The 107500-nt window shown below is 36.3% G+C and overlaps 1 protein-coding gene across 1 annotated transcript; it reads left to right on the top strand.

The window, feature by feature from the left end:
* Positions 1-23230: 23230 nt before the first annotated feature.
* LOC142341694 (LRP2-binding protein-like) lies at positions 23231-71514 on the top strand. Its single transcript, XM_075392848.1, has 9 exons — positions 23231-23453; positions 23641-23735; positions 27480-27616; positions 29585-29804; positions 33175-33317; positions 33467-33518; positions 49549-49720; positions 52161-52326; positions 71301-71514. Exons 2-9 carry the CDS (start codon positions 23648-23650, stop codon positions 71364-71366), a joined length of 1044 nt encoding a protein of 347 aa, XP_075248963.1. The 5' UTR covers positions 23231-23453; positions 23641-23647; the 3' UTR covers positions 71367-71514.
* Positions 71515-107500: the final 35986 nt, after the last annotated feature.

Raw genomic sequence — 107500 nt, 5'->3', positions numbered from 1 at the left:
TAGAAGATCAGGGAGGGCTAGGTGTTTTCCTTCTGTCCAAATTATGTGTAAATTTGGGAATTTCATTAATATTAATTGGAATCTATAAACTCTATGATTTGGTTTGTTCTTTTGAGTAAATAGATAGATGATTCGTTTGTGATCTGTGAATAATACTATTGGGTGGTTTGAACCGGTTAGTAAAAAATCATACTCTGTTAGAGCGAAAATTATCGCTGAGCATTCTCTGATTAATGTTGATAATCGCATTTCGATAGGCGTAAATAGTCTGGAATTTGCTGATACTAATTTCATTTTTCTTTCAGTTGGATGTTGTTGTAATAATGCTGCTCCGATGCCTGTGTTTGATGCATCTGTGATAATATAGAATGGTTTTTGTAGTATCTGGCATTGTTAGTTCTAATTTGTGTTATTGTTCTTTTCATTTGTTCAAAAATATGTTGATGTTCTTTCGTCCATTTGAAATCGTTTTCTTTGTGTAAGAGGCTATATAATGGTTGTAATATTGGTTGCATACCATAAACATATTTCGCAAGGAAATTTATTGTTCCGAGGTATCTTTGTAATGCTTTCATGCTTGTTAGCGTTTCCAGTTTTTGGAAACCATCAATTCTTGAAGTTAATGGTTTTACTTTTTTTTGTCTTCAATGATGTTCCCGAGAAGTTTAAATTTTTTCAACATGAAGTATGTTTTATCAGGTGCTGCTTTAAGGTTTTCTTTCAATAATATTTTTTGATAATCTATTAATGTTTCATACATTTGTGGGTATGAATTGGTTTGAATGAAAATGTCGTCGACATATGGGATTACAGTCCCTTTCCTGATTAAGGGATAGAGAAAATGTGTTAATATCGATGCAAACGCTGCGGGTCCAGTGGACATTCATTAAAATAGTCGTTTGAAACAGTATTGTTTGTTTCCAATCGTAAAATTAGTGTATCTCATTGATTGTTCGTCTAAAGGTATTTGGTTATATGCACTATTGAGATCAGCTGTCGTAATTATTGTTCCGTTTATCCGTGTTAGGGCTACAACAACTGGTTCGATTGGCCAGTTGCATTTAGATTCGTCAATCATGCTATTCAAGTATCGTGCGTCTAATACTATTTTTTAATGATTCTCCTTTTCGTAGAATAATTACTGGTTTTGTGAATGTGTTCCCTGTAGACAATTGTTCTTTGTTAACAGGTGCAAATATGTCGTATTTCTTCAATACGTTTAGTAATTTTTGGATTCCTTCTCTGAGGTGTATTGGTACTTTGTTTATTTTTTGTTTTTTGAAAATTGCACCGTTTTTCATAGGTAGATTCAATTTTACTTTTGTTTTTCCAACGTCGAATTTTGTTGTTGCGTAAACTTGTTTGTATTCTAGTATGACTGTTACTATTTTTTCGAATTCCTCTTGTGTTAGATGTGAATGTTGAAAACCAAACATTTGAATGAATTCTTTCTCTGATGTTGTGTATTTGTTAATATCAAATTTGCATTTAAAATTAGGTTTTCTTTCAAATGTTGCTACTTGTTCAATTGTTTCGTTTTCTTGTATGTTTAGTATTTCGTTAATGTCGTTTTCATTTTCATATGTTAGGTGATATAATGCTGAAAATAAGTCTATCGAAATAGTTTGGTACATTTCTTCTTTATGTTGTTTGAATGTAATGTCTTGATACATAAAACCAATTAGACCTACATTAATTGTCACTTTATGTTGGTATTTATTTATTAAGAATATGTCTATGAAGTTTTCTTTTTCTAACGATAAATCTTTTATGTCTGTAAATGATAAAATTTGATATTTGTTTATCGGTTCCAAATAGTACATTGGTTTGTATATTGTTTTTCCATTTGATTTTTCCATCTGTTTAAATATTGGTTTAGGAAAAGTTATGCATTTATATTGGTCGCGTTCCAAGAATATTGGTTCTGTGTTAAAGATTGGGTATAATCGAGAGTAGTAAGGATATCCCTTTGTACTGTTCATGAAGAAGGTAATGTCGTTATCTATAATTGTGTTAGTATTTATTGTTAGTTTGTTCGTATTTACATTTATTGTTTCTATGTATTCTTTGAAAAATGGAGTTCCAAGTATATTATGATTGCATTGTGTTACGTAAAAATGTATGCTAAAGTTATGTTGGGTTTTATTTCTGCTGTTTGATGTCTTGTCAGGTGTTAGATTTAGTGTTATTGTTCCGAATGTTTCTATAGTTGTATTATTTGCTGCTGTTAGTGTTTTGTTAGCTTGTTCAAGGCGTATATCTGGGTTGTTATATTTTATTTCGTTCCAAATATCTTCGCTCAAGAGATTTAATGTTGCTCAAGAGTCTGATAGAAAATCAATTTCTAGTATTGGTCTTTGCTTTGTAAAGTCTTGTTCAATTTTGTTACACTGGTACATCGGTAGTATCCAGGTTGGGTTACTTTCTAGTGTATTTATTACTGTGTTGCACGTGTTTTCGTTAGCATTATAAAATTTATCTAATATTTCTTGGTCTTCACTTGACGGTTCGGATGTGTATTCGTAATCGTCAATTCCAGGTGGGTCATCGTTTTGTCTTTCTGTTTCTATGTTATTTATTCTGTTTTTATTGTTATTGTTGTATTTATTTCCGTCTGTTCTTCGATCTTTTGAATGATATCTATCGTTTTGTTCTCTTTGCGTTCTTGTTTCTGTGTCTTCTCGTTGAGTGTCTTCTGTAATCCCTATTATTAATATTATTAGAATATTGTCTATTGTTACTACTTGATCGTTGTCTGTATCTGTCACTTTTGTTTGAGTCTTTACTATAATGTCTTTGTCTATTATTATTATTGTAATTATTATTATTATTATTTCTTTTGTAAGATGAATGCTGTCTTGAGTTACTGTGGTTTGTGTATCTTGAGCTTGATCTGCTATTGTTGTATTTGTTTTGATTATTGTTTTTGATGTAAGTGTTAGTTCTAATTCTGTTATAATTGTTTCTATTATGAGTTCCGCTTCTATTGTTATAATTATTATTCGAGTTTCGATGTCCTTGATAGTTTCGACTGTCTCTGTTATATGAGTTATTCTTAGAAATGTTTCTTGATTGTGATCTGTATGGTGTTCTGCGTCGGGAATTGTGGTATACTGGTGATGTTGATGGTAATTGTCATCCGTTGATGTTATTCGAGTCAACTCTTCTGTTTGGTAGATTTTGATTATTCCTCATATGGCTATAAAATGATCTTTCTTTTGGCCGTGCTGAGCTTTCTCTTCGTGGTCCTTTAAAGCATCTTCCTTTTGTGTGACCGTGTGAACTGCAATAACTGCAAAAGAGTGCAAACTTTGGTCTTCCTTTAAAGTTTTCTCTATAGTATGTGTTATTAATTCCGTTTTGAACGTTACAGATTGTTCCTTCAAATTGTTCTAAATCATTTGGGTTGAGATCGTTTTTGTTGTTAGAAGCTACATTCATTTGTTTGAGATCTTCACTAATGTTAGTTGTGTTTTGGTTCACTTCATATAGTCTTTTGTGATTTTTTGTTATTTTTCTTGTTAAATCCATTTGACCAATTCTGTCAACTAGTGTTTTGAATGGCATTTCTGATTCTCTTGGCGTTTGTTTAAGATTGGCATGTTTTTCCAAGGCTGCTGTTTTTAAATCGTTATCCAAGCATCTAATGAAGGTTTGATTCATTACGCTACTTCTATAATCTTCTGTATATAGTGAGTATGCTGTTTTTACAAGTGTTTCTATTCTCAGTGCGAGTGATCGTAATGATTCATTTGTGTGTTTTTGTAGTTGTTGTCACACTATTTTTGCTGGTTGTTTTGATTTCTCTGAGTCGAACATGTCTGAGAAATCTTTACAGAATGTTTCCCAGTCCAATTTGGTTTCACTTGGAAGGGTGGAATACCACTTTTGAGCTGGTCCTTGTAGTGTATGTAATATTAAAGCTGCTCTTTTTACTTTCCATTGGTGATGTCGTGGTTTGTCTGCTGGTTCTATGCCGCTACTAAATATCATTGCTGCAACTATACTGTTTAAGTATTCTTCAACAGTATATGCTGGATCTGTGCCGTCAAAAGGTCGTATTGTTGTTGGTACTGAACCACTACTAATTTTTTGTTCTATTTGTGGCTCTTCGTGTATACTCATTGATGTTAATTGTTTATAAAATGGTAAGGGAGGTTCTGTTACTGTCGTTTCTCTTTCTTCTGTTGTGATTGAATTTGATCTTCTAGTACGATTTTCTTGTTGTCTATTGTTTTGAATATTGGTATTTTGTATGTTATTATTATTTGAGTTTCTGTCATTGTTTGAGTTTCCGTTTTCTGGTCTTAGATTATTTTGCCTATTAATGTTATCTAATGTTCTTTCAAGTTTGTCGAATACAATTTCGAGTACTTCCTCTTGTCTTCTTTCTATGTTCTCTTTAATTTGTCTAAATTTGTTTTCTATATTATCAATAAGCTTATTCGTATGATTTGTTACTTTTTCTGTTATTTCCTCTTTGAGATCTTGATAATTGTACATTTGTTGTTCCCAGAATAGTTCGTGTTGTTCACGATTATCATTCAATGAACCAATATATGTGTTATTTCTATTTTAATTATATTGTGTTGGGTTCTGATATTTTCGTCTAACTTTTTGATTTACTGATGGTGGTAGTAAGCTTCCGATTCTTGCGTCTCTGTCTTCTGAGTCAGATATATCTATTTCGTCTGCTATATTTTGTTGATTTCCAAATAAATTTGATGTTAACTGTTTATCTGGTTTTATTGTTGATTTTTGTTTTGATTGTAAATTTGTATTTATTTGGACATCTTTTGGTGTTGATGTTGATGTTAGACTTCTTGACAAGTTAAATGATGAAGAACCTGCTTGTCATTGGTCTTTAATTTTTTCCATAGTTCTCTAATCCTTCCATGAAGTTGATGCTATCTGAACATACTTTTAGTGTGCTTTCAAAGTGTTGCGAATAGTATTCACTGTCCCAAATGTTTTTAAGTTCGTCACTTAAGTTTTCGATTTGTTCGTGAAATGTTTCTCCAAATTGTTTTTGTTTGTCATTAATGTGTTCAAAATTATCTAACCAGAATAGGAATGTGAACTCTAGGATAATTTTTATTATGTCTGATGTTGCTGTTTTTAGTTGTTGTTTTAGTTCCATGATTTTTGTTAACCAATTGTTAAAATTCATTATGTCGTTTCTTAGTCTGTCGTTTACTGATGGTATTGGTTTCTTTTGATCGTTTAAGTATACAGTTGTATTTCGTAGTATTTCGTACTTTGTTGATGGTATTGCTGTTACTTTTGTTCTATCTTGTGAATCTTCGTGTCGTTTTAAGAATGTTTTTAACATATTAGGTAGTGTTGTTTCATTTTGGAAATTATAGAACGTTTTTCTATTTCTTTTTTTTTGTCTGTTAAGATAAATATATAATGTTTATTAAGTTGATCTCTATCCAGTAGTATTACTGGTAGATAGTGTGCCAAGTGATTTCTATGGATGTTAATTTGTTGTACATGTTTTGTTTCTTTGAAGAGGTTATTCTTCAAATTTATTATTATTCTGTAAATAATTTCGCTGTTTTCCTGCGGGTAATCGCTAGCAATTGTAAAGAGTGTTAAGAAATGGTTTGTTATCGACTGTGATTGATGGTTGTTATCCATCTTTTGTTTTTATTGTTTATTAAATAGTATTGTTAGTTTTATTCCGTTATGGGAATTTGAAATTGGTTATTTTCTTTGGTTTAGTTCGGAACTGGTCGCACCTGATAAGACGTGTTCTGAGCTTACCTTTTTATAGGCTACTTCTGGAACTGACTTATGGTTGTCTCAAGAATATAGGTTACTCTTAAGGCTTACCTGACTAACCAAAGTTCTAGATCTCTAGTCCGTTACTCTTCTATCTGAGCTTCAGTAGACAGTGCACGGGCCCCAAAGCTAAAGTCTAACGTATATCTCAATAATAAACAAGAACTGAGTAGAGAGAGAGAGAGATATACTTTATTATTATATCAGGTCTGTGACTAGTACCGACTAACGGGGTAAGTGAAAAGGGATAAAGGGAAAACATATAAACATTTAAGGAAAGGTATTTTCCCTTTTTCAACCAATCAGGGTTGAGTATTTCGGTCTTTATTTTATTTAAATAAATAAAGTCGTCAAGTCTTTTGTTCGAAGTCAACATTGACTCCAATGTCTGCAGCAACAGTGACAGCAAAGGAGAACAAAATCAAAACAGAAGTTTGCGGAAAAAAATTCTTTTGATAACAAATCACATCAGCTAAAATTTTTGCGGACAAGACAACCCAACAAAAAAAAGCACGATAAGAAATTGCGCGACAAATTTACAATTGTCGACTTCGAACCATCAAAAGCCAGCAAATTACATTTGGAATTCCTTGGTCACTAGGATACCCGAGTAGCAGACTCAACTAACACGGATCAACAAAATAGGCAAAGCCACAGCCAATATCAGAGGATACATGAAATCAGAGTCAACAGGAGATACAGAAACAGTTCTAATGTCAGGCAACCCGAAGGAAAACTTAAAAGTCATCAGTGTCCAGGCAAACGACCCAGACATTCAAAACGTCTGTAGCAAAAAAAGGAAAAAGGATAGCTGCGACAACAGTGACAGCAATAGAGAACCAATTTAGAACAAAAAAGATTAGGTAATAATGTTTCTTCAAAACAAAGCATCCGAGGTAAAATTTTTATCGGACAGTACAAACCAACAACAAACAACACGATAAAAAAATCTCGCAACAACTGTACAATTTCAGACTTCAAACCATCAAAAGCCAGCGATATACATTGGGAATACTCTGTTGAAACGGACAACCTACAACCGACAAATGGGGCAGCAGACTTCACTGACACAAATCACCAAACTAGGCAACGCCGCAATCAGTCTCAGAGGATACATGAACTTAGAGTTGACAGGACTCAGAGATAAGAAAACAGTCCCCATGTCAGACAACTCAAAATTCACTCAAAATCTGCTCCACAAAAAGTTTTGTTCGTGCAACCAATTCAACAATCGATCTATTCGACGATTACTTTTTTCCACGAAATCAGAGAAACTCACTTATATAAACATTATTTTGCCAATTTAAAGAATACTTTGCAGACCCCCTCAAATGGTACGAGTGGTCGTCTGATTTCAGAACAAGCATGATAATATTTCCCATTCCGACGCACGGAAAATCACTTATCTCCAAAACGCTCTAACAGATCGCGCAAAAAATTGTATAGATACTCAATTGATGAAGAGTTTTGCGGCGATGCGATAGTTGAACACAAGATTTTTTTTGAAGACGTCCACTTTGTTACAGCAGCGTATCCTGACAAAATGAACCAATGAATCAAGCTTTCAGCAGACAACTCACACAGCATCTTTTTACTTGCAACTTCTTTCAGACAATTAGTGCATTGGTTTTTCGCCACACTTTTAAGCTGGGCCTGCAGTCATCCGCCGTTCTGAGAGTAAACAAAGAAAATTCTTCTGCAAGTATATGAAAATGGAACGAAAGTTTCATTTGCAAATGACTTGCTCATGCAAATCAGATTCAATATAAAATGGACAGACAAATATGCCTAAGCGTGTGAAGATGTCCCACTAACCCATAACGTTTTTTTCCTTGAAAGAATACACCCACGTGGAAAACATCTACAAACGGTCAACCCGAATTGTGCACTTCGTTCATAGAGCCTTGTTTTAGGAGAATGTCAATTTATGTAAAAAATTTGTACGACAGATATCGGAGCGACAACTGCACTTTTGCCCTAATTTTCTTTCTGAACATCCAAAAAGACAATGCAACAGTAACAACAGATGCAGAGTAGACAATTGTAACGACTTTTATCGTTGAACAAGACACCCTAACAACTTCAACGCAACACATACAAATACTCAAAAAAACGATCACAAGTTGTATTGAGCCGCAATGGAGGTAAAATGAACAGAAACCATTTCAATTTCACAAACACAAGCAGCAGTTCCGTTTGGAACAAAAGTTTGAACAGCACTAACCCTAATCACGGTCAAAATACTAGTTAGCGAGGTTACACTATTTACAACAGACAACGCAGCAGCAGCAGAAAAAAACAACAGCAGTAACAGCAGCAGCAACAGCAGCCTGGGCCACTTGGCTGGGCCTCCCCGCGGCGACCCAGTAAATCCACAAAGGATACGAACCAGCCACGCAGTGGGACCGCCCGTCCCATCCTCAGTCAGGAACCAGCCGGGTTTTCGGAAGAGGGGAGTATAGATCCGGCATATGAATCCCTCTCAATCCTCCTACAAGCCGGAGACGTCGAGACAAACCCTGGCCCTCAGTCCAGACCATGCGGGAAGACGATTGGCAAAGGCAAACCCGTTGTGCAGTGCGAGCAATGCGAGAATGTTTCCCATAAACAGCAACGATGCAGCGGGAAATCAAGATACTGCCAAGACTCCAAGTGGACCTGCCCGGACCACAGTTCGGCAACCTTTGTCCCCGCTCCAACCGAAGATTTCAGCAGCCCCACCGGGGCCCGTTGCTCCAGTTGTAGCACCTTCTTCTTGGCAGGCGCCCCCGCTCTTCGATGCAACTCACCTGGATGCGACAACCTGATCCACAAAAGTTACAAATGCAGCCTCCTACCACGTAACACAAACCTCCCATGGACCTGTTCGGAGCACAACGAAAACCAGACTCCAACAATAGCGGGACGGAAAGAGGACCTCCTGAGGCAGCAAACCCTACCAAAAGGAACGAAGATAAACTGCAGCTCCTGTAAAAAGACCATGGCTTCAGGGACGAGACCCATTTCATGCAGATCCTGCCCAGACAAGACGCACAAAAGCTGCCTCACGCGCCAAGGACACACCAGAGACGAAGTAGAAACCTTTGCCCAACCGGAAGCCTGGGCCTGCAAGAAGTGTGACACGCCCTCCCCGCAAACTGCAGCACCCTCCCGCCCCCTCACTGAACCCTCGCAAAGAATGGAAACCCTACAGCGAAAGGAAATCCGTATCCTCCAGTGGAACGCAGACGGACTTCTCACTAAATGGGTGGATCTGGGAGACCGACTAGCCAAAGACAAGATTGACCAAACTGAAAGCCAAGAACAAGACACCTAAGATCGCAGGCTACTCAAACATAAGTTTTGACCGCCCAGACCAGCCGGGAGGCGGACTCCTCTGTCTGATCAAGGAAGACATCCCGTTCACCACGCCGAAACACCACAATCAGCTTAGAGGAGTTGTGGCTAGTACTACCTTCAACATCCGCGTCTCGAAACGAAAGTGGCTAACCATCAGCAACGTCTACATCCCCCCGAACAGAGCTTCAGAAGAGGAAACCATGGTGACAGACCACATCCCAACAGGTGTGGGCTGCTTCATAGCCGGCGATCTCAATGGCCATTCTAGTCTGTGGGACCCCGTCCAGCCAACGGATAGCCGGGGCACCAGAATAGAGGAGTGGATGAACGACACAAACCTTGTATGCCTGAACAGTGGAGCAGCGACGAGACACAACCGCTCAACTGGAAATCCTAGCAGCCCAGACATATTTCTTGCCCCAACGACATGGACAAACCGACTACGGTGGCAAACAGTAGAGGACATTGGCGGATCTGACCACCTGCCGATTCTCATCCAAGCCTTCTGCCGAACCCAGAGGCTAGCCGCGCCAGCGCGAAGGCAAAGATGGAAGCGCAACCACGACATGTCAGAGTTCAGAGCTTCTCTTGAGCACAAATTGGAAGATGCCAAACTGCAAGTCGACACGCTTGAAAGCCGGCAACAGTTCTCGAAGAGTGAAAGAGACACCAACAGAACCTCCCGCCGCCTAAAGTCCGCGATGTCCGCCGACGACGCAAGCGCTCAAGACTTCACCATGCTCAAACTCGAGAAAGCGATTGCAAGCATGCGAAGCCGAGGAGCTGCGGGACCAGACGAAATAACGCCAGCCTTTATCAAAGCCTTCGGACACAACGCGAAGTATGCATTGCTAGCACTTTCAATGACTCGTGGAACCACGCAGCTGTCCCGCAAGGATGGAGAAATGCCACGATCATCCACCTGCTCAAGGCTGGAAAGAACCAGGCGTCAATCGCCTCGTATAGACCAATCAATCTGACTTCATGCCTTGCCAAAGTCCTGGAACGCATGATCGCCTCTAGGCTCGTGTACTGATTGAAACTCGAGGACTCCTTAGCAACAACCAATGTGGAGGACGAAAGAAGAGATGTTGCGAAGACCTCATCATCAGACTTACGCAAGCCATTGACGACGCCTTTCAATCCAGGAAACCTGGCAAAGTGATTATGGCGCTGTTCGATTACAGCAAGGCACTCGATCGTGTTTGGAGACAAAAGCTAATTCTGACGCTCGTGGACAAAGCTATTCCTTCTTAGTACATCCGCTGGATCGCAGCCTTTCTCAACAACCGGCAAGCAAGATGCCTCTACGGTGCAAAGCTCAGCGGAACGAAGAAGCTCCAACAAGGCGTCCCGCAAGGATCCGTGCTTGCCCCGCTACTGTTCCTGCTCTTCATCGACCCGGTTACCAACGGACTCCAGGAGGATCATGCGCTCTTCATGGACGACCTCTCTGTGTGGTCGGCAAACCAGGACAAAGGTATCGCAACCGAACGAATACAAAGAGCAGTCAATAACGTTGTTGAATGGAGCAAAGAGAACAAATTGACGCTGAACACCCAGAAATGCGAAGCAGCATACTTCTCCGCTGGATCCACCGATGCGAATTGGAAACCACCGTTCCACAACGACAATGTAGCAATGCCCTTCAACCCAACGCCCAAGTTCTTAGGAGTCCGAATGGACAAAACCCTGCCCTTTGGAGCCCAATTCGAAGACGTGACGCAGAAATTTAAAAAGAGAACGTCACTCCTCCGCGCCGCAGCCTCTAGGGACCGGGGGTGGCACAAGAAGACCTTACGCCGAGTGTTCCAGTCAACCCAGCGCAGCTTAATGGACTACGCGGCGCCCGGATGGCAACCCTTCTTGAGCTCAACCAACATGAACAAACTCGAGAAAGCTCAGAATCAAGCACTCAGAGCTATTACAGGCCAGTATTCGTTAACACTGCTCGAAGCGCTCCGCCTCGAATCAGGATTCCATAGCTACGCAACCCACAGCAATAGGCTGACAGTCGCCTCTCAGCAGAAGGCCTTCAGACTTCCAACCGAGCACCCAAGAGCTGTAGCGCTTAGTTCTACCGTCCCTCGTAGACTGAAAAGCTCAAGCTGGAAATAGACGGCTCAGGAACTACTCTCAGCTCTCCCCGACGAACTGGAGAAACAAAACTGCCCACAACCTCACCAAGAAAAACCACCATGGGAATGATGCAATGCCTCAAACTGGACAGTCGCGGACACCATAGCTGACCATCTGTCCGAAAGAAACGACGCTAGATGTCCTTAGGAACCTTAAGGGAGACATCTATTTATACACTGATGGTTCTGCATCACATGGTAACGAAAATGGAGGTACGCAGTTGTTGTAGCCAAAGGCGACCAGGCCAGCCCCGATGTCATTGCCAAACTACGAAAGAGAGGCCGAGTCATCACGTCATCATTTGACGAAGAGAATGCGGGAATGCTGACTTCAGAATCCTGGCTAACGTGCAACCAACATTGCGGAACAACAGCTGTCATCTGTACAGACAGTCAAGCACAGCTGGAATTCGATCCTACCTGGACAGCCACTACCCCAAAGTCATCATCCAATGGATACCAGGGCGTTCAGATGTCGCAGGGAATGAACTAGCAGACTCCGCGTCCAGAAAGGCAGCTGTCACGACTATCTCAGAAGCCGAACCGACGTCCCTTCGAGCCGCATTGAGCTGCATCAGAAGAACTTTCAAGGACCCCGAGCCCTGCCACCATCGTGCCAAACTCACCTACAAAGACAACAACTTCAAGGAAGAAGCCAAAAAGATCACGAGCAAAAAGGACTCTGTCCTACTAGCACAGCTCCGCAGCGGACTCTGCAAAATACTGAAGGCATATGCCAATCTGTTGGACCCCACGGTCGACCCAACGTGTCCCTTGTGCACACCAGAGCCTCAGACTCTCGAACAATGGCTGGATTGCCCAGCCACGGCCAAAGATCGATTTGAATTTTTTTGCACATGACAAACCAGCCTGGAATTGCCAACTGAGGCACCCGACTGGCTGCATCAGAAGAACTTTCAAGGACCCCGAGCCCTGCCACCATCGTGCCAAACTCATCTACAAAGACAACAACTTCAAGGAAGAAGCCAAAAAGATCACGAGCAAAAAGGACTCTGTCCTACTAGCACAGCTCCGCAGCGGACTCTGCAAAATACTGAAGGCATATGCCAATCTGTTGGACCCCACGGTCGACCCAACGTGTCCCTTGTGCACACCAGAGCCTCAGACTCTCGAACACTGGCTGGATTGCCCAGCCACGGCCAAAGATCGATTTGAATTTTTTTGCACATGACAAACCAGACTGGAATTGCCAACTGAGGCACCCGACGGCGCAGTGGCGCTCGGCAGACGAACTCTGGGCGCCTAAACCACGCACACACACACACACACACACACACACACACACACACGCAACAGCAGAAGCAACAGCAGCAAAAACACCACAAGTGGTAACTACAACAATAGCGACTGCTGCAAAAGACACAACCAAATTTCAAATACGGGCAATCATATCAGTTGCCATCGTAATTCATAGACGATTGGAGTGAAATATTTTTCATCCCAAGTTTACGCCGGACCTGCAAACGTCCAACGTTCTGAGAGTAAACAAAGAAAATTCTCCTACAATAATGTTAAAATGTAACGGAAGCTTCCTTTGAAAAGGAAGTGCTCATGCGAATCCAATTCGCTTTTAACATGGACAGACAATTATACCAAAGCGTGTGAAAATATCCCACAAATCCATAACATAATTTTTTTCCTTGAAAGAATACACACACGTGGAAAACTACAAAGGATCAACCCGAGGAACAATTGTGCGCTTTGTTCATGAAGCCTCGTTTTAGGAGAATGTCAACAATTTCTGTGCAAAAATTTGCACGACAGACATCAAAAATTGCGACAACTGCAGTTAAGCCCTAATTTTTTATTTGAACATCCAAAAAGAAAAAGCAAGAGTAAAGACAGATGCAAAATAGACAATTGTAACGATTTTTATCGTTGAACTTGACACCCTAACAACTTCAACGCAACACTTACAATTACTCAAGGAAAAAAAACATTCACAATTTGTATTGAGCCGCAATAGAGTTAATTTCAACAGAAACCGTTTCAATTTCACAAACACAAGCAGCAGTTTCTTTTGGAACAAAAGTTCGAACACCACTAACCCTAATCACGGTCACAATACTAGACAGGGAGGTTACACTATTTACAACAGACAACGCAGCAGCAGCTGCAGATAAAACAACAACGGCAACAGCAGCAACAACAGCAGCAAAAACAACACAAATGGTAACTACAACAATAGCGACTGCTGCAAAGGACACAGCCAAATTTCAAATAAGGTCAATCGTATCAAGTGCAATCGTAATTCATAGAAAATTTTTGCAAAATGTTTAAATATTTTTCAGGCCAAGTTTACGCCGGACCTGCAATCATCCACCGTTCTGAAAGTAAACAAAGAATATTCTCCTTCAATGGAACGAAAGTTTCATTCACAAATGACTGGCTCATGCAAATCAGATTCGTTTTAAAAAATGGACTGACAACTTGTGAATATGTCCCACTAATCGATAGCATATTTCTTTTTCCTTGAAAGAATACACCCACGTGAAAACCATCTACAAGGGGTCAACTCAAGAAACATCTGTGCGCTTTGTTCATAAAGCCTTGTTTTAGGAGAAGGTCAACAATTTCTGTGCCAAAATTTCAATGACAGACATCAGATAGTGAGGTAACCGCACTTATACCCTAATTTTCTTTCTGAACATTCAAATGGACAATGCAACAGTCAATATAGATGCCAAGTAGACAATTGTAACAATTTTCATCGTTGAACAAGACATCGCAATAATTTCAACGCAACACATGCAAATACTCAAGGAGAAGATCAATCACAATTTGTATACAGTCGCATTGGAGGTAGCATGAACACAAGCCTATTCAATTCCACAAACATGAACAGCAGTTCCTTGTGGAACAAAAGTTCGAGCAGCACTAACCCCAATTACAATTGCATTACTAGACAAAACGGTTTCAGTCATTATAACAGGCGGCAAGGCAACAGAATCAGCAAAAACAGCAACAAGAACAACAGCATTAGCAACATCAACAAATCAAATGGTAACTACAACATTTTAGAATGCTGCAACAGACAAAACCAATTTTCCACTACTGACAATCGTATCGAGTGCTCAATACACCCAATATACAACATCAGTAGCCAACTTCAGGAAACTTTAATCAGCAGCATCAGCACTCAACAAACCAAAACTTGCAAAGTCTCTTAGGCAGCAATGACTGACAACAGAACTACACGTGCAGTAGTAATCAGCCAAAATTTTGACATTTTGATTCGAATCCATGTTCAGCCTCCAGCATCACCCAAAACAGTGTTTTCGGAAACAATCTTCAAAAAAACCTACGCTCTTCTTGACAATTGAAGTGACAAACTCAAACGATTAAGATAATTGCTGAGGCTTTACCAGTTCCTGACAGGAAATCAGTTACAATGTTCGTACTATACTATGGCTGTACGAAGAACACAGAAAAGAAACCAAATAACTTTTTCTTGGGACATAAACCCTGGACAACGGCAACGCTATGATCCATCTACGAATGTTTGCAACTCTTGCCACAGACTATTAAATGCAGAAAGCGCCAATTGAGATGCTCAACAGCATTTCTGGGAATTTCAGACTTCTGAGCGGTATCAAGTTCCCACACATCAGTGACAATGGATTAGGCATTCTGATAGCAACCGATTCTTTTACAGCGGCAGTTCCAATCAAGCACAAAATCGGACCAATAGAAACACCGTACAGATTACTCACTCAAGTAGGATGGACAAAAACACAACCCGACCACTCTCAAACAATTGTAGTCAAATTAATAAGTACAAACATTTCATAACCTTGCTCAAAAGGGGTTTGTCAGAAAAAAAGAACATTTGACAAAGCATGCTCCAATTTTCATTGGAGCTGTGAAGGAATGAAGACAACAGAAACGTCACCTAATAAAACGAACCAAGAAAAAAAAGAAAGCCCTACAGATCTTCGAAGATACAATAAAACTCTACGAAGCGAGGTATGAGATGGGATAATCCTGCAAAAATTACCTTTACATAACAATTACTTTCTCGTGAAAACCCAACCACGATCATTGCAAAAGCGTCTCAGTCAAGACACTCATATAGCCCACACTTACACCACCTCAACACAGAACGAAATTGTGGAGCGTTACATCAAAGAGACAGATCAAAAACTTTTAAAAACATGCAACGAATTTTGGTATCTTCTTCATCATCCAGTACAGCTCAAACATGAACAAGATTTTGTCACATAAGAAAAGAAATGTCTAACTGCAAACAACATTCCTGGAATAAAAATTGTTTCACAGAACATGATATTCTCTGCAATTAATGGACTCGCGTTTGAGGACTCCTACTATGCTTTCGACAGTTTGCCATAGCCGTTACCGGCGATATAGTAGCCATGTTTATACAGACTATTAAATACAGAAAGCGCCAATTGAGATGCTCAACAGCATTTCTGGGAATTTCAGACATCTGAGCGGTATCAAGTTCCCGCACATCAGTGACAATGGATTAGGCATTCTGATAGCAACCGATTCTTTTACAGCGACAGTTCCAATCAAGTACAAAATCGGACCAATAGAAACACCGTACAGATTACTCACTCAAGTAGGATGGACAAAAACACAACCCGACCACTCTCAAACAATTGTAGTCAAATTAATAAGTACAAACATTTCATAACCTTGCTCAAAAGGGGTTTGTCAGAAAAAAAGAACATTTGACAAAGCATGCTCCAAATTTCATTGGAGCTGTGAAGGAATGAAGACAACAGAAACGTCACCTAATAAAACGAACCAAGAAAAAAAAAGAAAGCCCTACAGATCTTCGAAGATACAATGAAACTCTACGAAGCGAGGTATGAGATGGGATAATCCTGCAAAAATTACCTTTACATAACAGTTACTTTCTCGTGAAAACCCAACCACGATCATTGCAAAAGCGTCTCAGTCAAGACAGTCATATAGCCCACACTTACACCACCTCAACACAGAACGAAATTGTGGAGCGTTACATCAAAGAGACAGATCAAAAACTTTTAAAAACATGCAACGAATTTTGGTATCTTCTTCATCATCCAGTACAGCTCAAACATGAACTAGATTTTCTCACATAAGAAAAGAAATGTCTACTTGCAAACAACATTCCTGGAATTAAAATTGTTTCACAGAACATGATATTCTCTGCAATTAATGGACTCGCGTTTGAGGACTCCTACTATGCTTTCGACAGTTTGCCATAGCCGTTACCGGCGATATAGTAGCAATGTTTATGCAGGTAACTATACGCAAAGAGGATCAAGACGCATCAAGGTCTCTGTGGTACAAAGACAACGTCGAAACAATGTACAAATACAAACTAATCATATTTTATACAATATGCTTGCCTTCTTGTGCTGTATATGTACTTCAGAAATGTGCAATGGGTAACCACAACACATCAACTGAAGCCTTTCAACCAAAAATGAAAAAATTTTTAGAAGGATGACTTCTTACAGAGTTTCAAGACAACAGATGAAGCAATTGAAGAGACAACATGCTTCAAAACAACACTATATCAGGATGGATTCAACATATCGAAACAGCGGTGCGACAGCAACAATGAAACCCAAATTAGACTCCCCTATAAATCGAAAGCAACAAAGAAAAATATTGTCAATTGAAGCTCCGACTATTGGCCCATGGGGGATGATCAAAAAATTTGCAATACAAATGTTGGGCTTTCTTCGAGCAGTTAAAAAAACAAGGCAAAAATGGGATCAAGTAATACCAACTGATTTTCATGAAGACCTGCAGAATTGGATTTCCGAAGTCAACAGCTTGTCAGAATATACTAAAAATATGGCACTCCTAACCAAACCAATCCCCCGTCAGCAGAATCAAGTATGGTAATCTCAGTGGTTACATGAGATATACAAATACTGAAGGAAAAGTGATTGTAAACTGTGTCATTAACAAATCCCGAGTAGCCTCCAATGAAGCGAAGAAGTACATCTAGACTTGACTTGGACTAGAGGAAATCTAATGCCAGTTGAACTAACCCCTTTTGTGGTGCCAGAAATGACATTCCTTTTCTCTATAGTTCACATTTTTACGAATATTACTGCAATATTATGATTGATAAAGTCAGTACAACAAGATTTTGGAGTTTTACAAAACAAAGTCATTACAAAATTTTGGAACATTGTAATGAACAATATATACCCGGATAATTCAATCGTGCAACCAAGGAACCAGCGTCTGGAAACCAGCGGAGCTCCAGGAAACGGCTAAAAGTGTCAAAGACGGACCAAATGGCTACAAGGACCAGCGCTTTCGTCTGCCAATAATCTGGTTAAGGCTCAGCGGATCTGTTTCTTCTGTCGCCAAGCGAGAGTTCAGAGGGTTCCACCAAAGACGTCTAAATCTTTAGAATTTTCGCTTTGCTGAGTCTGAAAAAAAACAGTATACATTCATCAGTGTAGGAATATTATTTTTGGAGTCTTCAATCAATAGCCTGTCAAGCTTCGAAAACAATACATTTGCTTTTTTACGTGAATAGTTACCCGTGCAGTGCAACTGGAGGTTTCTTATAGTCTAAACACAATGAGTTGTTCATTTGCAGTCAGACAATTTGCATCAAAGAGAGGATAGTCAGAGCTATTAATATCTAACAACTGAAAAAATTTACGGCAACTAAAAAGGTCTGGAACTCGGGAGAGAGGTGGGACGTCAACAAAGACACCTTTATTATAGGAAACCCAAATTAAACTTCAGAATTGAACGATTGCAACAAATACAACCCTTGTCAATAAAATATTCGGTTATCGACCCATGGGGACAGTAACGCCATTTGCAATACGAATTCTGAGACTCCCTTGAGCAGTCATTAGACAAGGCCAAAAATGGGATGAAAAAAAGTCAGCTGAATTTCAAAGTTACCTGCAGGGGTGGATTTCCTATTTCAATAGCGTGCAGAACACACAATAAAAAGATGCCTTGTAACTTGATCAATCACCAGCCTGCAGAATCAAGTATAACAATCGCGGTGGTTATAAAAATGCAATCTGAAAATGCTGAACAAAAAGTGATTATGAAAAATTTCAATTACAAATCTCGAGTGTTCCCATAAAGCAAACAAGTACACTTAAAATTGAACTAGAGTCAGCCGCAACGGGGCACGAACTAGCCCTTTTTGTACTTGCAGAAGTGACATAGAAATTCTCACTCGTTAAATTTTCGACAAAAAGTACTGAAACACTAGGATGGATACAGTCCAAAAACAAAAATTTTTCATAGAATGGAGACATATACTCGGAAAAATTAACCCTGCAGACCATGGAACCAGAGGTTGTAAACAAGCAGACCTCAAAGAAAAACGGCTAAACGAATAAAGTCTGCGTCGAAATAACTATGTGGTACAGATCTTTAGTCTGCGGGGAATCCTAATAAGACCAGGCAGATGTGTTTCATATGCCGCCAATGGCGATCTCAGCATTGTGCAATAAAGATGTATGATCTTCCACATTGTCGCTTAAATGACGTTGAAAAACAGTATACATCCATCTATGTAGCAATAGATTGTTTTGGAGCCTTTCATATTTTCGCATGCTTTGTAAGCTATACATCTGCATCTTTACGTGTTCAGCAATCCGTGCTGTGTACCTGGATAGTTTCTGATAGTCTAGACACAGAGAGTTGTTTCTTTGCACTCAGACGTCTCGTGTCTTAGGGAAGACACCCATAGCTAATAATCTCTGCCAACTGAGAAAAATTAACACAACTAAAAAAGTCGCACTAGGGATAGAACGGAGGCGTCAACAATGTCATCTTCATTGTTAAAAAGGCCAAATGAGACTTCAAATTTGAACGAATGCATTAAATAAAAATTCTTGTCATTAGCAGCTTCGATTAATGACCCTTACGGAATGATAATCCCCTTTGCAATACAAATTCTGAACTTTCTTCAAGCAGTCATTAAACAAGTCAAAAAAAGATATCAGGAAATAACTGCAGAAATCGGTTTTCGATTTCACCGACTTACATGAAACTACAAAAAAAGATGACTCGCAACCGGACCAATCACCAGTCAGCAGAATCAAGTATAGCAATCTCAGTGATTATTTACTTGAGATCTAAAACTACTGAAGGAAAGTTGCCTGTGAAATATGTCATCAGAAAATCACGAGTGACCTCCCTGAAGCAATCAAGTGCACCTCAAATAGAACTAGAGGCAATCCCAATGGGAGACGAACTAGCCCTTTTTTTATTGGCAGAGTTGATATTAAATTTCTTTTTAGTTCCTATTTGGACGAGTAGTAAAATTAGGATGGATAATGTCTGTAAAACAAAAAACATTCTAAGCAAACCGTTTGCTCAAAAATTTGGATCTTCTAATGCAGGTGATTGGAAATATATACCAGCGAAATTCAAGCCTGAAGACCATGAAACAAGAGATCTAAAAGAGATGGTTACAAGAGCCAAATTTGTTTGGAGTCCCTGAATTCTGAAGATTTGATGAAACAAAATTATTAACAACGTCCAAGTTGATAGTTTGTATATAGTCGAACCCAGTCGTAGAACCAACAAAGATTTCAACTTGGAAACCACAGCTCAGAGGGACAATGACTGTCTACAAAGCGACAAACATTTTGTGATAAATAAATTACACTAATCAGTCAGAATGATGCCCAAGATTACGTGATTTAGATTTTACAGCGAAACAGTTGTGGAGAAACACTTAAGAAAACAACAAATTGGTGAAATAGAACGAAAGAATGCTGTATCATGATACTGGACATCATGATACTGGACATGATACTCATGATACTGGACATCCAAGACCAAGTAAATCATTTATTTGTTCAAGATCGTCATAGTAACAGCTCTCAACACATGGGAAAGAGCTCGTCAGAGCGTACCTGCTACAAACTTTCTTAATCTTTGCTCACCGAAGGTTCCTGAGAAGATTCAGCGGACGTGTTTCATGTGACGCCAATGGAGAGCTCAAAATCTCACACCAATGATTTGTAATCTTCCGCAATTTCATTTTGCTCATGCTGCAAAACAGCACCCACTCATCAATGTAGTAGATTACTTTGGAGTCTTCCATAATCTCGCAAACTTCATAACAATACATCTGCATCTTTAAGCGTTTAGTAGTCCGCGATTTGTATCAAGGAGAGGCTACACAGGGCAAATAATCACTAACAACAGAAAAAAAATTACGGCATCTAAAAAGCTTTAAGCTTGGAAAATATCAACAGCTGTAATGCTCAACATTTATCCCAGCAAACGATGTTGGAAAATGAACCCACAGCTTGCTCCAAATTACCGAGGCATATGGGAGAAAATAATTCAAACAGCAAAGACAACACTGCTCGTCATGTTAACCATCTTAAGAAACTGAAAGCTGGAATTTACGAAGCACTTGTCCAAGAAACCGACGGCATCCAAATTTGCAGCCTGATAACTTACTTTCCATCTAATAAAACCAACGAAGAAGCCCTAGCACCTGAACGCTGCATTCATAGACAGACTCATCTAGCATGAGCGATTTTTTCAGCGAAATTGGAAATTTCAAGAAGAAAGAATTCAACTATAACCAAACGGTTTCGGACCCCTTCTGCAAAGATTTTAAAGGTCTTCACTTCTTCGTAAAAAAACATCAAAATGAAGAGAATATCTGAACAACTCAAATCGTAGGTCATTTGACATTCTCACATCAGCAGGTACACTGAATCCACCCAAAGTAAAGTTGTCACAAATCTTAAATGAAGAAGAACTCAACAACAAACCGGACATAAATCAATCCTTTATTAAGATATTCGCCAAGTGGCCTAGTTATTCATTTGCTGGGAACAGTTTTGATCATTTTTTACTTCTTTTACCATTTCTTCCGTTGCTTGGAATGATTGTATAATTTGGCACAAACCCAGATACCTCTTAAACTCAACGCCACTACAACAAAACAAACCAAATTACAAATCAGAATGCCAACAAGCGCCACACTAATCAAAACGATTCGTTCAGAACAAGCAACTTGCAATGTAAAGATTGTGTAACAAACAATGCAGCCTACAATGTAAAGTGAAGGTCAAGCAAGTACACAAAAGTTTCGATGACAGTTTCAAACTCGAACAGTTTCATCAGTTCTGAGTTACCACAAGAGTATTCCGGCTGAGCACTAATTTCAAAGTGCGCCCCTTTTTGTCCCGGAGTAACGAATCTCAAGCTAGATATCGATGACTCGTAAATTGATCTAGTATGCATGATATGATTTATAACTTTACATCTCAAATGTTTCCATGCTATTTTACAGCTGAAACCAAAGCTGTGACTTCATTATTGTCCTATCAATCTTATTAGCGAGTTGGTCAACACGTGCAATGGAGAGCCAGCGTTTTGTATGCTACTTGAGCGAACTTTGAGTTGTATCAATTTAAAGCAATTGTACTGATTTTAGAGTCATGTTTATATGGAAGCCAATTCAGGTCTTATGGCTGCACTCTCAAAAAGAGTTAAAGTATTTTTTACCTGAACCCTGAACCGTGTTCAATTAATTGAAATTTCAGGTGAATTTCAGGTGTACAAAGACACCTAAAACGCCTGAACTATAGTTCAGGTAAATTTTCATATGAACAATTTCGAGGTGTATTCACCTGAAATTGATTTTTTCTATTGCAATCAGCAATGGAACACAAGAATCTGTCCGGTAAGTTTCTCTCCGTTTTTCAATTAAGTTTCAGCTTTTAACCAGGTGTGTTCAGGTATGCTTCCAGTGAGACAAATCTACCTGAGCTGTTCCGGTAATTTCAGGTGTTTTTTCAGGTGAATTTACCAGCACTTTTTACAGAGTGTTGTATTTTACCTACGGCTCAAATTTTCTGTAATTCCTACCCGGGTCGAGGTTTGGCGGTGAATATTCGTAAGAAATGCGGTGAAATGCGGTGAAAAAAAATAATTTTCACCGCGTATTTCTTACATATTTTTGCGGTGAATGCGGTGAATCGCGGTGAATTATTTTTTTTCACCGCGTCTTCAGTATTCTTACAAAAAAGAATTGTCCCCACACGGGTTCGAACCTCTGCCCTCCTGCATGCCTTCTAATACCCTGCAGGCCTTATTCCCCTGCGCCAACTGTCACTTGTTTCTTTGTCATTTCTTGTGAATTTAAATCAGATTGAGTAAACTTTGGAAACCATATGCGGTGAATTTTCGTAAGAAATGCGGTGAAATGTGGTGAAAAAAAATAATTCATCGCATTAAGCGGTGAAAAAGAATAATTCACCGCCACCGAGAACGCGGTGAAAAAAAATAATTCACCGCGATTCACCGCATTCACCGCATTTCTTACATTAATTTTCCATAATAGTCTATGTGGTGAATTTTGGTAAGAAATGCGGTGAATTTGGTGGTGAATTTTTGTAAGAAATGCGGTGAAAAGCGGTGAATTATTTTTTTTACCGCATTCACCGCAATCACTGCATTTCTTACGCAAATTCACCGCATTCACCGCATTTCTTACGAAATTCACCCTAAAACCTCGACCCGGGTAGTTTGAGTACCTGAGTTTCATGAGCAACCAATATCGGTTCAAATTTTGCAGTCAAGTAAGTTGTCTGAACTTCCAGATGAGCAAAATTTCGAAATTCGAGCAACTTTGCTGAGTTTTATGGTTGAATATTGCTCAAATCGCAAGTAAAGAAGAGCAACAAAATAATACTCCATGTTTTGTTCACGTCACGTCTGATGTGTGTATAATAATTCAAACCTGAACCATATACTGAGTTAACAAATGATACAGCCTACGATTTAAAAAGTTCACGTTGGAGTTTCCGGATTTTTTTTTTCAAAATCTTTAGTCCATTTGATCGATTTAATTAGGACCAAGAACGCAACATGAAAGAATTCGGCTGCACAAAGTTTATTTACTTTGATATGTTGTTTTTTGCCTTCAAGTGTGCCTTCACGTAACAAAAATAAAACGACTTTATACGCTTTAAAACGTGCACTACAAAACAGATGCAAAAAATGTGTTCGGTTGCCTAATAAAATATGAATAAAGCAAAAACAATACAGATTTGAATTTGAGATATTGGTATTAGAGAGGCCATAAGGAAATGCAAAAATACAGCGTACAGCTTACCGTTCGAAATTCCATCTCCGTTCTCGCCTGAAATTCAATTCCATTTATTGTTATTATTTATTGCCAAGGTGAGCGGTTAGATCAACATAGAATTGAAACATCACACTATCTAGCAGAACGTGAAAAGATCATTTTTGGTATAGTTGTTACCTGCTAACGAAACCAGTTGCTGTTTTTGTTTAAAGTTTGACAAAAAAGATTTGTTGTAGTTTTACTTTTTAAACTTTGGTATAATTTATAATTTTTAATTATCAGCCATAGAATGGAGTTCAACTACTCTGTGGAACAATCGTTGCGACCGGAGCCCCTCCCAAGAGACAACAGTATTGTGGATCTACTCACAACTGAAGGTTGGTGCACAATCTGGGTATGAATTCTTTCGGCAATTTTTGCTTCCCCCTTTTTTACGTTTTTTAGACGTGCCAAGTCTTGACCAAGACCTGCATTTATACTGACAAGCGTAAAAAGTGACATGATCATAGCTCTGAATCAGAACTGATATAAGGCTTGCATTAGACGAGCGCAGTACTGATATTGACTTGCCGTTTAGTCTGGGCTAGGACTTCTGTGAGAGTTGAAACTGACTTAAAATTATCAACTTGTGTATAAATCAACCTATTAATCCGGAGCTTTAAAATTCCTATTATTTAGTAGGCCAAGATTCATATCTTGCACGATTTTTGTACGAATCTTGCACGTTTTTAACCAACATCACTAGGTGCTAGTGATATTAATTTGGTTTCTATGGTCTTCAACACGGTTTATACGAACACACACGCTATACTACTTAGAAAAACATCTTAAAAAGCTTTACAATGTTCATCCCCGGCTATCAATACCCGGAATGACGCGCCAGTGACACAAAAAAGCTCATAAAACCACCGAAGAATATCTAGGTTGAATATCTACACGGGCCGAGGTTTTTGGATGAAATTTTGTTAGAAATTCGGCGAATGCGGTGAATTTTTGCAAGCATTGCGTTCAGAAAATTTCACCGCATTTCACCACATTTATTTCAAAAACTCACCGCGAAACTCACCGCATTTCTTAAAAAAATCACGCGTCGACTTTTTGGTGTATTAGTTTAAGAAATGCGGTGAATGCGGTCATAAAAATATTTCACCCCATTTCACCGCATTTCCTACACAAATTCACCGCGAAACTCACCTCATCTCTTACAAAATTTCATCGCATTTGCTTTCCAACGTTTATTGAATCTGACTTAAGTTCACAAGCAAAATCATAGACGTAAGTGACAGTTGGCGCAGTGGAATAAGAAGTCTAAGGCGTGCAGGAGGTTACGGGTTGGAACCGGTGCAAGGAAGTTTCTTTGTTAAGTTTGTTAAGAACACTGAGAACGCGGGGAAATAGCATTGCATTTTTTTTTAAATTCAAGCTATTCTTCTAGCAATCTTGCTGAGTTGAGCTTGATGATTGATATCGGACAGCAATTTTTAATTATGATTATCACCGATAAAGTGATGCAATGAGCCATCAATTGAAACAAATTTTAATGATTTTTTTTGGGTTCGATTGCGCGCAATTTAATTAGATATGCAACCTTAAAAAATCTGAAATGGAACGTATGTGTTCATGTTTGCTGGGTGGATGTACAACGGAAATAGGGACCCGGGGACCCTAGTTACCCTGGAATACGTGGTCAAATCTTTTTATCTTTGCTAACGAAAACCACTCCTGAAGTCGTGATTAACATTTTTGTCAACCATATTACGATAATTTCTTGTGCGATACGAGACATCGAAAACTTGTAAGTACGATCGTGCATTGTTTGATAAGATGTACATTTGATTATTGAGTGATTATTTATAGGTTCGTATATTTTCCCTCTGCTAAGAAGCATACTTGTGAATCTTCCATTTTGTCTACAGTCTTTCTATACTTAGTAAAAATTTGTTGTGGACTTAGTAAATTCAGAAAAATTTACCGCATTTCACCGCATTTCTTCCAAAAACTCATCTCGAAACTCACCGCATTTCCTAAAACAATTCGCCGCGTCGACTTATGTGGTAAATTATTTTAGGAAATGCGGTAGATGCGGTCATAAAAATATTTCAACCCATTCCAACCCATTTCTTACACAAATTCACCAAAAAAACTCACCTCATTTCTTACCAAAATTCACTGCATTTGCTATCCAACGTTTACTGAATCTGACTTAAATTCGCAAGCTGTATCATAGACGTAAGTAACAGTTGGCGCAGTGCAATAAGAAGTTGAAGACATGCAGGAGGTAATGGGTCGGAAACCGTGCAGGGAAGTTTCTTTGTTAAATTTGTTACGAATAATGAGAACGCAGTGAAATCGCATTGCAATTTTTAAAATCAAGATATTTTCTAGCAATCGTTTCAATGAGTTGAGCTCGTTGACTGATATAGCACAGCACTTTTACTTATAATTACACTCAAAAGCGATGAGCCATCAATATAAACAAATTTTAATGAATTTTTCGGGTTCAATTGCGCGTAATTTAATTAGATATGAAACCTTAAAAATTCTGAAACTGAACGTAAGAAGATCCTGATATGATTTGCGAACGGCTAGAATATCTTTTGCTCATTTTCAATTTTTCTGCGCTCTAAATTAGTTTCTTGCATTCTAAAATATAAACTTTTGTGTGTCCATGATTGTTGGGTGGCTGTACAACGGGAAATAGGGACCCGGGGACCCTAGTTATCCTGGAATACGTGGTCAAATCTTATAATCTTTGCTAAGCAAAATCAATCCTAAAGCCGTGATTAACTTTTTTGTCAACCATATTACGATATTTTCTTGGCGATACGAGACATCGAAAACTTGTAAGTACGATCGTGCATTGTTTAATGATATGTATATTTGATTTTTGAGTGATTATTTATAGATTCATATATTTTTCCTCTGCTAAGAAGCATACTTGGGAATCTGCCATTTTGTCTACAGTCTTTCCATACTTAGTAAAAATTTATTGTAGATCTTTGTATTCAAATGTACAATGACCAAAGTGTACCAAAACGTACAATGAAAAGGCCATAATTGACGTATTTGAGCTGTGAACAAATTTAAGCTGCACTTTAAAACAAGCTGGATTTCAGCTCAACTCACATTTTTTTAAAAAAAATGATTTTAGCTGGGCCATAACTTTCCAAAAAGACATTGGCTGGACTCAAAAAAAAAATTGCTCGACCAAAAATGGTGGATGGACTTTAGTTCGACCCAATGTTTGCTCAAATTTTACAAACCCAGAGAACCACAATTCCCTCATAAACCTGCATTTTTTTTAAGCAAAAAATATGTTCATAATTTTGGAAGGGAAATTAAACTGAATAACACCTTTTTTGTGGATCTTTTCCGTTTGTGCCCCCAGTTTAGAGGGCGCATATTATTTGCGCCCCCCAGATGCACGTGCCATATTTTTACGTATTGATTTACTGTCTAATGGCACGTGCTCTGTAACTGGTGGGCGCATAACGTACTGGGAGGGCACAAACGAAAGAGATCCTTTTTTTGTCATGGCTATGGGGAATAAGACTATTACACTTAAGCTACCTGGATGCATTCAATCAGCTAATATGGTAATGTAATCCAGCTGTCATAACTGCCTTCTCATAAGAGTTGACAATTTTCCTAATGCATCTGGCAGTTTTTCATTTGTTTCTAAGTTGGACTGCTCTGGTGCAAAACTTTATAGTCTGTTACGGTGCTGCTTTTGTATGTACAAAGGCCGAAAAAAAATAAAATTCGGAATTCTCGAAAAAAAACAGATTTATGAAAAGACTTATGGTGAACTCAGGAGAAAACCTTAGCTCGGTTTCGTTGGTTATAAAAAGACTAATGGTTGACGCATTAAAAGACTCTAGATAAGGTTTTAGCTGGGCTTTAACTAGCTGCTATACCGTGTAATTATAGTCAATATTGCCACCTCCCCTCCCCCCCACTAGACTTTTGAAGTCTTTTCATGAGTCTGCACCTAGACCTGAAATAAAACCATCAGTGATGATATAGTATGATCGACAAGAATCACGCACAACTTTGTACGATCAGTAAGATCCTTGTGTAGTGATCATAGGAGTAAATAATGGAAATTGACTGATGTTTAGGTCACCTAGAGTTAGCTCCTAAACTGTTAAAGAGTGAGGCTGCCCTGATTGAGCAGGCAGAGATGGTGTTGAAACAGATGGCAGAGAAGGGAGACGAATTGGCACCATTCAGATTGGGACAGCTTTTCTTCGAAGAGGTCACAATTGCTTTAATATTAACAAAATAGAACTTGACACGTAACAAAATGAGGTAGGTGGTTTACCTGACTATCCGAAACGGAAAAGTTAGATAAATTATTGGATTTTCTATTAACGCCCTAAAATCAAATCCAAGACCACTGTGACCTCTACTCATACATATTACGAGACCAACGAACCTCTGGCCAGACATATTAAGCCAGTTTTCCAGTCTTTCGTGCGCCTGTGGTCAGAGTGTCAGAGATCGAATTTCAAAATTGTGTAAAATATATGAGATTTTGCGAAACAGCTACACATCGATTAAAACTTAGGAATAACATTTAAATTTTTTCTGAACAAAAGCTGTGTTTTCATTTCTGTGTCAACAAAACAATGCACTGTTTTTGTTCTGAAAATTGATGTTTTTAAATAAATATTAAGCATTAGTATCTAGCCTAAGATATAGCAAATCAGTAATTTTTGTTTGGTACATCTAAAACGAAGAAAAAGCAGCAGAATACCGTGAATGACTCCAAGACTCCTGCAAATAAAACTATAGAGCCATAATTAATAAATGCAATACATTGAGATAAATACAAAATATAGGGATTAAACGAATCATTAAGAACAATACATGAACATACTTTCAAGTAGCTGGCAAATTTCCTGAAAAAATTTCCAATAATAGAAATTTGTGGGAGAGGTAGTTTGGGAGGGATACAGTTTGGTGAGAAGGAGTAGCTTGGACGGCTCGTAGGGGTTGGTTGAGTTTGTGAGCTAGAGGGAGGGCTAAGGGGAAGGTGAGAGGGGTCATGGTGGTGAGGAGAGCGAGAAGCTAGCACGGGCTGACATAAGAGTTGGTGGGGGGGGGGGGGGTAGTAGTTCAAGTTATTGGGGATAGGAAGGAGGGACTTTGTCACAATTCAACCACTAAGACACCCGTACTATATTTTTTCACTAAACTTTTCGACTTTAATTTACACGTTTTTTTCTCAAAAAGTTGCACTCATCCTCTTAGGGTTTTTATAATAATCCGCAAACTAATGGTAGTCGGGTGTTTCAATTTTGCAATATAACTCACATTGAACATCTGGAACAAATTGATTATTTTTCTGAAAAAAAAGAAAAACAATTTTGAGATTGAAAACAAGAGCTATATTAACTTTTTCTTGGACAGTTTCATCAACTGATAATGATAACTTGCTCCACAAATTCTCTGTTTTATAATTAGAGTCATAATTAGAGTTTTATAATAATCAAAATAAAAGCTTGAAAATTTTTCCTAACAAAAATGTTTTCATTTGTTTCAGTTCTTCTGTTAGTAATGCTTAGGTTTGTTTTAATTGCTTTGCCATTCTTTCAACTGTTTTTATTCTGGAGAGGGCTTTAGGGTTGAGCTTTATTGTTTCCGCTGGCTCTTTTCTCCCATAGTTGTTTATCTGCAACGCCTCAACCCAGATGAAAAATATGAGGAAAACTCCACCAAGACATAACTCAAAATGTCAAAACCTGTTCGTTTGTGCAACTTAAGACTTTTTCCAACATTGCTTAGCTATTTTATTCTTTTTTTCAGCAAAAAAATTCCTGCTCAAGTTAGATTTTCTTAGGTTCGACGCTGGCTGCCCTCAAATTTTGCACAACCGAAAACATCTCTGCTCAAATTTTTGAGTATTCACATATTTCACCTATCCGTGTAAGTAATGATTTTTTTGAAACCGTTATTCGAAGCAAGCACCAGGATGGTGTGATCAGAGCAGTAAAAGTTGATTGATGTTACAGTCGATTCAGATTGTTTCTGTGCGTTAGCTTAATTGTGGCCATGGAATGTAAAACATCGAGCAAAGTTGTTTTCTTAAATCATGCCATTATGTCATTAGTCGAAAAAAAATGTTCTCAGGCTCAAACCAAATTGATAACAGCGAGACGCAATTTCAAAAGAAAATAAATAAACATCCATGTTAGGCAATAAAAGGTCATCTAAATTTTAGCGATTATACGACTCAGCTTTTGTGGAGTTCAACCGGATGCGAGAAAAGGATTCACAAGCCAAATACCAACTGGCTGTGATGTACTACGACGGGATGGGTGTGAAACAGAACCAAGGCCTGGCTCTCAAACTCATGAAAGACGTCGCGTGTTCAGAAGATCCTAAAGCGAAACACTTAATACATTCTGCCTGCTTCAACATTGGAATGGCGTTTCTGCAAGGTGATTATTAATGCTCATCTACATTTTAACCCACTGCGGAAGGAACGCTTCAAAAATCATAGGAATTGAAGCCAAAAGGAAATATCACTGCCAAACGCTAATCACTTACTTACAAAAACAAAGTTTGGTGTTAAAATTGACACAGGATATCTTAATTCTTAGTTGAAATTAAACCGTTTTATATTTGTTTTGCATGTCTATGTGAATTTATAACCATGTTTCACTATTTCGGATCTTTTGAACTATCCTCCCCACCCCACCTATTGCAAAAGGAGGACTAGTATTGTATTGAAATTTCGAAACCCATCAGAGACAACACTTAAAAACACTTCCACACAAACTCTTAATAAGTTTGGTCATATAGCCAGAATATACAGAACTAACAAAAGTCTTTTCTAAGTGAAAAAGTATTTCCTAAGTGGTTGGGCAAGATCATTTTCATAATCAAACAGCGATTTCATGACTATGTCCAAGAGGCAAGATCATGGACGACAAAGCCCTATAGTGCTCAGAAAAATAATAGCTTCATAATAAAGTCGGAAACACTAAGAAAACTCATATTAGGATAGAGGTTTGTTTCCTGTAGGTCCTCAATTACACCGTCAGTGTTGACTTTTTATTTATAGTTAGTATAATTGCCATAATTCACAGATCTATTTAGATATAGGTTAACTGATTAACTAAAATAGGTTAATTAACAATTTACGTGTAAAGAAATTCATACATATACATATACATACATACATACATACATACATACATACATACATACATACATACATACATACATACATATATACATACATACATACATACATACATACATACATACATACATACATACATACATACATACATACATACATACATACATACATACATACATACATACATTCATACATAAATACATATATAATATATATATATATATATATATATATATATATATCACAATTAGTGCAGTTTTTTCTGCTAGCACATTTTTGGCCCTACTTCAGAACTTGTCATGCAAATCTGCAAGAAACATATCAGAGTTAATTTAAGCTAATCATTAACAGTGGATTAGTCGATTTTATCATTCAAACATGGTTTTTTTTACACTGATAAAAATGTTGTTTGGTTTAGTTAATGGTTCGATTCGAAAGAGCAGCCATTAGTCAACATCATTCCACCTTTATCAGGTAGTAATTTTTAACAAGTTTTCTATAATAATTTTTAAGTTCTAACTTTAAATTTCATGAATGTTTTCAACAGATGCCCCACCTTTTGAAAAAGGGGGGTATTCTTGAGTAGAATTTAAGCGAGCGATTTATTAACCAATCAGAGACCACTAATAACTTTCCACGTATGTGCATAGTGTGTTAAACGGAATGGAATAAAGTACGCTATGCTATGTTAATTAACCGAATGTGAAGACAAACCTGGACTCGAGTGACAGAGGCTTTCAGTACTGATTCATTAGATTCTCATAGTAAACTTAGCTTGCATTATGTTCAGACAAAACGCAGAATCAAATTTTCTGTTTAGTATGATTTTCCTCTTTCATACTGTTCATAGAAAAATCAGAAAAAACTGAAAATTTCGAATATAGTGGAAAGTTTTGCTGTACCTCTGCTGAGCATGATATACACAAGAAGTTGAATTGTAAAACGCGTAGATTAGACCTAACTGGATAACTGGATAACTTGACCGCAACAGCTCTGTCCATGACGCGGATAACTGGATCGCAACAGCTCTGTCCATGACGCGGTCGAGGCGGGCAGGGGGGTGCAAATTTAGCAGTTTTTAAAAAATTTACAAATCAGGTAAACGGTACCTGCAACCTTCGGCAAAGTAGCCGTTGGCGCGCATGAACACAGATGCCGTGGGAAAAGTTGCCATCCTCTCGAATCGTGAACAGAGGTGACATTGACAGGTACGATTTCATAACTAACGTACAAGTAATCCTCAAATGTTAGAGAGAAGGTACGGAAGATTTATTTAGCGAAGGGGGGAGAAAGGTGGGGGGAGTAAAGTGGGGGGGGGGAGGGGCGGTGTTCGTGTTCGAGATTGACGGCGAGGGGGGGACATGTGGTCTGGCCGACATGTGTTGACAACTGCCGTCGGTGAATCCAGTTCAGGAAGCAGGTATCGAGTACCTTCATGCAGTGAATACAATTTTCTCGACGAAATGGGAATGGAGAATGAGGAATGCAGACTGAGGAGTGCAGAATGAGCAAACTAATAGATGAAGCTAAAACAAACTGGAAAACATGTTATTGGAACATTTTTTTAGATAATACTTCCAAAGTATGTTAATAACAAGTTAAGTAATAGCAATTTGATTTTTACATTGCCTATAGCGTTTTTTTTTTACCAAAAACCATTAGAAATGATTTGAGCAAAGCTGATTCCCAAAGCTGATTCCCATGATGTGCAGACTAAAATCAGCATAATGGCACATCCTATACATAGTTTTTACAGAAAAAAGGGTCATTATGTTCAGAGAGAATTCAGAATTTTATCACGAATTTTACCATGAAATGTCTAATAAGTGCCATCATCAGAACTCTTGACAGAGTAAAAATCAGAATGGAAGTACTATGATTCAGTGCTGAAATTGTATGTGACTCAGATCCGGGAAGCGAAAAGATTTTCTGACTGGCGGGCCGGTGGACGCGCGTCGCGGCTTCGCCGCGATAAACGAACCGCGAGTTCCGGATAACATCCCACAGCGCGTGGGAGGCAAGGCCGTGAACAGCGGTCCGCAATTGCACCTCAACTGATATTCGGCTATCTAAACTGTAGGACGAGTAATATTGTGCTAAAGTATAGTACAGAAGGGGGCATTTCTCTACTAGGTAATAAAGGGGGACAGCTGTCGAAAAGATCCGGTTTCACTTCTAAACTTCTCCGTATATCACTCTAGGGAAGCAAAGGATTGTGTGACATGTTCAGAAAACTCCTACTGTGTTTTAACCGATCGAGATGAGATTGTGTAAATGCATGAGATTAGTTTTCCCCCATTTAATAATCACCAGCTGCTGAAAAATTATCTGTTGACACCTGCTGAAACCGGACCCGAAACACACAAACGAGGGTTGAACGAATAAGCAAACAATCCCATAAATAATCGTTACTATTCGCAGAAAATGGTAATTGAAATATCCGAATCATAAGATGATGCTGAGATGTGAAATGTCTGGCGGTTATCATATAGGATAATTGTAAGACAGATGTACAACTGTGAACAAAAGTAATGTTTATATACTCAAAGGAATTATGAGAGCCCGTACCTTTAAGTGCTCCGCTTCCACTTTTGTTGCGCATTAAATGAAGCTTCTCGATTTTGAGAAACAATAAAATCAGGTTTTATCAAAAGATTTCGTAGGTGCCGGGACTCCCCAGTCGTACGAGGATGCAGAGAAGTGGCTCCTTCTAGCTGCAGATGATGGCAACCCAAGTGCATCCATCAGAGGACAGACTACCCTTGGACTCTTCTACTGCCAGAACGATTTCCTAGACTATAAAAAGGTATCAGAAACCCGCCTCGGGCTAAATACAAGTCGATTTCCTACTGTTACTTTGCCACCTGTAAATAACTGCAATTTTTATACACAATTTTGGAAGACTAAAAACGAGCACTATTTTGATTTCTCTTGTGCTTTTAATGTTCTTTTCAGGCGTTCTTTTGGCACAATGAGGCTTGTGGCAACGGCAGTCTCGAGTCCCAAGGTAAAACTATTTTCTCAATAAATTTTCTATAGATAGTTTATCAAGCACTATAGTCATCTTTCTTGCGTTCACGTATGTGAGGCTAAATTTCTCAATCTCATTTGAGAAAATTTGTTTTTGACTTCGAAAATAAGACTGAGTAAAAATAGGTAGGTAAAAGAAACTGGAGCGCACTTTTCCGGAAAAGTTGGCAAGGTCGTTATTTATATCTCAACACCAACGGGAAGGAGTACGGCATTTTTGAGTTTAGTAAATTATGTAAGTATTAGCAGTTTCTCGATTTTAAACAAATGGGAATTATGGAAAATTTATGATCTCCTGTGGAAGATGCTGGATCAGATCAGTTGTCCACTGCAAATGAAAGAGGGACTTGTAGTTGCAAATACGATTATTCGTTTTTTAGCTGTGGCTTTTGGGAGCCAGGTATTAGAAGAATAGGAGTGGAAATGTAGTCTTGAGATCATTTTTTACTTGGATATATGCAAGTGCAATTCAGCTCAAAAGTTTTCTATGTTTTTATTGCTGTGCTTAAGTTTTTAGTTATTTATAAGACAAGTCAATAAAAAACCGCTAAACAACAACCCCAGATAGATATGACCCTCGATTATTAGAAAAATCTGAAGTGTAGGTTCCAGTGTGTCAATATCCAAAATTAACAACTTAACGTATGTGTTTTTGATTTTATCCACGAAAACCAGTTTTGTTTCTTTATAGCTGCGAAGCTGTAAGCTGAGCGGATCTATATTGTGAGCGGATCTAATTTGCAGTATCCTTAGTTTTTTTTTACAATTCAAAGAATTTAAATTGTATTAGGGCGCTGTCTTTTCCGACTCGAAGAAAAGTATTGGTGGAGCGTCTTTTTTGATCAGTAATTTTGTTGGAGCGTACTTGAAACAGGAAGTAAACTGCGTGAAAAGAAAGTGTTTAGGTTAAATTGTTGAAGAGCAGAGAGAACAGAGAGTGATTTTCCTGTTCATGCTATATTTTCATGCTATATTTCAAATAGATTAGCATTATCCGGAAAAAGTATTTGTGAAAGAATTTTCAATAAGGTAGCAAATTCTTTTGATCACGTTTGACATTTTCAATACATTTTTTAGTTTTAACTCCAATTTTTCAATCAAAGATGTTTGTATTGTTCACAAAAACCAATTTTTGTTTTCTTCTTTATATTTTTGTAGCATTTGGGGAGTCATATAAATCAAATTGGCTGACTTAGTGGTTTTGATTGGCTTCAAGACATAATTGGTGCTGATTTTGAGTTGTTTTTTTAAAGTTAATTAAGTAAATTAAAGCAAATCTTGAACTATTTTTGTCTGTTTTTTTTAAGATTTTTTCAAATCACTTTGCTAATTTTCATCTTTGCACTATAGTTTTCATTGTTCAATCTTCAATTTGAATTTATGTTATGGTTTTGCTCCTAAAAGGTTCCATTGAATGTCAGAGAGGGCAGTTTTACTTAGGGACTTCTTAGTTTTTTCCTCGTTCTTTTTTTGTTCTTTAAATTTTTGTTGTTTATTAAAATTTCGCCATTATCTAGGTGGGTAAGCACTTGATCAGAAGCATTAATAAAGGTTGTTTGCTAAATGATTGATGAGAAATAAAATTTCAAAATTTTGTGAACAATTTTGTTCAAATGTTCTGTCGAATTCACTTTGACACTCTCCTTCCTTTTTCCTTTCCGCGGTTTCCACTGTGAGAAGTATTTTGTAGCCTCTTTTGTTATTTGGAATTCAGTTATTGAATAGGAACTAATTGTGTCGAAAAGTTTTTGATAGTTGTTTAGTTAAGTAGTTGTTTTGGAGCCGCAATTCGCAATGAAATTTTTTATCATGTCTTTTTAATTTTTTTTCAGTTACTTTTCCATTGATATTTTGACTGACATTTTTTTTCAAATAGATTAGTATTATCAATTAGGAGGTTCACTTTGTTAGTTAATCTAGTCAATTGTGTAACCCGAGTCGTTTCCGGAAGCCTTCCGGCTATGACTACTTAAAATCTATTCACACATTTTCATGATTTGTGTCCAATTGAAGCAATGATTTTGGTCACGCCGAAACAGGAAGTGGAGCGTAAAAGCGAATTGCAGTGTAAATCTTTTTTTCTAGTTTTTAAGTAGAGTGATAAAACGGTGTATGAACAAAAGTTTGCTTTCTCGCTAGTTAAATTTGTTCGGACGAGGCATTCTCGTTTTGATTTTTTTCGGTGTTTTCCAGCTTTTCGATAAAATTTTTTAAAATGATTTTTCCTATTTGGTCACAGTTCATCCTAGGTCTAGTTTTTTGTTTAGTCAATAAAAAATCCTTGACTTATACGTCAGGAGTTGTCCTGCTATGGTTTTTGTTTCGTCGTCTGACGCTCGCTCTTTTTTCGTTTTACATTTGTTTACACCACAAAGTTGAAAAAATTAAACTTTCTGAATGACTTCTTTCTGTCACTAACGATTTTTGCCTTAGTGACGTCTTTCCTTACTCTCTCTAGCAAAAAACGCTTTTAGGTCATTTGTGTGATTGGAATTTGATCATAAGAACCTCACTCAATAAAATGACTTCTGCACTTTGAAACTGAAGTTTAAATTGAATAAATTTAAGGTCAGAGTAATTCGTCCGTGCAGTCAAACCTATTATGAAAAGGCTTTCCGGGAGCGAATTTCAACAAGGTTTATTAAATTGTCACTAAATGTTTGAACACAATTTTTTGAGCGGTGTCTATAATTCTTTTAATTTATGTTGTTGTTTTTGTTTCTATCTGCAATTAAATGGCACGCCAGTTTATTTGGCTGCTACTCCAGCAACCTCCCGGATCAACTTTCATACCAACTGAAATCTAGATGTTCTATGTTTTTTCTATAATTTAGATGTTTGAGAGTCATTCTGGTTCACAACATAGTAATCCCATGATGAACATAGTAATCCCATGAAAAGCTTTGTCGATTGCCGAAGTGGTTGTCAAATTCCTTCGTAACACCAAAAAAAACAAGACGTTGAATAATTTGTCCTATTTTTCAATATTATGTTATTAATGTGTTGTTTACAAAGTTCGCTGCCAATTTTCAACGGAAAAAGGCGCATGAGAATTTATTCACTTTTGACACAGTTCGCTATTTGGTGGGTGGAACAAAATTCCAGGGGTAATTTTTTGTTTTAGAGGCATTTGGACATTTTAATCTTTGGAATTGAGAACTGAAAAGATATCATTCACAAACTCAAAAAACTAAATCGCTCTGGTGAAGCAGAATTTCAACAATTCGTTTTTTTTCAAGAAAACAACCATCGGCTTTTCATTTTAGCACAGAATAAGTTTCAACAAATCCCTATACCAAAGCATAAGAAATTGTGGCCTAGCCTTCACTATGCTTTTTTGAATTAGCCAAAATTTTTTAATCGCCGCCAAATTTTCAACGAAAATAAGCCCATGAGAATTTTTTTCACTTTTAACATGTTCACTATTATTTTTTGCGTTCATTTTGGATTTTAAAAATGTGATTTAACAAATGCGATAAAAGTAAGCTCTAACTGATTATCATTGATTGTTTGAAGAAAAATGAGAATTCATTGTGAGTAATCAATGATTTTTCATCTTTTTTTAAACAATCATTAAATAATCAGTTAGAGCTTACTTTTCTCCCATGTAATGAACTCATAATGAACTTGACTTTTGAACAGTTAGAGCCATAATTTGCAAATAGAACGTGCAAAAATGAGTAAGACCAAGATAACACACCAAGACAATTTGAATTGATGATTAACAACTTTAAGCAGAGTTATAGATGTAGTTAATGACATCCCCTTTGTTAGATCACATTTTTTAAATCCAAAATATGAACTCAAAATGAACTTGACTTTTGAACAGTCAGAGCCGTAATTTGTAAATAGAACGTGCAAAAATGAGTAAGACCAAGATAACACACCAAGACAATATGAATTGATGATTAACAACTTTAAGCAGAGTTATAGATGTAGTTAATGACATGGCGCACCAACGTTAGAAGGCACGAACACTTGACTACAGCCTGCCAACACTCGAAGCTAAGTCCAAAGCCATAGCACCCACATCAATTTCTTTTCCAATATTGTTCTAACACCCCGCCGTTTTTTACGGACAGTACCCCCACGCAGGCAGTGGAGGTACCCCAGCCAAGTTTCGGTCTACCCAACCCAACCTCAGAGGTCGAACCCCTTGGTTTACGGACGGCACCCCCACCCAGGGAGCGGAGGAATCCCAGCCAAATTTTGGTCTACCCAGCCCACCCTCAGAGGTCGAACCCCGTGGTTATCGGACGGCACCCCCCACCCAGGGAGCGGAGGAATCCCAGCCAACTTTTGGTCTACTCAACCTATCCTCAGAGGTCGAATCCCGTGGTTAACGGACGGCAACCCCCAACCAGGGAGCGGAGGAACCCCAGCCAACTTTCGGTCTACCAAGCCCACCCCCAGAGGTCGAACCCAGTGGTTTACGGACAACACCCCCCGACTAGGGAGTGGAGGAACCCCAGCAAATTTTTGGTCTACCCAGCCCACCCTCAGAGGTCAGACCCCGTGGTTTAAGGACAGCACCCCCCATCCAGGGAGTGGAGGAACCCCAGCCAAATTTCGGTCTACCTAACCCACCCTCAGAGGTTAAACCCCGTGATTTACGGACAGCACCCCCCAACCAGGCAGTGGAGGCGCCAAAACCAAATTTCGGTCTACCCAAACAACGTTTCCTGTCCGGTCACTCTGCATCCCCACCCACAAGCGGAATTTCCGAGCCTAGCTTTTCCTGGCCAACCAGGATTCCTCACCAACAGCCACCAACCAGCAGCAGCAATCTGCAGAAGTTTTCCTGGCTAACCAGGTTTCCTAGCAGCAGCAAGCAGCGACAAGCGTCTTTCCCCAGCTTAGTTTTCCTGGCCAAACAGGATTACCCTTCAGCAGCTACAAACCAGCGGCAGCATTTTGCAGCAGTTTTCCTGGCTAACCAGGTTTGTCAGCAGCAGCAAGCAATAACAAGCGGCATTCCCCAGCCTAGTTTTCCTGGCCAACCAGGATTTTTCACCAGCAGAGCAGCCCAGAGCAGCATACAGCAGCAGTTTTCCTGGCTAACTAGGATTTCCAGCAGCAGCAACTCAAATCCACTTCAACTGGGCATCCAGAATCTTTCTTCTACATCATAACTCACTTATTGTCTTGATGCCCATTGATTATTTGTGACATGCGATATCATCTTTTCAAGTCTTCAAAAACGAAGTTCATTTTGTTCACAGATTCACAGGGAAGACATTTCGAATCTGGAAACCTGAATATCCTATCTTTTCCCGGCGCAACCATCAAAGACGTATATAACTTTGTTCCCCTATCAATCAGTACTGTAAATTTATACTGTTTATTGGCGGTAACGACTTGTATAACTGCTGCAAACCTTCAGACAAGACACCAATTGACATCGCAAATTAGTTGATTGAACTCGCAAATTTTTTGACCAAACGAACCAAAGAAGTATGCCTCCTAGGAATACCAGAACGAAACGAAAACAAACAGCAATCAGCAGCCGTTAAACAAATCCTCGAGAAAGTGTCCCACAGAAATCGTAGTCACAAACCCTCAGTCAACTGGAAATAGAGAGGAATCAGTCAGCACATATCAGGCGCTAAATACTTCAATCCTGAAGATCATCTTCACCTTAACGAATCTGGTCGCTCAAACCTTCACCACCTCATCAAACAAAAAATTCCGTACAAGGATTATAACGTAACCTTGAATAACAGTGGTCACAGCAAAATTTACGAGTGTAAACGGAATTCATGTTCGTGCATCTACTCAAACTGGTAGTTTCTACTTCAACTTAAGTTTCAAAAATTCTCTTTACCTTAAATGTTTACCAGGCTCTGTGAGTTGCCTCTTGAACAACTTGTGAGATAACAGATTACTTCCAAAAACATCTCTACTAGCTGTCCCCAGGTTCCGTGAGGTGCCATCGGTCAGCTGGTGGAGACAGCATTGTCTTCTAACTGTCCCCAGGTTCCATGAGGTGCCACTGGTCAGTTAGCAAGAAAAATCTCCCAAATTCAAAAGATCTCTTACATATTCAACGTAGTAATTCAGATTTCTTGTGACCAAATATCAACATCGAATCGTCAGCAAGAAATTACAATAGACCAACACAGCCTCAAACATTCTGTTGAGCACACGTAAAACAGCCGTTCTCTTTAAAACAAAAAACTTTCACCTACGGAGTTTTATATATAAAAGTTCATCATACCTGCCAAAACTGTTGAGAGTCAGCGTAGTTTTCACAAATATTGCGAATCGAGCATAAACAATCTGACCGAAGACATTTCAGCTGACGATAATCTGTCATACGACGAATTCACAGAAAGAGAAAAGGAAGTTCAGCAGTTATTATATGAGCTAGAAAAGACTAATGAGTTCCTCCTACTCAATCTAGACCAATCACAACATTGTCAGTTCATAGATAAACGCAACTCCCGCAGAAATCTTAACTTGATTCGGAGAAAATTAAAAGTCAGTTCTGATCTTGTCAACAGTTCAACGGATACACAAACAAGATTTCCAACAAACATCCAACAACTAACACTAGAAAGCGAATCAGGACACAGAGAGATTCCACAGGAAACCTTATCAGCTTCAACAGGTATAACACTTAGTTCCAATCAACTGGCAACGTTTCAAAATACAGAAACATCAAATTTATCCTTCCATGCATCAACTACAAGAAATTTGTTTGACCAAACTACGTTTCCACAACATCAAGCGTCATTTGGTCTGGCAAATAGTCAGGATCACGCTCATAGGCAACATTTTATCACTACCCCGATCTCATCCGGAACTCTCCCGACACTAAAACTTGACACTTTTAATGGCAATCCACTATCTTGGACAAATTGGATACAGTTATTTGAGTCTGTCATTGACTCGAGGCCGCTCAGCACTACAGAAAAGATGACGCACCTACAATCACTTCTCACTGGACAAGCAAAGAGCTCAGTTAAAGGCTACGGTTGCAATGGTCAATGCTATCACCAAGCCCTGGCCGACCTGAAGAAAAAGTGTGGCAAGCCTAGCGTCATCGTAAACGCGTATTTAGAAAAACTTGCTTCGTTTCCAAGCCCGTCAGCCCAGCGACCCAAAAATTTTGACAATTTTAGCATTTTTATAAACGACTTGGTGAATACTTTTACACGCTTGGAATAAGAACACGACCTCAAATCAACAATGAATATCCAAGTTGCAACACAGAAATTACCTTATAGCCAACTAGTTGACTAGAGCAAACACTCGAGAATTTAGAACCTTTTTCTCGAAACAAGTTGTTCAAAAATGACTCAACAAATCTTTCACAATATGGGAACAATCACTCTAGATATGATCCAAGTCTCATCCAAGGAACATCAAGATATGTATCCACGCAAGACAAGAGTTCCTCCATGAGGACAACTTTGAAATTTAACAAAGAACATAGCCAACACCAAAGACAGTTCAAGAGTTTCAGAAAACAGCAGTAACAATTAGAAGACCAAAATGTTCCTCAAACCAACAGAGCTTCAAAATGTCTGTTCGAGGACGGCAACGAAAGAATTTACATGTGCGAAAAATTCAAAAACATGCCCGTTAAGCAGCGTAAGGACGCCATCCATCAACGCAAAGCCTGTTTCAATTGCCTGAAATTGGGACACTCTTCAAAGGAGTGCCTTTCTACGCAGAGTTGCAGAAGTTGTCACAAACGTCATCTTACACACTTACACGATGAGTCTAGTCAGTCAGCAAACTCAACTCATTGCAGTACCGCTGGATCAGCCGAACGTCCTTCACTCCTTCAGATACTACCCGTAACACTCTCAAGGGATGGTAAGTCAGTAAACACGTACGCCTTTCTGGACAATGGAAGCGTCGTATCAATGATGTTACCGAAAACCGCTTCCGCACTTGGAATCGTTCTTGACGAGAAAAACCAACACACAGAACTACACAAAGGAATTCATGGAACAAAAGGTCTGAATTTCACCAACGTTAACCTTTCGATTAACGGAATGAGTTCTAATCAGACTTTTGATACAGAAGACGTTCAGGTTTCGGCCGACATAGAGTTTCCCCAATATAATTTAGAATGGATTCGAAAAGTGCGTCAGGAATTTTATCACTTGAAACACATTACATACCCCGACGTCGATATCAACCAGATCTCTATTTTGATTGGATGTGACAGTTTTGATCTCATTGCACCTAGAGAGATTCACTATGGTCCTCCAAATACCGCAAGAGCTATTCAAACAGAACTTGGATGGACTGCGTCAGGGAAAACTGATCTACCTTCAGCAGTAACTTGCCAGTCTCAAATTGTCAAAAGTGAGTCTAGAGAGTGCTACGAAATTGACGACACTCTGTACAACGAAGTACTCAGCTGGTACAACGTTGAAAACTTGCCGTCCAATAAGGACGTCACAAAATCAGAGACCGATAAACGCGCATCAGACACTTTGGAATCTACCTTAGAGTTCAAGGAAGGACAATGCCATGTTAGGCTTATATGGAAAAGAAACCCGACCTGCCAAATAACTTCTCTCTAGCCTTCAAACAACTCAACGCCCTAGTTAAGCGACTTGAGAGAGACCCGGAATTGTTAGAGAAATAAACGGAAACAATCGACGAAGATATGAAAAAAGGCTAAATTAAAGAGGTTCCACTAGATAAAACGACTCCAAAAATTTGGCAAGTTCCGCATCAACCTGTCATAAACCCTAACAAAGCAAAAATAAGAAAAGTTGTGATTGCAGCATCAAAATATCATGGTTTCTCAGTAAATATCCAACTCATGCCAGGGCCTGACTTGATGCAAAAGTTGACCGGTGTTATCTGCAGGTTCAGGCAGAAAAAAGTTGCGATATCTGCGGATATTGAAGGCATGTTTATGCAAGTAGGTGTTCGACCACAGGACCAGAAGTTTTTAAGATTTCTGTGGAAGGAAGGCGAAAAGCCAATTTGTTTCCAATTAAGAAGGCACATTTTTGGAGCAATGCCTTACGACGAACAGCGGAGGACAACTGTCAGCAGTACCCTTCAGCAGCCAAGGCAGTCTTACGTTCCTTTTACATGGTTGACCTGTATCACGCAACAGACACAGTCGAAGAAACAATTTCCATTTCAAAGGATCTGAAAAATTTACTTTTGCTAGGAGGTTTCAATTTAACCAAGTGATCTTCCAATTCACTTGAAACAATGAAGTCTCTAAAGAAGACCAGAATCCTAACGATACAAAAGAGTCTACCATTCTGCCACCTATTCCAAAACTCGGAGAAAGAGAAGAACAGACATCAACAACTGATACCGAGAGAGTATTAGGAATACAGTGGTCTGTGTCTAGAGACTCTTTCGTTATAAACAGCAAAACATTTTAAAAAGTGGATCTAGAGAAACCCACCCAGAGAAACATTTTGAATAGTGTTTCATCCATCTATGACCCAATTGGGTTTATTGCGCCCTTCACAGTGCGGTTAAAAACAATCATGCAGGACGTCTGGCGTTTAAGAAAACAATGGGACAACCTTTCACCTAACAGTTTTGATGCAACCCTGAAGTCTCTTATGACAGAAATCAGAAACATTTCCAGCATCGAAAAACCACGATTTCTGTTCGAGGAGAAAAAGACCCCTAAAGAATCAACTCTTCATATCTTTTGCGACGCTTCTCTGACAGCAATGTGTGCCGTAGCATATTTAAAAACAGAGTATACAGATTCAACTTGTTCAATCAATTTTATTATGGGAAAAGCAAAAGTTGCCACGATTCGATAGCAAAGCATACCTAAACTAGAACTGGAAACAGCTGTTATCGGAGTTCGGGTAGCCTTTTTCATAAAGCAACAGCTCGATGTAACAATAAGCAAAACGACATTTTGGTCGGATAGCGCAACGACCCTACAATGGATTTACAACTCCAAAGAAAGACACAAAAATGTATGTAGCAAACACAGTTGCAGAAATTCTTGAAACAACTTCACCATCAGACTGGTGTTATGTTCCAGGTGTCATGAATCCAGCTGACGACGGAACACGAGGGTTGAATTTAAACGAGTTCAAACCGGAATGTCGTTGGTTTAACGGGCCACTTTTCTTGAAACATGACCCAACAAATTGGCCTCCGACTAAAGTGCCAAATTACCCTTTACCAGCTTCAATGGCTCTCTCAAGGGCAAACTAGCCACTGATTGACCCAAAGCAGTTCTCAAGCTTTGAAAAACTTAAATGCGTTCTCGCATTTGTAATTTTATTTATCAGCAAAGTCAAAACTACAACGAAGAGTTTCCACTTGACCATAAAGAAAGTCAATATGAGCAAAATTTAACTACTTAGGCAATCTCAAGAACTCTCATTTGAGGAAGAGCTAGATTGTCTTTGCAAAGACCTTGCCCTTCATTTCCGACGACGGAGTTATAAGAGCTAATGGACGTCTTGCCAATGCAAATCAACTGGAAGAAAACTTACAAAACCCATTAATCCTAAGTGGCAAAGAACATATAACTTTTCCAATGCTTAGAGATATTCACAACCACAATGAACATACAGGACTCGACCATTGCCGTTTCATTGTTCAACAGTCTTTTATTGTAATCAGCCTTCGCTCCACCTTACGAACAATAATCAACCGATGTTTCGATTGCCGTCGACAAAAAGCAGTAGCATTGCAACCTCAAATGGCACCTCTGTCAGACTTTAGAATTCCAAATATTGAAAACTTTTTTCAAAATACGGGTGTAGATTTTTTGGTCCTTTCGCTATAAAGGCCAGCGACAACTTGTATCCAAAACGATACGCTTGCATCTTCAATTGCCTTACCACAAGAGCCGTTCATCTAGAACCAGCTTACCATTTAAGCACTGATTCCTTTATTCAAGCGATACTGAGGTTTACTGCCCGTCGAGGAAACCCTCACCTCATTGTCTCTGATAAAGTAAGAAATTTCGTTGGCGCTTCTCGTGAACTCATTTCAAAAACAAACCAATTCGACCACCAGAAAATCAGTGACCGATTACTCAAAGAGACCATCGAATGGAAGTTCATCCCACCATACGCCTCCCACTTCGGGGGAGCATGGGAAAGACTCTTGCGGGCCTCAAAATGAATTCTCTACTCAGTGATTGGCTCTCAAATGTTGACCGGAGAAACATTTCAGTCGTTCCTAACTCAAGTCGAAGAAATCTTGAACAGCAGGCCTCTGACTTACGTCCCAGACAATGGTTTGTCTTATCAACCGATCACGCCTAACCATTTCCTTATCGGTCGACCTCACAAACGTTTGCCGTCAATATTGTCAATCACTAAAGATTACAACAAGGACTGGAAGAAATGTATTACCCTTTCACTTCAATTTTGGACACGACTCCTGCGCGAATTCATACCCACAATGGCAAGGAGACCCAAATGGATAAAAGACCAGAAGCCTCTCGAAGTTGGTAGCCTTGTATGGATATTGGAAGACATGACTCCACGGGGTATTTGGCCCGTCGGTATTGTGCAAAAGTCGTCTCACAGCAATGATGGAAAAGTTAGATCTTGTGAAATCAGAACTGGGTTCGGGAAACAAACAAGACCAGTAAACAAGTTAGCACTAGTATTTGACGACTAAGAAACGGATCACAACGTCGAAACAGGACACAAATTTATTAAGCAGTAACCACATTGACAACTTTTAACAAATCATTAGCCCTTTAGGTTTTAACTTCAACGCCAAAACGAGGGGGACTGTAATGAACTCAAAATGAACTTGACTTTTGAACAGTCAGAGCCGTAATTTGTAAATAGAACGTGCAAAAATGAGTAAGACCAAGATAACACACCAAGACAATTTGAATTGCTGATTAACAACTTTAAGCAGAGTTATAGATGTAGTTAATGACATCCCCTTTGTTAGATCACATTTTTTAAATCCAAAATATGAACTCAAAATGAACTTGACTTTTGAACAGTCAGAGCCGTAATTTGTAAATAGAACGTGCAAAAATGAGTAAGACCAAGATAACACACCAAGACAATTTGAATTGATGATTAACAACTTTAAGCAGAGTTATAGATGTAGTTAATGACATCCCCTTTGTTAGATCACATTTTTTAAATCCAAAATATAACTCAAACCATAATAGCGAGCTGTGTTAAAAGTGGAAAAACATTCTCATTGGCTTATTTTTGTTGCAGCTTACAAGTTTCATAACATCAAATATAATTTGTCTGGAGCCAGCAGCTGGTTTTACTTTAATTCAGCGTAGAACAATTTGGCTTTTCCTATTTTTCCAATGCCTCTTTTGGTGGGTGGAATTTTATGGGGGTAACTCTTTGTTTTAGGAGCACGTGCACAATTTTATCTTTGGAGTTGAGAACTGGAAATGGTATCTTTTAACAACTCATAAAAACTAAATCAATCTGGTGAAGTAGAATTTCGAAAATTTGTTATTTTAAGAAAACAAAAATTGATTTTTCATTTTATCATAGAATAAAATTCAACAAATCAATACATCAAAAACATAAAAAATTGTGGGCTGTCAGACTATGCTTTTTTATATTAGTCAACATTTTTAATATTCGCTTGTTTTCCACTGAATTTTTATTTCTCCTCAATCCACAATTCTTGGGTTCGATTTTTATTTACTCCTTTATAAATTCCGAATAACAAATTACCCAATTGGCAAATCATTTCTGATGACAATTTTTGACGTGTTTTTTTGTCACGCATTATTTTCTCACATCTCAAAATAACTTTTGCTGTGTTTAATATATAATTAAGAGATGTTTCTATTACTCGGTCTCGAGTGGCAGAGCATTTCAGCGCTGAACCAGCAGATTTCAAGTGTAAAAACTTAATTCAGTTCTGAAGCATTGTATCTCCAGAATTTTTTCTTTATGTGCAGTTCTTCTTCATTATGATTATTTGGAGGTCATAGAGATAACCCAGGTTAAACTTATCCTGTACATTCTGAAATGTACTCATAGCCTAAAATTAGACCTGAGCAGAATAATATCATACTTTTGTAGATTATAACTGGTAATTACTACAGTAGTATACACACGATTTATATATAAGCTAGTTTGTATGCAATTACCACAAAGCCCATTTAGCTTAGTAATTACGACCTGCTACGCAAACTAAATGTTAAAATGTTACAAGTACCCACGCGGAAATTCGAATCGCATGTAAAGCAAACCTTGTTGGCGGGAATTATGCCGAGCATACTATTTTGAATACAGTAAATTTTACTCAAAAATCAAGACTGGCCCGTGTAAATTGAGACATGAACAGAGTACTGGCCATCCAAAAAAAACAGAATGTATCTATACTGATTCACGGCCGATTTACTCTGCCACCAACCTACGGGTAATTATTTAACACTCATATCAACTGAACATCTTTGCCTTGGGAAGCACGGAAGCAACAACGTATCTTTTTGATTTGATTACACCAAGCTAGATAAATTCTTTACTTTCTCCATTATGATTATTTATTTCGGCATGACCGCAAAAGTTAAAAGTGAGAAAGCACATGCGCTAACTTCGAGCTATTTTCACAAATCCAGATCAAGCCTTGGCGGGTAATTTACACTATTCATATAAGCTGATTTACTACGTATATTTGCCAACCATAATCAAACAATAGTAAATTGAACTTCCAAACTGCTGCGTATTTCTGCGTGCCTAGTGTAGACGCAAGAATTATAATAATTTCACTGGACGTCGAACGTCTTAAGTTTACTCTTGTTCTGTTCGTCATTTCTTTTTTTTGAAACATGTAAATTACTCAGACTATAACCCTAAGGTTAGATATCTACATGCTCTAAAATGTTCAATAAATAATCAGCATTGTTATTAATATAGTAATCTTCAAATTGTGCCTGTTCGTTTTTATAGGTTAAAATAGGATTTGAAGACTCCTATTTGTCTATTAACGGGTACTTTCCTGTGTTGACCGAGCAAAAACTCGGTTAAAACATTTTTATAGCAAGTTTTACTGTTAAAAGTTCTTATTGAAGAGGGCAATTTGTTCCACTTTTGAACGCTTTTCAAGATTAAAGATTTGTTACTCCACTTCGTTTTCGTTTTTTTTATAATAATTTGATTTGTTCTCTTGTTCTGTCTGGCGTTATGGCGACTAGTAAACATTTTAAAATTTTCGGATGTTTCCCATTGTTTTATATCTGTTTGTAGCTTCATTAGGCTAACTTCTGAGATAAACAATTCGGCTGGCAGGATACGATCCTTAATGAGAAGATCAATGGAGTGGTCATATCTTTGACGAAAATAACAAACTTTTATTCCCCAGTTAATTTGCCTGTTTCTGCGGTTTATGTTTTTCACTGTAAGACTTTGGAGGAATACTCCACTGAAAGAAAGATGAGAGAGTACAACTGACTTGAAAACATCAATTCTTACTTTCAAAGGTATTTGATTTCTTACAAGATACAAAGAACGAAATGCATTAGCCATTTTGCTTAACACTGAATTCGGGTGATTTTCAAAGGTTAAGTTTGAATCAATTTGTACTCCCAGATAACGACATGTTTGAGCTGGTTTGATAACTTCGCCTTTAAAAGAAATTTCTGGATCCGAATTAGTATGATCTGTAAAGAATAACATCTGTGTTTTATCGGCATTTAATATTAGTTGATTCTCTGTCAGGTATTTGTCTGTTTGTTCTAATATTGTTTCAATTTTTTGGGGAATATTTTCATTACGTTCAAATTTGTATATAATACTAGTGTCATCCGCAAATTGAACAACATCATTTTCACCTTCCAGCTTTTCAGAAAAACCGTTGACATATAACAGAAAAATAAGAGGTCCTAACACAGTTCCTTGTGGAACACCATGATTAATAGTTAATTTATCTGATAAGTCAATACCCAGTTTTACGCATTGTGTTCGATTTTCGAGAAAAAATTTGAGAAGTAAAATTGTTGATTGAGAGAGGTTGAAATTTTCAGCTTTCTTGAGAAAAATCTCATGTGAAATTGAATTGAAAGCTTTTGCAAGATCTAAGAACCCATCACCTGTATCGTTATCTTGCATATTTCCTATTATTTTTTCAATAAAGTAAAGGACAGCATCAGTAGACGACTTTCGAGATTGGAAACCGAATTGTTTTTTGTTCAAGAGCGCAAATTTTTCAAGATATTCTACTAACTGATTAAGTAAAAGCCTTTCAAAAACTTTGTAAAAGTTGGTGTTACCGAAATTGGACGATAATTAGTTAAAACAGAAACATCTCCTTTTTTGAAAATTGGTGTGATTTGTGCATCCTTAAGAATTGTTGGAAAAACTTTCTCTTGAATAGAATCGTTAAATATAATCTGAAGATGTGTCCCAATAGCATATTTTCCGGATTTCAATGCCCAAGCATTGATGTATCCCGGCCTGGTGTATTGTGGTTGTCTAGGTTGTCAATAACTTTATAGATTTCCCTCAAAGTAAAAGGTCTAAAATTAAACTCTTGAAAAGTTCGCTCTATTTTTTCGACGTTCAATGGAACAATCTGCCCTCTGTAGATGCCCATTTCGCTGAACACTCTGTTAAAAGCGTTACATATTGATTTTTTGTCTTTCGTTTTTTACCATTCTCATCAATTTCAGTGATGTTTGGACTGTTATTTTTCTTTCCAATTTTTTTCTTAATGAATTTCCATTTCTCTTTTGTGGTTTCAATTTTCTTTTGTGGTTTCAATTTCGTTCAGTATGAGAAGTATTTAGCATGCGAAGGAATAGTATCACCGTTGTCTTAAAATGTTATGGCTTTATTACGTTTAAAAGAGAGAAAAAATTTGAATTTTGTGACGTTAGTTTTTCTATGAATAAAGATTTGATTTAGAGCGGATGGTTTGGGTTTTGGGGAGGTGCAATTAAATGACAGCAAGCATAAGGAATTAAGTTTTTTCTACGTTTCTTACATTCAAAACGGACAAACATGAACGTATTTTTTTCATTCCGATCGGTATTGTCAAATAAGAAAAACGTTGTAAACTACTTTTTTTATCTGAGCCTTTTTGATTGGCAGGATGTCTGGGCTGGTTCTATTATCTGGGCAAAGGGGTTAAGAAGGATGTGGACGCAGCATATGAGTGCTGGAAAGAGGCAGCTGAGAGGGGCAATGTGCATGCGATGGGATGTCTAGTCATGTTGTACTTCAACAGGAAACTATACAACAAAGCTGCCCAATTAGCTCACAGGTGTGAACCTATTATACAAGGAATTATTTCCGACGAAATTTATCTCATGTTTACCAATCCGACGACTTGTCCCGAGTTGAGTATTTTGACCTATTCCACCGTTAAAAATCGGAAATCGGGATGCGAGTGGTCACGTTTTTCCACCGTTGACAGTTGGGGGGGGGGGGGGGGGGTGGAAAAGTGGACAAATAGGAACTTCCCTCTTTGTTCACCCGAGTCGAGGTGTCACCGCTAAAAATCGCTACAAGATGTAAGATTTGCGGTGAATTTGAGTAAAAGTGTAAGATTTGCGTTCAATGCGATGAATGCGGTAAAAAAAACTTTTAAGCGGTGAAAAAATTTTCAAGCGGTGAACCGGTAAAACTGAACTTCTTTGCGTCTCGAAGGAACATGAAAATTTTGACCAATAGTTTTTCGGGGACAAGAAATTAAACCACAAAGTCACTGCAGATACTTGTGTATAATAATTGATTCTAAACTAAATTTTCATGTACAACTCAACAAAGTCCTATCAAATATGGCCACAGCGATTAGATCCATATACCTTTTACGTTATCAGTTACCTCTGGAAGCACGATTGATGCTATTCAAATCCCTAGTCCTTTCTCATTTAACGTTCAGTGCTCTATTTTTTCAAAACTTGAATTTCTCTGCAATGCAGCGAATTAATCGACAAATCAATTGGGGTATTAAAGTTTGCTATATGAGAAAAAAGTTTGAGAGATATACAGATCTCTTAGTAAAATCTGACATTTTGCCTGCAGAACTTTTAATAAGCCAGATGAGTGTTTCAAAACTTGAGAATGATATTTCATTATTGAAAACACACGGCACTGAGAGTTTTTGTCTAAGTGGTAATGTCTTAGTAAGAAAAAACAACAGAACTGAACAGCTAATTCTCTTAAGGTCGAGCAGCCGATCAATACAAAAAAGAAGCATCCAAAATTGGAATAAACTTCCGCGTGATGTCCGGAGTATCAGATCAAAATCAAAGTTTAAACGCATGTTAAAACAGCATCTGCTCCAACAATTCAAACTTGTACCGTTTGAAAGGAACGTTGGTGGCTTCAAAAGTTATTTTTACCTTTAGAAAACGGAACCACTAATTTTGACTTTTAACATTGTACTGATTTTGTTTATATAATTTTAAACTTGTAATATTTAACCCCTGGGTTATATTTTCAATTTACTTGTTTAAAAAAAGAAAATTTTTCACCGCTACAAGCAGGATGCGGTGAAAAAAAACTTTTCACCGCTGCCAGCAGAATGTGGTGAAAAAAAATTTTTTCACCGCTACCAGCAGAATGCGGTGAAAAAAAATTTTTCACCGCTAAAATCGCAAATCTTACAAATATTCACCGCGCTAATTTCAAGGCTTATCTTATATTCACAGGAAATATCATTGAACTAAGTGAAAGATTGCGCAGTGGATTACGAAATTGGTGACACGCATGAGGTAGAGGTTCGAACCCTTGTACGGCAGTTTCTTTTTTGTAAGAATTACGGTGAATGCGGTGAAAAAAAATTTTTCACCGCAAAATTCAACGCAATTCTTACAAAAATTCACCGCTTTCAGCGTATTCAACGCTAAAAGATGCGGGCGCTTTGCGGTGAAAAAAGTTTTTTTTCGCCGCTATTCACCGCTAATCTTACATTATTTTATGTCAAAACCTCGACCCGCGCACCTTTATTTCACGCCCAAATTCTTAAAGTATACACTACTTGATTCCCTCTTTATGAAGACTTTTGGTTCACCGTTTTCTCTACTCTTATTCCACTTATGTTTCCTAATAACGGACAGATGGCTTTCCTCTTCAGTTTCACCACCCTGGCCGAGGTTGCTGATATATAACAATGAAAAACTTTTGAAGTCGGAGGACATTGAGTCAAAGTCAAGTAAATTTACTTCGATTAAAAGTGCAATCGGTGTTCCGATCTTTACAGCTGGTAAATTCCGATTTCCTTAAAAGGGCCAATCCAACTCTGAAAACGTTACGTAATGAGCGTTACGTAAAGACATCTTTTTTTGCATTTTTGAAAGCTGATAACGTTAGGGGGTCTAAGCAGGTTTAACTACTGAGAAAATGGACCAGTACTGGATTAGAACCAGCATCTCTTACTTGCAAGCCTAATGTGCTACCCATTTACACCAACTGGTCCTAAGCTCTCGAACTTGGGCATCTCTTATGACCCGTTCTCACGTTCTTTTTTGTTCCTCGAGGCTTCATTTCTCTAGCCAAGTATACGTTGAACAAGTAGAGATTATTGTCAAGCTTATCTTATGCACAATTTACATTAGGTTGTTCTCTCTCAACCTTCTAACAGATATCAATTTAAGCCCATGTACTTTTTTGGGTAGCGAATATCTCAAGAAATTTTGCTCCACATAAAAGTCCACAATTCTTGCTTTTTAATTTGCGGTTTGACATTTTTCTGGCAGTTTGACAGTGATGGAGGATTTGGAGGAGGTGGCAGAGCAGAGTGGCTGTCTCCACCACTTTGTGGTCCAGGCAGTATCCAGGGCTGCATTCCTCTATGGTCGCTGTCTAGAGAGGGGACTGGGCATCCAGAAAGACCCAGGGCGCGCCAGAGAGTACTATTCTATGGTGAGAACTGCAAAAATGTTCGAAGAGAAGATCGATTCTTTTGAGTTTTAAAGAGCTAATAAAACTTAACAAACTTCTTTTTGATGTCATTTAGTTTTCTATAAACTTACAGTTAATCGAAAATTTAAACTAGGATAAAGTTAATAACGCAACACTTCAATTCGACATAAACTTATACAACACGGGTCGAGGTTTGGCGGTGAATATTCGTAAGAAATGCGGTGAAAATAAATAAATTTCACCGTGTATTTAGTAATGTGTATATGGTCGATTCCGCACGGTGGAGCCGACTCTATCCATGCTTAAAATTGCAATTTTTGCTTTTATTACATTTAGCTCATTTTTACAAATATTTTCTTTAATTTAATATTTCTTGTTATTTTACTCTAAAAAGACAATAATCACAAAAATAAATTTATATATAAATTCTCTCTAAATATTATAAGAATCGAATTCACTGATAGAATCTAAATTTACCATTACTATCTCTAATGCCTTTATCATCAAATGGATCTATAGCTATAAGCATAATTAAAAAATAAAAATTAGCCAAAAATAAGATAAAACACGCATACTTACGCACACCATGCGCACGCGCACGGCTGCGCATAGTTTCCTAATCAGAATAATGCGCAAGTATGCGGGCATGCGCTTATATCTTAATTTTTTTCAAAAATTTATTATAACTATATTTCCGGCTCAGGGAACCTGCTTCGCAGATAATTTTATTAAGAATATGGCTTTAGATAAGGCTTTGAGATAAGGCTAGAGATAAGGCTTTAGATAAGGTTGGAGATAAGTCCAATGATAATGCTAATGATAATGCTAATGATAAAGCTAATGATATTAAAAATAAATTAATAATCTACTCTTCTAATAATTTATCTATATCTATAACTTTGGCTTTTAATTTACAATATATTAGATAAAATTTATAATACTCTGTTTCTTCTTTTATTTCTTTATCAGGATGAATACCCCTGGCCAGATCTATATTTTTATGAGAATTTTTTATATGGTACCTTAACCCACTAAAGCTAATAATCGAAGGGCAATATTCAGACTTAACTTTAGTTGAATTACATTCTTTACATATTGACTTCTTTTTTATCAAAACCTGTTATTTGTTTTATAACTCTACATCTATTACGAATTTTATTTGTTATACCAATTTTCGTTTCTATATGGTTATCAGTGAACGGACTCCGTCCGTGGCATGCCAAAGGGGCTTCACCTTTGGTACCCCAATTGCTTTGCAGATTAGAATTAGTGAAAGGGGCTTCGCCCTTGGTTCCCCAACTCCTTCGCAGATTAGAATTGGAATTAGAATTTGAATTATAATCAGTGAAAGCGGCTTCGTCCTTGGTTCCCCAACTGCTTCGCCGATTAGAATCAGAATCAGGATTAGAGCTTGAGCTAGAGCTAAAGATGGAACTAGAGCTATAACAATTTGAAGCAGTACCGCTTAACTTAGAAGAAATTTCTTCGACACAGTTACCACTTATTGTTTGATTTCCACATGCACACTTACTAACCTTATCTTTATGTTCTATTTTATAATGAAAAAGCAAAGTGTGTGGGATTCCACATCTATAATTACAATCTAAACATTTCATATGCATTATTTATGAGGAATCAATATTTTTTTTATTTATAACTGATCATAAATATGTATATTTATTTATATTTATAAGTATTTAAATTTGTAATTATTTATAACTAGCTATAATTTCAATTAAATTTCTAGAATGATTTTTAGAGAAGGTGAAAATACCGAAAATTTCCATACGTAGCTTATTAAGAGTATTATTTTTATATCTTTTATCTAAAATCTTTTGATTACCCAACCCAGTTTTATCTCCAACAAAATTTATAACTTCATCTCTAAAATTTTGATTGTTTGTATATAGATCTTTTAAATCATCTCTACCCTTTTCATTTAAAGCTTCCCTATCTTCATCTACGAAGGGGCTCCACCCTTGGTTCCGCAAGCAGCTTCCCTGATCAATATACTCTTCTTGTTGACAGGCATTACTATCTTGTTCATGGGACTTCGTCCATCCGTGAACGGACTCCGTTCGTGGCACGCCAAACGGTTTCGCCGATGCTTCACCATACTCTTGATATGAAGGTGGTAACCCATCCTCACCCCAAGCATAGTTAAATAATGTACCCGTTCTATTTATCATATGACTGGCATGTGCTGTGACTTTTTCTGCAGTTCTTACTGTTGTATCAGGTTTAATACAATTATATATCCAAAATAGTGCACTCAAACCCACTGATATACCCTCTATATACTTTGCCCAATTAGTAGCAATCTTTTCTTTCGTTAGAACATCATTCTGAATTTTAATACCTCTTGAAGTAAGAAGTTTACTAAAGTAGAATATATAGTTATCTTTATTTATAGTATTTCTGTCTGTAGCACTACTCATTAGTGGTGTAATATAATCTATAATGTTATTTATCTCACTATTCTCTAATTCATCTTTTAAACTAAGAGCTTTAATTTCTAGGAAACCAACTCTTGAGTCATATATCTTAGTACTATTTCTATCAATAATAATAAAATTTCCTCTTTGTTATTATACTTAATCTTACCATAACGAATAGCATCATCTGTCCCATCTCTACAATTATAATAACTAATATTTAACTCTTCAATTATACCATGGAAGTCATGCTTACATTCATATTTTGTATTAAAATTCTTAAATAGATCGGCCCCATTATAAGTTGTTACATAAATAGTGTCAATTCATTCCAGCCATAATATCTATCTGAGCTGGTTTATGACACATTACAATCATTTGAATATTTTCATTTCTTCCTTCTGTAAAATAATAAATTATATCCTTATTTATTTTATCACCCATATCATCAAGAACAATTACGCTATTTTGGAATTTGAGTATATTTTTCATTGTGATCATATTTATATCACCCATTTCAAATCCAGCATAGGGAACGCCAGTCTTGGGATCAATCTAATCTTTTTCATCTTTACATACTATGATTATAGACCTCCGGTCAATTTCACTATTTGCTTATGCTCTTGTCCCATCATAGACTTTTGATCTTGATTTTGATTCTGATTTTGATTCTGATTTTGATTTTGATTCTGATCTTGATTTTGATTCTGGTCTTGATTTGGATCTAAGTATAACTTTAAATATTGTCTAACAAAATAAGTTTTTCCCTACCAGTAGCACCATAAACAATAGCATGTAATGGTGACATTTCAAATTCAAATCTAACTAAATTTTTATTCATAAACTCACGAAAGTTTTCTTCTAGTTTTGTATATTTACTTGACAAGTCATAATACATTATAAAACAAACAAATGCTACTAACAGGAGAATGAAAATTAAAGGACCATTCTCCATTTTTAATTGTTGAATATAGTCTTATAATTACACTTAGATTTATAATTAGACTTAGACTTATAATCGGATTTAGACTTATGGGTCTTCGACCATCCGTGAAACGGCTTCGCCGATGCATCGCCATAATTAAACATTATTGTTTATTATATAAACAGTGCTTATCCTAAGTTTTGAAGAATTCAATAATTAATCTGGTAATGATAATGAACCAATGAGTAATATCAGAATAAAAGATATAGGTAAAGATATAAGTCTAACCTCAATAGAAATAATAATGAGAGATAAAAAACCAGAAATGATTAATGAAAACAACTTCAACATTATTGTTAATTTAAATCCAACTGATGGCACTCATTGGGTTCTAATTATAAGAAGGAGAGCTGGTAAGGTTTAATACTTTGACAGTTTTGGTGTTGAGACTCCACCATTATTCTTTGAAGAATATGTTGATCTGGGCTCTAATGAAAGACTACAGGAATATGATGAATCTTATTGTGGGGCTTATTGTTCATATATGATCTACCTTATTGATAGAAGATATACTATAGAGGGTGCTTTGGATATTCTAGTTATTCAAGTTAAATGCCCTGATGCATATAAAAAGTGTCAGTGTTTGGGTTGTAAAGTTGTAGTTGAAGTTGAAGGTAATCAGGGAACCTGCTTCTCAGATGATAATGTTAATGATAATCAGGGAACCTGCTTCGCATATGGTAATGATAATCAGGGAACCTGCTTGGCTAGCCACGAGCAGAGCTCGTTTGCAGATGGTAATGACGATGACAATCAGGTAACCTGCTTCTCAGATGATAATGTTAATGATAATCAGGGAAACTGCTTCGCATATGGTAATGATAATCAGAGAACCTGCTTGGCTAGCCACGAGCAGAGCTCGTTTGCAGATGGTAATGAAGATGACAATCAGGGAACCTGCTTTGCAGATGACAAACAAGAATCCTCCTTATCAGAAGAAGATGACAAAGAATGGTCGAAGGCTCGTGATTCCCCAACCAAACAAAGAGATAAGCCTTGTTCACAGTGTGGATGTGGATGAGGATGGGGAGGGACCCCTTCCCTAAAGGTATCAAGGCTTGGTACACCAGTAAATAGTAAGGAAATATTTTTATCAAAGTTAATGGAAGTCTACAATCATGGATAACTGATAGTAATATAACGGTCTATGCCCTCTTCCCAGAAAACCTCAGAAGTACAGTAGCAGGTCCTAGTGAGTGTTGTAAGACAGTCTTATTAAAGACTCTATTTATACTCGGCATACCATTTGATAGATTATATATCATCGGTCCTACTCGTAATCAATATAATGATTTAGAGTATAAAGATATCGTGTTTGTTAAGGATATAAAAGAATTACCCCACCTTGATGAACTAACATAAAATATAAAGAAACTCATGATATTTGATGATGTTATAGCTAAGGAACCAATTATTTATTAATACTTTTGTAGAGCTAGACATGAAAATTGTTATATGATATATCTTAAACAAAATATATTCTCAGTAGGTAGACAGACTAATAGAGAGAACTGTAATCTATTTATTTTTTTGAACAAACAAACAAAGCCATCACTGCTATATATTATGATCACTTTACTGGATCTCAACTTAGTTATAATGATTTTAGTATTATATGTGAAAAGGTGTAATTACATTGTCATTGATAAATCTAAAAATAGATATGATTGTGGTAATCTGAGAATTAATTGGGATTGGAGAGTTTTAAAGTTTAATAATATTTATAATAAAGTATAAGTATAAGTCTAAGTCTAAATCTATGCTTATCAGGGAACCTGCTTTGCAGATTACTAAGTAGAATTCTAAATCAGATGGACCTTTGTTAAGCTAGTTACACTAGATGGGGCCTCGCCCAGCTGACTACGTCAGATGCAAAGTAAAACTCAATGCATCCCCATTAAAGTCTATAGGGCTTCCGTGCTCATCTTTAATATGAAATTCAATATATTCTATTCTATCGTTTGTTACATTTTGATATAAGATATTAGTCGGTATAATAATGATTAGATAGCCTGGTGGTTCTGTTAGAGTAAAAGTATATAGTATGCCTGTGCTATTGCCATTATCTTTAACACCAGATATAAGATTACAATGAATTTTATTAGTACTAAAACCCATAATATCAATAATCTTTTGAGATGCATATTTACCTTGATCATATACTTTTTTTTCTAAAACCTAGTAATGAGGCCATTGAGTTTTCTACATCAAAGTTAATTGCACCTTGTTTTATTTTCATTAAACAATTCATTGTATTCTTATCGGGTTCTATTATAACATTGCCATTAGTTTATTCTTTTATTAATTGTGCTATTTCAGTTAATTCATATGCACCTGGTGTAACAGCTAAAATCGGTGAAACCGCTTCGCTGATGTTACCTTCATACAAAAATTGATTATTCCTTCTATTCGCATTAAACACCGAATTATAAACAGATAATCCAATTAAACCTAATTTTGTTGTATTAAGTATAGGTTCACTAAAGTTAAACTTTTCTGTTGGATTTATCATTCTAAAGTTAAGTGTATGCTCTTCTTTAGTTTTACTTAGAGTTTCATCTATCTTTCGTAGTTCATATAAAATTAACGAAGTTGTATTTCCCGTGATTAAACTATCAGTCATTTTATTATATTCAAATATTAGATTATATTTATATTGAAACATGGGCGAAGCCCAATAATTATAATTATAGCTTTGGTTATATTTAAATATTAGATTATATTTATGGTTATAATTATAGCTTTGTTTATCCGCGAAGCTGTTACACCAATAGTTAATTATAGCTTTGGTTTTAGTCATAATTATAACTATAGTCTTAGTTATAATTAAAAGTTAAATTTTTATCTAATAAAAATGAACTTTAATTTGGATACAACTTATGGTTATAATAATGATATACACAAAAGTAAGATTATAAAAGATAAACCTAATAATCTAGCAACAATGTATACGGTTAATACTAATACTAATATCATTCTCACTAGAGAAGAGAACCATTTTAATATACACGATTCATATCTAGAAATAGAGTTTTTTGTATCAGATAATGCTGGTGGTGTATTTGCTAAAAATGCTAATATCAGATTAGTCAATTATGGTATGATAGCATTATTTAGTTCAATTAAGCTTGAAACTAGTGGTGGTAGGACAATGGAATATATAGATCATTGTCATCCTAATCTATTAACGTATAAGTTATTAACTAGTACTTGTGATGAATATGAGAGTGGTTTTGTTAGAAATCAAGGTAATAGAGATAGTCAACTCAAAGGTGATCATGATGCTGCAGAAAGAGGTCATATGTATATGATGGTTAAGATGAGTGATCTATTTGGTTTTTTTGAATGACTTAGAAAAGATTATATATGGGTTAGGATTTAAACTAATATTGAAACGAAATAATAATGATAGAGCTCTATTTAGAGTTGATGCTGATCCTGGCCGGGTGGCTAATGATGGTAAAATAAAAATTAGAGATATATCATGGTGTATACTTAGTATTGATCCTAGTCATGATAATAGAATTATTTTACAGAAAGGATAAAAAAAGAATAATACTGATTTTAGTTATTATGAAAGAAAGACATTTTATAAGAATATCAATGCTACTAACTTCTTATTTGATCTTGGTATGGAAAGTGGTATGGAACGACCCCAATACACAATAATTGGTTTTGAAAATAATAATGTTATTGAAAAAAGTCATGATGCAAGTACATTTGCTATAATGAATGTTACTGAATGTTATTGTAAGATTGGTAGTGAATTTTATCCTGAGGATAGAATGAATATTAATTATGGTACTAATAATTATAATGAGGCTTTTAAAGAGATAGTTAATTCTAATAAAGAATATATTAATTAGTTAATTCTAATAAAGAGCATATATATATATGGATTACCTCATAATATTAAACCATATATAAATCATAGAACATTCAAAAGTAGTTTTAGAACATATGTATTTGATACTAGATATCAAAATGATCATATTGGTCCACAACCAATACAACTCAATTTTAAATTTAGTGCTGCAGTTGCAGATGTTATATGTCATTTATTAGTGTTAACTAGAAAGGTTATTTTTGTTAATAGTGATGGTAATAAGATGGTTGAAATAGTTTCCTAAGGAAACTAATGACCGAAGGTCTATAATCTCGTAGTTATAGTTAAAGTCAATGTTATAGACAATGTTATAGCCAATGTCTTAGTCAATGTTATCTGCGAAGCAGTTCCTGATACACAATACTCGAGTCACTACTCTAGTCGATATCTTAGTCATTAAATTAATCAAACTATTTCCTTATAGTCTTAACAAAACCTTTAGCAGAAAGGATATCTAATTTATTTTTATTCTCTAGAGACAAAGGGGCTTTCCCCTCGGTTCGCCAATCTCTATCTTCAAGTTTAGTCTTGTGGTTTAGCTTAGTCTTAGCCTTAGGTAATGGCATGGGCTTAGTCTTAGTCCTAGGCTTAACAACAGAGGGATTATACTTTTTAACTTCCACTGTTTTTTATATATAATTATGAGTAACTTTAATAAGTTTAAAACTAATTCTTATTGTGTTGGTGGTAGACATTATAGTGGTACTGATAATGTTCGATGGGTTGTTTCAGCTAAAGGAACTAAGATGTTAAAGGGATTCTGTGCTACGTGTAGAAGAAATAAGTCAATGACAGTATCTGATGCAACAATGGAAGCAGAGGGATTGAAAGATTTGTTTAAAAGTGTTGCAGCTCTAGCAGCTACACCCGATTTAAGTAAATTTGCAACTACTGGTGAAGGTGTAAAAGTAGTACAGAAAGGTAGAGGGTTATATTTAGATACTAAGAAGACATAGTTTAGTTCTAGATTAGTAAAACTACTTTGTAGATCTACATCTAGCGGTAAATATTAATACTAAAATTATTTTTACTAAATACATTATTATAAGTAAACAATATTAAGTTTAGTTTAAAAAAACACTCAATTTATTTTTCTTCTTCTTCTTATATTCCTCATATACCTTAACTAGTTCATTATATTCGTCATTATCTATTTTATTATTATTCTTTTATTTAGTATATAGTTTATTAAACTTATCAGTAAACTGTTCACTTAAAATATACATTTGTGAATACTTTATAATTTTATTTTTTATTTTAGTCTTAATTGTTTTTGATAATGAACCACAAACTGTTGCTGTAGCAAAAGCTGTTGGTATAGAATAAAGAAATTCTATACCTGTTAATGCAACTGATGTTGATGTTGCAGTTGTTGCTATAGATGATAATACTATTTCTGTTATCTCAGCTGATTTAAGATATTTCTTATATCTACTTAATTTCTTATTACAATTATTAGTTTCAGTTTCATAATAATTTCTAATATCTTTTATAATGTTACTCTGTTATTAAATATATTATTAGCTTGAATCTTTTCATTTATCAATCTTTCTGATACAGATGATAGATCCGGATATAATAATCTCTCACTCGGTGCTGTTGGTTGACTCATTTTCAGTAGTAAAATAACTCTCAATATCTTTCATTATATCTTCTTGTTTAAAATCAAAATGCATCTCTAATCTTGCTTGTTCTTAGTTGTCTACTAGCTTATTTCTAGTAATATAGCTATTATATGTTTTATAACTATCTTCATCATTAATGTATCGTTTTCTCTGAAACCTCTCCATCTATCAACACATGCATCGCCTGATTGAATATTAGTAATTGACTGATTAAAAGTATTGTTATCAAACTCCACTTTTAATTCATTATATTTAGAAATGGTATCAGCGGAAATTTTGTTGCCAAAATGAACAATATTAGTTTCAATTTCAGTCAACTTATTGGCTAATGTGGATATATTAGATGAGTTAAGAGAAACTAGTTCAACTGTATCGCCACCAATCCATACAGTATCTCCATTGGTTGTAGATGATGGCAAACCAATATTGTTTGCATTTAGTTGGCCAATTGTAACTTCTTCAAATTTACCTTTTATTAGTTCAGTTATGTTTTTACTTAAAATATTTATTTTATTATTAGAAGATAGTAGGTTATTGTCACAATACTCTTTTTGATCTATGGGAGGATGTACATTTGTAACTTTATGGGTATCGTTCATGTCAATATTATCATTATCTTCTAGGAATAAACCATGAGCCCTACTTAGTGTTAAGTTGTTCATTGATGTTGATGTTGATGTTGATTGAAGTTTAGCCTGATTGAATCTATTTCTTGTCATCTTTGTATTTGTTTACAGTAAGAAATATAGCTAATGATTCCAAAACCTTATTATTAGATTCAAAATCAAACTCGGATTTTAATAGTTCCGGTTCATAGTATTTACCTTCTATGATCACACCATTAATATTTCTATTCTGTATGTTGGTGGTTGTGTTTTTAAAACTTCATTAACTTTAAATAATTCTTATTCCAGCTGGAAATGTATTCATTAGAGAAAATGTTACGTTTGTCAGCTTTCCTGGCTCAATCACCGACAATAAGTTTGGGTTTAATATTCTTAAAACTAAAAGTGTATTTAACCTCATCGGGATTATTAGAAGCATCAACGGGTGTTATATTAATTGTTGAAAGAATGTCATTGTTATATGTTACAACAGCACCATTTAATATATTTACCCAATTACCATCACCATTGATGAACACTGGTTTATTAATTATGTGTAATAGCGTTCTATTAAATCTCTCTATAAATACAGCCTTTAAATCACTGTATGTAGAATAAGGTTCTGTTTCATTATCTTTAAGGAAAGATTTAAATGTAAAACTCGCTACCTCCATCTACCCATAATTTTTCTGGTTTTCGACTTTCAGAGCCACCCTGGGGACCTTCACCTAATACTATTGTGAAGCCATTAGTTATAGATAAACCAGATTTATTCTTCAATGGAATCGACCATGCATATTTTGTAAATATATCTGTAATTGTTAATATAAAATTATAATCATTATTGTATTTACTTAGAGATGATTTGTCTATCAAATAAGCCCACCACGTTTCATCTTTATATAAGGGTATTATTCTTTCTCTTCTAAACTTTGTTATTTGAGGGTTGAATACTTCTTCAGCTAGGAGTTGCTGTTTGGCTTTAATTGTTTTTCCACCATTATTTATTTACAAAATTATCTAGCTGTTCTTGATTAATAATATTCATAGATAATAGTTGTTTAGATATATTTAACATTTCATCATATAAACCATCATGACCAGCTTTTGTTTCTAATATAAGTAATTCTAATCTTTCTACTAAATTATTCGAGTCTATTTTGCTGAGACCACTAGCTTTCACTTCTTCATCACTCTCGTAAAAAGTTTCTTCCTCTTTTTCTACTACAGCCCCTTGTTCATAATCAATAGTATGACCTTGATATTTTTTGTCTTCACTGGAGGTTGGTATTGGTATAACATGAGAAGTGGGTTCACCGATACTAGCAAACATCCTTCTTATAAGTTTTGATCTGTTACTTTTAGTATCTCCTCCTTGTTGATAACCAATATCCTTTAGAAATTGTTTTATTTTGATTTCATCACCTTTTATATCTCTTTCGGTGACATCTTTACTAGTAATAAACATAGCAAAGCCCTTAGAAAAATCATAGACTTTGCCTTTCAATTTTATACTATAAGGTACTAGAACTACATCTATATCATTTTTTTTTAAATTTGTTTGATTTCGCATCAACTGATATTAATTGGAATTGTTTATTTGTTTTTTGCCCATTTCTAACAAAATATCAATCATATCATTGTCTACAGTAAATGTTTTGCCTCTATGCATCGGGTGTGGGTGTTATGAGAGCAGCTGGTTCATCAAGAAAGCTGTTTTGTTGTTGGTGCCATAGACTCTTTAAAGTATTAGTATTACTGTCTAATGCGGCTAAAGTTTTGTTTTGAAAAGCTTGCCTTGATTCAGCGTTTGTATTTAAATTTTTAGTTAAAGGATCAAATAGATCTTCTATGTGGCCATAATATTCTTGTTGTCTTAGTTTATCTTCTAATCTATTTCTTCTGTTTAGTTTTTCTAGTTTGTTTAATTCAATAAGTTTATCTAGCTTAGTCATTTTTCTATTTGTAAATATAAAATTTAAGTTTTATGGTTTAACTTCAATATTATATTTCTTTGCGTGTTCTAAGAATCTTTCTTTAGTATGACGAATTCTATATCTTCTAAGATAAACTCATTCCCTACAAGTGACATGTTTAAATCTATAGTTCGATATATGTTGATTTAATTTGCATAAACTACATACTAAATATTGATCTGGGTCACTAAAATGAATATGGATATGATTATGTTTTTCTTTATATGTTATAGTTTCATTGCATACGAAACATATGTATGGTTTACTTTGACACTCATCACAACTCCAACACCAAGCTTCATTTTTACATTTATCACATTTGGTGCTATACATTTTTATAATGATGAAAAGGTATATAAATAATATTATTTCAAAATTTGGTGTATAAAAATGAATGGTCACAATAGAATCTGAAATAATCATTCCGCAAATGATCAACTCCATTCTGGAACTGAGCGAGTCCAATTTGGAGGTGGGCAAGCTCAACCTTCAAGTGGGCAATCAAGTTCTTCCGATATGGCAAACCAAATGTTGTTAAATAAAAACCAGACAGAAGTAAAAAACAAACCAATAGATAAAGAAGAACAAAAGAGGGAAGCAGAAAAACGGTTTAGAATCAATCAGAATTTTTAATCAAATAAACGAAGAGATAAAGAAGTCATATGATGAACAGGAAGCAAAAACAAAATATTGGGAAAAATATGCGTGAATCTTTGCTAAAGGCAGAAGCTATATACTTAAAAGATAAAGATGGAGAATCATCTAGAGATCGAGAATCATCTAGAGATCGAGATAAAGATAAAGATTCAGATTCAGATTCAACTAAAGATTCAGATTCATCTGATGAAGATGTCCATTCTAAAAAGCCTAAATCTAATTCTAGTAAGATTAGATGTGAAGAATGTAATGAAGAGTTAACTCAAAAGAAATATGGCAGACACATTCAGTCACTTAAAAATAAAAAGAATGAGCAACTATATAACAGAATTGAAATTATTGAGAGTGCTAATGAGAGTGGGAAGAAAGTTACTAATGAAGATATAGAACAAAAGAGAGATAAGCAGTATTCTGAACTAGAAGGAACAATGTATTGTGATAGTTGTGACATGTATCTAGATAATCATACCGCTTATAATAGACATGTGGAAACATTAAAACACCAGAATAATGTAAAACTAAATAAGGCGGAAATTATAAAGAATGGAGATAAGTTTGATTGTGTAACATTCAAGACTACTCTAAGTCAACATAGTGTGGATAAACACTTTAAAACAAAGACACATCTAGATAATGTTGGGGGAATAACTAAAGATCTGCGAAGCATTTTCACCGATAAAATATCTAAAGACCGTTCAGGTTATTGTGATATAAGTAACACTAGATAGGATAATAAAAAGAAACACATTAAATCAGAAAAACATTATAAAAATATTAAAGAGAAAAAACTTTTGATGAAAAGTCGAGAGATAAAGTTAATGAGTTAGGATTAGATCATAACATGAAGCATAATCAAATAATAATATCCAGTAGTGATTATGAAGATCCTAGAGTCTTGGAAGCATTGAAGGCAATGCAAAACAAACACCCCATATTAAGTTTAACACCTTTAATGTAGTAAGGTATACAAAACCTACAGATGATGAAATAGAAGAAAATGAATTCACATTTAGGTTAATGACTAGACAATATAATGTACCTTATGACTTGGATATTTTGAATGATGAACTGGAGACTAGAATGCAGGAACAAGAAATGAATCAATCTGGATGGAGTTTGCGAAGATTTATCAAAAGAACTAAGTATATACACAGGTTTTATCCAACTGGAGGATGTACTAATAAGGTACCATTCTCATCTAGATATAAAATAAATATACATAGTACTGATAATAAATGTTTACTCCGTTGTTTAATTGCTTATCTACATCTTGCTAAAGACCAACCCAATGTAGTTAGTAATTATTATAAACCTGAATTTATTAATGAAATAAAATGACAAAAGATTCCACCTCCTTATGGATATAAAGATTTACAGAAAATACAAGAGATGAATAAAGATAAAGTATTATTTAATGTACTTAATCTAAATAAAAATAAGACCATTAATCCTGTATTAATCAATCATAATGATACTAAAGGGTGTAAAATATTATATTGGGATAATCATTATCTACTATGTAAAGATGTATCATTCTTATTAAGATCATCTAATCATAAAAGTTATCTGTGTCTTAAGTGCTGTGTGTCATTTAGAACTGAAGATGCATTAAATAAACATTTAGAGATGTAATAATAATGGAAGAAGAACATTCCATAATAATGATTATCTGAAGTCTGATAAAATCCATTAAGACAACAGAGTACCATTTGCTATGTATTATGATTTTGAATGTATAATAAAAGATGGGAAACACTTACCTATTGCTTGTGGGTTATATATAAAAAGTGATTATCCTGATATGTTAGAAGATGAGTATGAAAGTTACTGAGGAGAGGGTGTAGATGAATGGTTTATAAGTAGGATGAGTTATTATAATGAATTATTTAAAGAGATATTTAGTATAATTATTCCATTGAAAGAAGATAGTATTACTCCACTTACTAATATGTGTTATCATTGTAGAGATTATATGGATGGAGACATTGTTAGAGATCATGATCACCTAAATGAAAAATTTAGAGTATACGCTCACAATAAGTGTATGCTTCAAGCTAAGATTAATTTTGAACCAATATATACATTTAATTCTACTAATTATGATAACCACCTATTTATAACTAAGCTAGCAAAGAAGATTGGACTTAAAGTATTAAACAAAACTGATGACAATTTAATTTGTATTGATATGGGTCATGCAAAAACATTAGATATGTTTAGGTTCTTTCATCCACTTAGCTTGGATGCCATAAGTAAAACATTGAGTGATAGAGAGTGTGTAACATTAATCAAACATGGATTAGAAAGACGTAAAGGTATATTTCCTTATGAGTGGTTCGATAGTATGGATAAACTTAATAATACAGAACTACCACCCAAAGAAGCATTCTATTCTAAGTTGAAACAAAGTGGTATTACTGATAAAGAATATCAGCAGGCAGCATTAGATCGTTGGAATAATACTGGATGTAATACAATTGAAGACTATAAGATGTTATATCTTAAAACTGATGTATTATTATCGGTAGATGTATTTGAGAAGTTTAGAGATAATTGTTTAGAATATTATGAAACAGATTCTTGGTACACATATTCTACTCCTGGATTGACTTGGTTATGTGGATTAAAATATACTAATGTTGAACTTAAAAATTATAAAGAAAATACAGTTAATATCTATGACATAATACAACATGGCATTAGGGGAGGGTTAGCTTCAGTATTAGATGTTTGTCATGTAAAATGTATGAATAAACAGATAGATCCTGAGTATACAGGGAAAGAGAATTATCTAAAGTATTTAGACTTCAACTCAATGTATGCTTCTGCTATAGTACAAGCTTTACCTACTGAAGAAATTAAAGAATGTGATGTTACAGAAACTGGCTTCGCAGATGTAGTATATACAAGATCTCGTTCTAACACAGGATATATCTATACCATTGATATAAAGTATAAAGATGACTTCAAACAGAATACAAAGAAATATCCATTCTTTCCTGAAAAGACAAAATGTGACATTGGTCAGTTTACTGACTATCAAAATTAAAATTAAAAAAAAGATATCAACCTAATGAGAAATTGATGATAAAGTTGACAAATAAGGAGGACTATTTAATAGATGGAGAGATGTTAGATTGGTATTTAAGTAATGGCTTAACATTGGAAAATATTACAATTAAGCAAAAGTTGGAGTATAGTAAAAGTGAGTTGTTAAAGCCTTATATTGAGTTTAATATTCAGAAAAGAAAAAAATCCAAAGCTGAGGGAGATAAATTTGGTGACGTATTCTTTAAGTTAATGAATAATGCCTTCGGTGGAAAAACAATAGAGAATGTATATAATAGACAAGATCTAGAGTTAGTTAATGATGTAGATAGATATATTAAATTAGTAAAGTATGTTAGTTTTAAATATGCTGTGGAGTTTGAAGATGACCTAGTGGCTGTGCATAAAACTAGAGGTAATGCTAAGTTAGATAAGTTTAATTTTATTGGTTTTGTTACTTTAGAGAAAGCTAAACTGTTTATGTATAAAGCCATATATGAACACTTCGAGAAAGAGTTAGATTGTAGTTATCATTATACAGATACTGATAGTATATTTATAAATATTATGTTCTTTTAGATAGTGATATAGAAAAAGAAATAAATAAGATAAGTGGTATATTAGATAATAATGAGTTAGGTAAGATGAAAGATGAAATACCTAATGATACTATTATAGAAGCTTGTTTCCTTAAAGCAAAAGCATATTATTTTAATACAGTTGAAGGAGAAGAAAAGAAATTAAAAGGAATAACTAAAGCTACTATTAGAAACCAACTTAATTTGGAAGATTATACTAATGCTATATATGAAGGTAAAACTAAGTATGTAACTAATTATACTATTGATAGTAATAGGCATCATTTAGAAAGTAAAGATCAATACAAGATAGCTATAGATCCATTTGATGTTAAAGGCATTAGAGATAGTAATGGTAAATTTAGATTCTATCAGTGAATTAGATTTTTATAAAATTTAGAGAGAATATATATCAATTTATTTTTATTATTATTGTTTTTTTAGAGTAAAATAACAAGAAATATTAAATTAAAGAAAATATTAGTAAAAATGAGCTAAATGTAATCAAAGCAAATTGCAATTTTAAGCATGGATAGAGTCGGCTCCACCGTGCGGAAGCGACCATATACACATTACTGTATTTCTTACATCTGTTTGCGGTGAATCGCGGTGAAATATTTATTCGCCGCATTTCTTACAAAAAGTCACCCCAAAATCTTGACCCAGGAAGGTTATGAACGATTTCATATGACAGCATTCGCACGAACTTGCCCAATTATAATTATATTTAACAGGGGAATACTGATATACTTTTAGTACCCTGTCCTTTATATACCCAACAAGGTCCCGTGGTCAATAAAAATTATGAAAAAAATGTAGATGAAAAAACTTTAACCGTGCAACCACTCTTTTTTGGAACGAAGAAAACAGCCACCGTAGGTCGGTCTTTGACTGTTTTGTTAAACTGAGAAAATAATTTGATAATTTATGGTATCTAATTGCTTATTCAATGGAACAGACCAGCGAGTGCTATTGTGAACACGGGTGTTTTCATTTAACAAACAAACATCTAGACCTAAGATTGACAATAAATGGATTGGAAAACCACGTAGCCAATAAATCTGATCAAAATTTTGTTTTTAAAAAGAAAAAATCAAATTGTCGCATGTGAACAAAAAATAAAAATCAAGAAAGGTAATTTTGTACAAATACCGTTTTCGAGATCTACTTTAGAGTTAGGAAGAAAAAAATTCACACTGGAGAACCACTCGCTTTTTTGCTCCACTTCCTGTGCCAACGTGACCAAAATCTTCATTTCAAATTTGACTTCAAAAATCATGAACATATGTGAACAGATCTAAACAAATATAGGAAGAAAAATTCCGGAAATGACTCGAAGGGGAAAAAATGGCCATTCGAACTGACATAATGAACATCATAAGAAGTGCTTAAAAGCATTAATGACTGTCACACAAAAACATACAAATGAGCAACGGAGAAGTATCTGACCAGAAAAGATGATACAGCATCTGATAAATATAACTTATAAGTTGCTACTCCAACAAAATTATGAACAGGGGACCATGCGACATTTTTGAAAAATTTCAACAATACTTAGACACGGATTAAACATAAACTGCCGATATCCGACTTCTCTACATTTCCTTTTAATTTTTTACTGCTTCTGGTCAAGCAATCACCCACTCAACACTTAAGAGAATTCTACAATAAAAAGAACCAAACAACGACATAAAACAAAATCAATAAGTTTGTATCTTTATTTCACTTCCAGCAACGCATCTTGGTTAACTCCGTGTAATAGATTAAAATAGAAAAACCAACGGAAAGCACAAAATTGGGATAAATTAATCAATAAAGGCAAAAAGATCCGGAAATTGGCCGATTTGTTTCAAATTGTTTAATTCTTTTTTTTTTCCAAAACAAATCAAAATTGAAATCAACTGAAAAAAAGCAAAAAAAACTAGAAAAAAACAGTTTGAACCAAAGAATTTGCCAAATGCTATTTAAGAACATAAAAAAGGGCACGATTTAAGAACACAAACAGCGTTTCAAAACAACTTGAACTAAAAAAAAGCTGGAAAAAATAATTAAATTTTAATATTATGTAAGCACATAAAAAAAGATCAACAGAATATTGAAATGCTCTGGAAAATGTTGTGCTTTTATAGGGGCTGAGATTCTAAAATTTCTAAGTTTCGAAAAAAAAACGAGCAACGAGAAAAGAATTAAGAAGAATTGAAAACATAATTTAAAAATTCTCGATTTGTTTTCATTCTTTTTCAAAAAAATATTTAATACTAACAAGACTGCAGTCACTTCAGATTTAAGAACTTCTGAGGTAATAAACGTCTCTTCAGAAGCCACCTTAAGCATTAAAAGAAAAAAAAAAACAAAAAATTAAAAGATCGATAAAATTCGACTAAAAATCAACAAAACAGATGAAAGACACCCAAAATATCGTAAAACGTATTTTAACTGCCATCAAACCGCAATCGAAACAAGCCCAAAATAAATGAAATATCATAATCAAACTTACTAAACAAAAAATTGAAAAAAAATGCTTCTAAAAGCTGCACGTGACCAAAAAAATTTGCTCGTTTACATTTTTTCACACCTCAACTTCTCGTTTTCGCAAAAGCAGTGGTATGAACAAAAAATCACTCTTTTTCTTCATGGCAGTTTTTTGTAGCATACAAACCACTACAAAAATTTTCACGAGTTTCATTCCCTGCTTCAAATTTCACTTCAATAAGATTGACTGAAAAAGACCGTTCTCCATCTCCAATACTCATGTTCGGGTCGTATAAAGACAGCGCCCCAATACAATTCAAGCTCTTTGAACTGTAAAAAAAATTGATTGCAAAATTGATTTCACAGCTCAGTTCTTCGATCTTTGATCTCATATAGCGGCATGAACAAAATCTTCTCTGCAACAAAATTACAGAATACAAAAATATGCGCATGCGATCTTTGTTTTCGAATGTAGAACTTGATGGTGTTCAATCAGCATACTGAAAACAAACCTTACTGAATTTCAGATAATGGTTTTCAGCTGAATACTTTTGTCTCTAACTCATGAATATATTTCGGCAGCCGTTTTTCACCCTGATTTTCACAACTTGTGTATTTCTGCAACAATTTTAATAAACAATTTTCGCAGATGGATATCTTTTCTGATGATTAGTTAACAACTGAAGCAATTGATTTCTTGTTCACAGGCTGTCTGGTACGACCCACTGCTGGCTGCACAGCTACAGAAAGATGTCCAGCATGGACTCATATGAATAAACCCATTTGACCAATTCAAGCAAGTTCAACATCTGACAGAACTAAAAACAGATACTAGCACGTTCATTCTATTTTTCTCTGATCATATACTTTGATATAATTCGTCCAAACGGTTTCAGCCATCAATTTAGATTAACCATACAACTCGTTTTCATATTAAAATTATCGAAAGGTGTGAGATATTTATGAGTACATTCAGCTCAGCTTGGTTTGAGAAAAAAATGTCATACGCTCAAAATCAAAGGGGGGGGGGGGTCTGAAAACATCAGAGTCTGCGTATCGTCAAGGGCGCTTTCGATATACTAAATCGGTCTGGGTCAGTTTGGACACCAAACATCTGGGATCCCAGTTTGAGCTTCCTAATTAATAGGCAAGCTTAGCCTAAAGTGAGCAATAGTCACTCTAATCCAAGATAGCATCCTGAGTCCTGACCAAATTTCAGCCCACTTGCTTCGGTCACCTCATCTTGACCCCCCCCCCCCCCCGGGGGGTGATTTTCCCCGAAGAGGAGTGTAAAAGGAGTGTAAAAATAAAAAATTCCCCTATTTCTCCGCTTAATTAGCGGTGTACGAGTGTAATTATAAGAGTGTAATTTTAAATAATAGGAGTGTAATTTTAAATAATAAATACACTTTTAATTTTCTTATACACTCCTTATTTTACACCTTTAAATTATTTTTGCACTCTTAATATTACACCTTTAAATAATTTTTACACTCTTCCACTCTCAATTTTAAAATTACGCTCTTCAAAATTACACTCTTACACCGCTAACTAAGCGGAGAAATAGGGATGTAATTTTTTTATGTTTACACTCTTTGCACTCTTTTCCCCGGTTAAAAAAACGGAATAAAAGTGGACTTTTTTAATTTTACACTTTTTACACTCTTTCCCTCGTTAAATACATAGGAATAAGGGTGGAATATTCCGTTTTCTTACTCTCTTTTCCCCGATGAATAGCGTTGGAATAATCAAGTAATTGTTGTGTTCATGGGTACTTTAAACTTGAGTTTTGAGTTCCCCATTTTAACAAATATAGCACCAGATGCACCAGAAACATGTCTAAATGATATGAAAAATTTATTTCACTCATATAATTAAACAACAAGGGTGGAAGAAGGTAAAAAATGTTTGCACTCTAGGGGAAGTAAGAGTGTAAAAAGAAATGATACAAGAGATAACGGTGGAAAAAAGAAGGTAATTTTTTAATAATCCACCCAGGTTGAGGTGCCATCCGAAAGTGACCTCTGATCATACCAAGTCCAACGCACACGGTGTGTTCCCAGACCAAAATTACAGGGTCTGGGATTTGGTTCGAGCGCACAATAGTATGATCAGAGGTCATTTCGGTCTGGGGATGGTATGATCAGAGGTTACTTCGGTCTGGGGAGGGTATGATCAGAGGTCACTTCGGTCTGGGGATGGTATGATCAGAGGTCACTTCGTTCTGGGGATGGTATGATCAGAGGTCACTTCAGGATGGTAATGTTCTGATCAGATGTGGATTCAAGCGCACATTAGTCTGATCAGAGGCCATTTCGTGCTGAATATTTTATTTTGATTTTTTGTTTTTTTTACCAAGAGATGTTGGCTCTGCCAAGAGGCAACAAAAAGCAGCATTCTGATCAGAGACACATCTAGAGTCTGATGTCTTTGATCAGAAACAAGAGGGTACAGCTGATAGAACATGCCAGTCCCCTTATAAAGAAATTTTGTTTAACTGTAGAATACGATGTTTTATATGGAATGCTGTCTAAATTCATCCATTGGGTTCGAAAAATGCACTAATGAATACTAAATAAATTTTTTCTCAGCAGTTGGGCTTTCTTTTCGTTAGCATTATAACTTTTAGAATGGTCTTTTCTTTAGATGAATTTAATAATACAAACATCATTTTGTATGAATTGAATATATTATAACAAGATTCGTGCAGTGAGGTGATTTTGAGCGCACAATAGTCTGAACGATGGTCTGCGTTTGGTCTGGGCCATGGTCGCACAATCGTCTGGACAATGGTCTGATTTTGGTCTGATCAGAGGTCCTTTCCCTCTGGAAAGGTCTGATCAGAGAGCGTTTCGAGCGCACTTAGAGCGCACACGGTGTTTCGAGCGCACTTTAGTCTGATCAGAGGATACTTTGGTCTGGGATGGTCTGATCAGGGGTTACTTTCGTCTTGCACGGTCTGATCAGAGGTCACTTCCGGATGGCACCTCAACCTGGGCACCTTTAATTACACTAATTACACTCTCTCAATAACAAGGGTGTAAGAGTGTAAAAAGAAATCATATAAGCCATAACGGTGGAGAAATGAGTGTAATTTTATTATTAGTCCACTTTAAATTACAATCAATAAAAAGGGTGTGAGAGTGTAAAAATAATTGATTTTTTCATAAGGGTGGAAAGAAGGGTGTAATTTTTTATCATTCCACCCTTAATTAGACTCTTTTGAAGAGTGTAAAAAGAGTGGACAAAAGAGTGGAATAACAGTGTAATTTTTTAAAATTACACTCTTACACTCTTTTCCCGGATAGCTAAGAGTGGAAAACGGATTACACCCTAATCCCCGCTAATTAGGGGTGAAATAGGGGTAAAACTTCCTCCGGGGGAGGTCTCATCACAATTTACGTAGTTCATTTTCGAACATGTTTTCACGCTATGTGGTTACTCGTAAGACTTTGACACGTGAAAACCGTGCAAACTAAATTTCACTTTACCTTCTTCCTGTCAGTTTAAAATTGATCAAGTATGTTATCTTCATTGACCCGACCTACAAACAAGTGATAATAATACAGCCAGCTGAAATATTAATGTTCTTCGGCTAAAATCTGGCACATGCAAACAAATTTTGAAAATATGAACCGCAGGTCATAAAATCAAGGACCATACTGTGCGACTAAAAATGTCAGGGTTTTTTATAGTCAGAGTTTGTTTGATTATGCCCTTGCATTAAAAGCTAATTCTGATTCTTGTAATAATAATAATAATAATAATAATAATAATAATAATAATAATAATAATAATAATAATAATAATAATAATAATAATAATAATAATAATAATAATAATAATAACAATAATAATAATAATAATAAAAATAATAATAATAATAATAATAATAATAATAATAATAATAATATTAATAATAATAATAATAATAATAATAATAATAATAATAATAATAATAATAATAATAATAATAATAATAATAACAATAATAATAATAATAGTAACAATAATAATAATAATAATATTAATAATATTAATAATAATAATTGAGATACAGGAAGCAAAAGGACTTCAGCATTTGCAACCAAGATCTATCATATCTATGTATAAACACTTTATCTCTTATGTTATCTATTTATTGTCTATGTACATACGTAAACCTACTGGAGTGAACTGCTCAGTTTATGCAACCTGTTAACTTATCGCGTTAAGTTGAAAGTGTCATTGACACCTATGAAATAAGTGCAGACGAAAAAGAGACTTAGTATGATACAGTCGCCTCGTGGCCAATTAAATGTTACTGCACCAATTGGTTTTCCTATTGAGACAGTTGAGACTTATATGAATCCAGATCCTAATATTACTTCATCACAAACACAAGATACACATAATACAGATTCACCTGACCAACTGGTTTGGTCAAATCTAATACAGACAAATTTACATCCACAAATTCTCAGACAAATAGCATTCTCTGACAACCTTCTTCACATGGCGCAGTCAGTGAAAACTCCATTAGGAATCAACCCATTTTGGGAACAAGGCGCAACACCCCCGATAGAGTGGAAACAATGGTTCTCCACGTTGAAAATGGCGATAATGGCACGCGACAGTATTGAAGTAGATAAACTACTCAAACTGAAACCACAACCCACAGATTTATTTTATCCGACATTACCAACATACGAGGAAGAATTCGAAGGAGAAACCGAGGATGAAGCCAGAAACAGAGAACAAAGAAATGAAAGGAGAAGAGTATATTTTGAAAACGAATGCAAGGTGATCGAACGCAAAGGAGCAATGGTTGACAGAATCCCGTGGGACGAGGCGGACACAAAAGTTAAAAGCCTTATTTATTTGTCACTCGGAGCCGAAGCCAGAAGAAATTATCATCAGAAAAACCCACACACACAGATAGAAAAATGTACCACAAACGAACTAGTACACGAACTCAACTTTACATTCACTATTCCACGCAACACTACATTCGACAGATTCAAATTTTTCAAATCCATGCAACAAACACACGAATCACTAGAAACATTCTATAGTAGAATTAGAGAAGCCGGAGCAATGTGCAAATTCAAAGATCTAGAAGAAGATCTGGTAAAAGACCTTTTTATCTCTAACATGACAAACACTTCTATACAAATGGACTTGTTGTCGGAGGTCAGAACCCCACAACAAGTGCTAAATTTCGCAATAAATAGGGAAAGAGGTCAAGCCAACCAACAAGAAATATTAAGAGCCCACTCAAGCAGTACCAACTGGTCGAATGTTTCATACATTAGAAACAACACACGGCAACAACAACAACAACAACAACAACAACAACAACGCCCATTCAAACAACCCATTCTACCAACACCACCTACAGGCAAAATACAACCATGCTTCAAATGCGGACAACCATTCATAAGAAATCACTTAAACATGTGCAAAGCACAAAACTTCACATGTCAAATTTGTAAGAAAACAGGACATTACACATCAATGTGTTAAGCACCAATGCCAGAAAGAAAGAAACCCACAACACCACGACAAGAAAACAGATACACACCACAGAATCAACCACAAAACACACGAAGAGTTCGCCACATCCAAGAAAAACAAGAACAGGAGTCACCGGAAGAAGAAAGCGAAACAGCTGATGGAGAAGCGGCATGATACATCAAGGAATTAATGGAAGACTGGTCGACAATAAACATCGTAAGACCAACCGGTTTTAAAGAAGTCAGTAATGTATCACTCAATAAGGACACAAGTGGAGAATTCTGGGTGAAGACAAAGTTCAGAAAATCAGAAATAGATTGGCTAGCGGATACAGGATCTCCCAGATCGTTCATGCAGGAGTCAGTTGCCAAAGACTTAATAGGCAAACATCAAGATGCAAGTATATCAAAATTCACAGAAAAAACGAAGTACAAATGTTTCAACAACCAGGAAATCCAAATAGATGGTGTTCTAAACATAACGCTCAGCTCAGGCTCGTGGAAGGCAACAAACTGCAACATTTTGCTGGTCAACAACCTACCACAAAATGTTATGGGAAGAGACATTCTACGTAAACTGGGAATCCACCTGAGCGCATCCAAACCAATAGGTAAGACAGTTGGTTTAATTTCAGACACCACCATAGAACAAAACATAATTAAATGGATATTCAAAAAATACCCACACCTATGCACTAGAATAGGAAGATCAAAAACCACATGGCACAATTAACATTCAAAGAAAATTTTAGGCCAACACAACATAAAGGAAGAAGAGTACCACTACATCAATTAGAACGGGTTGAAAAAGAATTAGAAAATCTAATCGAAGACAAACAAATAAAACGCCTGGAGAAATGTTCAGACGAATACTTCATAAGGCCAGTGGTAATAACAGTAAAAAAGGACAAAAGTGTAAAAATAGCACTAGACTCTAAAGAATTGAATGATGCTATTCATAAAAACAAATATCAAATGCAAAGCATTGACCACCTGATAGATGCGGTAGCAACATACATCTCCGAAAGGAGCAAAGAAATTGGCACATTTTACTTTTCCAAAATAGACTTAAAATACGCTTACAGTCAGATTCCACTAGACTCTGAACTACAAAAACACTGCAACTTTAATATACTCGGCGGAAAAGCAACAGGAACGTATAGATTTCTAAATGGATTCTACGGCCTAACCGACATGCCAGCAACATTTCAAAAAACAATAGATGTCGCACTACAAAATTGCCAAATCAAATTCGCATTTCTAGACGACATTTTGGTCATAACGAAGGGAAACATAGCCGACCATGAAAAAGAAATAGACAAAATAGTATACCAACTGGACAAAGAAAACCTAGCAATAAAGTTACAAAAATGTGAATTCGCAAAGACAGAGATAACATGGTTAGGATTTCAGATAACACCAACTGGTATAACTCCAACCAAAAGGAAATGCGAATCAATATACAAGCTCGAGATTCCAAAAACGTTGAAACAACTAAGATCATTCATGGGATGCATACACCACTTAATAAAGTTTACACCAAAACTCGCAGAATTATCAGAACCACTACGACCACTACTATCAAAAAATAACACGAAATCACAGAACAGACTAGATTGGAAAAACCATCACACAATAGCATTTGAGGAAATAAAAAGACAAATAATAAATATAACAGAAAACAAACACATCGACATCAATAAAGAAACAAGAGTTAAGTGCGATGCCAGCAGAAAAGGCTGAGGCGCAGCGTTAGAACAAAAACATAACTCCATCTGGAAACCAGTAGCATATGCAAGCAGATTTCTGAACAAACTGGAAGAAAGATACAGCACCAACGAACTAGAACTTTTAGCAATAGTATGGGCACTAGAACACTTTAAATACTATCTGTATGGTAATAAATTTACTTTACAAACGGATCATCAAGCACTACTATCAGCATTAAAAAATAATCGCGGAAACAAAACACACCAAAGTAGATTATCTAGATGGGTAGACAGACTACTACCATTCAACTTTACATAGAGCATATACCAGGAAAAAATATGGGTTTTGCTCACTACTTAAGTAGAAACCCATCAGGCAAAGCATCACCAGAAAGCGAAGACGACGAGAAGTATGTCATAAATACAATTCAAGAAATAAAGCATGCTTGGTTAAAACACACAATAAATCCAAGCGAATTAGTAAAACCAACTGGTAATTACAACCAGTTGGCTGAGAGAAAGCAATTAGAACATAATGACGTCACACACGCTAAAGCAAACACACTAAACGAACAACACGCTTTTTGCCTTAATACAGCTAAGAACAAGTTGCATTCTATTGAACAAAATTTAAACTCACACAATTCAAAATTAATTGCTATTACAACAAGAAATAATCCGAACAAAAACACTTTTGATATCGAAATTAGAAAAAGAAAACGTGCCCCCAACAAAAAATTACTCCAAATGAATCCACAAACAACAATTAAAAACCTATCCCCTAATAAACAGTTACGTGACAGCAGCACCCAGACGGAAGCAGGATCTAACAAAGGGAAAGGAATAACTCCAATACAAAATGATACGCACGAGGACCTATTCACAGCAATTGACGACGTACCCACGCCGGAGTACCGGGCAAATCTAATGAGAGTGTTCAACGAAGAATTCCTGGCAGAACACTCAAAGAAAGAATTAGGCCATATCATAGATCTGGTTGTCAAACAAGACTGGTTAACACTTAAACAAACAAATCCAATTTACCATAAGATCCGACGAGACTTATCGGTTACACCAACTGGTTGCTTACTATTCGATAATAGAATCGTTATTCCCAATAAGTTACGCCCATTAGTACTCCAAACTATTCACAGTAAGCACCCCGGCCAAGCGGGTATGCTTGCACTAGCGCGTCTGATATGGTATCCCCATATCCATAGTGAAATTATCGCCCAGGCGCAGAGCTGTCGTCACTGCATTGACAAAGGTAAAAACCTAAAACCAATTCTCGCAAAAAATAATATAGGTACACTTAGAAAATTAACTGAACCAAATGAAGAAATCCAAATGGATTTTGCAGGTCCAATACCATTCAAAAACAATACACAAAACAATTACATACTAGTAACTGTTGACAGACTCTCTCGGTTTCCTCATGCAGAAACATTCAACAATTGCGACACAAACACAGCAATAGAATACTTAGAAAGCTACTGAAGACTACACGGAATACCCCGATCAATAAGATGTGATCAAGCACAAGCATTTAAAGCAAAAGAGTTTGAACTATTCTGTAAAAACAGAAACATTAAACTAATTCTAGCACCAGCTGGCGATCATAGAGGAACAGGGATGGTAGAAAGATTGATACAAACAATAAAAAGACGCTTAGCAGTGTTAGATGTAGACATCAACTGGTCAACAGTGACACTAGCAAATCGAGTAGCAAACATTATTGAAAACATCAGGTTAATACCAAACTCCACAACAAAAATAACTCCGTTTGAAGCACACTTCGGACGAAAACCTAACACTGAAATTTCCAACATCACAACTAAACCATCAAAACACAACCTCTCCTACAAAAACACAACCAATACATGTTTAGACAAGAAGATTACTATCTCAAAATGCCCTTACAATGGAGGAAATCTGGAGAAGGGACGGCAACTCAGAGGACGAGTTGGACATATGGTACAGGGACAATGAAGTAGCACCGGAACCCATCGAGACAACACAAACAACCCAGCCAAGTACTAGCGCACAAAGTAACCAACTGGTTGACATTAACACAGACAGCGACAACTCTGAAAACTTTCCCCTCGCCAGAAACAAATCCATCTCTACTCCAACACGTAAGATAACTCCATCTGAATTACATTTCACATTAGGCGACAAAACCACAAAATACATCAGAACACGCAAAAACATAGCAAGAAAATCACTCGCAAGAAAAACCAAAGAACCAAGACACACACTTGCACCACAATGGAACATCATTGAAGACGGTACAATCACCGGATACTCACCACACACAATCACTTTAGACACACCATTAAGAAAAAATACAGTAATCAGAAAAAATGATCTAGCAATCGTTACTGAAAAGAAAACACTACCAACACATCAAATAGTAGAAAATAAACCACGTATAATACACATGGTCGCGTGTAAAACAGTAGGTGAATATAAAAGAAACCAAGAGAAAATTAAAAAATTTTGTTTAGAAGAAGCCAAACAAAAGAAGATACAAGAGCGGTCAGCCCGAATAAACGTTGACAACACTAAGTGGACTCCCGAAAAAGTAAGAAAAACGGCAACAAAAAACCAGAAACGTCAGCAACCGACAAGAAGGGCACCAACAACACCAACGAGAGAAACCATCTGGGGGAAAAAGGAAGTTTCACGTAAACGAACAAGGACCCCAAAAAAGTCCCCTGGTGAAGACTTCAAAGTCGGCTCGAAACAAGCAGCCCTCCAGAGCAGTTCCCAAATTGATGTCAATAGATCATTCTTAACAATCAATGCAGAGCAGATACTCCAATCGGAGAATGCAGAACAAATCACAATCGACTCCGATGTTAACCAAAATTTTAACATCATAACATCTAACGATCCGTCATTATTCATGCTAACATCATTAGATAGTCCACCAATTGGCCCGGAAAACATCATAATCAATGAAACACAAGCCAAGTACAAATCGACACCCAAAATTGAGAAAGCTATGTCAAAGATCAAAGCAACTAAGAGAGACACACCAACAGTGGTGTGTTTAGATAACCAAGCAGACAACACAACCAAGATCAAATCAGAACAGAACAAAGAAATAGAGTTGATACAATTAGAGCAAGAACGCATCAGATTGGAACAAGTAAACATCATCACAATTGTACCAGCACACACTGATTCGAACAACCAACTGGAACAACACAACAAATACTCGACTCAAGAACAAACATCCATACAACAAGACACAGCACAGATTCAAGACACCGCACAACTCCAACTCAAAACTCAACAAGAACCACTCCACCAACAGGACACTACACAACGACATGACAACATGGAATCCAAAGACAAGCTATCACCAACATCCGCAACTATACCACAATCACTCAGAAGCAGCACAACTTCACAAGAGTACAAAACCCCACCCGTGTCGCCAATCAGAGACGACATTTCAGACTTGAATTCAGAGGACATTAGAGTTTTAGATGAAACACTTTAAAAAAGAGTTTCATATAGCGGAGGGAGTGAGATACAGGAAGCAAAAGGACTTCAGCATTTGCAACCAAGATCCATCATATCTATGTATAAACACTTTATCTCTTATGTTATCTATTTATTGTCTATGTACATACGTAAACCTACTGGAGCGAACTGCTCAGTTTATGCAACCTGTTAACTTATCGTGTTAAGTTGAAAGTGTCATTGACACCAATGAAATAAGTGCAGACGAAAAAGAGACTTAGTATGATACAGTCGCCTCGTGGCCAATTAAATGTTACTGCACCAATTGGTTTTCCTATTGAGACAGTTGAGACTTATATGAATCCAGATCCTAATATTACTTCATCACAAACACAAGATACACATAATACAGATTCACCTGACCAACTGGTTCGGTCAAATCCAATACAGACAAGTTTACATCCACAAATTCTCAGACAAATAGCATTCTCTGACAAACTTCTTCACAATAATATTAATAATAATAATAATAATAATAATAATAATAATAATAATAATAATAATAATAATAATAATAATAATAATGATAATAATAATAATAATAATAATAATTATAATAGTAGTAATAATAATAATAATAACAACAATAATAATAATAATAATAATAATAATAATAATAATAATAATAATAATAGTAATAATAATAATAATAATAATAATAATAATAATAATAATAATAATATTAATAATAATAATAATAATAATAATAATAATAATAATAATAATAATAATAATAATAATATTAAAAATAATAATAATAATAATAATAATTGTGGTGAATGAGTTAATTCCATTTGGAACGATGATTACTATTTCAAGCATACCAAAAGGCAGAACTGCGCTTAAGCATTGTTGCGCATTTGCGCTATGTATAGTGCTAGACAGACACCTGTCAGATCAACGTTAACTCTTTCATAACATACTGCGGTGCGTATTCAGTAACATCCAGATAAACCGAAAGTAATATAGCTTCAGTATATTCAAGTACTACACTTTAACAGGAGTATATATATATATATAATATCATATAGTTTATCAGTGTTTATAAATACTACTTTTAGGAAACTTGGTTGCCAGTTTGTTATATCCATTTGGAGATAGGTACCCTGGTACCACACTCCCCAGCCACCGCGAAGAATTTCACTTGTGTAATTCTTCCTCATAAAAATCCTCGGGCTTGATGTCCGAAATCGAGCTCTTCCCCGTGGACGTCGATGCTACGTAATGTTCTTCATTACGCTCGTTTTCTGCTTCCTTATACTATGTTTGATTGTGCGGTGTTTGGTTTTCTGCCAAAGTTTGCTTCGAACGGTGTTATTTTTGTTATTCTATTTGGAATGAGTCTAATGTTTGGAATTTTATTTGATACCATTGTTGTTATATCGTCTGATGACCATAGCGGATCTATAGCCATTACACCGAGTTTTCGTTTTATAGTTTGAATTAGGCGTTCAACCATGCCGGTTGCTCTGTGATCTCCAGCTAGAGTTAAGATTAGTTTTATGTTGTTGTCCTTACAGTGTTCGTTGAAGTCTCTAGATTTGAATGCTTGTGCCTGATCGCACCTTAGTGAGCGGGGTATGCCGTGGATTTTACAGTATTCTTCTAAATATTGAATTGCGGTTGATGTGTCACAATTTTTGTATACTTGTGCGGTATGAAATCTCGAGTATCTGTCAACTGTTACAAGAATGTAATAGTTATCTACGTGATTTCTAAAGGGGATGGGGCCTGCCAAATCCATTTGGAGTTCTTCATTTGGTTCTTCCAGCGTGGGGAGTTTTCCTAAGTGTTTTTTCGACATTAAAGTTTTTAAGTTTTTACCTGGCTTAGTACACTCTTCACAGGCTTGGGCATTAGATGTTAGAGTACGATGGATACAGGGAAACCAAATTAAGTTCCCTAGACTGAGCATGCTTGCTTGTCCCGGATGTGTCTGCAGGATTGCATCTATTACGAATTGTATTAGGTTCCTTGGTATAACCAGTTTATTATCATAAAGCATACAGCCGGAGTTCGTGACGGCGAGGTCCTTTCGTAGCGAATAAAAATACTTGTTCCATTTTCTTATTGCTTCCCAGTCCTTGTCTTTTATCATTTTAATGATTGGTGTGAGTGTACAATCTTGTTTCGTTGCCTCCGCCAGGAATTCTTCTCCGAATACTCGGGACAAATGTTTTCGATAGTCTGGCATTCTTTCGCTGTTACTGCTGAGGGGGAATATTTGTGGATGGAGTTCGGGTTGAATTGGTTCGCGCCCTCTTCCGATGTTCTCACTGTCCTCCGTTTGGGTTCTTATTTTTACTAGGCGTGGTCTTGTTTTTTGATTTTCCATGTTTTGCGGGATTGTCCTCTTCTTGTTCGGCGCTCTGTGTCTTCTAACGACTAGTCTATTGAATGTATCTACTTGTGGTCTATTTCTAGTTATAACGTTTATAAATTGATTTGTAGATTGATTATTTGTAGAGATTTGTGTAAAAATTTTAAGGGGATTGTATGACGAATTATTTGAATTAGGCTGTGGTTTAATTGAATTAATTTTGTCCGTATGGAGAATTTGTGTGTTTAAATTGTGTGTTAACTTTAGCGACTGTTTTCTAGGGCGAGAATGGCAAAAAGCGTGTGTTGTTGTTTGCTTGCGCTGAGAACGATTCGTGACGTCCTTGTTGTTATGTCTATTATTAGTGTTGTTACGTAATGTGTTCTTAATTAGTGTGAATTTGAAGTCGTTTATTTGGATTATTACGAAATGTGTGTCTTCTTCGGACGGTTGGATTGCAATTCCATTTGGATTGCGGCTAACATAATCTGCAAATCCCATCTGTTTGCCTGGGATGTGTTCTATGTTGAAGATAAATGGTAATAATCTGCCAACCCAGCGTGTTAACCTACTTTGATAGGTTTTGTTTCCTCTGTTTTCTTTTAATGCTGTTAGCAATGCTTGATGATCCGTTTGGAGTGTGAACTCCGAGCCTTGAAGATAGTGTTTAAAATGTTCCAATGACCAAACTACTGCTATTAATTCTAATTCATTCGTACTATATCTTTGCTCGACTGTATTTAAAAATCGGCTTGCGATTGCGATTGTGTGCCAGATGTTTTCCGTTTTTTGTTCTAGTGTTGCGCCCAAACCTAATTTGCTCGCATCGCATTTAACTTGTGTTTCTTTATCGACATCGAAGTGTTTGTTTTCTACTATTTTTGCTATCTGTGATTTGATGTTTTCGAAAGTTTTTGTATGTTTGTCTTCCCATTTTAATTTGTTCGAGGCCGATACATTTTCCTTTTTTAATAGTGGACGTAGTGGTTCTGAAATTTCAGCTAGGTTTGGGATAAATTTAATTAGATGGTGAATGCTACCCATGAACGATCTGAGTTGTTTGAGCGTTTTCGGTGTGTCTAATTTTTGTACTGCTTCTGTTTTTGTGATCAGCGGTGTTACTCCGTGTGGAGTTATTTTGAATCCGAGCCATTCAATTTTTTGTTTGGCGAATTCACATTTTTGTAGGCTGATTGCTAAACCTTCTTTGTTTAAACTGTCTAAGATTATATCTAATGTTTCTTCGTGTTCTTTTAATTTTTCTTTAGTTGCAATGAGGATGTCTTCTAGAAATGCGAAGTAATTCTTGCATACTTCTAAGGTTTTATCTTTGGTTTTTTGAAATGTTGCAGGCATATCGGTTAGGCCGTAGAATCTGTTGATGAATCTGTAAGTTCCGGTTGCTTTACCTACAATTATATTGAAATTGCAATGTTCGGCAATGTTATTGCCAGGTGGTATCTGGCTGCAAGCGTATTTAAGATCAATCTTACTGAACCACCATGGACCCTCCTTATTTTTATTTGATGCTATTTGCATTGCAAGAGAATCTGTGAGATGATCAATGCTTTGCATTTGATATTTGTTTTTGTGTATTGCTTTATTTAGTTGTTTTGAGTCTAGTGCTATTTTTATCGACTTGTCCTTTTTGACTGTTATTACCACTGGGCTTATGAATAGGTCGTCTGGGCATTTCTCCAGACGGATGATTTGTTTATCTTCTATTAATTTTTGGTAATTCGTGTTCTACTTTTTCCACTAGATGTAATGGTACTCTTCGTCCTTTGTGTTGTGTTGGCGTTTTTTCTTTTTTCATGATGAATTTCGCAATGTGATTTTTGCTTCTACCCAATCTTGTACAGAGATGTGGATATTTTTTAAAAATCCATTTTGTTATATTCTGTTCGATTATATTTTCGTTGATATTGAAAACTTTCTTAACTTCTGTTTGCTGTTGCCTTAGTGTTAGTCCAAGTTTTGATAGCACATCTCTGCCCATGAGGTTTTGTGATCTGTTTTACCACCAATATGTTGCAATTCTTGGCTGTCCAAGATCCTGAGTGTAGTTCCATTTGGATTTGTCCTATAATGGGGATGTCTTGGTTATTGAAACATTTGAATTTCATCTGTCCTTTGTATGGTTCTAGACTCATGTTTTTGTTGTTTTGGATTATTTCATTTGCTGTGTTGATGTCAATGAAACTCCGTGAGGATCCTGTATCTGCTAGCCAGTTCAGCTCGTTATTCTTGTTTAGAGTTGTTTGAGTTATGATTTCTCCATTTGGAGTCATGTTGTTTAGTTCGAAATTTTTTGTTTCCATGAATTCTTTTTCTATCAGATTGATCATTTTCCAATCTTCCATGAGTTCTGTTATATACATTGTTTGTTCTGGGTCGACTGATTCTTCACCCTCTTCTAGTGATGGTGCTATTGTTTCTTCCTCTTCTTCGTTGATATTCTTGACGTTCCCTGTTTGTTGGTTTTGTCGTTATTGGTATTGTCCTCTGTACTTTGGAAGTGGAGGTAGTTGTGATCAACACTTTTTTGCGAAGTGTCCTGGTTTTTTACATATTTTGCATTGTGATATTTTTGCTGGACAGATGTTGTTGTGATTGAGTGTGAATGAACCTCCACATCTCCAGCATTGTGGGTATTGCTTTGTGTTTTGTGGTGTGGGTAGTAATGCTGGTTTTGTTTTGCGTGCTGATAAGTGTGCTACTGTTGTGTTCCAATTGGAATTGTTTCCTCTCAGTATTTCTTTTTGATTTTGTTTTCCATGTTCTCTTGCTAGTGCGTAGTTGAGTGCTTGTGCGGGTGTTCTCATCTCCGAAAGGAGTTCCATTTGTATGGCTGTGTTGTTCATTTTGCCGATGAAAAAGTCTTTTACTAGGTCTTGCTCTACTGCTCCAAATGCTGCTTCTGCTCTTAATTCTCTCAGTCTACTGTAAAATGTTTCTAGGGATTAGTGTGGCTCTTGTCTTGCGTTTATTATTTGGAATCTGTCGTATGTTGTGTTTCTGGGTTTCGTGATTGTGACTGCTAGTTCGTGTGCAAATTCGTATGTGCTACATGTGTCTATTTTCGTGTGTGGATTGTTTTGGTGATATTGTCGTGTTCCTTCTTGTCCAATTATTAGGTATAGTAAACTCTTGATTTTGGTGTCAGCTTCGTTCCACGGATATCTGTCAACATATGGTCCTCTAAATTCTATGGTTTTACACTCATATTCCCAGTCAATTTTTCTTCTTTGGTTTCTAGTGTCTCTTTTTCTCGCTTCTTCTTCTGATTCGTTTGGTGTTGGGTCCTCCATACTTGGCATTGACGGGTAAAATAAGTCAGCTGGGGTTGGTTTAGTCCTCAGCAATTTTGGCACCTTTAGGTTCTCCTTTGCCATTACGGCTAATTTGAATGTCGAGAACAATTGTGCCCACTCTTGATTTGGGTTCGCTCCTGCTTCCCAAAATAGCTGGACGCCTATTGGAGATTTTAATGCTGACTGCGCCATGTGGTGAATGAGAAAACACAGTAACGATGAATTCGTTAATTCCACTTGGAACGATGATTACTATTTCAAGCATACGAAAAGGCAGAACTGCGCTGAAGCATTGTTGCGCATTTGAGCTATGTATATTGCTAGACAGACACCTGTCAGATCAACGTTAACACTTTCATAACATACTGCGGTGCGAATTCAAAAACATACAGATAAACCGAAAGTAATATAGCTTCACTGTATTCAAGTACTACACTTTAACAGCAGTATATATATAATATCATAGAGTTTATCAGTGTTTATAAAAACTACTTTTAGGAAACTTGGTTGCCAGTTTGTTATCTCCATTTGGAGATAGGTACCCTGGTACCACATAATAATAATAATAAAAGTAATAATAATAATAATAATAATAATAATAATAATAATAATAATAATAATAATAATAATAAATTGTTCTCAAGCATGTATAAACAGACAGCATTGTTCTATGAGGTTTACATATACATACTCATATGGCCATCAAAAGGCAAAAAGCCTAGTCGTGTGATGCATTTGCGAAGCAGTTCAAGTTTGTTAGCAAATAGGGGCGGGGTTAGGGGGTTGATATTTGTTTGTTTTTAAGGTTTGAAAAAGAGTAAATGACAGCGTGGGGATACAGGGGAGAAACTGTAAAAGGATAAAAAAATTGATTTTTTTAAAAGTTTTAGACAGTTGCCCAATAAAAAACTAATAAAAAAGTTCTATGATATCATTTCCTTGCATAATAATTTCAAGAAAAGTATAGTGGTGTGTATTAATTCCGGATCAACAAGTCTCTATAAAAATGAACATATTTGGAGTTGAAATTATGTATATAACTTGGCAATTGTCTTATTCGTATTCCAATTCTCTTTGGGCTGATACCAGTAAATTGATTGCTAGGCTTCAGTTTCTTACTTGTTGTTCTTTTCTCATCGAACTTGACAAGCTCTGAATCCTCAATAAACCTGTTAAAAATTTCATTAGTATGTTCTCTTCTCATTGTTTTTGTTAAAGATTTTAAAAGCTCATAAATTTGTAGCTCATTCACCAGGAAGTGTCCATATTCTTCCAGTTCGTTCGCTGTTGATTGATGACTGTGTTTCGTAAAAATAATTTGCGAAATTTGTTTGATTTTAACTTCCATAAACTTCAGACTTGTCTTGTTTGCAGTTCCGTAAATAAGTACTCCATATTGTATTACCGGTTGAACAAAATACTGATATACTAAAACTAATTGTTTAATACTCAATATAAATTTTAGTTTGTAAAACAATCTATTTTTTTTTTGTTTAACCGTATTTTTTGTCAATTTTGCTGCGACGCTATTTATGTGGTTTTTGAAATCCAATTTGTTGTCCACCAAAACGCCTAGATACTTTATTTTGTTGCTTTTTAAGGGTTGCGTTGTTCAGTCTTAGATCATTCGTCATAACTTTCACACCTAAGTTTAGATTAATTGTTTTTTCATTATTGAGCGTCAGTTTGTTATCGCTTAAGTAGCGGCCGATGTTGTCAATATCACGTTGAAAAAGAACTGCATTTGCATTTTTGTGAGAAGTATCGTCGACATAGAGCGTTATTGTGGAGCAATTGCGTTGTTGTCTGATGTCATTGACGTATATGATGAAAAATAGTGGTCCTAAAACTGAACTTTGAGGCACGCCAAAAGTAACAGTTCTCGGTCTCGTTCTTGCAGCACCAAATCTAAGATTCTGTATTTCTATCAGATAAGTAATATTTTCATAATTTCAGGCCTTGGGCCTCTAAAACCTATGTTTGCAGTTTTTCTAATAATCAAGTTATGATCAACCGTGTCAAATGCTTTTTTCAAATCTAGAAATAACCCTATCGAGCACTTTGGCTGGTTTTCTAAAGTTTCCCTAGCGTTTTCAACAAAATGCGCTAATGCATCAATTGTTCCTCCTTGTCGTCTAAAACAAAATTGATTTGTGTCCAGGAGATACTACAATAGCTTCTATAAAGCAAGGTGGAAAACTTCTTTCATCGATACATTTGATGATTAATTTAGTTATTATTGGCGCTATTACACTTTCGAGTTTCTTCAGAAAAAATTTTTTCAATTCAAAACAACCTGTGCTATATATGGTTTGCATTTTTTTTATTATTTCCCGTACTTCCAGCAAAGTGGCAATGGTTAGTGGCATTGATTTTGATTTTATTCTGATACTACTGCTTTTAGAAAATTCTCTTTTTAGACTTTAGACTCAATATTTGATGCTAAAATTTACCAACTGAAGTCTTTGAATTTATCAGCTGTTTCTTTTTTGAGCCTATATTGCGTTGCAGCTTTGCCTTTTAATCTCCTAATGCAGTCAAAAAAAATTTTTGAGTTTTTCTGAATATTTGTATTTATTAATCGCTGATAATACGTCTCCTTTTTTCTTCTGATTAGTTTTTGCAGCTTGTTACGTGTGAATTTGAGCTGATCGTTTTTGTCTTTAGCTCTCCCAAAATTTTGGTATGGCTGTCGTTTCTTGTTAGCTAAATGTTTTTTTTCCTTGTCAAACAACAATTTTTTGTTTTTTGTATCTCTACAAATTTTGGTAGGAACATATTTTTCAACACATTTATTCAAAAGAAAATGAAAATGTTTCATGGCTTCTTCACAACTTAATTGATCAGCGGTTAGTTCAAACTTCTGTAAATCATGCTGCATATAAAACTGAAGATTAATAATTGCATTTGCGTTATTAGTTTGGTCCACATTTTAGTCATTCAATCATCATCAATTGTTGTTCTCAAATGATTCAATTTGGTTTCCGAAAATCCAAAAAAATGCGTATAATGATCTGTTATCGTAGTTGGTGACACTTTCAAATCATTTTTAACGTTGGAATACACGGCATCAATACAAGAATTACTGGTCTCTGTTTCCCTAGTGCAGTTCGCATTTTCTACATAATGCAGATCAAAAGACAGCAAGTCATATTGCAATGTTTTCAACTTTGACGAAACGGTGTCATGATTTATGTTGAAATCCCCACATATCACCGACATAGAGTCTTCAGGAATAAAAATTTTTTCAACTTGGTTTCCTAAGCTTGCGCTTAGATTTTCGTTGGACGTGTTTGGTTTCATGTTTATTGTGGTTAAAAAAACTTTTAAATTATCATAGCAAAACTTCAGTGACAAAACTTGGCACTCATTGATGGTGTATTTGTTTACCAACTCCTCCTCCTCTATTTCTTTTACACCCCTACTGACGGTGACGATTTTTTGATAACCGTCTAGTTGCAAACAAGCAGTGTCATACTCTTCATTTATCCAGGTTTCTGTTAAGCAGACGGCGAAAGGTAAACTATCTAAACTGTTTACTAGAATTTGAAGCTGATCTAAATTTTTGTATATAGATCTTATTTTTTGAAGCATGAAGAGCTTTCGCATTTTGTTGTAATAAATCGATATGGACAAGTGGAAGAAAAGCGGAACGAACATTGTCTTCAATGGATTATAAGGTAAAAGTGTTAGCGAATATAACATTAGAGTTAAAACAACTTTGGTTACCAGAATAAAAGATTTTTTCCAAAAAAAGATAAAACGGTAGACAGACTATGTCTTCAAATTTTAATACATATATATATATATATATATATATATATATATATATATATATATATATAGCTTAAAAGGAAAAAAAGGAAACGATGAAAAGAAAAGCGTTTCTGCTAAGATCATGTACTTGGAGAAAATTTACAGGTTTAACAACTTCAAGCATATAATCGCAGCAATCAGTTGAAAAACTTGATTTATTTTGAGTGATCCTGTTTTCACATTGAGAGAAATAAAAGAAACGACATCTTCGAAATTAAATAGGCGCTTTATCGCAGCCATAAAATTTGCTGTACAAACAATTTGTTTTCTCATTGATTTTTGGTTGTAGCGATGCGTAATCGCAGTCAGTCATTATCTTTCACATTTAAATATTTAAATAATTATTTGTGACGCGTAATCGCAATCACATTTTGTTTTTACAAAAATATCAAAATAATCGAAATTAATTGAGAAGAAGAAAAGTCGTGTTTAATTTTTTGTCGTGTTTAATTGAATACTTTTGTTTTACTGGGCCTGAAAATAGGGACTGCTTCCCAAAGCTTCCAATAAGAACAGAATAGTGTTAGCACAAAATAAAAATATAATTGTTCACTAAACGTCTTTCAGTTTTTTTGCGAGTCAGCAACTAAAAATTTTTTGAAGTCCGGTGACTTCTTTCTATCATCATCAACTTTGTTGTCATCATCATGGCAGTATTTCCTTTTATGGTTTTCTCGTTTGATCGGGTTTCTGACATTTCCAAGATCGCTAAATTGATTGATGTTGTGGTAGCCAGTATCATTGTTGTTTCGCTTCACCAATACAGATACGCAGCAATTTTTTGACGAAATAATGAAGCCCTGTCTATTTGACTCACCTATTTGCCTCCCTGAGTTCAATTTAAAACTTTGGTAGTCGTTCAATCAAGAAAATAGGTTCGTTATCCAGGCTGTTTTTTTGCAGTTTTTAATTTTCGTCTTGCACCAAACACTCTTTCTTTCTCGTCGAAACAGACCAACTTGCAAATAACCGAGTCATATTGATCTCCATTAGCAGTTCCCGGTAAAATATGACATGCTTTTATTCTGTTCTTAGTGAGATTTTTTTTTCAGAAAATTGCTAAGAAATCTCAAGGTATTTTTCGGTACATTTTTGCTATCTCTTGAATCGAAAGGCGGATTGCAGATAATTAGGCAGTCTTTGCTCGTGCACCTTTCTTGTGCTTTGACGCGCACATTCATATCAAGATGCGATTTTTCAATAGTTTTTAGTTTACTTTCCTGTTCGTTGTTTTTTTTCGATCAAACCTGTGACCGAACTCTTCAATTACTCTACCTGCTTCTTCAGTTGACTTGATTCATCCTCCATTTCCATGCAGCTGTGCGTCGGGTCAAAAGTTATTTAAAATAGTGATAAATACAAAACTTGTAACTGAGAAAGAATAGGAGTAAGAAAAGGGTAAGAGAAACAAAACTCCGCAAATGAACTGTTAATTATTAGACAAAACCATGTATTGGCCAAATTTTTCCCCGACTTCAGGTGGGGGGCCTTTGGCTCATGGCCATACGCCCGCATAAGTTAAGGTATCTTTAAAATAGTGTAATTTCTACTTGTGAAGGCCAAGCCTTAATAGTTTCCTCAAACATTATTTTTATTAAAACAACTCTATGTCGTCATATTTTGTTTCTAAATTTAAAGCAACTGTAGCCGGGTAAAAGGAGCCCCCAAACAGGCAGATCGGGTTAAAATTTTTACAACGAAAGGTCACTAAAACTCCTATAACCAAAAATTACGAGTTTACCCCTGGTAACAACAAAGTGTTAGTTTGACTTTTCTAAAAGCTACAGCTGCTGCCGCTTGTACAGAATCGAATTGAAAGAACTGAGCGTCGTGAATTTCCGCATAGGTACGATTCCACACATTTCAAATCTTAATAAAATTAAGCGAGAATGTGTCGCATATTGCTGTGAAGAATCAGATTATTACACCTGAGCTTTGTTTTGGCCATAGAAACCGGGTTCAGTTTTGTGAAAAACATAACGAAAAATGGGAGCTCTACGTTGAGCAGAACACCACAGATTTTAGTGGAAGTCAGTTTGGCTTTAAAAGAACTAGGAAAGCTATTTTAACAATAAAATCCAATCCGCCTAACCGTTGAATCTCATTTGAGCAGTAAAATACTGTGCCTTTCTAAAGCGAAAATATAAATTTATCTTATCATCGATATGGTGAGAACAATTCCTCTTCTTTGACCAGACGAACAACTTAAAAACAGTTCGTTGAAAGTGATAGGCGGTGAAAGATAGGTTTTCAGTTCACAGATTTGAGTTTTCCAAACCAAAAACCTAGATGCTACGTCGTCTCTATGGTTTCGGCCCCAGTAACTAACAAATGACCTCTGTTTCGACCGTTAATTCAAGTCCGCTTACGGCAAAAGACGGGTTCTCCTCTGTGAATTTTGTTCTTTTCAGAAATCGAATGTACTCCCTTAGAATCGTTTATAAATATAAACAGTGAGCAACCTGTAGGGATACAAATTTGTTGTTTCGAATAGCCCCAATTTGAATTATTGTGTTTTTAACCAAAACTCAGAAAATATATTTGATTAGTTGATTAGAACCTACAGGGTATTTCCAGCAATCGATTTTAATATTCAGCCAAGCTGAACGATTAGTTATTTGGACTAAAAAAACAACGTTTATTGCGACGGTAATTTACAGAGTAGCGGATATAAAGTTCAAAAGCGAACTGCACAAATTAGTATCCCGACAGCTTGTAAACCGCTTATAACGAACTGGGTGGAATAAACATTTCCTTGTCATTGATAGGAAAGCAGCCGTTACATTTGGTCTGCCAACCGGGACAGTGGAATACAAACCGCTCTCTATTCCCGAACAAAACTTATGCCAACGAGGCAATTCGATTTTCACAGTCAAACGACGCTGAAGTGCCAACTTTGTCAGAAACAAAACGACTGGCCAGAAAAGCGTCAAAAATGCGGCGTCAAAATAAGCAAATTACGACTTGGTCACGCAGTCACAGCAACCTCGAGAGACAAATCAAGCACTTCATAAAGCAGATTGAGCTGAAGGAGAAAAAATCTACGAACTGATCAAAAATATGGATTAGCCGAGCAAAGTTAAAATAGTATAAAATCAAATTTTGCAATTTGATATTAGCCTAGAGAAGCTGCTTGAAAAGAGAGGTGATATCGCGAATATTTCGTCAACCTAGAAGCTGATTGGTTGCCATATATCCACAGTCAGACAAGCATGGAGGATCAGCAGAATCAGAGCCCTCTCCAAAGCAAGGCTCCAGAGCCAAATGATAAAGCTCCAAGACCTATGGGAGAAACTTCACAAGACTCAGTTCAGAATCAACAAGAGCAAAACCAGGACAGCGAGTCCAAAGCGTCTTCAGATAAGAAAGCAAAGAAAGCAGAGAAGCCAGCAGCTCTAGACAAGGAATTCAACTCCAGGATGCGTTTGAGGAAAATTGAATACGAAATGAAGCAAAAAGACGTTGAGATGGAACTGCTACGTTTGGAAGAAGAATTGACTCTGAAGCTGGAATACAAAAAAGAGGCACTTGATGCAAGAGACTCTGCTTCTGATGATGATGCCGTGCTTAGTATAAGAATCCGATCGACTTTCAATTGGAAAAGTCCAATGAGCAAGGACGTCTTCTGCTGGCTTGACAACTCAGATAAGTCTGCAAACTTTAAAGACTGTAGTTTTGATTATCCAAAAATGGGCACGACAACAATCGGTTCAGTTTTTACCCGGACAGCTTCATAAATCCATATCTCCTAGCGAGGAGCGCTTCAAACTTAACCGTTTACGGGACCGGTCAAATCGCGATGAAAATCCACACGATTGGTCGGAATTGTCAAATATGCTTGTAGCAGCACTTCATAACCGTGCCATACCTAACTCAGAGAAAATGAGCTACTTGAATATCTTGGTTACTGGCAAAGCGAGAGCGGCTATAGCAAAAAACACTAATAAAAAATTTCTACGATATCATTTCCTTGTATAATTTTTTCAAGAAAAGTATAATGGTGTGTATTAATTCCGGATCCGCAACAACTCTTTTTAGATTGAACATATTTGGAGTTGAAATTAAGTATATAATTTAGCAATTTTCTTATTCGTATCGCAATTCTCTTTGGGTTGATACCAGTGAATTGATTACTAGGCTTTAGTTTCTTACTTGTTGTTCTTTTCTCATCTAACTTGACAAGCTCTGAATCCTCAATAAACCTGTTAAAAACTTCATTATTATGTTGTATTCTCATTGTTTTTGTTAAAGAATTTAACAGCTCATAAATTTGCAGCTCATTCACCAGGCAGACTCCATATTCTTCCTGTTCGTTCGCTGTTGATTGATGACTGTGTTTCGCGAAAAAAATTTGCGAAATTTGTTTGATTTTAACTTCCATAAACTTCAGAGTTGTCTTGTTTGCAGTTCCATAAAAAAGTACTCCATATTGTATTACCGGTTGATGTGGAGCAGTTGCATTGTTGTCTGATGTCATTGACGTATACGATGAAAATAGTGGTCCTAAAACTTCCTTGAGGCACGCCAAAAGTAACAGTTCTCGGTCTCGTTCTTGCAGCAACAAATCTAAGAATTTGTTTTCTATCAGATAAGTAATATTTCATAATTTCACGCCTTGGGCCTCTCAAACCTATGTTTGCAATTTTTCTAAGTATCAAGTTATGATTAACCGTGTCAAATGCTTTTTTCAAATCTAGAAATAACCCTATCGAGCACTTTGACTGGTTTTCTAAAGTGTCCCTGGCGTTTTCAACAAAATGCGCTAATGCATCAATTGTTCTCCTTGTCGTCTCCAACAATATTGATTTGTGTCCAGGAGATCAAAGAATTCGAAAAAAGAGATATTTTGTTGCACAGGTATGTTTCAAAAACTTTTGCAACAGTCGGGTGTAGAGAAATTGGTCTGAAGTTAAATGGTTCCTGGACATCACAATTTTCAAGTACTGCTACTATAATAGCTTCTTTTAGGCAAGCTGGAGAACTTCTTTCATCGATACATTTGAATACTAACTTTGCTAGTACTGGCACAATTACACATTCTATTTTCTGCAGAAAGAAATTGTTCAACTCAAAGCAATCTGTGCTATATTTGTTTGCATTATATTTATTAATTTCCCGTAATTTATTAATTTCCCGTACTTCCAGCAAAGTGGCACTGGTTAGTCGCATTGATTTTACTCTGATACTAGTGCTTTTAGAAAAATTCTGTTTTTTAGACTCAAAATTTGATGCTAAGGTTTTACCAACTGAAGAAAAAAGGTCTTTGAATTTATCAACTGTTTCTTTATTGAGCCTATCTTGCGTTGCAACTTTGCCTTTTAATCTGCTAATGCAGTCAAAAAAAGATAAAAAGATTTCGAGTTCTTCTGACCATCTGTATTCAGTTATCGCTGATAATACGTCTCCTTTTTTCTTCTGATTAGTTTTTGCAGCTTGTTACGTAGTGCATTGAATTTGAGCAGATCGTTTTTGTCTTTAGCTCTCCCAATATTTTGGTATGGCTGTCGTTTCTTGTTAGCTAAATGTTTTTTTCCTTGTCAAACAACAATTTTTTGTTTTTTGTATCTTTACAAATTTTGGTAGGAACAAATTTTTCAACACATTTATTCAAAAGAAATTGAAAATGTTTCATGGCTTCTTCGCAACTTAATTGATCAGCGGTTAGTTCAAACTTCTGTAAATCATGCTGCATATAAAACTGAAGATTAATAATTGCATTTGCGTCATTTAGTTTGGTCCACATTTTAATCATTCAATCATCATCAATTTTTGTTCTCAAATGATTCAATTTGGTTTCCTAAAATCCAAAAAAGAGGCAATAATGATCTGTTATTGTAGTTGGTGACACCTTCAGATCATTTTTAACGTTGGAAAACACGGCATCAATACAAGAATTACTGGTCTTTGTTTTTCTAGTGCAGTTCGCATTTTCTACATAATGCAGATCAGAAGACAGCAGGGCATCTTGCAATGTTTTCAACCTTGACGAAATGGTGTGATGATTTATGTTGAAGTCCCCACATATAACCGACATATAGTCTTCAGGAATAAAATTTTTTTCAACATGGTTTCCTAATCTTGTGCTTAGTTTTTCGTTGGAAGTGTTTGGTTTGACTTATATTGTAGTTAAAAAAAACTTTTAAATTACTATAGCAAAACTTCAGTGACAAAATTTGGCACTCATTGCTGGTGTGTTTGTTTACTGTTTCAAACTTCTTTTTACACCCCTCTATTTCCTTTTACACCCCTACTGACGTTGACGATTTTTTGGTTACTCTCTAGTTGCAAACAAGCAGTGTCATACTCTTCATTTATCCAGGTTTCTGTAAAGCAGACGGCTAAAGCTAATCTATCCAAACTGTTTACTAGAATTTCAAGCTGATCTTAAATTTTGTATATAAATCTTATATTTTGAAGCGAGAAGACCTTTCGCATTTTGTTGTACTAAAATGATGTCTACAAGTGGAAACAAAGCGGTACTTCAATGGCATTGTCTTCAATGGATTATGAGGTAAAAGTGTTAGCGGATATAACATTAGAATTAAAACAACTTTGTTTACTAGAATAAAAGATTTTTTTTCCAAAAAGATAAAACGGTAGACAGACTATGTCTTTAAATTTTGATATATATATATATATATTCATATATATATATTTATATATATATATATATATATATATATATATATATATATATATATATATATATAGCTTAAAAGGAAAAAAAGCAAATGATGAAAAGAAAAGCTTTTCAGCTAAGATCATGTACTTGGAGAAAGTTTACAAGTTTAACAACTTCAAGCGCATAATCGCAGCAATCAGTTGATAAATTTCATTTATACTGAGTAATCCTGCTTTCACATTGAGAGAAATTAAAGAAACGACATCTTCGAAATTCAATAGGCGCTTTGTCACAGCCATAAAATTTGCTGTAAGATCAATTTCTTTTCTCATTGATTTTTGCTTGTAGTGACGCGTAATCGCAGTCAGTCATTATCTTTCACATTTAAAAATTTAAATAATTATTTGTGACGCGTAATCGCAATCACATTTTGTTTTTACAAAAATATCAAAATAATCGAAATTAATTGAGAAGAAGAAAAGTCGTGTTTAATTTTTTGTCGTGTTTAATTGAATACTTTTGTTTTACTGGGCCTGAAAATAGGGACTGCTTCCCAAAGCTTCCAATAAGAACAGAATAGTGTTAGCACAAAACAAAAATATATTTGTTCACTAAACGTCTTTCAGTTTTTTTGTGAGTCAGCAACTAAAAATTTTTTGAAGTCCATTGACTTCTCTCTATCATCATCAACTTTGTTGTCATCATTATGGCAGTATTTCCTTTTATGGTTGTCTCATTTTATCGGGTTTTTGACATTTTCAAGATAGCTAATTGGATTGATGTTGTTGTAGCCAGTATCATTTTTGATTCGCTTTACCAATACAGGTACTGTTTTTTGCAGATTTTAAGTTTCGTCTTGCAGCAAACACTCTGTCTTTCTCGTCGAAACAGACAAACTTGCAAACAACCGAGCCATATTGATCTCCATTAGCAGTTCGCGGTAAAATATGACATGCTTTTATTCTGTTCTAAGTGAAATTTAATTTCAGAAAATCGCTAAGTAACCTCGAGGGATTTTTCAGTACATTTTTGCCATCTCTTGAATTGAGAGGCGGTTTGCAGATATTTAGGCAGTCTTTGCTTGTGTACCTTTCTTGTCCTCTGAGACGCTCATTCATATCAAATTGCATTTTTTTCAAGATTTTGTGGTTTACTTTCCTGTTCTTTGTTTTTTGCTATCAAACCTGTGACCGAACTCTGCAATTGCTCAACCTGCTTCCTCAATTCACTTGATTCAACTTCCATTTCCACGCAGCTGTGCGTCGGGTCAAAAGTTAATTAAAACATTGATAAATACAAAACTTGTACAGAAGAACGAATACGAGTAAAAAAAAGAGTATGAGAAACAAAACTCCGCCAATGAACTTTTAATTAATAGACAAAACCATGTATGGGCCAAATTTTTTCCCAGACTTCAGGTGGGGGGTCTTTGGCTCATGACCATTCGCCCGCATAAGTTAGGGTATCTTTAAAATGGTGTAATGTCTACTTGTGAAGGCCGCTCATTAATAATTTCCTCGAGCATTTTTTTCATTAAAACAACTCTATGTCGACATATTTTGTCTCTAAATTTAAAAAAAACTGTAGCCGGGTAAAAGGAGTCCCCAAACAGGCAGATGGGGTTAAAATTTTTACAACAAAAGGTCACTGAAGCTGCTATAACCAGAAATTACGAGTTTACCCCTGGTAACAACAAAGAGTTAGTTTGACTTTTCTAAAAAAAACTACATCTGCTGCAGCTTATACAGAATTGAATTGAAAGATTTAAGCGTTGTGAAATTCCTCATAGGTCTGATTCCACACATTTCAAAGCTTAATAAAATTATGAGAGTGTGTGTCACATATTGCTGTGAAGAATCAGATTATTACGCCTGAGCTTTGTTTTGGCCATGGAAACCGGGTTCAGCTTTGTGAAAAACATAAGGAAAAACGGGAGCTCTACGTTGAGCAGAACACCACAGATTTTATTGGAAGTCAGTTTGGCTTTGAAAGAACTAGGAAAGCTATTTTAACAATAAAATCCAATCCGCCTAACCGTTCAATCTCATTTGAGCAGTAAAATAATGTGCCTTGCTAACGCGAAAATTTAAATTTATCTTATCATCGATTTGGTGACAATTCCTTTTCTTTGACCAGACGAACACCTTATAAACAGTTCGTTGAAAGTGATAGGCGGTGAAAGATAGGTTTTCAGTTCACAGATTTCAGTTTTCCAAACCAAGAACCTTGATGCTACGTCGTCTCTATGGCTGCGGCCCCAGTAACTAACGAATGACCTCTGTTTTGACCATTAATTTAAGTCCGCGTACGGCAAAAGATGGGTTCTCCTCGGTGAATTTTGTTCTATTCAGAAATCGATTGTACTTCCTTAGATTCATTTAAAAATATAAACAGTGAGCAACCTGTAGGGACACAAATTTGTTGTTTTGAATAGCCCCAACTTGAATTATTGAGTTATTAACCAAAACTCAGGAAATTTATTTTCATTAGTTGATTGGAACTTACAGGGTATTTCCAGCAATCAATTTTAATATTCAGCCAAGCTGAACGATTAGTTAATTGGACTAATAAAACAACGTTTAATGCGACGGTAATTTACAGAATAGCGGATATAAAGTTCAAAAGCAAACTGCACAAATTAGTATCCCGACAGCTTGTAAACCGCTTATAACAAACTGGGTGGTATAAACATTTCCTTGTCATTGATAGGAAAGCAGCCGTTACATTTGGTCTGCCGACCTGGACAGTGGAATACAAACCGCTCTCTATTCCCGAACAAAACATAAGCCAATGAGGCAATTCGATCTGCACAGTCGAACGACGTTGAAGTGCCTACTTTGTGGAAAACAAAACCACTGGCCAGAAAAGCTTCAAACTGCGGCGTCAAAGTAAGCAAATTATGACTTGGTCACGCAGTCACAGCAACCTCGAAAACAAATCAAGCACTTCATAAAGGAGATTGAGCTGAGGGAGAAAAAAATCTACAAACTGATCAAAAATATGGATCGGCCGAGCAAAGTTAAAACATTATAAAATCAAGTTTTGCAATTTGATATTAGCCTAGAGAAGCTGCTTGACAGGAGATGTGATATCGCGAAAATTTCATCAACCCAGAAACTGATTGGTTGTCATATATCCACAGTCAGACAAGAGTGGAGGATCAGCAGAATCCGAGCCCTCTCCAAAGCAAGGCCCCAGAGCCAAATGATAAAGCTCCAAGACCTATGGGAGAAACTTCCCAAGACTCAGTTCAGAATCAACAAAAGGAAAACCAGGACAGGGAGTTCAAAGCGTCTTCAGATAAGAAAACAAAGAAAGCAGAGAAGCTAGCAGCTCTAGACAAGGAATTTAGCTCGAAGATGCGTTTGAGGAAAATTGAATATGAAATGAAGCAAAAAGACGTTGAGATGGAACTGCACCGTTTGGAAAAAGAATTGACTCTTAAACTGGAATACGAAAAAAAGGCACTTGATGCAAGAGACTCTGGTTCTGATGATGGTGTCGCGCTTAGTATAAGAAGCCGATCGTCTTTCAATTGGAAAAGTCCAAGAAGCAGGGACGTCTTCGGCTGGCTCGACAACTCAGATAATTTTGCAAACTTTAAAAACTGTAGTTTGGATTATGCAAAAAATGGGCACGACAACAATCGGGTCAGTTTTGACCTAGACAGCTTACATAAATCCATATCTCCTACTGGCGAGCGTTTCGAACTTAACCGTTTACCGGACCGGTCTGATCGCGATGGAAATCCACTCGAGTGGCCGGAAGGGTCGAATATGTTTGTAGCAACACTTCATAACCGTGCCATACCTAACTCAGAGAAAGTGAGCCACTTGAAAATATTGCTGACTTGCAAAGCGAGAGCAGTTTTAGCAAGTATGGCTACTCCGGAGATCTATCTGGTGAAGCTTGGGCTTTGTTGGTACGGAGGTTTGACCAACCTTACCTAATTGTTGAGGCACAACTCAATACTTTGCGAAATTAACAGGCAATCCGAATGCATGATTCAAAAGCTTTAGTCAGTTATTTAACAACCATTTGTAACGTAGTCAGTGTTCTGAAGCACTACAAAAATGAAGGCGACTTGCGATCTAGTGCAACACTGCAAACCGCTGTTAAAAGTTGCCCACAAATCTGAAAGAGAAATGTTGGTTCTATGTAGATGAAACCAATGAGGACCTAAAAGATTAGAGAAATGGTTGTCAAGGATGTCATTCGTTTACAAAAGCATGTCAAAGCCCCCAGGGGAACGTAAAGGTGATCATCGACGAAAAGCGAACGAAACTAAGCAGCTCTATAAATCCTCAAATTTTAGTGCGATTTCAAGCGTAAGGGAACCGCAGCCAAACAAAAACGATCACTGCTCATTATCGACGGAACACGCAAAATTTGCAACTGTCATTTATTTAATAACATGAAAGTGAATGATCGTTATGCAGCTGTGAGGAAACAAACTTTATTTTACGAATGTCTGGGAAAAAGACATTCAATCAAAGATTGTAAAGTCAACGTTTGTGGTATAAATGGATATTCCAAAAAGCACAAACGATTGCCACACTCCGAAAACCAAATGGACGAGGGCAATCACAAAGTCAACCTAAGTGCAGCAACATTCAGTCAAAATAACGAAGTTATTGGCTTTCTTCAGATAGTTCCAGTCTCGATTCACAGTGTCAGCAACAGGTTAAACACAAATGCTTTCCTCGATAGTGGTTCAACAGATTCATTCATCGACCAAAGCGTTAATGAGAAGTTGCGAGCCAAAGGTACCGATTTTACGCTTAGTTGAAGCCCCTATAACCAGTGGAAGATTATGTCTCTGGTACCTTCAGTATTCGACCCGCTCGGATTTTTTGCTCCTTTCAGTGTTCACATGAGACGCCATCTGAAAGGCATCTGGACTAAGAATGGCAAGTATTGGGACAAGGAAGTGGAGCCTGGTGAAGAAACAGAATTCTTTAAGTGGAGGGAGCAACTTTCAATTGTAGCTGAAACAAGCATCGATATAAGATACTTCATTACGGCGAGGGATAAAACGGAACTTCGTGTGTTTGCTGACGCATCTGAAGACACCATGTGGGCAGTGTGCTATCTAAGTTCCCAACCAAATGAAAACTCAGCCGACTTAGCGTTTGTAATTGGAGATACAGAGTGGCGCCGATGAAGCATCTTTCAATGCAACGACTGGAATTGCAAGCGGCTGTCATGGCAGTACGGTTGAAGGAGCAGATAGTCAAAGAATACGGAATGAAGATACAATATTGCAGTTTTTGTTCGGACTCAACAAACAGTAACAACAGTGGATACACAGCTCCCATCGTAAACAACAAGTGTTTGTGGCCAATTGTGTGGCTGAGATATTGGATACAACTGATGTTTCACAGTGGAGACATGTGAGCGGTAAGACAGAAATGATGTCCATTAAATGGACCACACACAGAAGTACAATCGATCGAAGCGTTTGTCCCTCCGTCAATTTCCTTGAGAACCACAAACTATCACTAGAATAAGCTGAAGCACAGCTCAGCCACTTGAACGTTCTCCCAAACAAAGCATTCAATTTGATGGAAGTCGGCAGCATTCTGGGTCAAGATGCTTAGGAGCTACAGAGACCACTGGTTTACAGGATAGGAACAAGAAGTGAACCTTTCGCCGTTCTAACAGAATTAGAATGGGTGTCAATGGACACATGGCGGGGAAGAGAAGACAGAATGTTTGTCATTTCGCTTTCACATAAGATGTGAAAGTGACTGACAATATCCAAAAAAGGTGGGATATAGAAACCTATGCTTCCAAAATTAACGTCGTCAGTCATTCTTAGAAGGAACTGCAGGCACAAAAGATGCTAGGGAGTGGAAAAAAGTTTACAGGCAAGCAGTATGAAGTGGGAATGCCGTGGGTGAACCAGATCTAAACCTGCCGAACAACTACAGCTCAGCCTTGGGTCAGCTTCACTGACTGGAAAGAAGAATCCAAAGGGAACCAAACCTGGGGAATTTGTATCAACAGTCAATAGATAGAGATGTAGAGAAGGGACTCGTAAAGATAATATATTCATCCAAAGTGAAAGGCACCTTTGGGAAACAATGGTATCTGCCACACCATCCAGTGCTCAACCCGAACAATCCTGGCAAAGTAAGACGTGTTTGCGATAACGCATAAAAGTACAAAGACGTATGCTTAAGCGACAATCTACTAACAGGACCGGATTTACTGCATGGGCTGACTGGAACGATTTTCAGGTTTCGTGAAGGACTAATAGCCCTGACCGCAGATATCGAATCGATGTTCCTGCTAGTGCAAGTTCCCGAGCAAGAAAGAAGTTGCTTGAGGTTTCTATGGTGCCCGAGAACTAAAGAACCTGTTCAAATATACTAATATAAAACTCATGTATTTTGAGCTAAGAGTTCTCCGACTTGTGCAAACAATGCTCTCAAACGAGTTGGACCCGATAACGAAGAAATGTTATCCAATTGCAGCAAAACTTTTACATGGACGATTTGATCAAATCAGTAGAAATCCTGAAGAGGCAATTGAAGTCTTCAGTCGGTTGCGACATCTTTTTTCGCAGAATGGATTCGAACTGAATAAGTGAATAAGCAACGGCGACGACGATTCCGATGCAATCCCAGTCGACTTGATTCAATCAGCAACACGAAGCAAGTCGAAGTGGAACCCAATACACAGGGATCTTCAGTGCTTGGACTACAATGGACTGTTAATGATGATAGACTTCAAGTGTGCCGAGGTACAAACAGCTAAGTTGAAGCCCCTATAACCAGTGGAAGATTATGTCTCTGGTACCTTCAGTATTCGAACCGCTCGGATTTTTTGCTCCTTTCAGTGTTCACATGAGACGCCATCTGAAAGGCATCTGGACTAAGAATGGCAAGTATTGGGACAAGGAAGTGGAGCCTGGTGAAGAAACAGAATTCTTTAAGTGGAGGGAGCAACTTCCAATTGTAGTTGAAACAAGCATCGATATAAGATACTTCATTACGGCGAGGGATAAAACGGAACTTCGTGTGTTTGCTGACGCATCTGAAGACACCATGTGGGCAGTGGGCTATCTAAGGTCCCAACCAAATGAAAACTCAGCCGACTTAGCGTTTGTAATTGGAGATGCAGAGTGGCGCCGATGAAGCATCTTTCAATACAACGACTGGAATTGCAAGCGGCTGTCATGGCAGTACGGTTGAAGGAGCAGATAGTCAAAGAATACGGAATGAAGATACAATATTGTAGTTTCTGTTTGGACTCAACAAACAGTAACAACAGTGGATACACAGCTCCCATCGTAAACAACAAGTGTTTGTGGCCAATTGTGTGGCTGAGATATTGGATACAACTGTTGTTTCACAGTGGAGACATGTGAGCGGTATCAATGATCTGGCGGACATTGACACGAGTTTGATCAACATTGAAGAACTCAGAAGGAGTGGGTTGCTAATTGAACCGGCCTAGTTAAGACAACCACAGAGTGAATGGCCAGCGTAAGTCAACATTTTCTTTGCCTCAGATGAAGAGAACATGCAATCATCAGTCTTCATGGCACAGGCAGCAGAAAAGAAATCGGTTATCCAATGGGAACGATACAGTAATTTTAAGATAGTAGTAAACACAAGGGCATATATAACGCGGGCATTTAGCAAATACAAACCAGCAACATTTTTAGTCATTGTTGAAGAAAAAGAAAAAGCACAAGCAATCATCTTCATGTTACTACAGCGGGAACAGTTTAGTGAAGGGATGAAATCTCTCAAAGTTGAAAAAAAAATCCCAAAAAGAAGCAAAATTCTACAATTCACACCTTTTCTGGGTGAGGAAGGACTTATTCGTACCAAAGGCAGAATAGGTAAGAATAAATTTCAAAGCCAGGTAAGAATAAACTTCAAAGCAAAACATTCAATTTTGCTTTATTGAAAACATCATGCAGTTGAATTGTTCTTGCAAAACGAGCACAAGTACAACCAACACGAAGACACAGAGCATGTCAGAAACATTGATCAGCAGAAGATATGGATCCTAGGCATAAGGAACGCCTTGCGATCAATCAAGAACAAGTGTTTTACCTGCACAAATGGCAGAGCACAAACGATAACTCCAGTAATCGCAGATCTACCAGAAGAGCGGTTAGATGCTTCATCAGCCTTTTCAAAAGTTGGAGTTGACTCCTTTGGCCCTTTCACTGTGAAGATTGGGCGAAGAAACGAAAAGCGATAGTGTTTTCTGTTCACATGTCTAACTGTGAGAGCTGTGCAAATAGAGGTTGTACCCAAATTAGACCCGGATAGCTGACTCAATGCAATTATGCGATTTATTGCACAAAGAGGCAAACCCAGTACAATCATCAGCGACAACGGACAAACTTTGTTGGAGCTAAACGAGAGTTTGCAGAGTACGTTGCTGCCTTGAACAAAGAAAAGATCGAGGAACGTCTAATTCAGCAAGGAACCAGATGGAACGGTTGGTCAGAAGTTGCAAAAAAGCATTGTATGTAGACTAGGGGAACAGATCAGTCACAGAGGACGTTCTCTCTTCTACGATGTGAATTTTGGAGCAAACAATGAATGCGAGACCATTGAGTCCCGTAAGTTCAGCTGTTAATAACATAGAAGCGCTGTCACCAATCATTTCTTGCTTGGCAACACGAATGTTTGCTTACAATACCTACCAAGCGCAGAAGAATTTGTCGATCATCGGAAGCTCTTTTTTGACAAACTCAAGCCTATGCAAATCTCATTTGTGACAGATTGCGAAAAGAGTATCTGCCAAGCTTGAATAACCGGCAAAAGTGGCGATCTACAGCGAACTAAATCCTTACTGAAGGCTTTCTCGTTTAGTTGATTGAAGACAGTGACAAGCGAGGATATTATGATCTAGGTCGAGTCACGGAGACCATCGAAGGGTGCGATGGAGTGATTCGATCGGCGAAAATTCGAACGAAAGATGGAGTTTACTAGAGACCAGTGGTGAAACTTGCCCCTCCGTTACCAAGCAGGAAAGAAGTTTTCGTGATGGAAAACAGGGCCGGTGATGTGAAGGCCGAGCATTAATAATTTCCTCGAACACTCATTTTTTGAAAACAAGTTTATGTCGACTTCTTTTGTTTTTGAATTTAATACAACTGTAGACGGGTAAAAGGAGCCCCCAAATGTGCAAAAAGGCAAATCGAATTAAAATTTTTTTAAAAAAGGTCACTAAAACTGCTAAAAACCAAAACTAGGGTTTACCCCTATTAACAACAAAGTGTTAGTTTGATTTTTCGAAAGAACTACAGCTGCTGCCACTTACACAGAAGTGAAGTGAAAGAACTAAGCCTCGTGAAATTCCACCTAGGTTTGATTCCACAACTTTGTGAAAAACATAAGGAAAAACGGGTGCTCTAGGTTAAGCAGAACACCACAGATTTTAATTGAAGTCAGTTTGGCTTTGAAAGAACTAGGAAAACTGTTTTCACAATAAAATCCAATCTGCCTAACCGTTCAATCTCACTTGAGCAGTAAAAAAACTGTGTCTTGCTTACTTGAAAATTTTATTTTATCTTATCATTAATTTGGTGACAACAATTCCTCTTCTTTGACCAGACGGACAACTTATAATCAGTTCATTGAAAGTAATAGGCGGTGAAAGATAGATTTTCAGTTCACAGATTTGAGTTTTCCAAACCGAAAACCTAGATGCTATGTTTTCGGTCCCATTGACTAACGAAGGAACTCCGCTTACGGCAAAAGACGGGTTCTCCTCTGTGAATTTTGTTCTTTTCAGAAACCGAATGTACCCCTTTAGATTCGTTTTTAAAAATAAACATTGAGCAATCTGTAGGGACACAAATTTTTGATTTTGAATAGCCCAAACTTGAATTATTGAGTTATTAACCAAAACTCAGAAAATTTGTTTTGATTAGTTGATTGGAACTTACAGGGTAGTTCCAGCAATCGATTTTAATATTCGGCCAAGCTGAACGATTAGTTATTTGGATTAATAAAACAACGTTTAATGCGACGGTAATTTACAGAATAGCGGACATAAAGTTCAAAAGCGAACTGCACAAATTAGTATCCCGACAGCTTGTAAACCGCTAATAACGAACTAGG

The sequence above is a fragment of the Convolutriloba macropyga genome, chromosome 6 (genome assembly GCF_964194025.1).
Source record: "Convolutriloba macropyga chromosome 6, txConMacr16.3, whole genome shotgun sequence".
Lineage (NCBI taxonomy): Eukaryota > Metazoa > Xenacoelomorpha > Acoela > Convolutidae > Convolutriloba > Convolutriloba macropyga.
Note: the sequence above shows the minus strand (reverse complement) of the source record. Positions and strands in the feature narration are given on the sequence as shown.

Coding starts and splice junctions, on each gene's coding strand:
- LOC142341694 (XM_075392848.1), top strand. CDS start 23,648: ATGGAGTTCAACTACTCTGTGGAACAATCGTTGCGACCGGAGCCCCTC. Junction 23,736..27,479: donor GGATCTACTCACAACTGAAG/GTTGGTGCACAA, acceptor ACTGATGTTTAG/GTCACCTAGAGTTAGCTCCT. Junction 29,805..33,174: donor TGGAATGGCGTTTCTGCAAG/GTGATTATTAAT, acceptor AAGATTTCGTAG/GTGCCGGGACTCCCCAGTCG.